General features: G+C 43.9%; 4 protein-coding genes and 1 pseudogene across 9 annotated transcripts; 1 reads left to right on the top strand and 4 right to left on the bottom strand.

Annotated features, from left to right (window-relative positions):
• Positions 1-24,857: 24,857 nt before the first annotated feature.
• Positions 24,858-77,934, bottom strand: LOC129844874 (zinc finger protein 271-like). Of its 2 annotated transcripts, none has more exons than XM_055913042.1 (2): positions 77,220-77,897; positions 24,858-24,953 (listed from the first exon to the last, which is right to left on the bottom strand). In XM_055913042.1, exons 1-2 carry the CDS (start codon positions 77,620-77,622, stop codon positions 24,940-24,942), a joined length of 417 nt encoding a protein of 138 aa, XP_055769017.1. In that variant the 5' UTR covers positions 77,623-77,897; the 3' UTR covers positions 24,858-24,939. The 2 variants fall into 2 exon arrangements, with proteins under 2 accessions (XP_055769017.1, XP_055769016.1); XM_055913041.1 differs by lacking the exon at positions 24,858-24,953 and adding an exon at positions 31,701-35,945 and having other exon boundaries at positions 77,220-77,934.
• A 1,500-nt stretch (positions 77,935-79,434) lies between these two features.
• On the bottom strand, positions 79,435-83,526 carry LOC129844880 (uncharacterized). Of its 5 annotated transcripts, none has more exons than XR_008758023.1 (5): positions 82,952-83,525; positions 81,630-81,796; positions 81,123-81,429; positions 80,252-80,478; positions 79,435-79,770 (listed from the first exon to the last, which is right to left on the bottom strand). XR_008758023.1 is itself a non-coding variant. In XM_055913047.1 (5 exons), exons 1-5 carry the CDS (start codon positions 83,265-83,267, stop codon positions 79,760-79,762), a joined length of 873 nt encoding a protein of 290 aa, XP_055769022.1. In that variant the 5' UTR covers positions 83,268-83,526; the 3' UTR covers positions 79,435-79,759. The 5 variants fall into 5 exon arrangements, 2 of the variants coding, with proteins under 2 accessions (XP_055769022.1, XP_055769023.1); XM_055913047.1 differs by having other exon boundaries at positions 80,252-80,323; positions 82,952-83,526; XM_055913048.1 differs by lacking the exon at positions 79,435-79,770 and having other exon boundaries at positions 80,252-80,323; positions 80,437-80,478.
• A 6,568-nt stretch (positions 83,527-90,094) lies between these two features.
• Positions 90,095-99,330, top strand: LOC129844878 (zinc finger protein 664-like). Its single transcript, XM_055913046.1, has 2 exons — positions 90,095-90,816; positions 96,470-99,330. The coding sequence occupies exons 1-2, from the start codon at positions 90,393-90,395 to the stop codon at positions 97,369-97,371; spliced, it is 1,326 nt and encodes a 441-aa protein (XP_055769021.1). The 5' UTR covers positions 90,095-90,392; the 3' UTR covers positions 97,372-99,330.
• A 6,090-nt stretch (positions 99,331-105,420) lies between these two features.
• Positions 105,421-114,458, bottom strand: LOC129844879 (gastrula zinc finger protein XlCGF17.1-like; annotated as a pseudogene).
• A 17,354-nt stretch (positions 114,459-131,812) lies between these two features.
• On the bottom strand, positions 131,813-139,093 carry LOC129844875 (zinc finger protein ZFP2-like). The gene has a single exon (XM_055913043.1). It carries the CDS (start codon positions 136,008-136,010, stop codon positions 133,893-133,895), a length of 2,118 nt encoding a protein of 705 aa, XP_055769018.1. The 5' UTR covers positions 136,011-139,093; the 3' UTR covers positions 131,813-133,892.
• Positions 139,094-144,179: the final 5,086 nt, after the last annotated feature.

The following is a 144,179-nucleotide window of genomic DNA, read 5'->3' as shown; positions in this document are numbered from 1 at the left end:
ACCCACAACTGCAATCCTTATTGATTCAAATGGGAAGTTCTTAGAGAGGGAGAGGGAGTGAAAAGGTAGAGAGGCAGAGAGAGGGAGTGAAAAGGGAGAGAGGCGGATAGAGGGGAGTGAAAAGGGAGAGAGAGGGAGTGAAAAGGGAGAGAGGCGGAGAGGGGGAGTGAAAAGGGAGAGAGGGAGAGAGAGGGAGTGAAAAGGGAGAGAGAGGGAGTGAAAAGGGAGAGAGGCGGAGAGTTGGAGTGAAAAGGGAGAGAGGCGGAGAGAGGGAGTGAAAAGGGAGAGAGGCGGAGAGAGGCAGTGAAAAGGGAGAGATGCGGGGAGAAGGAGTGAAAAGGGAGAGAGGCGGAGAGAGGGAGTGAAAAGGGAGAGAGGCGGAGAGAGGGGGTGAAAAGGGAGAGAGGCGGAGAGAGGGAGTGAAAAGGGAGAGAGGCGGAGAGAGGGAGTGAAAAGGGAGAGAGGCGGAGAGAGGGAGTGAAAAGGGAGAGAGGCGGAGAGAGGGAGTGAAAAGGGAGATAGGCGGAGAGAGGGAGTGAAAAGGGAGAGAGGCGGAGAGAGGGAGTGAAAAGGGAGAGAGGGAGTGAAAAGGGAGAGAGGCGGAGAGAGGGAGTGAAAAGGGAGAGAGGCGGAGAGAGGGAGTGAAAAGGGAGAGAGGCGGAGAGAGGGAGTGAAAAGGGAGAGAGGCGGAGAGAGGGAGTGAAAAGGGAGAGAGGCGGAGAGAGGGAGTGAAAAGGGAGAGAGGCGGAGAGAGGGAGTAAAAAGGGAGAGAGGCGGAGAGAGGGAGTGAAAAGGGAGAGAGGCGGAGAGAGGGAGTGAAAAGGGAGAGAGGCGGAGAGAGGGAGTGAAAAGGGAGATAGGCGGAGAGAGGGAGTGAAAAGGGAGAGAGGCGGAGAGAGGGAGTGAAAAGGGAGAGAGGCGGAGAGAGGGAGTGAAAAGGGAGAGAGGCGGAGAGAGGGGAGTGAAAAGGGAGAGAGGGAGTGAAAAGGGAGAGAGGCGGAGAGAGGGAGTGAAAAGGGAGAGAGGCGGAGAGAGGGAGTGAACAGGGATAGAGGCGGAGAAAGGGGAGTGAAAAGGGAAAGAGGCGGAGAGAGGGAGTGAAAAGGGAGAGAGGCGGAGAAAGGGCAGAATACCTGACCACTGTGACTGACCCAAACTTAAGGAAAGCTTTGACTATGTACAGACTCAGTGAGCATAAAGGTCAAATGTGTGATTTCATGAACTGGTACATACAAGAAAACCAGGTTTTAAAGTTCTGTTCAATAGCTATCCCATCATTACAAAACATTTGAAAGGCTAAGTCTATCATCTCCTGAGAAGTGGTAACTATTCACATGAACTTTTCAAATAGGTTTGGTGCCCCCTGGTGGCTGAACCCGAGATCAATGGGAGATCTTGTCAGAAACAATGACACAGTCCCACTTCTCAGCTATCTTTATTTACATCAAACTAAACTAACTGCTATCTTGAAATGTTGAAAACGTGTTTTTAAATAGCTCAGGCTGATACCCTACCTGAGCGAAAAACTGGCACTTTAAAGGAGTCTAATTTTGTCAAAAATGCAAAAATGATAAAAATTTCAACTCACAGGTACATTAATAGACCAAACACAAACATCTGTCATCTCGAAATGTCCTAAAAAGGTTCTAAACGGGCCCCCTGGGTCTACACCTGGAGAGCAGATGGGCACATCTGCACCAGAGCTGAAATTTCAACTCGAGAGCAGATACTTCAACTCGACAGAGGTCAGAGTGAGTCTTTTCTCCCTGACCTGGTGGTTCTAATGACCTGGTGGTTATAATGACCTGGTGGTAATAATGACCTGGTGGTAATAATGACCTGGTGGTTCTAATGACCTGGTGGTTCTAATGACCTGGTGGTAATAATGACCTGGTGGTTATAATGACCTGGTGGTAATAATGACCTGGTGGTTGGCATAACACAAGCAGAACCCGAGAACAGGATGGCCTCCACCACACAGCCTGATGACACTGCACCAGCCTACCAGTCTGCTCCAACACAGTGTGCTCCAGCCCAGGTCAGAATACCAGCCTCCCAGTCTGCTCCAGCCCAGGTCAGAATACCAGTCTCCCAGTCTGCTCCAGCCCAGGTCAGAATACCAGCCTCCTAGTCTGCTCCAGCCCAGGTCAGAATACCAGTCTCCCCGTCTGCTCCAGCACAGGTCAGAATACCAGTCTCCCAGTCTGCTCCAGCACAGTCTGCTCCAGCCCAGGTCAGAATACCAGTCTCCTAGTCTGCTCCAGCACAGGTCAGAATACCAGTCTCCCAGTCTGCTCCAGCACAGTGTGCTCCAGCCCAGGTCAGAATACCAGCCTCCCAGTCTGCTCCAGCCCAGGTCAGAATACCAGCCTCTCAGTCTGCTCCAGCACAGTGTGCTCCAGCCCAGGTCAGAACACCAGCCTCCCAGTCTGCTCCAGCCCAGGTCAGAAAACCAGCCTCCCAGTCTGCTCCAGCCCAGGTCAGAATACCAGCCTCTCAGTCTGCTCCAGCACAGTGCGCTCCAGCCCAGGTCAGAATACCAGCCTCCCAGTCTGCTCCAACACAGTGTGCTCCAGCCCAGGTCAGAATACCAGCCTCTCAGTCTGCTCCAGCCCAGGTCAGAATACCAGCCTCCCAGTCTGCTCCAGCCCAGGTCAGAATACCAGTCTCCCCGTCTGCTCCAGCACAGGTCAGAATACCAGTCTCCCAGTCTGCTCCAGCACAGTCTGCTCCAGCCCAGGTCAGAATACCAGTCTCCTAGTCTGCTCCAGCACAGGTCAGAATACCAGTCTCCCAGTCTGCTCCAGCACAGTCTGCTCCAGCCCAGGTCAGAATACCAGTCTCCTAGTCTGCTCCAGCACAGGTCAGAATACCAGTCTCCCAGTCTGCTCCAGCACAGTGTGCTCCAGCCCAGGTCAGAATACCAGCCTCCCAGTCTGCTCCAGCCCAGGTCAGAATACCAGCCTCTCAGTCTGCTCCAGCACAGTGTGCTCCAGCCCAGGTCAGAACACCAGCCTCCCAGTCTGCTCCAGCCCAGGTCAGAAAACCAGCCTCCCAGTCTGCTCCAGCCCAGGTCAGAATACCAGCCTCTCAGTCTGCTCCAGCACAGTGCGCTCCAGCCCAGGTCAGAATACCAGCCTCCCAGTCTGCTCCAACACAGTGTGCTCCAGCCCAGGTCAGAATACCAGTCTCCCAGTCTGCTCCAGCCCAGGTCAGAATACCAGCCTCCTAGTCTGCTCCAGCCCAGGTCAGAATACCAGTCTCCCCGTCTGCTCCAGCACAGGTCAGAATACCAGTCTCCCAGTCTGCTCCAGCACAGTCTGCTCCAGCCCAGGTCAGAATACCAGTCTCCTAGTCTGCTCCAGCACAGGTCAGAATACCAGTCTCCCAGTCTGCTCCAGCACAGTGTGCTCCAGCCCAGGTCAGAATACCAGCCTCCCAGTCTGCTCCAGCCCAGGTCAGAATACCAGCCTCTCAGTCTGCTCCAGCACAGTGTGCTCCAGCCCAGGTCAGAACACCAGCCTCCCAGTCTGCTCCAGCCCAGGTCAGAAAACCAGCCTCCCAGTCTGCTCCAGCCCAGGTCAGAATACCAGCCTCTCAGTCTGCTCCAGCACAGTGCGCTCCAGCCCAGGTCAGAATACCAGCCTCCCAGTCTGCTCCAACACAGTGTGCTCCAGCCCAGGTCAGAATACCAGCCTCTCAGTCTGCTCCAGCCCAGGTCAGAATACCAGCCTCCCAGTCTGCTCCAGCCCAGGTCAGAATACCAGTCTCCCCGTCTGCTCCAGCACAGGTCAGAATACCAGTCTCCCAGTCTGCTCCAGCACAGTCTGCTCCAGCCCAGGTCAGAATACCAGTCTCCTAGTCTGCTCCAGCACAGGTCAGAATACCAGTCTCCCAGTCTGCTCCAGCACAGTGTTCTCCAGCCCAGGTCAGAATACCAGCCTCCCAGTCTGCTCCAGCCCAGGTCAGAATACCAGCCTCTCAGTCTGCTCCAGCACAGTGTGCTCCAGCCCAGGTCAGAACACCAGCCTCCCAGTCTGCTCCAGCCCAGGTCAGAAAACCAGCCTCCCAGTCTGCTCCAGCCCAGGTCAGAAAACCAGCCTCTCAGTCTGCTCCAGCACAGGTCAGAATACTAGCCTCCCAGTCTGCTCCAACACAGTGTGCTCCAGCCCAGGTCAGAAAACCAGCCTCCCAGTCTGCTCCAGCCCAGGTCAGAATACCAGCCTCCCAGTCTGCTCCAGCCCAGGTCAGAATACCAGCCTCCCAGTCTGCTCCAGCCGAGGTCAGAATACCAGCCTCCCAGTCTGCTCCAGCCCAGGTCAACTGACCAGCCTCTCAGTCTGCTCCAGCACAGTGCGCTCCAGCCCAGGTCAGAATACCAGCCTCCCAGTCTGCTCCAACACAGTGTGCTCCAGCCCAGGTCAGAATACCAGCCTCTCAGTCTGCTCCAGCCCAGGTCAGAATACCAGCCTCCCAGTCTGCTCCAGCCCAGGTCAGAATACCAGCCTCCCAGTCTGCCACAGCCCAGGTCAGAATACCAGCCTCCCAGTCTGCTCCACCCAGATAGTCACCCACAACTGCAATCCTTATTGATTCAAATGGGAAGTTCTTAGAGAGGGAGAGGGAGTGAAAAGGTAGAGAGGCGGAGAGAGGGAGTGAAAAGGGAGAGAGGCGGAGAGAGGGGAGTGAAAAGGGAGAGAGGCGGAGAGAGGGGAGTGAAAAGGGAGAGAGGCGGAGAGAGGGGAGTGAAAAGGGAGAGAGGCGGAGAGAGGGGAGTGAAAAGGGAGAGAGGCGGAGAGAGGGGAGTGAAAAGGGAGCGAGGGGAGTGAAAAGGGAGAGAGGCGGAGAGAGGGAGTGAAAAGGGAGAGAGGCGGAGAGAGGGAGTGAAAAGGGAGAGAGGCGGAGAGAGGTTGACAGTTTATGACAAATAGTTAAACAATTTTGCATGTAATGGCTTATGCAAGGAACTAATTTCTAGATGTTTTGAGGGGTAAGACTATTCAACAGAGAACCATCTACTATATTTTGATCAACATGACGTGAGCAATTGATAATGTGGAAAAAAGCTGACACTTGTACATTATCAATTGCAATTTGTTCAAAGGAATAAGAAATTGCTTTAATGATGTGCACAAGTGACTAGATGATTTGGAATTTGTACAAGTAGTATCAAGAATTACACTTTTGATCTAAGAAATGCACCAAAGCGACTGATGAAAACTGTAATCACTTTCCCAGTGGAATACAACCTAACAGACAAGAAGCCATTCTTTACAAAACAGTATGAATACAAACAATGGCAGGGCTGATTGGTGATGGGGAGGGTATGGGGCATTAAGTGAGCTAGATCCTTTGATTGCCTTTGGGAGCCTGACAGATATGGTCAAAATATCTGTAAGATATATCTGTAAGATAATTTGTGATACAAACATATTCTATTTGGAGATGTTTTTTTACCATTCAGGGATCTCATTCCCTTTTGTACTTTAACCATTTGTACATTGTTACAACACTGTATATATATATAATATGACATTTGTAATGTCTTTATTGTTTTGAAACTTCTGCATGTGTAATGTTTACTGTTCATTTTTATTGTTTATTTCACTGTTGTATATTATCTACCTCACTCGCTTTGGCAATGTAAACACATGTTTCCCATGCCAATAAAGCCCCTTGAATTGAATTGAATTGAGAGAGAGAGAGAGAGAAAGAGAGAGAGAGTATCTATTTCCTAAAGTTATCCAAAAGAGAGAGATAGGGAGAGACTTTACATTCTAATCATAGAGAAAGAGAGAGAGAGAGAATGTGAGAGAGATAGAGAGAGAGAGAGAGAGACAGACAGACAGACAGACAGACAGACAGACAGACAGGACAGAGACAGACAGACAGACAGACAGACAGACAGACAGAGACACAGACAGACAGACAGACAGACAGACAGACAGACAGACAGACAGACAGACAGACAGACAGACAGACAGACAGAGACACAGACAGAGACAGACAGACAGACAGACAGACAGACAGACAGACAGACAGAGACACAGACAGACAGACAGACAGACAGACAGACAGACAGACAGAGACACAGACAGACAGACAGACAGACAGACAGACAGACAGACAGATAGAGACAGACAGAGACAGACAGACAGACAGACAGACAGACAGACAGACAGAGACCGACAGACACAGAAACAGACAGAGACCGACAGACACAGACACAGACAGACAGACAGACAGACAGACAGACAGAGACAGACAGAGACAGACAGACAGAGACAGACAGACACAGACAGACAGACACAGACAGACAGACACAGACAGACAGACAGACAGACAGACAGACAGACAGACAGACAGACAGACAGACAGCTCTGGGTCCGTCTTGTTGTCACTGTGGCTGCGCTCAGACCAAGTGAGCTACGGTCAAGCGGGGCATCTCGTTGAACTCGGCACGGCCTGGAGATAATAGTAATGCCATTGCAGGCTTTGTGTGTCTTTAAGCACCGTACTTTTTCACTCCATCCCTGCTGTGTGTGTGTGTGAGAGCTTTTCTTTGACATCTGTTGGGAGAAATGACTGATTTACAGTTCACGAGGGTTGTCTAATCACATATATGAAGTTTTGAAAAGTTCTGACCTTTTACCCCTTCAAAACAGCATCTATGACACCATCTTAAGGCACTTCTGGTTGTCACAGTAAACACATATCTTGAATGGAGTATGCTGTTACAGAATCCTGAGTTTTAAGTCTGTATATTAAAAATTGACTGATCTACACAGGTTTGAATGCAGTGATTGTCACAATTGCAGGCTATGTAAATCAAAACTTCATTCCTTCATGAGTGAGGGTCAATTTCACCTGCACGATTCATCAGTTTACGTTTTTGTACAAAAGGTCTTATAGAAATGTGTAAAACTATGCTTGACAGTTTATGACAAATAGTTCAACAATTTTGCATGTAATGGCTTATGCAAGGAACTAATGCCTAGATGTTTTGAGGGGTAAGACTATTCAACAGCGAACCATCTACTATATTTTGATCAACATGACGTGAGCAATTGATAATGTGGAAAAAACTGACACTTGTACATTATCAATTGCAATTTGTTCAAAGGAATAAGAAATTGCTTTAATGATGTGCACAAGTGACTAGATGATTTGGAATTTGTACAAGTAGTATCAAGAATTGCACTTTTGATCTAAGAAATGCACCAAAGTCAGAGAAAACTGTAATCACTTTCCCAGTGGAATACAACCTAACAGACAAGAAACCATTCTTTACAAAACCGTATGAATACAAACAATGGCAGGGCTGGTTGGTGATGGGGAGGGTATGGGCCATTAACAAAGCCATCACCTACAGAGAGATGAACGTGGAGAAGAGTCCCCTAAGCAAGCTGGTCATTGTGCTCTGTTCACAAACATAAACACACCCCACAGAGCCCCTGGACAACAGCACAATTAGACGCAACCAAATCATGAGAAAACAAAAAGATAATTACTTGACACATTGGAAAGAATTAACAAAAAAACAGAGCAAACTAGAATGCTATTTGGCCCTAAACAGAGAGTACACAGTGGCAGAATACCTAATCGTAGAGAAAGAGAGAGAGAGAGAATGTGAGAGAGATAGAGACAGAGAGACAGAGAGACAGAGAGACAGACAGACAGACAGACAGACAGACAGACAGAGAGAGAGACAGAGAGACAGAGAGACAGTTAACCCACTGTTCTTAGTCCATCATTGAAAATAAGAATTTGTCCTTAACTTCGCCTCCCTAAAAACCCCACTCAGAGGTGTGAAATGAATCACCCTGATGAGCCTCTGACCTTTAACAGAACAATGACCTTGGGAACCATTTGGGACGGGCGTTCTATGTTTGAGTTAGTGACCTTTTGAGATAGTTTTTCCAAACTGCTAAATTAGAAAGCAGAATGGACAAACTGAGTCGGACAAATGATGACATCAGAGACCATCTGAGGACAACAAGAAAGGAGCTAGAACAAAGAGAGAGATACATTGACTTCCTCAACCAGCAGCGAGTCATTATGTCCTCTGCATCTAGAGAACATGTCCACCAGCTTGGCATAACACAAGCAGAACCCGAGAACAGGATGGCCTCCACCACACAGCCTGATGACACTGCACCAGCCTGCCAGTCTGCTCCAGCCCAGGTCAGAATACCAGTCTCCCAGTCTTCTCCAGCCCAGGTCAGAATACCAGCCTCCCAGTATGCTCCAGCCCAGGTCCAGATACCAGCCTCCCAGGCTGCTCCAGCCCAGGTCCAGATACCAGCCTCCCAGTCTGCTCCAACACAGGTCAGAATACCAGTCTCTCAGTCTGCTCCAACACAGTGTGCTCCAGCCCAGGTCAGAATACCAGCCTCCCAGTCTGCTCCAGCCCAGGTCAGAATACCAGCCTCCTAGTCTGCTCCAGCCCAGGTCAGAATACCAGTCTCCCCGTCTGCTCCAGCACAGGTCAGAATACCAGTCTCCCAGTCTGCTCCAGCACAGTCTGCTCCAGCCCAGGTCAGAATACCAGTCTCCTAGTCTGCTCCAGCACAGGTCAGAATACCAGTCTCCCAGTCTGCTCCAGCACAGTGTGCTCCAGCCCAGGTCAGAATACCAGCCTCCCAGTCTGCTCCAGCCCAGGTCAGAATACCAGCCTCTCAGTCTGCTCCAGCACAGTGTGCTCCAGCCCAGGTCAGAACACCAGCCTCCCAGTCTGCTCCAGCCCAGGTCAGAAAACCAGCCTCCCAGTCTGCTCCAGCCCAGGTCAGAAAACCAGCCTCTCAGTCTGCTCCAGCACAGGTCAGAATACTAGCCTCCCAGTCTGCTCCAACACAGTGTGCTCCAGCCCAGGTCAGAAAACCAGCCTCCCAGTCTGCTCCAGCCCAGGTCAGAATACCAGCCTCCCAGTCTGCTCCAGCCCAGGTCAGAATACCAGCCTCCCAGTCTGCTCCAGCCGAGGTCAGAATACCAGCCTCCCAGTCTGCTCCAGCCCAGGTCAACTGACCAGCCTCTCAGTCTGCTCCAGCACAGTGCGCTCCAGCCCAGGTCAGAATACCAGCCTCCCAGTCTGCTCCAACACAGTGTGCTCGAGCCCAGGTCAGAATACCAGCCTCTCAGTCTGCTCCAGCCCAGGTCAGAATACCAGCCTCCCAGTCTGCTCCAGCCCAGGTCAGAATACCAGCCTCTCAGTCTGCCACAGCCCAGGTCAGAAAACCAGCCTCTCAGTCTGCTCCAACACAGTGTGCTCCAGCCCAGGTCAGAATACCAGCCTCCCAGTCTGCTCCAGCACAGGTCAGAATACCAGCCTCTCAGTCTGCTCCAGCCCAGGTCAGAATACCAGCCTCCCAGTCTGCTCCACCCAGATAGTCACCCACAACTGCAATCCTTATTGATTCAAATGGGAAGTTCTTAGAGAGGGAGAGGGAGTGAAAAGGTAGAGAGGCAGAGAGAGGGAGTGAAAAGGGAGAGAGGCGGATAGAGGGGAGTGAAAAGGGAGAGAGAGGGAGTGAAAAGGGAGAGAGGCGGAGAGGGGGAGTGAAAAGGGAGAGAGGGAGAGAGAGGGAGTGAAAAGGGAGAGAGAGGGAGTGAAAAGGGAGAGAGGCGGAGAGTTGGAGTGAAAAGGGAGAGAGGCGGAGAGAGGGAGTGAAAAGGGAGAGAGGCGGAGAGAGGGAGTGAAAAGGGAGAGAGGCGGAGAGAGGCAGTGAAAAGGGAGAGATGCGGGGAGAAGGAGTGAAAAGGGAGAGAGGCGGAGAGAGGGAGTGAAAAGGGAGAGACGCGGAGAGAGGGAGTGAAAAGGGAGAGAGGCGGAGAGAGGGGGTGAAAAGGGAGAGAGGCGGAGAGAGGGAGTGAAAAGGGAGAGAGGCGGAGAGAGGGAGTGAAAAGGGAGAGAGGCGGAGAGAGGGAGTGAAAAGGGAGAGAGGCGGAGAGAGGGAGTGAAAAGGGAGATAGGCGGAGAGAGGGAGTGAAAAGGGAGAGAGGCGGAGAGAGGGAGTGAAAAGGGAGAGAGGCGGAGAGAGGGAGTGAAAAGGGAGAGAGGCGGAGAGAGGGGGTGAAAAGGGAGAGAGGCGGAGAGAGGGAGTGAAAAGGGAGAGAGGCGGAGAGAGGGAGTGAAAAGGGAGAGAGGCGGAGAGAGGGAGTGAAAAGGGAGAGAGGCGGAGAGAGGGAGTGAAAAGGGAGATAGGCGGAGAGAGGGAGTGAAAAGGGAGAGAGGCGGAGAGAGGGAGTGAAAAGGGAGAGAGGCGGAGAGAGGGAGTGAAAAGGGAGAGAGGCGGAGAGAGGGAGTGAAAAGGGAGAGAGGCGGAGAGAGGGAGTGAAAAGGGAGAGAGGCGGAGAGAGGGAGTAAAAAGGGAGAGAGGCGGAGAGAGGGAGTGAAAAGGGAGAGAGGCGGAGAGAGGGAGTGAAAAGGGAGAGAGGCGGAGAGAGGGAGTGAAAAGGGAGAGAGGCGGAGAGAGGGAGTGAAAAGGGAGAGAGGCGGAGAGAGGGAGTGAAAAGGGAGAGAGGCGGAGAGAGGGGAGTGAAAAGGGAGAGAGGGAGTGAAAAGGGAGAGAGGCGGAGAGAGGGAGTGAAAAGGGAGAGAGGCGGAGAGAGGGAGTGAACAGGGATAGAGGCGGAGAAAGGGGAGTGAAAAGGGAAAGAGGCGGAGAGAGGGAGTGAAAAGGGAGAGAGGCGGAGAGAGGGAGTGAAAAGGGAGAGAGGGAGTGAAAAGGGAGAGAGGCGGAGAAAGGGCAGAATACCTGACCACTGTGACTGACCCAAACTTAAGGAAAGCTTTGACTATGTACAGACTCAGTGAGCATAAAGGTCAAATGTGTGATTTCATGAACTGGTACATACAAGAAAACCAGGTTTTAAAGTTCTGTTCAATAGCTATCCCATCATTACAAAACATTTGAAAGGCTAAGTCTATCATCTCCTGAGAAGTGGTAACTATTCACATGAACTTTTCAAATAGGTTTGGTGCCCCCTGGTGGCTGAACCCGAGATCAATGGGAGATCTTGTCAGAAACAATGACACAGTCCCACTTCTCAGCTATCTTTATTTACATCAAACTAAACTAACTGCTATCTTGAAATGTTGAAAACGTGTTTTTAAATAGCTCAGGCTGATACCCTACCTGAGCGAAAAACTGGCACTTTAAAGGAGTCTAATTTTGTCAAAAATGCAAAAATGATAAAAATTTCAACTCACAGGTACATTAATAGACCAAACACAAACATCTGTCATCTCGAAATGTCCTAAAAAGGTTCTAAACGGGCCCCCTGGGTCTACACCTGGAGAGCAGATGGGCACATCTGCACCAGAGCTGAAATTTCAACTCGAGAGCAGATACTTCAACTCGACAGAGGTCAGAGTGAGTCTTTTCTCCCTGACCTGGTGGTTCTAATGACCTGGTGGTTCTAATGACCTGGTGGTTATAATGACCTGGTGGTTCTAATGACCTGGTGGTTCTAATGACCTGGTGGTAATAATGACCTGGTGGTTCTAATGACCTGGTGGTTCTAATGACCTGGTGGTAATAATGACCTGGTGGTAATAATGACCTGGTGGTTCTAATGACCTGGTGGTAATAATAACCTGGTGGTTATAATGACCTGGTGGTTATAATGACCTGGTGGTTCTAATGACCTGGTGGTTATAATGACCTGGTGGTTATAATGACCTGGTGGTTATAATGACCTGGTGGTTATAATGACCTGGTGGTTGGCATAACGCAAGCAGAACCCGAGAACAGGATGGCCTCCACCACACAGCCTGATGACACTGCACCAGCCTACCAGTCTGCTCCAGCACAGGTCAGAAAACCAGTCTTCAAGTCTGCTCCAGCACAGTGTGCTCCAGCACAGGTCAAAATACCAGCCTCTCAGTCTGCTCCAGCCCAGGTCAGAATACCAGTCTCCCAGTCTGCTCCTGCACAGGTCAGAATACCAGCCTCCCAGTCTGCTCCAGCCCAGGTCAGAATACCAGCCTCCCAGTCTGCTCCAGGACAGGTCAGAATACCAGCCTCCCAGTCTGCTCCAGCACAGTGTGCTCCAGCCCAGGTCAGAATACCAGTCTCCCAATCTGCTCCAGCCCAGATCAGAATACCAGTCTCCCGGTCTGCTCCAGCACAGGTCAGAACACCAGCCTCCCAGTCTGCTCCAGCCCAGGTCAGAAAACCAGCCTCCCAGTCTGCTCCAGCCCAGGTCAGAATACCAGCCTCTCAGTCTGCTCCAGCACAGGTCAGAATACTAGCCTCCCAGTCTGCTCCAACACAGTGTGCTCCAGCCCAGGTCAAAAAACCAGCCTCCCAGTCTGCTCCAGCCCAGGTCAGAATACCAGCCTCCCAGTCTGCTCCAGCCCAGGTCAGAATACCAGCCTCCCAGTCTGCTCCAGCCGAGGTCAGAATACCAGCCTCCCAGTCTGCTCCAGCCCAGGTCAACTGACCAGCCTCTCAGTCTGCTCCAGCACAGTGCGCTCCAGCCCAGGTCAGAATACCAGCCTCCCAGTCTGCTCCAACACAGTGTGCTCCAGCCCAGGTCAGAATACCAGCCTCTCAGTCTGCTCCAGCCCAGGTCAGAATACCAGCCTCCCAGTCTGCTCCAGCCCAGGTCAGAATACCAGCCTCTCAGTCTGCCACAGCCCAGGTCAGAAAACCAGCCTCTCAGTCTGCTCCAACACAGTGTGCTCCAGCCCAGGTCAGAATACCAGCCTCCCAGTCTGCTCCAGCACAGGTCAGAATACCAGCCTCTCAGTCTGCTCCAGCCCAGGTCAGAATACCAGCCTCCCAGTCTGCTCCAGCCCAGGTCAGAATACCAGCCTCTCAGTCTGCTCCAGCACAGGTCAGAATACTAGCCTCCCAGTCTGCTCCAACACAGTGTGCTCCAGCCCAGGTCAGAATACCAGCCTCTCAGTCTGCTCCAGCCCAGGTCAGAATACCAGTCTCCCAGTCTGCTCCTGCACAGGTCAGAATACCAGCCTCCCAGTCTGCTCCAGCCCAGGTCAGAATACCAGCCTCCCAGTCTGCTCCAGGACAGGTCAGAATACCAGCCTCCCAGTCTGCTCCAGGACAGGTCAGAATACCAGCCTCCCAGTCTGCTCCAGCCCAGGTCAGAATACCAGCCTCTCAGTCTGCTCCAGCACAGGTCAGAATACTAGCCTCCCAGTCTGCTCCAACACAGTGTGCTCCAGCCCAGGTCAGAAAACCAGCCTCCCAGTCTGCTCCTGCACAGGTCAGAATACCAGTCTCCCAGTCTGCTCCAGCCCAGGTCAGAATACCAGTCTCCCAGTCTGCTCCAGCACAGGTCAGAATACCAGCCTCCCAGTCTGCTCCAGCCCAGGTCAGAATACCAGCCTCCCAGTCTGCTCCAGGACAGGTCAGAATACCAGCCTCCCAGTCTGCTCCAGGACAGGTCAGAATACCAGCCTCCCAGTCTGCTCCAGCACAGTGTGCTCCAGCCCAGGTCAGAATACCAGTCTCCCAGTCTGCTCCAGCCCAGATCAGAATACCAGTCTCCCGGTCTGCTCCAGCACAGGTCAGAATACCAGCCTCCCAGTCTGCTCCAGCACAGTGTGCTCCAGCCCAGGTCAGAATACCAGCCTCTCAGTCTGCTCCAACACAGTGTGCTCCAGCCCAGGTCAGAATACCAGCCTCTCAGTCTGCTCCAGCCCAGGTCAGAATACCAGCCTCTCAGTCTGCTCCAGCCCAGGTCAGCCAACCAGCCTCTCAGTCTGCTCCAACACAGTGTGCTCCAGCGCAGGTCAGAATACCAGCCTCCCAGTCTGCTCCAGCATAGTGTGCTCCAGCCCAGGTCAGAATACCAGTCTCTCAGTCTGCTCCAACACAGTGTGCTCCAGCCCAGGTCAGAATACCAGCCTCCCAGTCTGCTCCAGCCCAGGTCAGAATACCAGCCTCCCAGTCTGCTCCACCCAGATAGTCACCCACAACTGCAATCCTTATTGATTCAAATCGGAAGTTCTTAGAGAGGGAGAGCGAGTGAAAAGGTAGAGAGGCGGAGAGAGGGAGTGAAAAGGGAGAGAGGCGGGTGAGAGGGGAGTGAAAAGAGAGAGAGGCGGAGAGAGGGGAGTGAAAAGGGAGAGAGGCGGAGAGAGGGGAGTGAAAAGGGATAGAGGCGTAGAGAGGGAGTGAAAAGGAAGAGAGGCGGAGAGAGGGAGTGAAAAGGGAGAGAGGCGGAGAGAGGGAGTGAAAAGGGATAGAGGCGTAGAGAGGGAGTGAAAAGGGAGAGAGGCGGAGAGAGGGAGTGAAAAGGGAGAGAGGCGGAGAGAGGGAGTGAAAAGGGAGAGAGGCGGAGAGAGGGAGTGACAAGGGAGAGAGGCGGAGAGAGGGAGTGAAAAGGGAGAGAGGCGGAAATAGGGAGAGAGGCGGAGAGAGGGGAGTGAAAAGGGAGAGAGGCGGAGAGAGGGGAGTGAAAAGGGAGAGAGGGGAGTGAAAAGGGAGAGAGGCGGAGAGAGGGAGTGAAAAGGGAGAGAGGCGGAGAGAGGGAGTGAAAAGGGAGAGAGGCGGAGAGAGGGAGTGAAAAGGGAGAGAGGCGGAGAGAGGGGAGTGAAAAGGGAGAGAGGCGGAGAGAGGGAGTGAAAAGGGAGAGAGGCGGAGAGAGGGAGTGAAAAGGGAGAGAGGCGGAGAGAGGTTGACAGTTTATGACAAATAGTTAAACAATTTTGCATGTAATGGCTTATGCAAGGAACTAATGCCTAGATGTTTTGAGGGGTAAGACTATTCAACAGAGAACCATATACTATATTTTGATCAACATGACGTGAGCAATTGATAATGTGGAAAAAAGCTGACACTTGTACATTATCAATTGCAATTTGTTCAAAGGAATAAGAAATTGCTTTAATGATGTGCACAAGTGACTAGATGATTTGGAATTTGTACAAGTCGTATCAAGAATTGCACTTTTGATCTAAGAAATGCACCAAAGCGACTGAGGAAAACTGTAATCACTTTCCCAGTGGAATACAACCTAACAGACAAGAAGCCATTCTTTACAAAACAGTATGAATACAAACAATGGCAGTGCTGATTGGTGATGGGGAGGGTATGGGGCATTAAGTGAGCTAGATCCTTTGATTGCCTTTGGGAGCCTGTCAGATATGGTCAAAATATCTGTAAGATAATTTGTGATACAAACAAATTCTATTTGGAGATGCTTTTTTTACCATTCAGGGATCTCATTCCCTTTTGTACTTTAACCATTTGCACATTGTTACAACACTGTATATATATATAATATGACATTTGTAATGTCTTTATTGTTTTGAAACTTCTGCATGTGTAATGTTTACTGTTCATTTTTATTGTTTATTTCACTGTTGTATATTATCTACCTCACTCGCTTTGGCAATGTAAACACATGTTTCCCATGCCAATAAAGCCCCTTGAATTGAATTGAATTGAGAGAGTATCTATTTCCTAAAGTTATCCAAAAGAGAGAGATAGGGAGAGACTTTACATTCTAATCGTAGAGAAAGAGAGAGAGAGAGAATGTGAGAGAGATAGAGAGAGAGAGAGACAGACAGACAGACAGACAGACAGACAGACAGACAGAGACCGACAGACACAGAAACAGACAGAGACCGACAGACACAGACACAGACAGACAGACAGACAGACAGACAGACAGAGACAGACAGAGACAGACAGACAGAGACAGACAGACACAGACAGACAGACACAGACAGACAGACACAGACAGACAGACAGACAGACAGACAGACAGACAGACAGACAGACAGACAGACAGCTCTGGGTCCGTCTTGTTGTCACTGTGGCTGCGCTCAGACCAAGTGAGCTACGGTCAAGCGGGGCATCTCGTTGAACTCGGCACGGCCTGGAGATAATAGTAATGCCATTGCAGGCTTTGTGTGTCTTTAAGCACCGTACTTTTTCACTCCATCCCTGCTGTGTGTGTGTGTGAGAGCTTTTCTTTGACATCTGTTGGGAGAAATGACTGATTTACAGTTCACGAGGGTTGTCTAATCACATATATGAAGTTTTGAAAAGTTCTGACCTTTTACCCCTTCAAAACAGCATCTATGACACCATCTTAAGGCACTTCTGGTTGTCACAGTAAACACATATCTTGAATGGAGTATGCTGTTACAGAATCCTGAGTTTTAAGTCTGTATATTAAAAATTGACTGATCTACACAGGTTTGAATGGAGTGATTGTCACAATTGCAGGCTATGTAAATCAAAACTTCATTCCTTCATGAGTGAGGGTCAATTTCACCTGCACGATTCATCAGTTTACGTTTTTGTACAAAAGGTCTTATAGAAATGTGTAAAACTATGCTTGACAGTTTATGACAAATAGTTAAACAATTTTGCATGTAATGGCTTATGCAAGGAACTAATGCCTAGATGTTTTGAGGGGTAAGACTATTCAACAGAGAACCATCTACTATATTTTGATCAACATTACGTGAGCAATTGATAATGTGGAAAAAAGCTGACACTTGTACATTATCAATTGCAATTTGTTCAAAGGAATAAGAAATTGCTTTAATGATGTGCACAAGTGACTAGATGATTTGGAATTTGTACAAGTCGTATCAAGAATTGCACTTTTGATCTAAGAAATGCACCACTGAGAAAACTGTAATCACTTTCCCAGTGGAATACAACCTAACAGACAAGAAGGCATTCTTTACAAAACAGTATGAATACAAACAATGGCAGGGCTGATTGGTGATGGGGGGGGTATGGGCCATTAACAAAGCCATCACCTACAGAGAGATGAACCTGGAGAAGAGTCCCCTAAGCAAGCTGGTCATTGTGCTCTGTTCACAAACATAAACACACCCCACAGAGCCCCTGGACAACAGCACAATTAGACCCAACCAAATCATGAGAAAACAAAAAGATAATTACTTGACACATTGGAAAGAATTAACAAAAAAACAGAGAAAACTAGAATGCTATTTGGCCCTAAACAGAGAGTACACAGTGGCAGAATACCTGACCACTCTCCCAGTCTGCTCCAGCCCAGGTCAGAATACCAGTCTCCCAGTCTGCTCCAGCCCAGGTCAGAACACCAGCCTCCCAGTCTGATCCAGCCCAGGTCAGAAAACCAGCCTCCCAGTCTGCTCCAGCCCAGGTCAGAATACCAGCCTCCCAGTCTGCTCCAACACAGTGTGCTCCAGCCCAGGTCAGATAACCAACCTCCCAGTCTGCTCCAGCCCAGGTCAGAACACCAGCCTCCCAGTCTGCTCCAGCACAGGTCAGAATACCAGCCTCCCAGTCTGCTCCAACACAGTGTGCTCCAGCCCAGGTCAGAAAACCAGCCTCCCAGTCTGCTCCAGCCCAGGTCAGAATACCAGCCTCCCAGTCTGCTCCAGCCCAGGTCAGAATACCAGCCTCCCAGTCTGCTCCAGCCCATGTCAGAATACCAGCCTCCCAGTCTGCTCTAGCCCAGGTCAACTTACCAGCCTCTCAGTCTGCTCCAGCACAGTGTGCTCCAGCCCAGGTCAGAATACCAGCCTCCCAGTCTGCTCCAGCCCAGGTCAGAATACCAGCCTCCCAGTCTGCTCCAACACAGTGTGCTCCAGCCCAGGTCAGAATACCAGCCTCTCAGTCTGCTCCAGCCCAGGTCAGAATACCAGCCTCCCAGTCTGCTCCAACACAGTGTGCTCCAGCCCAGGTCAGAATACCAGCCTCTCAGTCTGCTCCAGCCCAGGTCAGAATACCAGCCTCCCAGTCTGCTCCAGCCCAGGTCAGAATACCAGCCTCTCAGTCTGCTCCAACACAGTGTGCTCCAGCCCAGGTCAGAATACCAGCCTCCCAGTCTGCTCCAGCCCAGGTCAGAATACCAGCCTCCCAGTCTGCTCCAGCACAGGTCAGAATACCAGCCTCCCAGTCTGCTCCACCCAGATAGTCACCCACAACTGCAATCCTTATTGATTCAAATGGGAAGTTCTTAGAGAGGGAGAGGGAGTGAAAAGGGAGAGAGGCGGAGAGGGGGAGTGAAAAGGGAGAGAGGCGGAGAGAGGTAGTGAAAAGGGAGAGAGGCGGAGAGAGGGAGTGAAAAGGGAGAGAGGCGGGGAGAAGGAGTGAATAGGGAGAGAGGCGGAGAGAGGGAGTGAAAAGGGAGAGAGGCGGAGAGAGAGGGTGAAAAGGGAGAGAGGCGGAGAGAGGGAGTGAAAAGGGAGAGAGGCGGAGAGAGGGAGTGAAAAGGGAGAGAGGCGGAGAGAGGGAGTGAAAAGGGAGAGAGGCGGAGAGAGGGGAGTGAAAAGGGAGAGAGGCGGAGAGAGGGAGTGAAAAGGGAGAGAGGCGGAGAGAGGGGAGTGAAAAGGGAAAGAGGCGGAGAGAGGGAGTGAAAAGGGAGAGAGGCGGAGAGAGGGGAGTGAAAAGGGAGAGAGGCGGAGAAAGGGCAGAATACCTGACCACTGTGACTGACCCAAACTTAAGGAAAGCTTTGACTATGTACAGACTCAGTGAGCATAAAGGTCAAATGTGTGATTTCATGAACTGGTACATACAAGAAAACCAGGTTTTAAAGTTCTGTTCAATAGCCATCCCATCATTACAAAACATTTGAAAGGCTAAGTCTATCATCTCCTGAGAAGTGGTAACTATTCACATGAACTTTTCAAAGAGGTTTGGTGCCCCCTGGTGGCTGAACCCGAGATCAATGAGAGATCTTGTCAGAAACAATGACACAGTCCCACTTCTCAGCTATCTTTATTTACATCAAACTAAACTAACTGCTATCTTGAAATGTTGAAAACGTGTTTTTAAATAGCTCAGGCTGATACCCTACCTGAGCGAAAAACTGGCACTTTAAAGGAGTCTAATTTTGTCAAAAATGCAAAAATGATACAAATTTCAACTCACAGGTACATTAATAGACCAAACACAAACATCTGTCATCTCGAAATGTCCTAAAAGGTTTCTAAACGGGCCCCCTGGGTCTACACCTGGAGAGCAGATGGGCACATCTGCACCAGAGCTGAAATTTCAACTGGAGAGCAGATACTTCAACTCGACAGAGGTCAGAGTGAGGCTCTTCTCCCTGACCTGGTGGTTCTAATGACCTGGTGGTTATAATGACCTGGTGGTTATAATGACCTGGTGGTAATAATGACCTGGTGGTAATAATGACCTGGTGGTAATAATGACCTGGTGGTAATAATGACCTGGATGTTATAATGACCTGGTGGTTATAATGACCTGGTGGTAATAATGACCTGGTGTTTATAATGACCTGGTGGTTATAATGACCTGGTGGTTGGCATAACACAAGCAGAACCCGAGAACAGGATGGCCTCCACCACACAGCCTGATGACACTGCACCAGCCTACCAGTCTGCTCCAGCCCAGGTCAGAATACCAGTCTCCCAGTCTGCTCAAGCCCAGGTCAGAATACCAGTCTCCCAGTCTGCTCCAGCACAGGTCAGAATACCAGTCTCCCAGTCTGCTCCAGCACAGTGTGCTCCAGCCCAGGTCAGAATACCAGTCTCCCAGTCTGCCTCAGCACAGGTCAGAATACCAGTCTCCCAGTCTGCTCCAGCACAGGTCAGAATACCAGCCTCCCAGTCTGCTCCAGCACAGTGTGCTCCAGCCCAGGTCAGAATACCAGTCTCCCAGTCTGCTCCAGCACAGGTCAGAATACCAGTCTCCCAGTCTGCTCCAGCACAGGTCAGAATACCAGTCTCCCAGTCTGCTCCAGCACAGTGTGCTCCAGCCCAGGTCAGAATACCAGTCTGCTCCAGCACAGGTCAGAATACCAGTCTCCCAGTCTGCTCCAGCACAGTGTGCTCCAGCCCAGGTCAGAATACCAGCCTCTCAGTCTGCTCCAGCCCAGGTCAGAATACCAGCCTCTCAGTCTGCTCCAACACAGTGTGCTCCAGCCCAGGTCAGAATACCAGCCTCTCAGTCTGCTCCAGCCCAGGTCAGAATACCAGCCTCTCAGTCTGCTCCAGCCCAGGTCAGCCAACCAGCCTCTCAGTCTGCTCCAACACAGTGTTCTCCAGCCCAGGTCAGAATACCAGCCTCTCAGTCTGCTCCAGCCCAGGTCAGAATACCAGCCTCCCAGTCTGCCCAGCCCAGGTCAGAATACCAGCCTCCCAGTCTGCTCCAGCCCAGGTCAGAATACCAGCCTCTCAGTCTGCCACAGCCCAGGTCAGAAAACCAGCCTCTCAGTCTGCTCCAACACAGTGTGCTCCAGCCCAGGTCAGAATACCAGCCTCCCAGTCTGCTCCAGCTCAGGTCAGAATACCAGCCTCTCAGTCTGCTCCAACACAGGTCAACTTACCAGCCTCTCAGTCTGCTCCAACACAGTGTGCTCCAGCCCAGGTCAGAATACCAGCCTCCCAGTCTGCTCCACCCAGATAGTCACCCACAACTGCAATCCTTATTGATTCAAATGGGAAGTTCTTAGGGAGGGAGAGGGAGTGAAAAGGGAAAGAGGCGGAGAGGGGGAGTGAAAAGGGAGAGAGGAAGAGAGAGGGAGAGAAAAGAGAGAGAGAGGGAGTGAAAAGGGAGAGAGGCGGAGAGAGGTAGTGAAAAGGGAGAGAGGCGGAGAGAGGGAGTGAAAATGGAGAGAGGCGGAGAGAGGGAGTGAAAAGGGAGAGAGGCGGAGAGAGGGAGTGAAAAGGGAGAGAGGCGGAGAGAGGGAGTGAAAAGGGAGATAGGCGGAGAGAGGGAGTGAAAAGGGAGAGAGGCGGAGAGAGGGAGTGAAAAGGGAGAGAGGCGGAGAGAGGGAGTGAAAAGGGAGAGAGGCGGAGAGAGAGAGTGAAAAGGGAGAGAGGCGGAGAGAGGGAGTGAAAAGGGAGAGAGGCGGAGAGAGGGAGTGAAAAGGGAGAGAGGGAGTGAAAAGGGAGAGAGGCGGAGAGAGGGAGTGAAAAGGGAGAGAGGCGGAGAGAGGGAGTGAAAAGGGAGAGAGGCGGAGAGAGGGAGTGAAAAGGGAGAGAGGCGGAGAGAGGGAGTGAAAAGGGAGAGAGGCGGAGAGAGGGAGTGAAAAGGGAGAGAGGCGAGAGAGGGGAGAGGGGAGTGAAAAGGGAGAGAGGCGGAGAGAGGGAGTGAAAAGGGAGAGAGGCGGAGAGAGGGAGTGAAAAGGGAGAGAGGCGGAGAGAGTGAAAAGGGAGAGAGGCGGAGAGAGGGAGTGAAAAGGGAGAGAGGCGGAGAGAGGGGAGTGAAAAGGGAGAGAGGCGGAGAGAGGGAGTGAAAAGGGAGAGAGAGATAAAGGAGAGAGAGGGAGTGAAAAGGGAGAGAGGCGGAGAGAGGGAGTGAAAAGGGAGAGAGGCGGAGAGAGGGGAGTGAAAAGGGAGAGAGGCGGAGAGAGGGGAGTGAAAAGGGAGAGAGGCGGAGAGAGGGGAGTGAAAAGGGAGAGAGGGGAGTGAAAAGGGAGAGAGGCGGAGAGAGGGGAGTGAAAAGGGAGAGAGGCGGAGAGAGGGAGTGAAAAGGGAGAGAGGCGGAGAGAGGGAGTGAAAAGGGAGAGAGGCGGAGAGAGGGAGTGAAAAGGGAGAGAGGCGGAAAGAGGGAGAGAAAAGGGAGAGAGGCGGAGAGAGGGGAGTGAAAAGTGAGAGAGACGGAGACAGGGGAGTGAAAAGGGAGAGAGGAGGAGAGAGGGAGTTAAAAGGGAGAGAGGCGGAGAGAGGGAGTGAAAAGGGAGAGGGGCGGAGAGAGGGAGTGAAAAGGGAGAGAGGCGGAGAGAGGGAGTGAAAAGGGAGAGAGGGGAGTGAAAAGGGAGTGAAAAGGGAGAGAGGCGGAGAGAGGTTGACAGTTTATGACAAATAGTTCAACAATTTTGCATGTAATGGCTTATGCAAGGAACTAATGCCTAGATGTTTTGAGGGGTAAGACTATTCAACAGAGAACCATCTACTATATTTTGATCAACATGACGTGAGCAATTGATAATGTGGAAAAAAGCTGACACTTGTACATTATCAATTGCAATTTGTTCAAAGGAATAAGAAATTGCTTTAATGATGTGCACAAGTGACTAGATGATTTGGAATTTGTACAAGTCGTATCAAGAATTGCACTTTTGATCTAAGAAATGCACCAAAGCGACTGAGGAAAACTGTAATCACTTTCCCAGTGGAATACAACCTAACAGACAAGAAGCCATTCTTTACAAAACAGTATGAATACAAACAATGGCAGGGCTGATTGGTGATGGGGAGGGTATGGGGCATTAAGTGAGCTAGATCCTTTGATTGCCTTTGGGAGCCTGTCAGATATGGTCAAAATATCTGTAAGATAATTTGTGATACAAACATATTCTATTTGGAGATGCTTTTTTTACCATTCAGGGATCTCATTCCCTTTTGTACTTTAACCATTTGCACATTGTTACAACACTGTATATATATATAATATGACATTTGTAATGTCTTTATTGTTTTGAAACTTCTGCATGTGTAATGTTTACTGTTCATTTTTATTGTTTATTTCACTGTTGTATATTATCTACCTCACTTGCTTTGGCAATGTAAACACATGTTTCCCATGCCAATAATTGAATTGAATTGAGAGAGTATCTATTTCCTAAAGTTATCCAAAAGAGAGAGATAGGGAGAGACTTTACATTCCAATCGTAGAGAAAGAGAGAGAGAGAGAATGTGAGAGAGATAGAGAGAGAGAGAAAGAGAGAGAGACAGACAGACAGACAGACAGACAGACAGACAGACAGACACAGACAGAGACCGACAGACACAGACAGACAGAGACAGACAGACAGAGACAGACAGACAGACAGACAGACAGACAGACAGACAGACAGACAGACAGACAAACAGACAGCTCTGGGTCCGTCTTGTTGTCACTGTGGCTGCGCTCAGACCGAATGAGCTACGGTCAAGCGGGGCATCTCGTTGAACTCGGCACGGCCTGGAGATAATAGTAATGCCATTGCAGGCTTTGTGTGTCTTTAAGCACCGTACTTTTTCACTCCATCCCTGCTGTGTGTGTGTGTGAGAGCTTTTCTTTGACATCTGTTGGGAGAAATGACTGATTTACAGTTCACGAGGGTTGTCTAATCACATATATGAAGTTTTGAAAAGTTCTGACCTTTTACCCCTTCAAAACAGCATCTATGACACCATCTTAAGGCACTTCTGGTTGTCACAGTAAACACATATCTTGAATGGAGTATGCTGTTACAGAATCCTGAGTTTTAAGTCTGTATATTAAAAATTGACTGATCTACACAGGTTTGAATGCAGTGATTGTCACAATTGCAGGCTATGTAAATCAAAACTTCATTCCTTCATGAGTGAGGGTCAATTTCACCTGCACGATTCATCAGTTCACGTTTTTGTACAAAAGGTCTTATAGAAATGTGTAAAACTATGCTTGACAGTTTATGACAAATAGTTCAACAATTTTGCATGTAATGGCTTATGCAAGGAACTAATGCCTAGATGTTTTGAGGGGTAAGACTATTCAACAGAGAACCATCTACTATATTTTGATCAACATGACGTGAGCAATTGATAATGTGGAAAAAAGCTGACACTTGTACATTATCAATTGCAATTTGTTCAAAGGAATAAGAAATTGCTTTAATGATGTGCACAAGTGACTAGATGATTTGGAATTTGTACAAGTCGTATCAAGAATTGCACTTTTGATCTAAGAAATGCACCAAAGCGACTGAGGAAAACTGTAATCACTTTCCCAGTGGAATACAACCTAACAGACAAGAAGACATTCTTTACAAAACAGTATGAATACAAACAATGGCAGGGCTGATTGGTGATGGGGGGGGTATGGGCCATTAACAAAGCCATCACCTACAGAGAGATGAACCTGGAGAAGAGTCCCCTAAGCAAGCTGGTCATTGTGCTCTGTTCACAAACATAAACACACCCCACAGAGCCCCTGGACAACAGCACAATTAGACCCAACCAAATCATGAGAAAACAAAAAGATAATTACTTGACACATTGGAAAGAATTAACAAAAAAACAGAGAAAACTAGAATGCTATTTGGCCCTAAACAGAGAGTACACAGTGGCAGAATACCTGACCACTCTCCCAGTCTGCTCCAGCCCAGGTCAGAATACCAGTCTCCCAGTCTGCTCCAGCCCAGGTCAGAACACCAGCCTCCCAGTCTGATCCAGCCCAGGTCAGAAAACCAGCCTCCCAGTCTGCTCCAGCCCAGGTCAGAATACCAGCCTCCCAGTCTGCTCCAACACAGTGTGCTCCAGCCCAGGTCAGATAACCAACCTCCCAGTCTGCTCCAGCCCAGGTCAGAACACCAGCCTCCCAGTCTGCTCCAGCACAGGTCAGAATACCAGCCTCCCAGTCTGCTCCAACACAGTGTGCTCCAGCCCAGGTCAGAAAACCAGCCTCCCAGTCTGCTCCAGCCCAGGTCAGAATACCAGCCTCCCAGTCTGCTCCAGCCCAGGTCAGAATACCAGCCTCCCAGTCTGCTCCAGCCCATGTCAGAATACCAGCCTCCCAGTCTGCTCTAGCCCAGGTCAACTTACCAGCCTCTCAGTCTGCTCCAGCACAGTGTGCTCCAGCCCAGGTCAGAATACCAGCCTCCCAGTCTGCTCCAGCCCAGGTCAGAATACCAGCCTCCCAGTCTGCTCCAACACAGTGTGCTCCAGCCCAGGTCAGAATACCAGCCTCCCAGTCTGCTCCAGCCCAGGTCAGAATACCAGCCTCCCAGTCTGCTCCAACACAGTGTGCTCCAGCCCAGGTCAGAATACCAGCCTCTCAGTCTGCTCCAGCCCAGGTCAGAATACCAGCCTCCCAGTCTGCTCCAGCCCAGGTCAGAATACCAGCCTCTCAGTCTGCTCCAACACAGTGTGCTCCAGCCCAGGTCAGAATACCAGCCTCCCAGTCTGCTCCAGCACAGGTCAGAATACCAGCCTCTCAGTCTGCTCCAGCACAGGTCAGAATACCAGCCTCCCAGTCTGCTCCACCCAGATAGTCACCCACAACTGCAATCCTTATTGATTCAAATGGGAAGTTCTTAGAGAGGGAGAGGGAGTGAAAAGGGAGAGAGGCGGAGAGGGGGAGTGAAAAGGGAGAGAGGCGGAGAGAGGTAGTGAAAAGGGAGAGAGGCGGAGAGAGGGGAGTGAAAAGGGAGAGAGGCGGGGAGAAGGAGTGAATAGGGAGAGAGGCGGAGAGAGGGAGTGAAAAGGGAGAGAGGCGGAGAGAGAGGGTGAAAAGGGAGAGAGGCGGAGAGAGGGAGTGAAAAGGGAGAGAGGCGGAGAGAGGGAGTGAAAAGGGAGAGAGGCGGAGAGAGGGAGTGAAAAGGGAGAGAGGCGGAGAGAGGGGAGTGAAAAGGGAGAGAGGCGGAGAGAGGGAGTGAAAAGGGAGAGAGGCGGAGAGAGGGGAGTGAAAAGGGAAAGAGGCGGAGAGAGGGGAGTGAAAAAGGGAGAGAGGCGGAGAGAGGGGAGTGAAAAGGGAGAGAGGCGGAGAAAGGGCAGAATACCTGACCACTGTGACTGACCCAAACTTAAGGAAAGCTTTGACTATGTACAGACTCAGTGAGCATAAAGGTCAAATGTGTGATTTCATGAACTGGTACATACAAGAAAACCAGGTTTTAAAGTTCTGTTCAATAGCCATCCCATCATTACAAAACATTTGAAAGGCTAAGTCTATCATCTCCTGAGAAGTGGTAACTATTCACATGAACTTTTCAAAGAGGTTTGGTGCCCCCTGGTGGCTGAACCCGAGATCAATGAGAGATCTTGTCAGAAACAATGACACAGTCCCACTTCTCAGCTATCTTTATTTACATCAAACTAAACTAACTGCTATCTTGAAATGTTGAAAACGTGTTTTTAAATAGCTCAGGCTGATACCCTACCTGAGCGAAAAACTGGCACTTTAAAGGAGTCTAATTTTGTCAAAAATGCAAAAATGATACAAATTTCAACTCACAGGTACATTAATAGACCAAACACAAACATCTGTCATCTCGAAATGTCCTAAAAGGTTTCTAAACGGGCCCCCTGGGTCTACACCTGGAGAGCAGATGGGCACATCTGCACCAGAGCTGAAATTTCAACTGGAGAGCAGATACTTCAACTCGACAGGGGTCAGAGTGAGGCTCTTCTCCCTGACCTGGTGGTTATAATGACCTGGTGGTTATAATGACCTGGTGGTTCTAATGACCTGGTGGTTCTAATGACCTGGTGGTTATAATGACCTGGTGGTCCCTTTTCACCCCCCCTCTCCGCCTCTCTCCTTTTTCACTCCCCTCTCTCCGCCTCTCCCTTTTCACTCCCTCTCTCCGCTTCTCTCCCATTTCACTCCCTCTCTCCCTTTTCACTCCCTCTCTCCGCCTCTCTCCCTTTTCACTCCCCTCTCTCCCTTTTCACTCCCCTCTCCCCGCCTCTCTCCCTTTTCACTCCCTCTCTCCGCCTCTCTCCCTTTTCACTCCCTCTCTCCGCTTCTCTCCCATTTCACTCCCTCTCTCCGCCTCTCTCCCTTTTCACTCCCTCTGTCCGCCTCTCTCCCTTTTCACTCCCCTCTCTCCCTTTTGACTCCCCTCTCTCCCTTTTCACTCCCCTCTCCCCGCCTCTCTCCCTTTTCACTCCCTCTCTCCGCCTCTCTCCCTTTTCACTCCCTCTCTCCGCATCTCTCCCTTTTCACTCCCTCTCTCCGCCTCTCTCCCTTTTCAGTCCCTCTCTCCGCCTCTCTCCCTTTTCACTCCCTCTCTCCGCCTCTCTCCCTTTTCACTCCCTCTCTCCGCATCTCTCCCTTTTCTCTCCCTCTCTCCGCCTCTCTCCCTTTTCACTCCCTCTCTCTGCCTCTCTCCCTTTTCACTCCCTCTCTCCGCCTCTCTCCCTTTTCACTCCCTCTCTCCGCCTCTCTCCCTTTTCACTCCCTCTCTCCGCCCCTCTCCCTTTTCACTCCCTTCTCTCCCTTTTCACTCCCCTCTCTCCGCCTCTCTCCCTTTTTGCTCCCCTCTCGCCGCCTCTCTCCCTTTTCACTCCCTCTCTCCGCCTCTCTCCCTTTTCACTCCCTCTCTCCGCCTCTCTCCCTTTTCACTCCCCTCTCTCCCTTTTCACTCCCCTCTCTCCACCTCTCTCCCTTTTCACTCCCTCTCTCCGCCTCTCTCCCTTTTCACTCCCCTCTCTCCCTTTTCACTCCCCTCTCTCCACCTCTCTCCCTTTTCACTCCCTCTCTCCGCCTCTCTCCCTTTTCACTCCCTCTCTCCGCCTCTCTCCCTTTTCACTCCCCTCTCTCCATTTTCACTCCCCTCTATCCCTTTTCACTCCCCTCTCTCCACCTCTCTCCCTTTTCACTCCCCTCTCTCCGCCTCTCTCCCTTTTCACTCCCTCTCTCCGCCTCTCTCCCTTTTCACTCCCTCTCTCCGCCTCTCTCCCTTTTCACTCCCTCTCTCCGCTCTCTCCCTTTTCACTCCCTCTCTCCGCCTCTCTCCCTTTTCACTCCCTCTCTCCGCCTCTCTCCCTTTTCACACCCTCTCTCCGCCTCTCTCCCTTTTCATTCCCTCTCTCCGCCTCTCTCCCTTTCACTCCCTCTCTCCGCCTCTCTCCCTTTTCACTCACTCTCTCCGCCTCTCTCCCTTTTCACTCCCTCTCTCCGCCTCTCTCCCTTTTCACTCACTCTCTCCGCCTCTCTCCCTTTTCACTCCCTCTCTCCGCCTTTCTCCCTTTTCACTCCCTCTCTCCGCCTCTCTCCCTTTTCACTCCCTCTCTCCGCCTCTCTCCCTTTTCAATCCCCTCTCTCCGCCTCTCTCCGTTTTCACTCCGCTCTCTCCCGTTTCCCTCCCTCTCTCCGCCTCTCTCACTTTTCACTCCCTCTCTCCGCCTCTCTCCCTTTTCACTCCCACTCTCCGCCTCTCTCCCTTTTCCCTCCCTCTCTCAGCCTCTCTCCCTTTTCACTCCCTCTCTCCGCATCTCTCCCTTTTCACTCCCTCTCTCCGCCTCTCTCCCTTTTCACTCCCTCTCTCCCTTTTCCCTCCCTCTCTCCGCCTCTCTCACTTTTCACTCCCTCTCTCCGCCTCTCTCCCTTTTCACTCTCACTCTCCGCCTCTCTCCCTTTTCCCTCCCTCTCTGAGCCTCTCTCCCTTTTCACTCCCTCTCTCCGCCTCTCTCCCTTTTCACTCCCTCTCTCCGCCTCTCTCCCTTTTCACTCCCTCTCTCCGCCTCTCTCCCTTTTCACTCCCTCTCTCCGCCTCTCTCCCTTTTCACTGCCTCTCTCCGCCTCTCTCCCTTTTCACTCCCCTCTCTCCGCCTCTCTCCCTTTTCACTCCCTCTCTCCGCCTCTCTCCCTTTTCACTCCCTCTCTCCGCCTCTCTCCCTTTTCACTCCCTCTCTCCGCCTCTCTCCCTTTTCACTCCCTCTCTCCGCCTCTCTCCCTTTTCACTCCCTCTCTCCGCCTCTCTCCCTTTTCACACCCTCTCTCCGCCTCTCTCCCTTTTCACTCCCTCTCTCCGCCTCTCTCCCTTTTCACTCACTCTCTCCGCCTCTCTCCCTTTTCACTCCCTCTCTCCGCCTCTCTCCCTTTTCACTCCCTCTCTCCGCCTCTCCCTTTTCACTCCCTCTCTCCGCCTTTCTCCCTTTTCACTGCCTCTCTCCGCCTCTCTCCCTTTTCACTCCCCTCTCTCCGCCTCTCTCCCTTTTCACTCCCTCTCTCCGCCTCTCTCCCTTTTCACTCCCTCTCTCCGCCTCTCTCCCTTTTCACTCCCTCTCTCCGCCTCTCTCCCTTTTCACTCCCTCTCTCCGCCTCTCTCCCTTTTCACTCCCTTCTCTCCCTTTTCACTCCCTCTCTCCGCCTCTCGCCCTTTTCACTCCCTTTCTCCGCCTCTCTCCCTTTTCACTCCCTCTCTCCGCCTCTCTCCCTTTTCACTCTCTCTCTCCGCCTCTCTCCCTTTTCACTCCCCTCTCTCCCTTTTCACTCCCCTCTCTCCGCCTCTCTCCCTTTTCACTCCCTCTCTCCGCCTCTCTCCCTTTTCACTCCCTCTCTCCGCCTCTCTACCTTTTCACTCCCTCTCTCCGCCTCTCTCCCTTTTCACTCCCTCTCTCCGCCTCTCTCCCTTTTCACTCCCTCTCTCCGCCTCTCTCCCTTTTCACTCCCTCTCTCCGCCTCTCTCCCTTTTCACTCCCTCTCTCCGCCTCTCTCCATTTTCACTCCCTCTCTCCGCCTCTCTCCCTTTTCACTCCCTCTCTCCGCCTCTCTCCCTTTTCACTCCCTCTCTCCGCCTCTCTCCCTTTTCACTCCCCCTCTCCGCCTCTCTCTTTTCACTCCCCCTCTCCGCCTCTCTCCCTTTTCACTCCCTCCCTCTACGTCTCTCCCTTTTCACTCCCTCTCTCTCCCTTTTCACTCCTTCTCTCTCCCTTTTCACTCTCTATCTCCCTTTTCACTCCATCTCTCCGCCTCTCTCCCTTTTCACTACCCTCTCTCCGCCTCTCTCCCTTTTCACTCCCCTCTCTCCGCCTCTCTCCCTTTTCACTCCCTCTCTCCGCCTCTCTACCTTTTCACTCCCTCTCTCCGCCTCTCTACCCTTTCACTCCCTCTCCCTGTCTAAGAACTTCCCATTTGAATCAATAAGGATTGCAGTTGTGGGTGACTATCTGGGTGGAGCAGACTGGGAGGCTGGTATTCTGACCTGGGCTGGAGCAGACTGGGAGGCTGGTATTCTGACCTGGGCTGGAGCAGACTGGGAGGCTGGTATTCTGACCTGGGCTGGAGCAGACTGGGAGACTGGTATTCTGACCTGGGCTGGAGCAGACTGGTAGGCTGGTGCAGTGTCATCAGGCTGTGTGGTGGAGGCCATCCTGTTCTCGGGTTCTGCTTGTGTTATGCGAACCACCAGGTCATTATTACCACCAGGTCATTATTACCACCAGGTCATTAGAACCACCAGGTCATTAGAACCACCAGGTCATTAGAACCACCAGGTCATTATTACCACCAGGTCATTATAACCACCAGGTCATTATAACCACCAGGTCATTATTACCACCAGGTCATTATTACCACCAGGTCATTATAACCACCAGGTCATTATTACCACCAGGTCATTATTACCACCAGGTCATTATAACCACCAGGTCATTATAACCACCAGGTCATTATAACCACCAGGTCATTATTACCACCAGGTCATTATTACCACCAGGTCATTATAACCACCAGGTCATTATAACCACCAGGTCATTATTACCACCAGGTCATTATTACCACCAGGTCATTATAACCACCAGGTCATTATAACCACCAGGTCATTATTACCACCAGGTCATTATAACCACCAGGTCATTATTACCACCAGGTCATTATAACCACCAGGTCATTATTACCACCAGGTCATTATAACCACCAGGTCATTATAACCACCAGGTCATTAAACCACCAGGTCATTAGAACCACCAGGTCATTAGAACCACCAGGTCATTATAACCACCAGGTCATTATAACCACCAGGTCATTATAACCACCAGGTCATTATTACCACCAGGTCATTATTACCACCAGGTCATTATTACCACCAGGTCATTATTACCACCAGGTCATTATAACCACCAGGTCATTATAACCATCAGGTCATTATTACCACCAGGTCATTAGAACCACCAGGTCATTAGAACCACCAGGTCTTTCTGTGTTGCATAGTAGTATATGGCAAATTAAATATATTACTTGTTATCATATAGGAACATCATGGAATATTGTACATCATATTAAATATATTACTCTGTTATCATATAGAAACATCATGGAATATTGTACGTCATATTAAATATATTACTCTATTGTTATCATATAGAAACATCATGGAATATTGTACATCATATTAAATATATTACTCTATTGTTATCATATAGAAACATCATGGAATATTGTACATCATATTAAATATATTACGGTATTGTTATCATATAGAAACATCATGGAATATTGTACATCATATTAGCATCAACATACATTATTGTTTCATTCAATTTCACATAATAAGGATATTTCATATTTTCAAGTTCAGAAGTCAGAACCCATCACCTGCTATGTAAAAGAGACAGAAAAATGCACAATGGTCAATGCTATCCGTGATCCTTGGGACATCCCTACCCTAAACCCTAACCTTAACCCCTACCATAACCATTTTAAACGTCAACTTCTGTTTGTAGCGTGGTTCGTTCTGCGTTGTGTACTGTCTACCCGCAACCCCTACCGTAACCATTTTAAATGTCAAAGGCCCATCCTGGTAGATCTGAACCTAATGCAGCTTGGAGTGATCAGATGACAGAAGTCACATTTAGGTGCCAGGTGTAACTGAGGCCATAGATGCTCCATATCCATTACTTTGAGTGTTTTATATAATATGACTAAATGTGTTTCTTTCTGTGTTGCAGGGGCAGTCAAGAATTGGAAGGCCACAGAACATGACATAAGCAGAGCTGTGGGAGACCACCTCACGCCCCCGGTAGAGCCGGGGGTGGTGTTTACCACTCCACCATCAGAGCTGTGGGAGACCACCTCAAGCCCATGGTAGAGCCGGGGGTGGTGTTTACCACTCCACCAGCAGAGCTGTGGGAGACCACCTCAAACCCCTGGTAGAGCCGGGGGTGGTGTTTACCACTCCACCAGCAGAGCTGTGGGAGACCACCTCAAACCCCTAGTAGAGCCGGGGGTGGTGTTTACCACTCCACCACGCCTTCAGCAGGCTTGAAAAGTGGGATTAAGACTGATTTTCATACAAAGATGGACCAAGAGTCTGTTGATTAGTCAGTCATTGGGTTCATTTCTTAAAATCAAATCAAGCTTTATTTATACAGCACATTTCAGACATGGATGCAACACAATGGCTTCACAGGAGAAAACAATGAAAATAACCAGAAATATTTAGTACACAAACATAACAGAAGATTAACAACTGAAAGACCAATGAGCATTCTAAGGAAATGCCATTAATTAAAACACTAATTGGATGCAATATCCAACCCAAAATATAAGCTTGTTTTTTAGGAGGGGTTCTCAAAGACATTATGGGGGTGTCCACTGAAAATTGACTAGTAACAACAACTGGGACCTAAAAGACACCAACCATGAGACCCACTAAATCTGCCCAAGAAGAGGCAAACAAAAGAAAAACCCACAACTAACTTAAAGACAGGAAGCAAACCAAAAAGGTGCAGCAACTAAAGGTGTTGACTCTCCACATCTATCAAGACAACTGGAGCACTGGGCCAGACACTCTTAAATAGAACCTGGACCAGCTCAGGTGAAACACCTTCCCACTAACGAGATGGACAAGCCAGCACAGGTGTAACACATACTGACTAACGAGGTGACACCAATCAGTGCGTCCTACGTGCTAACTAGCTATACGTGCTAAAGTCCAACCTCAAAACATAAATGGAAAAACCAAAGACTAATTAACACCTTAAGAGAATGCTCACTAACAACAGAAAACAACTTCCATTTCACATTATAATCAACTACAATGCTTCACCGTCACCAATATAAACATGGTGTCTGTCTACTGGCAACAACAATTAAAAACGATATTTATTTTTTATTACTCCCACAAAGATTTTTCTTTCTATAGCTTCTAGAACCCACTAGCTTCTAGAACTCTCCTCTTCCTAAAACTCACTAGCTTCTAGAACTCTCGTCCCCTTGGAACGAGCCCAAACAAAACTCATCTCCAATACGGAAAAACGTGCAGTCAAAATAAACTATGATCCATGACAACGCACTGGCTAAATGCAAAACACAAATATTTTTGACTGCCCACCCTTGAGACAATCAGCAACCAAGTTGTCCTTACCACAGACATGTCTGATTTCAAAGAGGAAACTCCTGCAATATCCGTAGTAACTTTCCACCTCACTGCAGAGCTTCTCCCTCTTTTCAGGATTCACTAGATAGGCATGTTGTTGGATCTGGGTCCAGTCCCCAATGTCATGCTCTAGTACATTTGGTTTGGCACATCTGAGAATTAACCCTGATATTCTAAAAACAGGGCAACAATGTCAATATAATTGTACCCAAAAAAAACGTCAGTTGGTTGCATGAATAATTTTCATTACTAAATCTTACATGAAATGTGAAATATTTGATTGCATAGTATTATTTTCAAAGGCTTTTCAATTACATTTTGCTAGGAGGGATAGCCCAATGTCAAAACACAGTTTTAACGTGTCCAAATAAATAACCAATATGCAGAAACAGTTTGGGATAAATTGAAAACCTAACATGTGGTCACAATAATTGTCTTTTTTTAAAACAAGCTCCTTATAAACTGCATAAGCACCAAAAACACTGTTGCTTTGACAAGTAGCAATAAATCACGGATATCGATTAAGGGGGAAATCCGGCTGTACGAGCTGTTGAAACGAACAACTAAAAAAACATGGAAATGGGAGATATCTTTTAGCTCACTGGTTAGAGGACAACCTGCAGAAAACAGTCAGCTACATTTTGGAGTGATGCATTTAAATGTAGGGGACGCTGAACAAAGGAACACAACACTTATTTGTCTTAACTCATCGATATTATGTTGAAATCAGTTGATTCTGGGAATAATGTGTACATCACTAGTTAGAGGACAACTCTTTTTTTGTTAGTCACTTTGTGTTAAATCACATAAATAGTACTCTTTCAATTCAGAGCCTGGATTTCCCCCAATGAGCCTAATGTCCATATCATGTTGAAATCAATTGGAAAACGTTTAGGGTTCTACACTGTGACATTCTGACTGACTTACTGCAGAGTATATTAATATACTATTTATTAAAACATTCTACATTGAGACATTGATATCATGAAACAACTCCTTCATACATTTTCTGATATTTGATCAGAGATATTATTATTATCTCTGGTCACAGCTAAGAGATTTCTCTCCTGTGTGTATTCTCTGGTGTGATACCAGATGGCAAGATTGACCAAAACTATTCCCACATTGACCACAGCTATAAGGTTTCTCTCCTGTGTGTGTTCTCTGGTGTGATACCAGATGGCAAGATTGACCAAAACTCTTCCCACATTGACCACAGCTATAGGGTTTCTCTCCTGTGTGTGTTCTCTGGTGTGATACCAGATGGCAAGATTGACCAAAACTCTTCCCACATTGACCACAGCTATAGGGTTTCTCTCCTGTGTGTGTTCTCTGGTGTAATACCAGATGGCAAGATCGACCAAAACTCTTCCCACATTGACCACAGCTATAAGGTTTCTCTCCTGTGTGTATTCTCTGGTGTAATACCAGATGGCAAGATTGACCAAAACTCTTCACACACTGACCACAGCTATAAGGTTTCTCTCCTGTGTGTGTTCTCTGGTGTGATACCAGATTGGCAGAATGACCAAAACTCTTCCCACATTGACCACAGCTATAAGGTTTCTCTCCTGTGTGTGTTCTCTGGTGTGATACCAGATGGCAAGATTGACCAAAACTCTTCACACACTGACCACAGCTATAAGGTTTCTCTCCTGTGTGTATTCTCTGGTGTACAGTCAGATTGCCAGATGTAGAATATCTCTTCCCACATTGACCACAGCTGTAAGGTTTCTCTCCTGTGTGTGTTCTCTGGTGTGAAGTCAGCTGGCTAGATGTAGGAAAACTCTTCTCACAATGATTACAACTATAAGTTTTCTCTCCTGTGTGTGTTCTCTGGTGTACAGTCAGATGGCTTGATGTAGTAAAACTCTTCTCACATTGATCACAGCTATAAGGTTTCTCTCCTGTGTGTGTTCTCTGGTGTGATACCAGATGGCAAGATTTACGAAAACTCTTCTCACAATGATTACAACTATAAGGTTTCTCTCCTGTGTGTGTTCTCTGGTGTACAGTCAGATGGCTTGATGTAGGAAAACTCTTCTCACATTGATCACAGCTATAAGGTTTCTCTCCTGTGTGTGTTCTCTGGTGTGAAGTCAGCTGGCTAGATGTAGGAAAACTCTTCTCACAATGATTACAACTATAAGGTTTCTCTCCTGTGTGTGTTCTCTGGTGTACAGTCAGATGGCTGGATGTAGTAAAACTCTTCTCACATTGATCACAGCTATAAGGTTTCTCTCCTGTGTGTGTTCTCTGGTGCAGAGCCAGAGAGACAGATGTAGTAAAACTCTTCCGACATTGACCACAGCTATAAGATTTCTCTCCTGTGTGTATTCTCTGGTGTAATACCAGATGGCAAGATCGACCAAAACTCTTCCCACATTGACCACAGCTATAGGGTTTCTCTCCTGTGTGTGTTCTCTGGTGTAATACCAGATGGCAAGATTGACCAAAACTCTTCCCACATTGACCACAGCTATAAGGTTTCTCTCCTGTGTGTATTCTCTGGTGTAATACCAGATGGCAAGATTGACCAAAACTCTTCCCACATTGACCACAGCTATAAGGTTTCTCTCCTGTGTGTATTCTCTGGTGTACAGTCAGATTGCTAGATGTAGAACATCTCTTCCCACATTGACCACAACTATAAGATTTCTCTCCTGTGTGTATTCTCTGGTGTAATACCAGATGGCAAGATCGACCAAAACTCTTCCCACATTGACCACAGCTATAAGGTTTCTCTCCTGTGTGTATTCTCTGGTGTACAGTCAGATTGCTAGATGTAGAACATCTCTTCCCACATTGACCACAGCTGTAAGGTTTCTCTCCTGTGTGTGTTCTCTGGTGTGATACCAGATGGCAAGATTGACCAAAACTCTTCCCACATTGACCACAGCTATAAGGTTTCTCTCCTGTGTGTGTTCTCTGGTGCAGAGTCAGAGAGCCAGATGTTGAAAAACTCTTTCCACATTGACCACAACTATAAGATTTCTCTACTGTGTGTATTCTCTGGTGAATTTTAAATGCCTGATGAGGTTTATCTCTTCCCACAGTCAGAGCAGCGGTGAGATTTCTTCCCTGTGGGTCTCCACTGGTGTTTCTTGAGGTGTTCTGATGTGGAGAGACTCTTCTCTGCCTCTTCAGCATCATGTTGTTGTTGAGGCTCCCCAGAGGATCCACGATAGTCCGTATCTCTCCTGTGTGAACAACAAAGTCAGACGGTTAAAGGCCCACAACAGCAGAAATCCACTGTTTATTTGAGGTAAAAGGTGATGCCCAGAGGTCTGTTAAATTACTTTACAATTGTCTTAAGACAGTCGAAACCTAAGCAGTGTGGCAGACGACCTTTGATCTCCAAAAAAGGCCCCTTTCTGTATTTGCTAAAATTGCAGCACGAGGGCGATGCACACACAATTTGATTGCAGAAACACCTCCCTGCTAATGAGGAAACCACTAGATATGGATGTAGTATATCTGGTAATGAGGAAACCACTAGTTATGGATGTAGTATATCTGTCTGGAACAAAAATGGTGAACAAAGATTTTAGTTTTCCACAATGTATTCTGAATATTACAGCGCAAGATCAGGAGTGCTACTCAAGGAAATTCACATTAAGCTCTGTGTCGCTAGTTACTAATTCACCACCATGGGGGAAACTCAGGGGAGTTCTCATAGGCTGACAGCAAAAATAGCCTCCATTTCCAGGTTGTTTATGAGTGCATTTCACACTACTTTTGGATTATAACTGTTAGGCTCCTTTGAATCTCCTGCTTAATATGTTTGTGTTATTGTCGCAAATCAACTGCTTTATACTTATAAAACACTTCAACCAGTAAAATGCTCTTTAGCTAGCTTTGCCATCAGCCTGAAACTGAGGGTTTGTACATTGAGTGTTTAACAAATTGACCCATAACTTCACCTAACATAGACCTACTGTAGGACCCAAAACTTCACCTAACAAGATAGACCTACTGTAGGACCCATAACTTCACCTAACAATAACAGACCTAATACTATAAATAATTTAATATTTACAGGTGAAACATGGAAACTAAAATGTCTTTGTCATGACATTTCATAACCTGATCACCAGATAATTTTGTGAATAATCCCACTAGGCTACTCTGTAATGTGATGTCATTCTAAATGTCCTGAATAACGGAAAATAGCTCTGTGTGTAGTACAATAGCCTATCCATCAAGGAACAATTCTCTACACATTATGAGCAAAGTATCTCTGTGTCCAAACAGACTAACGAGAACCTACTGTAAATCAAGCAGACAATAACACAATACAAACATCAATTTGTTAGGGATGTTGGATCCAACGTGGAGCACGGCATAACTGTCTTTACCAGAGTAATGAATGAAGAAGCACTTTGGTTGTTGTTGCATGTCGTGATGTTTGTCATTTGACTGGCATTCAGAAAATTATTTCCTGGATCAGCTGATGATAGTTGAACATGTGACTGTTACTAAATTGCTACAGTATTAAGAAGTATGTGTAATTATTGAACCAGTTATATGCATATCATATTTTCTGGGCCTGAGTAGCAGGCAGTTTAATTTGGGTTTTCATCCAAAATTCCAAACGCTGCCCCCTACCCTAGAGAAGTTAAGCTCCAGATCTTGGGTCTCGACCACCGCCCTGTGCAACTGGGTCCTGGACTTTCTGACCGGCTGCCCCCAGGTGGCGAAGGTAGGAAACAATATCGTCACCCCGTTGATCCTCAACACTGGGGTCTCCCACAAGGGTGCGTTCTGAGCCCTCTCCTGTACTCCCTGTTCACCCATGACTGTGTGGCCATGCACGCATCCAACTCAATCATCAAGTTGGCAGACAACGCTACAGTGGTCGGCTTGATTACCAACAACGACGAGACGACCCACAGGGAAGAGGTGAGGGCCCTCGGAGTGTGGTGTCAGGAAAATAACCTCTCACTCAACATCAACAAAACAAAGGAGATGATCGTGGACTCCCCCCCCCACCCCCATCCACATTGATGGGTCAGTAGTGGAGAAGGTGGAACGTTTTTAGTTCCCCGGCGTACACATCACAGACAAACTGAAATGGTCCACCCACACAGACAGTGTGGTGAAGAAGGCGCAACAGCGACTCTTCCACCTCAGGAGGCTGAAGAAATTTGTCTTGTCACCGAACACACTCACAAACGTTTACAGACGCACAATCGAGTGCATCCTGTCGGGCTGTATCACCGCCTGGTATGGCAACTGCACCGCCCTCAACCGCAAGACCCTCCAGAGGGTGGTCCGGTCTGCACAACGCATCACCGGGGCAAACTACCTGCCCGCCAGGACACCTACACCACTCGATGTCACAGGAAGGCCAAAAAGATCATCAAGGACAACAACCACCCAAGCCACTGCCTGTTCACACCGCTATCATCCAGAAGGCGAGGTCAGTACAGTTGCATCAAAGCTGGGACCGTGAGACTGAAAAACAGCTTCTATCTCAAGGCCTTCAGACTGTTAAAACTTCTTCTCAATAGGGGGTGCTGTTTTCACTTTGTAATAATTTCGTTCCCAAATTAAACTGCCTCGTACTCAATTCTTGCTCGTACAATATGCATATTATTATTACTATTGGATATAAAACACTCTCTAGTTTCTAAAACCGTTTGAATTATGTCTGTGAGTGAAACAGAACTGGACTTAGAGCAATTTTCCTATGAGGATGTGAGAATGCTGAATTCTGCAAGCTGTTCCCAGGTCAGTTTATTCATTTGCCTGTCTTCTATTGGTTGAGATGCACTGCATACGCCTTCCCCTGGATGTCAGCGAATAGTGAGATTTGAAGTGGAGTCTCTAGGCAGATCTGAGAGCTTATAAATGGCTTGGGAACGAAGGGTCCGGTCTTTGTCGTCTTCGCTCTGACGCAGGAAGGACTTTGGCATGTCATACTAGAAAGCTCCGGTTATAGCTCTTAGATATATCCGGCTCTGTTTTTATTCGATATAGCTGTTAAAGACATCATAATGTTGTTATTTTAAACCGAGTTATATCAGTTTATGTCAGTATATTGCGATTTTCGGGTATTTATTTGTGTTACGTTCTAGGGGGTTGGGTATGTCTGGCCCACATGGCTAATGTTTACTGCTAATTGCAACGCTGAAGACTACATTCTACAACCGAGCAACGATTCTTTTGGACAAAGGACAACTTTCCCAAGATTCTGATGGAAGCACATCAAAAAGTAAGAAGTATTTATGCTGTTAATTAGTTGTTCTGTTGAAAAATGTAAAATGCATAATCCGCCATTAATTTCGGTGCGTTCTCGCTTTAACGCACGCTGTATATTGTAGTAACGTTAATTTAAAAAATGTAACACAGCGATTGCATTAAGAACTAATGTATCTTTCATTTGCTGTCCAACCTGTATTTTTTAGTCAAGTTTATGATTAGTTATCGATTAGAATAGGTGCCTCTCCCAAGATTTCTCCCGACATATTGTTGACAGCTTGGCTACTTTTCTCATTGTATAACCACGATTTGTGCCGCTAAATATGCACATTTTCGAACAAACTCTATATGTATTGTGTAATATAATGTTATAGGACTGTCATCTGAAGAATTCTGAGCAGGTCAGTGAAAAAATTAATATATTTTGGTGGTTTATACGTTATTGCTATTTTTGGCTTGAATCAATGCTGTTGTGTGGTTGGCTATTGTAGTAAGCTAATATAATGCTATATTGTGTTTTCGCTGTAAAACACTTAGAAAATCTGAAATATTGGCTGGATTCACAAGATCTTTGTCTTTCATTTGCTGTACGCTGTGTATTTTTCAAAAATGTTTTATGATGAGTATTTAGGTAATACACGATGGTCTCTGTAGTTATTCTAGTTGCTTTGGTGAGAGTTGTGATGGTGGCTGCAATGGTAAACTATGATTTATACCTGAAAAATGCACATTTTTCTAACAAAACATGCTATACAATAAATATGTTATCAGACTGTCATCTGATGAAGTTGTTTCTTGGTTAGTGGCTATTTATATCTTTATTTGGTCGAATTTGTGATAGCTACTGATGCAGTAAGAAAATGGTGGAGTAACAAAAGTTGTGTCTTTTGCTAACGTGGTTAGCTAATAGACTTACATATTGTGTCTTCCCTGTAAAACATGTGTCTTGGACTTGTGATTTAATGATATTTAGATGCTAGTATTTACTTGTGACGCTATGCTAGGCTATGCTAGTCATCTTTTTTACTGATGGGGGTGCTACCGGATCCGGGTTTGTGAGGAAGTAGAGGTTAACCTGCCATCACTGACATTGAGAGGCTGCTGCCAACATACAGACTCAATCTCTGGCCACTTTAATAAATGGAACTAATAAAAGGTATCACTAGTCACTTTAAATAACGCAACTTTAATAATGTTCACATATCCTACATTACCCTCATATGTATATACAGTCTTCTATACCATCTACTGCATCTGCCTATGACGCACGGCCATCGCTCATCCATGTATTTATATGTACATATTCTTATTCATCCCTTACATTTGTGTGTATACGGTAGTTGTTGTGAATTTGTTAGATTACTTGTTAGATATTACTGCATTGTCGGAACTAGAAGCACAAGCATTTCGCTACAGTCGCATTAACATCTGCTAACCATGTGTATGTGACCATTAACATCCCCTAACCATGTGTATGTGACCATTAACATCCCCTAACCATGTGTATGTGACCATTAACATCTGCTAGCCATGTGTATGTGACCAATAACATCTGCTAACCATGTGTATGTGACAATTAACATCCGCTAACCATGTGTATGTGACCATTAACATCTGCTAACCATGTGTATGTGACCATTAACATCCGCTAACCATGTGTATGTGACCATTAACATCCGCTAACCATGTGTATGTGACCATTAACATCCGCTAACCATGTGTATGTGACCGTTAACATCTGCTAACATGTACATGTGACCAATAACATCTGCTAACCATGTGTATGTGACCATTAACATCTGCTAACCGTGTGTATGTGACCATTAACATCCGCATGTGACCATTAACATCTGCTAACCTTGTGTATGTGACCATTAACATCTAACCATGTGTATGTGACCAATAACATCTGCTAACCATGTGTATGTGACCATTAACATCTGCTAACCATGTGTATGTGACCATTAACATCTGCTAACCATGTGTATGTGACCATTATCATCTGCTAACCATGTGACCAATAACATCCGCTAACACTGTGTATGTGACCAATAACATCCGCTAACCGTGTGTATGTGACCATTAACATCCACTATCCGTGTGTATGTGACCATTAACATCCGCTAACCATGTGTATGTGACCATTAACATCCGCTAACCATGTGTATGTGACCATTAACATCCGCTAACCATGTGTATTTGACCGTTAACATTCCCTAACCATGTGTATTTGACCGTTAACATCCGCTAACCATGTGCATGTGACCGTTAACATCCGCTAACCATGTGTATGTGACCGTTAACAACCGCTAACCATGTGTATGTGACCATTAACATCCGCTAACCATGTGTATGTGACCGTTAACATCCGCTAACCATGTGTATGTGACCATTAACATCCGCTAACCATGTGTATGTGACCATTAACATCCGCTAACCATGTGTATGTAAACATTAACATCCGCTAGCCATGTGCATGTGACCGTTAACATCCGCTAGCCATGTGCATGTGACCGTTAACATCCGCTAACCATGTGTATGTGACCGTTAACATCCGCTAACCATGTGTATGTGACCGTTAACATCCGCTAACCATGTGTATGTGACCGTTAACATCCGCTAACCATGTGTATGTGACCGTTAACATCTGCTAACATGTACATGTGACCAATAACATCTGCTAACCATGTGTATGTGACCATTAACATCTGCTAACCGTGTGTATGTGACCATTAACATCCGCATGTGACCATTAACATCTGCTAACCTTGTGTATGTGACCATTAACATCTAACCATGTGTATGTGACCAATAACATCTGCTAACCATGTGTATGTGACCATTAACATCTGCTAACCATGTGTATGTGACCATTAACATCTGCTAACCATGTGTATGTGACCATTATCATCTGCTAACCATGTGACCAATAACATCCGCTAACACTGTGTATGTGACCAATAACATCCGCTAACCGTGTGTATGTGACCATTAACATCCACTATCCGTGTGTATGTGACCATTAACATCCGCTAACCATGTGTATGTGACCATTAACATCCGCTAACCATGTGTATGTGACCATTAACATCCGCTAACCATGTGTATTTGACCGTTAACATTCCCTAACCATGTGTATTTGACCGTTAACATCCGCTAACCATGTGCATGTGACCGTTAACATCCGCTAACCATGTGTATGTGACCGTTAACAACCGCTAACCATGTGTATGTGACCATTAACATCCGCTAACCATGTGTATGTGACCGTTAACATCCGCTAACCATGTGTATGTGACCATTAACATCCGCTAACCATGTGTATGTGACCATTAACATCCGCTAACCATGTGTATGTAAACATTAACATCCGCTAGCCATGTGCATGTGACCGTTAACATCCGCTAGCCATGTGCATGTGACCGTTAACATCCGCTAACCATGTGTATGTGACCGTTAACATCCGCTAACCATGTGTATGTGACCGTTAACATCCGCTAACCATGTGTATGTGACCGTTAACATCCGCTAATCATGTGTATGTGACCATTAACATCCGCTAACCATGTGTATGTGACCATTAACATCCGCTAACCATGTGTATGTGACCGTAAACATCCGCTAACCATGTGTATGTGACCGTTAACATCCGCTAACCATGTGTATGTGACCGTTAACATCCGCTAACCATGTGTATGTGACAGTTAACATCCGCTAACCATGTGCATGTGACCATTAACATCCGCTAACCATGTGCATGTGACCATTAACATCCGCTAACCATGTGTATGTGACCATTAACATCCGCTAACCATGTGTATGTGACCATTAACATCCGCTAACCATGTGTATGTGACCATTAACATCCGCTAACCATGTGTATGTGACCTTTAACATCCGCTAACCATGTGTATGTAAACATTAACATCCGTTAACCATGTGTATGTGACCATTAACATCCGCTAACCATGTGTATTTGACCAATAACAACCGCTAACCATGTGTATGTGACCATTAACATCCGCTAACCATGTGTATGTGACCAGTAACATCCGCTAACCATGTGTATGTGACCATTAACATCCGCTAACCATGTGTATGTGACCATTAACTTCTTGAGAATACAGGGGGTGCTGTTTCGCATTAGCATAATTGCCTCTACAGATTAAACTGCCTCTTATTCAATTATTGCTGTTACTATATGCATATAACCATATGCCATTGGATAGAAAACAAGCTATGGTTTCTAAAACCGTTCCAATTTTGTCTCTGAGTCAAACACAGGTCATTTCACAGCACTTTCCCTGAGCCAGAAGAAGATTGCAAGATGTGTATGCTCGCTTCAAAGCTCTGCCTATATATGGTCACGCGACCTATGACCCGAAACACACTTCCTTCTTCTTCCTCTGGGTGTCTGGAAGACGTCAGAGGAGAAATTTTTTGTTTATCTTGTACTGACGTGAAATAAGACCTATTTCTTTAGCGTGACCGACAACTTCCGGTTTCTGAGATGCGCGTTTTCAGAGCTGCCATTGTCTTTTGTTATGCTGACGTTACGGATGAAAACTATCTCCGTGTCGAAGTTTGTTTGATACATGTGACCATATCACCGTAATGTATATTTTTTCAATATAGTTTAATCAGATTATTAGAATTTTTTCGGGAGTTTTGCCGTGTTCCGTTCTTTGAGTTTTTTAACTTTGGACATGGACCGTGCCAGTCGACCAGTACCCAGGCTAAATGAAGAGGGGAGGTTGCCATTGTGAATGGATTGAACGACTCATCAGGACTAAGGACACCTTGATCAACATTCTGATGAAAGACCAGCAATAGTAAGACCCAATTTACGATGTTATTTCATATATCTGTCGTGCATGTGAACTGGTCGGGCGCGTCCAGCCGGTTCTGGCTGGCCTGGTTATGCTAATTTAGCGATACATTTTGTTTTCGCTATAAAACATTTAAAAAATCTGAAATATTGTTTGGATTCACCAGATGTTGGGCTTTCAATGTCTGTACGCTGTGTATTTTTTCTGAAATGTTTTAAGACAAGTAATTAGTTATATAACGTTGGTCTCTGTAATTGTTCTAGCTGCATCAGCACTATATCAGATTGCAGCTGCAATGTAGAACTGTGATTTATACCTGAAAAATGCACATTTAAAAAAAAAAAACTATGCTATACCATAAATATGTTATCAGACTGTCATCTTATGAATTTGTTTGTTGGTTTGTGGCTATCAATATCTTAGTTTAGCCGAATTGGTGATAGCACCTGATGGAGTAAGAAACTGTTGGAGTAAGAAAATGGTGTCTTTTGCTAACGTGTTTAGCTAATAGATTTACATATTTTGTCTTCCCTGTAAAACATTTAAAAAATCTGAAATGGTGGTTTTATTCACAAGATCTGTGTCTTTCATTGGGTGTCTTGGACTTGTGATTTAATGATATTTAGATGCTACTATTTAATTGTGACGCTATGCTAGCGATGCTAATCAGTGTGTGGGGGGGGGGGGGGGTGCTCCCGGATCCGGGTTAGGTACTCTGTAGAGGTTAACATCTGCTAACCATGTGTATGTGACCATTAACATCCGCTAACCATGTGTATGTGACCATTAACATCTGCTAACATGTACATGTGACCAATAACATCTGCTAACCATGTGTATGTGACCATTAACATCTGCTAACCGTGTGTATGTGACCATTAACATCCGCATGTGACCATAAACATCCGCTAACCATGTGTATGTGACCATTAACATCCGCTAACCATGTGTATGTGACCATTAACATCCGCTAACCATGTGTATGTGACCATTAACATCCGTTAACCAAGTGTATGTGACCGTTAACATCCGCTAACCACGTGTATGTGACCGTTAACATCCGCTAACCATGTGTATGTGACCATTAACATCCGCTAACCATGTGTATGTGACCATTAACATCTGCTAACATGTACATGTGACCAATAACATCTGCTAACCATGTGTATGTGACCATTAACATCTGCTAACCGTGTGTATGTGACCATTAACATCCGCATGTGACCATAAACATCCGCTAACCATGTGTATGTGACCATTAACATCCGCTAACCATGTGTATGTGACCATTAACATCCGCTAACCATGTGTATGTGACCATTAACATCCGTTAACCAAGTGTATGTGACCGTTAACATCCGCTAACCACGTGTATGTGACCGTTAACATCCGCTAACCATGTGTATGTGACCATTAACATCCGCTAACCATGTGTATGTGACCATTAAATTCCGCTAACCATGTGTATGTGACCGTTAACATTCCCTAACCATGTGTATGTGACCGTTAACATCCGCTAACCATGTGCATGTGACCGTTATCCGCTAACCATGTGTATGTGACCGTTAACATCCGCTAACCATGTGTATGTGACCATTAACATCCGCTAACCATGTGTATGTGACCATTAACATCCGCTAACCATGTGTATGTGACCATTAACATCCGTTAACCAAGTGTATGTGACCGTTAACATCCGCTAACCACGTGTATGTGACCGTTAACATCCGCTAACCATGTGTATGTGACCAGTAACATCCGCTAACCATGTGTATGTAAACATTAACATCCGCTAACCATGTGTATGTGACCGTTAACATCCGCTAACCATGTGTATGTGACCGTTAACCTTTTGTCAATCTAGGGGGTGCTGTTTCCACTTTGGAAAATATTGTCTCCAAATTAAACTGCCTCATACTCAATTCTTGCTCGTACAATATGCATATTATTATTACTATTGGATAGAATACAATCTCTAGTTTCTAAAACCGTTTGAATTATGTCTGTGGGTGAACCAGAACTCTTTCTGCAGCGAAATTCATGACAGGAACTGCGAAGGTCTGAAAACGAGGCTCTGTTCTCAGATCAGTTTAAAGCTCTGTATGTATCCTATGGGTCGACATGAACTGCACCCGCCTTCCCCTGGATGCCAGTAACCAATGAGAATTGGAATGGAGTTTCTACGTAGATCTCAGACCTTATAAAAGGCCAAGGAGCGAAGGGAGCTCTCTTTTCGACGTTCGTCATTACGCAAAGCAAGACCTCAGGATGGCATTTTGAAACGCTCAGTTATCGGCCTTAGATATATCCGTCTGTAATTTAATTCGATATAGGTGTTAGAAACATCATAACGAAGTTATTTTAAACCGAGTTATATCAGTTTATGCGAGTATATTGCTATTTTCGGAATTTCCTTAGTATTGCGTTTTGAACATTTGGGCATGTTGTGGCCACATAGCTATTGTTAGCTGCTAATTCCGAAGTTGAAGACGACGTTTTACAACCAAGCAACGATTATTTTGGACAAAGGACAACTTGCCCAAGATTCTGATGGAAGCTCGTCCAAAAGTAAGAACTATTTATGATGTTATTCCGTATTTATGTGGAAAAATGTAAACGGATTTGTCCGCCATTATTGCGGCACTGGTCTGGCTGTAACGCACACTGTATGTCTAGTAACGTTAATTTTAAAAATCTAACACAGCGGTTGCATTAATAACTAATGCATCTTTCATTTGCTGTCCAACCTGTATTTTTTAGTCAAGTTTACGATTATTTATTGATTAGATTAGGTGCCTCTCCAAGATGGCGCCGGCCAGAATGCATGAAATGTTGCTAGTGATCACATTGTATAACCACGATTTGTGCTGCTAAATATGCACATTTTCGAACAAAACCTATATGCATTGTGTAATATGATGTTACAGGACTGTCATCTGATGAAGTATATCAAGGTTAGTCAAAAATTATATATCTTTTGCTGGATTGTTACGATCGCCAACCTTTGCTGCTGGTAAATTGCTTGTGTTTCTGGCTATTGTGGTATGCTAATATAATGCTATATTGTGTTTTCGCTGTAAAACACTTAAAAAATCTGACATATTGGCTGGATTCACAAGATGTTGGGCTTTCATTTGCTGTACGCTGTGTATTTTTCAGAAATGTTTTAAGATGAGTAATTAGGAATTTGACGTTGGTCTCTGTAATTATTCTGGCAGCTTCGGCACTATTTCAGATTGCAGCTGCAATGTAGAACTGTGATTTATACCTGAAATATGCACATTTTTCTAAAAAAACAGATGCTATACAAAAAATATGTTATCAGACTGTCATCTTATGAAGTTGTTTCTTGGTTAGTGGCTATATATATCTTTATTTGGTCGAAATTGTGATAGCTACCCATGCAGGAAAAAAATTGTGGGAAAAAAAAGTTGTGTCTTTTGCTATCGTGGTTAGCTAATAGATTTACATATTGTGTCTTCCCTGTAAAACATTTTAAAAATCAGAAATGATGGCTGGATTCACAAGATCTGTATCTTTCATCTGGTGTCTTGGACTTGTGATTTAATGATATTTAGATGCTAGTATTTACTTGTGACGCTATGCTAGTCAGCTTTTTTACTGTGGGGGGTGCTCCCGGATCCGGGATGCGTAGCAAGTAGAAGTTAACATCCGCTAACCATGTGTATGTGACCATTAACATCCGCTAACCATGTGTATGTGACCGTTAACATCCGCTAACCATGTGTATGTGACCGTTAACATCCGCTAACCATGTGTATGTGACCATTAACATCCGCTAACCATGTGTATGTGACCATTAACATCCGCTAACCATGTGTATGTGACCATTAACATCCGCTAACCATGTGTATGTAAACATTAACATCCGCTAACCATGTGTATGTGACCGTTAACATCCGCTAGCCATGTGCATGTGACCGTTAACATCCGCTAGCCATGTGCATGTGACCGTTAACATCCGCTAACCATGTGTATGTGACCGTTAACATCCGCTAACCATGTGTATGTGACCGTTAACATCCGCTAACCATGTGTATGTGACCGTTAACATCCGCTAACCATGTGTATGTGACCGTTAACATCCGCTAACCATGTGTATGTGACCGTTAACATCCGCTAACCATGTGTATGTGACCGTTAACATCCGCTAACCATGTGTATGTGACCGTTAACATCCGCTAACCATGTGTATGTGACCGTTAACATCCGCTAACCATGTGTATGTGACCGTTAACATCCGCTAACCATGTGTATGTGACCGTTAACATCCGCTAACCATGTGTATGTGACCGTTAACATCAGCTAACCATGTGTATGTGACCGTTAACATCCGCTAACCATGTGTATGTGACCGTTAACATCCGCTAACCATGTGTATGTGACCATTAACATCCGCTAACCATGTGTATGTGACCGTTAACATCCGCTAACCATGTGTATGTGACCGTTAACATCCGCTAACCATGTGTATGTGACCGTTAACATCCGCTAACCGTGTGTATGTGAACATTAACATCCGCTAACCATGTGTATGTAAACATTAACATCCGCTAACCATGTGTATGTGACCGTTAACATCCGCTAACCATGTGTATGTGACCATTAACATCCGCTAACCATGTGTATGTGACCGTTAACATCCGCTAACCATGTGTATGTGACCGTTAACATCCGCTAACCATGTGTATGTGACCATTAACATCCGCTAACCATGTGTATGTGACCATTAACATCCGCTAACCATGTGTATGTGACCATTAACATCCGCTAACCATGTGTATGTGACCATTAACATCCGCTAACCATGTGTATGTGACCATTAACATCCGCTAACCATGTGTATGTAAACATTAACATCCGCTAACCATGTGTATGTGACCGTTAACATCCGCTAGCCATGTGCATGTGACCGTTAACATCCGCTAACCATGTGCATGTGATTGTTAACATCCGCTAACCATGTGTATGTGACCGTTAACATCCGCTAACCATGTGTATGTGACCGTTAACATCCGCTAACCATGTGTATGTGACCATTAACATCCGCTAACCATGTGTATGTGACCGTTAACATCCGCTAACCATGTGTATGTGACCAATAACAACCGCTAACCATGTGTATGTGACCATTAACATCCGCTAACCATGTGTATGTGACCATTAACATCCGCTAACCATGTGTATGTGACCATTAACATCCGCTAACCATGTGTATGTGACCATTAACATCTGCTAACCATGTGTATGTGACCATTAACATCTGCTAACATGTACATGTGACCGATAACATCTGCTAACCAAGTGTATGTGACCATTAACATCTGCTAACCGTGTGTATGTGACCATTAACATCCGCATGTGACCATTAACATCTGCTAACCTTGTGTATGTGACCATAAACATCCGCTAACCATGTGTATGTGACCATTAACATCCGCTAACCATGTGTATGTGACCGTTAACAACCGCTTACCATGTGTATGTGACCATTAACATCCGCTAACCATGTGTATGTGACCGTTAACATTCCCTAACCATGTGTATGTGACCGTTAACATCAGCTAACCATGTGCATGTGACCGTTAACATCCGCTAGCCATGTGTATGTGACCATTAACATCCGCTAACCATGTGTATGTAAACATTAACATCCGCTAACCATGTGTATGTGACCGTTAACATCCGCTAGCCATGTGCATGTGACCGTTAACATCCGCTAACCATGTGTATGTGACCGTTAACATCCGCTAACCATGTGTATGTGACCGTTAACATCCGCTAACCATGTGTATGTGACCGTTAACATCCGCTAACCGTGTGTATGTGACCATTAACATCCGCTAACCATGTGTATGTGACCGTTAACATCCGCTAACCATGTGTATGTGACCATTAACATCCGCTAACAATGTGTATGTAAACATTAACATCCGCTAACCATGTGCATGTGACCGTTAACATCCGCTAACCATGTGTATGTGACCGTAAACATCCGCTAACCATGTGTATGTGACCGTTAACATCCGCTAACCATGTGTATGTGACCGTTAACATCCGCTAACCATGTGTATGTGACCGTTAACATCCGCTAGCCATGTGCATGTGACCGTTAACATCCGCTAGCCATGTGCATGTGACCGTTAACATCCGCTAACCATGTGCATGTGACCGTTAACATCCGCTAACCATGTGTATGTGACCGTTAACATCCGCTAACCATGTGACCGTTAACATCCGCTAACCATGTGTATGTGACCGTTAACATCCGCTAACCATGTGTATGTGACCAATAACAACCGCTAACCATGTGTATGTGACCATTAACATCCGCTAACCATGTGTATGTGACCATTAACATCCGCTAACCATGTGTATGTGACCATTAACATCCGCTAACCATGTGTATGTGACCATTAACATCCGCTAACCATGTGTATGTGACCATTAACATCTGCTAACCATGTGTATGTGACCATTAACATCCGCTAACCATGTGTATGTGACCATTAACATCTGCTAACATGTACATGTGACCAATAACATCTGCTAACCAAGTGTATGTGACCATTAACATCTGCTAACCGTATGTATGTGACCATTAACATCCGCATGTGACCATTAACATCTGCTAACCTTGTGTATGTGACCATTAACATCCGCTAACCATGTGTATGTGACCATTAACATCCGCTAACCATGTGTATGTGACCGTTAACATTCTCTAACCATGTGTATGTGACCGTTAACATCAGCTAACCATGTGCATGTGACCGTTAACATCCGCTAACCATGTGTATGTGACCGTTAACAACCGCTAACCATGTGTACGTGACCATTAACATCCGCTAACCATGTGTATGTGACCGTTAACATCCGCTAACCATGTGTATGTGACCGTTAACATCCGCTAACCATGTGTATGTGACCGTTAACATCCGCTAACCGTGTGTATGTGAACATTAACATCCGCTAACCGTGTGTATGTAAACATTAACATCCGCTAACCATGTGTATGTGACCGTTAACATCCGCTAACCATGTGTATGTGACCATTAACATCCGCTAACCATGTGTATGTGACCATTAACATCCGCTAACCATGTGTATGTGACCGTTAACCTTTTGTCAATCTAGGGGGTGCTGTTTCCACTTTGGAAAATATTGTCTCCAAATTAAACTGCCTCATACTCAATTCTTGCTCGTACAATATGCATATTCTTATTACTATTGGATAGAATACAATCTCTAGTTTCTAAAACCGTTTGAATTATGTCTGTGGGTGAACCAGAACTCTTTCTGCAGCGAAATTCATGACAGGAACTGCGAAGGTCTGAAAACGAGGCTCTGTTCTCAGATCAGTTTAAAGCTCTGTATGTATCCTATGGGTCGACATGAACTGCACCCGCCTTCCCCTGGATGCCAGTAACCAATGAGAATTGGAATGGAGTTTCTACGTAGATCTCAGACCTTATAAAAGGCCAAGGAGCGAAGGGAGCTCTCTTTTCGACGTTCGTCATTACGCAAAGCAAGACCTCAGGATGGCATTTTGAAACGCTCAGTTATCGGCCTTAGATATATCCGTCTGTAATTTAATTCGATATAGGTGTTAGAAACATCATAACGAAGTTATTTTAAACCGAGTTATATCAGTTTATGCGAGTATATTGCTATTTTCGGAATTTCCTTAGTATTGCGTTTTGAACATTTGGGCATGTTGTGGCCACATAGCTATTGTTAGCTGCTAATTCCGAAGTTGAAGACGACGTTTTACAACCAAGCAACGATTATTTTGGACAAAGGACAACTTGCCCAAGATTCTGATGGAAGCTCGTCCAAAAGTAAGAACTATTTATGATGTTATTCCGTATTTATGTGGAAAAATGTAAACGGATTTGTCCGCCATTATTGCGGCACTGGTCTGGCTGTAACGCACACTGTATGTCTAGTAACGTTAATTTTAAAAATCTAACACAGCGGTTGCATTAATAACTAATGCATCTTTCATTTGCTGTCCAACCTGTATTTTTTAGTCAAGTTTACGATTATTTATTGATTAGATTAGGTGCCTCTCCAAGATGGCGCCGGCCAGAATGCATGAAATGTTGCTGGTGATCACATTGTATAACCACGATTTGTGCTGCTAAATATGCACATTTTCGAACAAAACCTATATGCATTGTGTAATATGATGTTACAGGACTGTCATCTGATGAAGTATATCAAGGTTAGTCAAAAATTATATATCTTTTGCTGGATTGTTACGATCGCCAACCTTTGCTGCTGGTAAATTGCTTGTGTTTCTGGCTATTGTGGTATGCTAATATAATGCTATATTGTGTTTTCGCTGTAAAACACTTAAAAAATCTGACATATTGGCTGGATTCACAAGATGTTGGGCTTTCATTTGCTGTACGCTGTGTATTTTTCAGAAATGTTTTAAGATGAGTAATTAGGAATTTGACGTTGGTCTCTGTAATTATTCTGGCAGCTTCGGCACTATTTCAGATTGCAGCTGCAATGTAGAACTGTGATTTATACCTGAAATATGCACATTTTTCTAAAAAAACATATGCTATACAAAAAATATGTTATCAGACTGTCATCTTATGAAGTTGTTTCTTGGTTAGTGGCTATATATATCTTTATTTGGTCGAAATTGTGATAGCTACCCATGCAGGAAAAAAATTGTGGGAAAAAAAAGTTGTGTCTTTTGCTATCGTGGTTAGCTAATAGATTTACATATTGTGTCTTCCCTGTAAAACATTTTAAAAATCAGAAATGATGGCTGGATTCACAAGATCTGTATCTTTCATCTGGTGTCTTGGACTTGTGATTTAATGATATTTAGATGCTAGTATTTACTTGTGACGCTATGCTAGTCAGCTTTTTTACTGTGGGGGGTGCTCCCGGATCCGGGATGCGTAGCAAGTAGAAGTTAACAACCGCTAGCCATGTGTATGTGACCATTAACATCCGCTAACCATGTGTATGTGACCGTTAACATCCGCTAACCATGTGTATGTGACCGTTAACATCCGCTAACCATGTGTATGTGACCGTTAACAACCGCTAACCATGTGTATGTGACCGTTAACATCCGCTAACCATGTGTATGTGACCGTTAACAACCGCTAACCATGTGTATGTGACCGTTAACATCAGCTAACCATGTGTATGTGACCGTTAACAACCGCTAACCATGTGTATGTGACCGTTAACATCCGCTAACCATGTGTATGTGACCATTAACATCCGCTAACCATGTGTATGTGACCAGTAACATCCGCTAACCATGTGTATGTGACCATTAACATCCGCTAACCATGTGTATGTGACCATTAACATCCGCTAACCATGTGTATGTGACCATTAACATCCGCTAACCATGTGTATGTGACCGTTAACATCCGCTAACCATGTGTATGTGACCATTAACATCCTCTAACCATGTGTATGTGACCGTTAACATTCTCTAACCATGTGTATGTGACCATTAACATCCGCTAACCATGTGTATGTGACCGTTAACATTCTCTAACCATGTGTATGTGACCGTTAACATCAGCTAACCATGTGCATGTGACCGTTAACATCCGCTAACCATGTGTATGTGACCGTTAACAACCGCTAACCATGTGTATGTGACCATTAACATCCGCTAACCATGTGTATGTGACCGTTAACATCCGCTAACCATGTGTATGTGACCGTTAACATCCGCTAACCATGTGTATGTGACCGTTAACATCCGCTAACCGTGTGTATGTGAACATTAACATCCGCTAACCATGTGTATGTAAACATTAACATCCGCTAACCATGTGTATGTGACCGTTAACATCCGCTAACCATGTGTATGTGACCATTAACATCCGCTAACCATGTGTATGTGACCATTAACATCCGCTAACCATGTGTATGTGACCGTTAACATCCGCTAACCATGTGTATGTGACCATTAACATCCGCTAACCATGTGTATGTGACCATTAACATCCGCTAACCATGTGTATGTGACCATTAACATCCGCTAACCATGTGTATGTGACCATTAACATCCGCTAACCATGTGTATGTAAACATTAACATCCGCTAACCATGTGTATGTGACCGTTAACATCCGCTAGCCATGTGCATGTGACCGTTAACATCCGCTAGCCATGTGCATGTGACCATTAACATCTGCTAACCTTGTGTATGTGACCATAAACATCCGCTAACCATGTGTATGTGACCATTAACATCCGCTAACCATGTGTATGTGACCGTTAACATCAGCTAACCATGTGCATGTGACCGTTAACATCCGCTAACCATGTGTATGTGACCGTTAACAACCGCTAACCATGTGTATGTGACCATTAACATCCGCTAACCATGTGTATGTGACCGTTAACATCCGCTAACCATGTGTATGTGACCGTTAACATCCGCTAACCGTGTGTATGTGAACATTAACATCCGCTAACCATGTGTATGTAAACATTAACATCCGCTAACCATGTGTATGTGACCGTTAACATCCGCTAACCATGTGTATGTGACCATTAACATCCGCTAACCATGTGTATGTGACCGTTAACATCCGCTAACCATGTGTATGTGACCGTTAACATCCGCTAACCATGTGTATGTGACCATTAACATCCGCTAACCATGTGTATGTGACCATTAACATCCGCTAACCATGTGTATGTGACCATTAACATCCGCTAACCATGTGTATGTGACCATTAACATCCGCTAACCATGTGTATGTGACCATTAACATCCGCTAACCATGTGTATGTAAACATTAACATCCGCTAACCATGTGTATGTGACCGTTAACATCCGCTAGCCATGTGCATGTGACCGTTAACATCCGCTAGCCATGTGCATGTGACCGTTAACATCCGCTAACCATGTGCATGTGACCGTTAACATCCGCTAACCATGTGTATGTGACCGTTAACATCCGCTAACCATGTGTATGTGACCGTTAACATCCGCTAACCATGTGTATGTGACCATTAACATCCGCTAACCATGTGTATGTGACCGTTAACATCCGCTAACCATGTGTATGTGACCAATAACAACCGCTAACCATGTGTATGTGACCATTAACATCCGCTAACCATGTGTATGTGACCATTAACATCCGCTAACCATGTGTATGTGACCATTAACATCCGCTAACCATGTGTATGTGACCATTAACATCTGCTAACCATGTGTATGTGACCATTAACATCTGCTAACATGTACATGTGACCGATAACATCTGCTAACCAAGTGTATGTGACCATTAACATCTGCTAACCGTGTGTATGTGACCATTAACATCCGCATGTGACCATTAACATCTGCTAACCTTGTGTATGTGACCATAAACATCCGCTAACCATGTGTATGTGACCATTAACATCCGCTAACCATGTGTATGTGACCGTTAACAACCGCTTACCATGTGTATGTGACCATTAACATCCGCTAACCATGTGTATGTGACGGTTAACATTCCCTAACCATGTGTATGTGACCGTTAACATCAGCTAACCATTTGCATGTGACCGTTAACATCCGCTAACCATGTGTATGTGACCGTTAACAACCGCTAACCATGTGTATGTGACCATTAACATCCGCTAACCATGTGTATGTGACCGTTAACATCCGCTAACCATGTGTATGTGACCGTTAACATCCGCTAACCATGTGTATGTGACCGTTAACATCCGCTAACCGTGTGTATGTGAACATTAACATCCGCTAGCCATGTGTATGTGACCATTAACATCCGCTAACCATGTGTATGTAAACATTAACATCCGCTAACCATGTGTATGTGACCGTTAACATCCGCTAGCCATGTGCATGTGACCGTTAACATCCGCTAACCATGTGTATGTGACCGTTAACATCCGCTAACCATGTGTATGTGACCGTTAACATCCGCTAACCATGTGTATGTGACCGTTAACATCCGCTAACCGTGTGTATGTGACCATTAACTTCCGCTAACCATGTGTATGTGACCGTTAACATCCGCTAACCATGTGTATGTGACCATTAACATCCGCTAACAATGTGTATGTAAACATTAACATCCGCTAACCATGTGCATGTGAGCGTTAACATCCGCTAACCATGTGTATGTGACCGTAAACATCCGCTAACCATGTGTATGTGACCGTTAACATCCGCTAACCATGTGTATGTGACCGTTAACATCCGCTAACCATGTGTATTTGACCGTTAACATCCGCTAGCCATGTGCATGTGACCGTTAACATCCGCTAGCCATGTGCATGTGACCGTTAACATCCGCTAACCATGTGTATGTGACCGTTAACATCCGCTAACCATGTGTATGTGACCGTTAACATCCGCTAACCATGTGACCGTTAACATCCGCTAACCATGTGTATGTGACCGTTAACATCCGCTAACCATGTGTATGTGACCAATAACAACCGCTAACCATGTGTATGTGACCATTAACATCCGCTAACCATGTGTATGTGACCATTAACATCCGCTAACCATGTGTATGTGACCATTAACATCCGCTAACCATGTGTATGTGACCATTAACATCCGCTAACCATGTGTATGTGACCATTAACATCTGCTAACCATGTGTATGTGACCATTAACATCCGCTAACCATGTGTATGTGACCATTAACATCTGCTAACATGTACATGTGACCAATAACATCTGCTAACCAAGTGTATGTGACCATTAACATCTGCTAACCGTGTGTATGTGACCATTAACATCCGCATGTGACCATTAACATCTGCTAACCTTGTGTATGTGACCATTAACATCCGCTAACCATGTGTATGTGACCATTAACATCCGCTAACCATGTGTATGTGACCGTTAACATTCTCTAACCATGTGTATGTGACCGTTAACATCAGCTAACCATGTGCATGTGACCGTTAACATCCGCTAACCATGTGTATGTGACCGTTAACAACCGCTAACCATGTGTATGTGACCATTAACATCCGCTAACCATGTGTATGTGACCGTTAACATCCGCTAACCATGTGTATGTGACCGTTAACATCCGCTAACCATGTGTATGTGACCGTTAACATCCGCTAACCGTGTGTATGTGAACATTAACATCCGCTAACCGTGTGTATGTAAACATTAACATCCGCTAACCATGTGTATGTGACCGTTAACATCCGCTAACCATGTGTATGTGACCATTAACATCCGCTAACCATGTGTATGTGACCATTAACATCCGCTAACCATGTGTATGTGACCGTTAACATCCGCTAACCATGTGTATGTGACCATTAACATCCGCTAACCATGTGTATGTGACCATTAACATCCGCTAACCATGTGTATGTGACCATTAACATCCGCTAACCATGTGTATGTGACCATTAACATCCGCTAACCATGTGTATGTGACCATTAACATCCGCTAACCATGTGTATGTAAACATTAACACCCGCTAACCATGTGTATGTGACCGTTAACATCCGCTAGCCATGTGCATGTGACCGTTAACATCTGCTAACCAAGTGTATGTGACCATTAACATCTGCTAACCGTGTGTATGTGACCATTAACATCCGCATGTGACCATTAACATCTGCTAACCTTGTGTATGTGACCATAAACATCCGCTAACCATGTGTATGTGACCATTAACATCCGCTAACCATGTGTATGTGACCGTTAACAGCCGCTAACCATGTGTATGTGACCGTTAACAGCCGCTAACCATGTGTATGTGACCATTAACATCCGCTAACCATGTGTATGTGACCGTTAACATTCCCTAACCATGTGTATGTGACCGTTAACATCAGCTAACCATGTGCATGTGACCGTTAACATCCGCTAACCATGTGTATGTGACCGTTAACAACCGCTAACCATGTGTATGTGACCATTAACATCCGCTAACCATGTGTATGTGACCGTTAACATCCGCTAACCATGTGTATGTGACCGTTAACATCCGCTAACCATGTGTATGTGACCGTTAACATCCGCTAACCGTGTGTATGTGAACATTAACATCCGCTAGCCATGTGTATGTGACCATTAACATCCGCTAACCATGTGTATGTAAACGTTAACATCCGCTAACCATGTGTATGTGACCGTTAACATCCGCTAGCCATGTGCATGTGACCGTTAACATCCGCTAACCATGTGTATGTGACCGTTAACATCCGCTAACCATGTGTATGTGACCGTTAACATCCGCTAACCATGTGTATGTGACCATTAACATCCGCTAACCATGTGTATGTGACCATTAACATCCGCTAACCATGTGTATGTGACCATTAACATCCGCTAACCATGTGTATGTAAACATTAACATCCGCTAACCATGTGCATGTGACCGTTAACATCCGCTAGCCATGTGCATGTGACCGTTAACATCCGCTAACCATGTGTATGTGACCGTAAACATCCGCTAACCATGTGTATGTGACCGTTAACATCCGCTAACCATGTGTATGTGACCGTTAACATCCGCTAACCATGTGCATGTGACCATTAACATCCGCTAACCATGTGCATGTGACCATTAACATCCGCTAACCATGTGTATGTGACCATTAACATCCGCTAACCATGTGTATGTGACCATTAACATCCGCTAACCATGTGTATGTGACCATTAACATCCGCTAACCATGTGTATGTGACCATTAACATCCGCTAACCATGTGTATGTGACCTTTAACATCCGCTAACCATGTGTATGTGACCTTTAACATCCGCTAACCATGTGTATGTGACCTTTAACATCCGCTAACCATGTGTATGTAAACATTAACATCCGTTAACCATGTGTATGTGACCATTAACATCCGCTAACCATGTGTATGTGACCATTAACATCCGCTAACCATGTGTATGTGACCATTAACATCCGCTAACCATGTGTATGTGACCATTAACATCCGCTAACCATGTGTATGTGACCATTAACATCCGCATGTGACCATTAACATCTGCTAACCTTGTGTATGTGACCATTAACATCCGCTAACCATGTGTATGTGACCATTAACATCCGCTAACCATGTGTATGTGACCGTTAACATTCCCTAACCATGTGTATGTGACCATTAACATCCGCTAACCATGTGTATGTGACCATTAACATCCGCATGTGACCATTAACATCTGCTAACCTTGTGTATGTGACCATTAACATCCGCTAACCATGTGTATGTGACCATTAACATCCGCTAACCATGTGTATGTGACCGTTAACATTCCCTAACCATGTGTATGTGACTGTTAACATCCGCTAACCATGTGCATGTGACCGTTAACATCCGCTAACCATGTGTATGTGACCGTTAACAACCGCTAACCATGTGTATGTGACCGTTAACATCCGCTAACCATGTGTATGTGACCGTTAACATCCGCTAACCATGTGTATGTGACCGTTAACATCCGCTAACCATGTGTATGTGACCGTTAACATCCGCTAACCATGTGTATGTGACCGTTAACATCCGCTAACCATGTGTATGTGACCGTTAACATCCGCTAACCATGTGTATGTGACCGTTAACATCAGCTAACCATGTGTATGTGACCATTAACATCCGCTAACCATGTGTATGTGACCGTTAACATCCGCTAACCATGTGTATGTGACCGTTAACATCCGCTAACCATGTGTATGTGACCGTTAACATCCGCTAACCATGTGTATGTGACCATTAACATCCGCTAACCATGTGTATGTAAACATTAACATCCGTTAACCATGTGTATGTGACCATTAACATCAACTAAACATGTGTATGTGACCATTAACATCCGCTAACCATGTGTATGTGACCATTAACATCTGCTAACCATGTGTATGTGACCATTAACATCTGCTAACCATGTGTATGTGACCAATAACATCTGCTAACATGTACATGTGACCAATAACATCTGCTAACCAAGTGTATGTGACCATTAACATCTGCTAACCGTGTGTATGTGACCATTAACATCCGCATGCGACCATTAACATCTGCTAACCTTGTGTATGTGACCATAAACATCCGCTAACCATGTGTATGTGACCATTAACATCCGCTAACCATGTGTATGTGACCATAAACATCCGCTAACCATGTGTATGTGACCATTAACATCCGCTAACCATGTGTATGTGACCGTTAACAACCGCTAACCATGTGTATGTGACCATTAACATCCGCTAACCATGTGTATGTGACCGTTAACATTCCCTAACCATGTGTATGTGACCGTTAACATCAGCTAACCATGTGCATTTGACCGTTAACATCCGCTAACCATGTGTATGTGACCGTTAACAACCGCTAACCATGTGTATGTGACCGTTAACATCCGCTAGCCATGTGCATGTGACCGTTAACATCCGCTAACCATGTGTATGTGACCGTTAACATCCGCTAACCATGTGTATGTGACCGTTAACATCCGCTAACCATGTGTATGTGACCGTTAACATCCGCTAACCATGTGTATGTGACCATTAACATCCGCTAACCATGTGTATGTGACCATTAACATCCGCTAACCATGTGTATGTGACCGTTAACATCCGCTAACCATGTGTATGTGACCAATAACAACCGCTAACCATGTGTATGTGACCATTAACATCCGCTAACCATGTGTATGTGACCATTAACATCCGCTAACCATGTGTATGTGACCATTAACATCCGCTAACCATGTGTATGTGACCATTAACATCTGCTAACCATGTGTATGTGACCATTAACATCTGCTAACATGTACATGTGACCAATAACATCTGCTAACCAAGTGTATGTGACCATTAACATCTGCTAACCGTGTGTATGTGACCATTAACATCCGCATGTGACCATTAACATCCGCTAGCCATGTGCATGTGACCGTTAACATCCGCTAACCATGTGTATGTGACCGTAAACATCCGCTAACCATGTGTATGTGACCGTAAACATCCGCTAACCATGTGTATGTGACCGTTAACATCCGCTAACCATGTGCATGTGACCGTTAACATCCGCTAACCATGTGTATGTGACCATTAACATCCGCTAACCATGTGTATGTGACCATTAACATCCGCTAACCATGTGTATGTGACCATTAACATCCGCTAACCATGTGTATGTGACCATTAACATCCGCTAACCATGTGTATGTGACCATTAAAATCCGCTAACCATGTGTATGTGACCATTAACATCCGCTAACCATGTGTATGTGACCTTTAACATCCGCTAACCATGTGTATGTGACCTTTAACATCCGCTAACCATGTGTATGTGACCTTTAACATCCGCTAACCATGTGTATGTAAACATTAACATCCGTTAACCATGTGTATGTGACCATTAACATCCGCTAACCATGTGTATTTGACCAATAAAAACCGCTAACCATGTGTATGTGACCATTAACATCCGCTAACCATGTGTATGTGACCAGTAACATCCGCTAACCATGTGTATGTGACCATTAACATCCGCTAACCATGTGTATGTGACCATTAACATCCGCTAACCATGTGTATGTGACCATTAACATCTGCTAACCATGTGTATGTGACCGTTAACATCCGCTAACCATGTGTATGTGACCGTTAACATCCGCTAACCATGTGTATGTGACCGTTAACATCCGCTAACCGTGTGTATGTGAACGTTAACATCCGCTAACCGTGTGTATGTGACCATTAACATCCGCTAACCATGTGTATGTAAACATTAACATCCGCTAACCATGTGTATGTGACCGTTAACATCCGCTAGCCATGTGCATGTGACCGTTAACATCCGCTAACCATGTGTATGTGACCGTTAACATCCGCTAACCATGTGTATGTGACCGTTAACATCCGCTAACCATGTGTATGTGACCGTTAACATCCGCTAACCATGTGTATGTGACCATTAACATCCGCTAACCATGTGTATGTGACCATTAACATCCGCTAACCATGTGCATGTGACCGTTAACATCCGCTAGCCATGTGCATGTGACCGTTAACATCCGCTAACCATGTGTATGTGACCGTAAACATCCGCTAACCATGTGTATGTGACCGTTAACATCCGCTAACCATGTGTATGTGACCGTTAACATCCGCTAACCATGTGTATGTGACCGTTAACATCCGCTAACCATGTGCATGTGACCATTAACATCCGCTAACCATGTGTATGTGACCATTAACATCCGCTAACCATGTGTATGTGACCATTAACATCCGCTAACCATGTGTATGTGACCATTAACATCCGCTAACCATGTGTATGTGACCATTAAAATCCGCTAACCATGTGTATGTGACCATTAACATCCGCTAACCATGTGTATGTGACCTTTAACATCCGCTAACCATGTGTATGTGACCTTTAACATCCGCTAACCATGTGTATGTAAACATTAACATCCGTTAACCATGTGTATGTGACCATTAACATCCGCTAACCATGTGTATTTGACCAATAAAAACCGCTAACCATGTGTATGTGACCATTAACATCCGCTAACCATGTGTATGTGACCAGTAACATCCGCTAACCATGTGTATGTGACCATTAACATCCGCTAACCATGTGTATGTGACCATTAACATCCGCTAACCATGTGTATGTGACCATTAACATCTGCTAACCATGTGTATGTGACCATTAACATCCGCTAACCATGTGTATGTGACCATTAACATCCGCATGTGACCATTAACATCTGCTAACCTTGTGTATGTGACCATTAACATCCGCTAACCATGTGTATGTGACCATTAACATCCGCTAACCATGTGTATGTGACCGTTAACATTCCCTAACCATGTGTATGTGACCATTAACATCCGCTAACCATGTGTATGTGACCATTAACATCCGCATGTGACCATTAACATCTGCTAACCTTGTGTATGTGACCATTAACATCCGCTAACCATGTGTATGTGACCATTAACATCCGCTAACCATGTGTATGTGACCGTTAACATTCCTTAACCATGTGTATGTGACCGTTAACATCCGCTAACCATGTGCATGTGACCGTTAACATCCGCTAACCATGTGTATGTGACCGTTAACAACCGCTAACCATGTGTATGTGACCGTTAACATCCGCTAACCATGTGTATGTGACCGTTAACATCCGCTAACCATGTGTATGTGACCGTTAACATCCGCTAACCATGTGTATGTGACCGTTAACATCCGCTAACCATGTGTATGTGACCGTTAACATCCGCTAACCATGTGTATGTGACCGTTAACATCCGCTAACCATGTGTATGTGACCGTTAACATCCGCTAACCATGTGTATGTGACCGTTAACATCCGCTAACCATGTGTATGTGACCGTTAACATCCGCTAACCATGTGTATGTGACCATTAACATCCGCTAACCATGTGTATGTAAACATTAACATCCGTTAACCATGTGTATGTGACCATTAACATCAACTAAACATGTGTATGTGACCATTAACATCCGCTAACCATGTGTATGTGACCATTAACATCTGCTAACCATGTGTATGTGACCATTAACATCTGCTAACCATGTGTATGTGACCAATAACATCTGCTAACATGTACATGTGACCAATAACATCTGCTAACCAAGTGTATGTGACCATTAACATCTGCTAACCGTGTGTATGTGACCATTAACATCCGCATGTGACCATTAACATCTGCTAACCTTGTGTATGTGACCATAAACATCCGCTAACCATGTGTATGTGACCATTAACATCCGCTAACCATGTGTATGTGACCGTTAACAACCGCTAACCATGTGTATGTGACCATTAACATCCGCTAACCATGTGTATGTGACCGTTAACATTACCTAACCATGTGTATGTGACCGTTAACATCAGCTAACCATGTGCATGTGACCGTTAACATCCGCTAACCATGTGTATGTGACCGTTAACAACCGCTAACCATGTGTATGTGACCATTAACATCCGCTAACCATGTGTATGTGACCGTTAACATCCGCTAACCATGTGTATGTGACCGTTAACATCCGCTAACCATGTGTATGTGACCGTTAACATCCGCTAACCGTGTGTATGTGAACATTAACATCCGCTAACCATGTGTATGTGACCATTAACATCCGCTAACCATGTGTATGTGACCGTTAACATCCGCTAACCATGTGTATGTGACCGTTAACATCCGCTAACCATGTGTATGTGACCATTAACATCTGCTAACCATGTGTATGTGACCATTAACATCCGCTAACCATGTGTATGTAAACATTAACATCCGCTAACCATGTGTATGTGACCGTTAACATCCGCTAACCGTGTGTATGTGAACATTAACATCCGCTAACCATGTGTATGTGACCGTTAACATCCGCTAACCATGTGTATGTGACCGTTAACATCCGCTAACCGTGTGTATGTGAACATTAACATCCGCTAACCATGTGTATGTGACCATTAACATCCGCTAACCATGTGTATGTAAACATTAACATCCGCTAACCATGTGTATGTGACCGTTAACATCCGCTAGCCATGTGCATGTGACCGTTAACATCCGCTAACCATGTGTATGTGACCGTTAACATCCGCTAACCATGTGTTTGTGACCGTTAACATCCGCTAACCATGTGTATGTGACCATTAACATCCGCTAACCATGTGTATGTGACCATTAACATCCGCTAACCATGTGTATGTAAACATTAACATCCGCTAACCATGTGCATGTGACCGTTAACATCCGCTAGCCATGTGCATGTGACCGTTAACATCCGCTAACCATGTGTATGTGACCGTAAACATCCGCTAACCATGTGTATGTGACCGTTAACATCCGCTAACCATGTGTATGTGACCGTTAACATCCGCTAACCATGTGTATGTGACCGTTAACATCCGCTAACCATGTGCATGTGACCATTAACATCCGCTAACCATGTGCATGTGACCATTAACATCCGCTAACCATGTGTATGTGACCATTAACATCCGCTAACCATGTGTATGTGACCATTAACATCCGCTAACCATGTGTATGTGACCATTAACATCCGCTAACCATGTGTATGTGACCATTAAAATCCGCTAACCATGTGTATGTGACCATTAACATCCGCTAACCATGTGTATGTGACCTTTAACATCCGCTAACCATGTGTATGTGACCTTTAACATCCGCTAACCATGTGTATGTAAACAATAACATCCGTTAACCATGTGTATGTGACCATTAACATCCGCTAACCATGTGTATTTGACCAATAAAAACCGCTAACCATGTGTATGTGACCATTAACATCCGCTAACCATGTGTATGTGACCAGTAACATCCGCTAACCATGTGTATGTGACCATTAACATCCGCTAACCATGTGTATGTGACCATTAACATCCGCTAACCATGTGTATGTGACCATTAACATCTGCTAACCATGTGTATGTGACCATTAACATCCGCTAACCATGTGTATGTGACCATTAACATCCGCATGTGACCATTAACATCTGCTAACCTTGTGTATGTGACCATTAACATCCGCTAACCATGTGTATGTGACCATTAACATCCGCTAACCATGTGTATGTGACCGTTAACATTCCCTAACCATGTGTATGTGACCATTAACATCCGCTAACCATGTGTATGTGACCATTAACATCCGCATGTGACCATTAACATCTGCTAACCTTGTGTATGTGACCATTAACATCCGCTAACCATGTGTATGTGACCATTAACATCCGCTAACCATGTGTATGTGACCGCTAACATCCGCTAACCATGTGTATGTGACCGTTAACATTCCCTAACCATGTGTATGTGACCGTTAACATCCGCTAACCATGTGCATGTGACCGTTAACATCCGCTAACCATGTGTATGTGACCGTTAACAACCGCTAACCATGTGTATGTGACCGTTAACATCCGCTAACCATGTGTATGTGACCGTTAACATCCGCTAACCATGTGTATGTGACCGTTAACATCCGCTAACCATGTGTATGTGACCGTTAACATCCGCTAACCATGTGTATGTGACCGTTAACATCCGCTAACCATGTGTATGTGACCGTTAACATCGGCTAACCATGTGTATGTGACCGTTAACATCAGCTAACCATGTGTATGTGACCATTAACATCCGCTAACCATGTGTATGTGACCGTTAACATCCGCTAACCATGTGTATGTGACCGTTAACATCCGCTAACCATGTGTATGTGACCGTTAACATCCGCTAACCATGTGTATGTGACCATTAACATCCGCTAACCATGTGTATGTAAACATTAACATCCGTTAACCATGTGTATGTGACCATTAACATCAACTAAACATGTGTATGTGACCATTAACATCCGCTAACCATGTGTATGTGACCATTAACATCTGCTAACCATGTGTATGTGACCATTAACATCTGCTAACCATGTGTATGTGACCAATAACATCTGCTAACATGTACATGTGACCAATAACATCTGCTAACCAAGTGTATGTGACCATTAACATCTGCTAACCGTGTGTATGTGACCATTAACATCCGCATGTGACCATTAACATCTGCTAACCTTGTGTATGTGACCATAAACATCCGCTAACCATGTGTATGTGACCATTAACATCCGCTAACCATGTGTATGTGACCGTTAACAACCGCTAACCATGTGTATGTGACCATTAACATCCGCTAACCATGTGTATGTGACCATTAACATTCCCTAACCATGTGTATGTGACCGTTAACATCCGCTAACCATGTGTATGTAAACATTAACATCCGCTAACCATGTGTATGTGACCGTTAACATCCGCTAGCCATGTGCATGTGACCGTTAACATCCGCTAACCATGTGTATGTGAACGTTAACATCCGCTAACCATGTGTATGTGACCGTTAACATCCGCTAACCATGTGTATGTGACCATTAACATCTGCTAACCATGTGTATGTGACCATTAACATCCGCTAACCATGTGTATGTGACCATTAACATCCGCTAACCATGTGTATGTAAACATTAACATCCGCTAACCATGTGCATGTGACCGTTAACATCCGCTAGCCATGTGCATGTGACCGTTAACATCCGCTAACCATGTGTATGTGACCGTAAACATCCGCTAACCATGTGTATGTGACCGTTAACATCCGCTAACCATGTGTATGTGACCGTTAACATCCGCTAACCATGTGTATGTGACCATTAACATCCGCTAACCATGTGCATGTGACCATTAACATCCGCTAACCATGTGTATGTGACCGTTAACATCCGCTAACCATGTGTATGTGACCATTAACATCCGCTAACCATGTGTATGTGACCGTTAACATCCGCTAACCATGTGTATGTGACCATTAACATCCGCTAACCATGTGTATGTGACCATTAACATCCGCTAACCATGTGTATGTGACCATTAACATCCGCTAACCATGTGTATGTGACCGTTAACATCCGCTAACCATGTGTATGTGACCGTTAACATCCGCTAACCATGTGTATGTGACCGTTAACATCCGCTAACCATGTGTATGTGACCGTTAACATCCGCTAACCATGTGTATGTGACCGTTAACATCGGCTAACCATGTGTATGTGACCGTTAACATCAGCTAACCATGTGTATGTGACCATTAACATCCGCTAACCATGTGTATGTGACCGTTAACATCCGCTAACCATGTGTATGTGACCGTTAACATCCGCTAACCATGTGTATGTGACCGTTAACATCCGCTAACCATGTGTATGTGACCATTAACATCCGCTAACCATGTGTATGTAAACATTAACATCCGTTAACCATGTGTATGTGACCATTAACATCAACTAAACATGTGTATGTGACCATTAACATCCGCTAACCATGTGTATGTGACCATTAACATCTGCTAACCATGTGTATGTGACCATTAACATCTGCTAACCATGTGTATGTGACCAATAACATCTGCTAACATGTACATGTGACCAATAACATCTGCTAACCAAGTGTATGTGACCATTAACATCTGCTAACCGTGTGTATGTGACCATTAACATCCGCATGTGACCATTAACATCTGCTAACCTTGTGTATGTGACCATAAACATCCGCTAACCATGTGTATGTGACCATTAACATCCGCTAACCATGTGTATGTGACCGTTAACAACCGCTAACCATGTGTATGTGACCATTAACATCCGCTAACCATGTGTATGTGACCATTAACATTCCCTAACCATGTGTATGTGACCGTTAACATCCGCTAACCATGTGTATGTAAACATTAACATCCGCTAACCATGTGTATGTGACCGTTAACATCCGCTAGCCATGTGCATGTGACCGTTAACATCCGCTAACCATGTGTATGTGAACGTTAACATCCGCTAACCATGTGTATGTGACCGTTAACATCCGCTAACCATGTGTATGTGACCATTAACATCTGCTAACCATGTGTATGTGACCATTAACATCCGCTAACCATGTGTATGTGACCATTAACATCCGCTAACCATGTGTATGTAAACATTAACATCCGCTAACCATGTGCATGTGACCGTTAACATCCGCTAGCCATGTGCATGTGACCGTTAACATCCGCTAACCATGTGTATGTGACCGTAAACATCCGCTAACCATGTGTATGTGACCGTTAACATCCGCTAACCATGTGTATGTGACCGTTAACATCCGCTAACCATGTGTATGTGACCATTAACATCCGCTAACCATGTGCATGTGACCATTAACATCCGCTAACCATGTGTATGTGACCATTAACATCCGCTAACCATGTGTATGTGACCATTAACATCCGCTAACCATGTGTATGTGACCATTAACATCCGCTAACCATGTGTATGTGACCATTAACATCCGCTAACCATGTGTATGTGACCATTAACATCCGCTAACCATGTGTATGTGACCTTTAACATCCGCTAACCATGTGTATGTGACCTTTAACATCCGCTAACCATGTGTATGTAAACATTAACATCCGTTAACCATGTGTATGTGACCATTAACATCCGCTAACCATGTGTATTTGACCAATAAAAACCTCTAACCATGTGTATGTGACCATTAACATCCGCTAACCATGTGTATGTGACCAGTAACATCCGCTAACCATGTGTATGTGACCATTAACATCCGCTAACCATGTGTATGTGACCATTAACATCCGCTAACCATGTGTATGTGACCATTAACATCTGCTAACCATGTGTATGTGACCATTAACATCCGCTAACCATGTGTATGTGACCATTAACATCCGCATGTGACCATTAACATCTGCTAACCTTGTGTATGTGACCATTAACATCCGCTAACCATGTGTATGTGACCATTAACATCCGCTAACCATGTGTATGTGACCGTTAACATTCCCTAACCATGTGTATGTGACCATTAACATCCGCTAACCATGTGTATGTGACCATTAACATCCGCTAACCATGTGTATGTGACCATTAACATCCGCTAACCATGTGTATGTGACCATTAACATCCGCTAACCATGTGCATGTGACCATTAACATCCGCTAACCATGTGCATGTGACCGTTAACATCCGCTAACCATGTGCATGTGACCGTTAACAACCGCTAACCATGTGTATGTGACCGTTAACATCCGCTAACCATGTGTATGTGACCGTTAACATCCGCTAACCATGTGTATGTGACCGTTAACATCCGCTAACCATGTGTATGTGACCGTTAACATCCGCTAACCATGTGTATGTGACCGTTAACATCCGCTAACCATGTGTATGTGACCATAAACATCCGCTAACCATGTGTATGTGACCGTTAACATCCGCTAACCATGTGTATGTGACCATTAACATCCGCTAACCATGTGCATGTGACCATTAACATCCGCTAACCATGTGCATGTGACCGTTAACATCCGCTAACCATGTGCATGTGACCGTTAACAACCGCTAACCATGTGTATGTGACCGTTAACATCCGCTAACCATGTGTATGTGACCGTTAACATCCGCTAACCATGTGTATGTGACCGTTAACATCCGCTAACCATGTGTATGTGACCGTTAACATCCGCTAACCATGTGTATGTGACCGTTAACATCCGCTAACCATGTGTATGTGACCATAAACATCCGCTAACCATGTGTATGTGACCGTTAACATCCGCTAACCATGTGTATGTGACCGTTAACATCCGCTAACCATGTGTATGTGACCGTTAACATCCGCTAACCATGTGTATGTGACCATTAACATCCGCTAACCATGTGTATGTACACATTAACATCCGTTAACCATGTGTATGTAAACATTAACATCCGTTAACCATGTGATGTGACCATTAACATCCGCTAACCATGTGTATGTGACCATTAACATCTGCTAACCATGTGTATGTGACCATTAACATCTGCTAACCATGTGTATGTGACCAATAACATCTGCTAACCATGTGTATGTGACCAATAACATCCGCTAACCATGTGAATGTGACCATTAACATCTGCTAACAATGTGTATGTGACCAGGGCCATATTCCCTATATAATCCTCTTCTTTAGACCAGGGCCCTATTCCCTATATAATCCTCTTCTTTAGACCAGGGCCCTATTCCCTATATAATACTCTACTTTAGACCAGGGCCCTATTCCCTATATAATCCTCTACTTTAGACCAGGGCCCTATTCCCTATATAATCCTCTTCTTTAGACCAGGGCCCTATTCCCTATATAATACTCTACTTTAGACCAGAGCCCTATTCCCTATATAATACTCTACTGTAGACCAGGGCCGTATTCCCTTTATAATCCTCTACTTTAGACCAGGGCCCTATTCCCTATATAATACTCTACTTTAGACCAGGGCCCTATTCCCTATATAAGCCTCTACTTTAGACCAGGGCCCCATTCCCTATATAATACTCTACTTTAGACCAGGGCCCTATTCCCTATATAATACTCTACTTTAGACCAGGGCCCCATTCCCTATATAATACTCTACTTTAGACCAGGGAACTATTCCCTATATAATACTCTACTTTAGACCAGGGCCATATTCCCTATTTAATCCTCTAATTTAGACCAGGGCCCTATTCCCTATATAATACTCTACTTTAAACCAGGGCCATATTCCCTATGTTATACTCTACTGTACACCAGGGCCCTATTCCCTATATAATCCTCTACTTTAGACCAGGACCCTATTCCCTATATAATCCTCTAATTTACACCAGGGCCCTATTCCCTATATAATACTCTACTTTAGACCAGGGCCCTATTCCCTATACAATACTCTACTTTAGACCAGGGCCCAATTCCTTATATAATACTCTACTTTAGACCAGAGCCCTATTCCCTATATAATCCTGTACTTTAGACCAGGGCCCAATTCCTTATACAATACTCTACTTTAGACCAGGGCCCTATTCCCTATATAATACTCTACTTTAGACCAGGGCACTATTCCCTATATTACACTCTACTGTAGACCAGAGCCCTATTCCCTATATAATACTCTACTGTAGACCAGGGCCATATTCCCTATATAATACTCTACTTTAGACCAGGGCCACATTCCCTATATAATCCTCTAATTTAGACCAGGGCCCTATTCCCTATATAATACTCTACTTTAGACCAGGGCCATATTCCCTATGTTATACTCTACTGTACACCAGGGCCCTATTCCCTATATAATACTCTACTTTAGACAAGGGCCCAATTCCTTATATAATACTCTACTTTAGACCAGAGCCCTATTCCCAATATAATCCTCTACTTTAGACCAGGGCCCAATTCCTTATATAATACTCTACTTTAGACCAGGGCCCTATTCCCTATATAACACTCTACTTTAGACCAGGGACCTATTCCTTATATAATACTCTACTTTAGACCAGAGCCCTATTCCCTATATAATCCTGTACTTTAGACCAGGGCCCAATTCCTTATACAATACTCTACTTTAGACCAGGGCCCTATTCCCTATATAATACTCTACTTTAGACCAGGGCACTATTCCCTATATTACACTCTACTGTAGACCAGAGCCCTATTCCCTATATAATACTCTACTGTAGACCAGGGCCATATTCCCTATATAATACTCTACTTTAGACCAGGACCACATTCCCTATATAATCCTCTAATTTAGACCAGGGCCCTATTCCCTATATAATACTCTACTTTAGACCAGGGCCATATTCCCTATGTTATACTCTACTGTACACCAGGGCCCTATTCCCTATATAATACTCTACTTTAGACAAGGGCCCAATTCCTTATATAATACTCTACTTTAGACCAGAGCCCTATTCCCTATATAATCCTCTACTTTAGAACAGGGCCCAATTCCTTATATAATACTCTACTTTAGACCAGGGCCCTATTCCCTATATAACACTCTACTTTAGACCAGGGACCTATTCCATATATAATACTCAACTTTAGACCAGGGCCCTATTCCCTATATAATCCTCTACTTTAGACCAAGGCCCCATTCCCTATATAATACTCTACTTTAGACCAGGGCCCTATTCCCTATATAATACTCTACTTTAGACCAGGGCCCAATTCCCTATATAATACTCTACTGTAGACCAGGGCACAATTCCCTATATTACACTCTACTGTAGACCAGGGCCCTATTCCCTATATAATACTCTACTTTAGACCAGGGCCCTATTCCCTATATAATCCTCTAATACAGACCAGGGCCCAATTCCTTATATAATACTCTACTTTAGGCCAGGGCCCTATTCCATATATAATACCCAACTTTAGACCAGGGCCCTATTCCCTATATAATCCTCTACTTTAGACCAAGGTCCCATTCCCTATATAATACTCTACTTTAGACCAGGGCCCTATTCCCTTTATAATCCTCTACTTTAGACCAGGGCCCTATTCCCTATATAATACTCTACTTTAGACCAGGGCCCTATTCCCTATATAATACTCTACTTTAGACCAGGGCCATATTCCCTATATAATACTCTATTTTAGACCAGGGCCCTATTCCCTATATAATACTCTACTGTAGACCAGGGCCCTATTCCCTTTATAATCCTCTACTTTAGACCAGGGCCATATTCCCTATATAATACTCTACTGTAGACCAGGGCCATATTCCCTATATAATACTCTACTTTAGACCAGGGCCCAATTCCCTATATAATACTCTACTGTAGACCAGGGCCCTATTCCCTATATAATACTCTACTGTAGACCAGGGCACTATTCCCTATATTACACTCTACTGTAGACCAGGGCCCTATTCCCTATATAATACTCTACTTTAGACCAGGGCCCTATTCCCTATATAATACTCTACTTTAGACCAGGGCCATATTCCCTATGTTATACTCTACTGTAGACCAGGGCCATATTCCCTATATAATACTCTACTGTAGACCAGGGCCGTATTTCCTTTATAATCCTCTACTTTAGACCAGGGCCCTATTCCCTATATAATACTCTACTGTAGACCAGGGCCCTATTCCCTATATAATACTCTACTTTAGACCAGAGCCCTATTCCCTATATAATCCTCTACTTTAGACCAGGGCCATATTCCCTATATAATACTCTACTTTAGACCAGGGCCCTATTACCTATATAATACTCTACTGTAGACCAGGGCCCTATTCCCTTTATAATCCTCTACTTTAGACCAGGGCCACATTCCCTATATAATACTCTACTGTAGACCAGGGCCCTATTCCCTATATAATACTCTACTTTAGACCAGGGCACTATTCCCTATATTACACTCTACTGTAGACCAGGGCCCTATTCCCTATATAATACTCTACTTTAGACCAGAGCCCTATTCCCTATATAATACTCTACTGTAGACCAGGGCCATATTCCCTATATAATACTCTACTTTAGACCAGGGCCATTTTCCCTATTTAATCCTCTAATTTAGACCAGGGCCCTATTCCCTATATAATCCTCTACTTTAGACCAGGGCCCTATTCCCTATGTTATACTCTACTGTACACCAGGGCCCTATTCCCTATATAATCCTCTACTTTAGACCAGGGCCCTATCCCTATATAATCCTCTACTTTAGACCAGGGCCCTATTCCCTATATAATCCTCTACTTTAGACCAGGGCCCCATTCCCTATATAATAATCTACTTTAGACCAGGGCCCTATTCCCTATAAAATACTCTACTTTAGACCAGGGCCCTATTCCCTATATAATCCTCTACTTTAGACCAGGGCCATTTCCCTATATAATACTCTAATTTAGACCAGGGCCCTATTCCCGATATAATACTCTACTCTAGACCAGGGCCATATTCCCTATATAATACTCTACTTTAGACCAGGGCCCTATTCCCTATATAATCCTCTACTTTAGACCAGGGCCATATTCCCTATATAATACTCTACTTTAGACCAGGGCCCTATTCCCTATATAATCCTCTACTGTAGACCAGGGCCCTATTCCCTATATAATACTCTACTTTAGACCAGGGCCCTATTCCCTATATAATACTCTACTTTAGACCAGGGCCTTATCCCTATTCCCTATATAATACTCTACTGTAGACCAGGGCCATATTCCCTTTATAAACCTCTACTTTAGACCAGGGCCCTATTCCCTATATAATACTCTACTGTAGAACAGGGCCCTATTCCATATATAATACTCTACTTTAGGCCAGGGCCCTATTCCCTATATAATCATCTACTGTAGACCAGGGCCCTATTCCCTATATAATCCTCTACTTTAGACCAGGGCCCTATTCCATATATAATACTCTACTTTAGACCAGGGCCCTATTCCCTATATAATCCTCTACTTTAGACCAGGGACAGACAGTGTGTTATAACAGAGTGAACTCACTAGGTGACAAGGTGAGTCTCTTCTCCCAGACAGACAGACAGACAGACAGACAGACAGACAGACAGACAGACAGACAGACAGACAGTGTGTTATAACAGAGTGATATCACTAGGTGGCAGGGTGAGTCTCTTCTCCCTGACAGACAGACAGACAGACAGACAGACAGACAGACAGACAGTGTGTTATAACAGAGTGATCTCACTGGGTGACAAGGTGAGTCTCTTCCCCCTGACAGACAGACAGACAGTGTGTTATAACAGAGTGATCTCACTAGGTGACAAGGTGAGTCTCTTCTCCCTGACAGACAGACAGACAGTGTGTTATAACAGAGTGATCTCACTAGGTGGCAGGGTGAGTCTCTTCTCCCTGACAGACAGACAGACAGTGTGTTATAACAGAGTGATCTCACTACGTGGCAAGGTGAGTCTCTTCTCCCAGACAGACAGACAGACAGACAGACAGACAAACAGACAGTGTGTTATAACAGAGTGATCTCACTAGGTGACAAGCTGAGTCTCTTCTCCCAGACAGACAGACAGACAGTGTGTTATAACAGAGTGATCTCACTAGGTGGCAGGGTGAGTCTCTTCTCCCAGACAGACAGACAGACAGACAGACAGACAGACAGACAGACAGACAGACAGTGTGTTATAACAGAGTGATCTCACTAGGTGACAAGGTGAGTCTCTTCTCCCTGACAGACAGACAGACAGTGTGTTATAACAGAGTGATCTCACTAGGTGACAAGGTGAGTCTCTTCTCCCTGACAAACAGACAGACAGTCTGTTCATTATGACATCACGGATGAATTCTAGAATATACTATATATCCTAGAAACCTGGTTAAACTATCATTATGACATCATGGATGAATTCTAGAATATACTATATATCCTAGAAACCTGGTTAAACTATAATTATGACATCATGGATGAATTCTAGAATATACTATATATCCTAGAAATCTGGTTAAACTATTATTATGACGTCATGGATGAATTCTAGAATATACTATATATCCTAGAAACCTGGTTAAACTATCATTATGACATCATGGATGAATTCTAGAATATACTATATATCCTAGAAACCTGGTTACACTATCATTATGACATCATGCATGGGCAGTCCTTGTATTCATAGTGTAGTGAATTCAGGGGGTATCCCTGAACTGAACTCAAACCTGGGTCCAGCGACTGTCAAGCCAACACCTTATAACTGTTATGCCAAGATGTCTTAACTTCTTGACGAGGTCGCTAGGTGTTGGATTACGGTTGATACAATAGCTTTCTCTATTAATTTGAGAGTGGTTACATTTCTCCAGCCCCCATCCCTCAGCTGTTTACCAAACCAAGTCTCTGGGCAGCCATTTTGTTGCTGTTTAAATACTAGGTTGTCCCTTTAAAAAAGCCACACAATAATCAATCAACCAATAACAAAGCTGTAATTCCACCACTGTTTTGCTAATAAGATGATGGATGGGGGTGGAGAAATGTAACTACTTTCAAATTCATAGACAGACCTATGGATGAAAGGACTGACCATCCATGATATCAACATTATAGTTTTAACCATGTTGAGGCGATACAGTGTTGATTTACATTGTTTCTATACATTGGAGTACAAACAATCTTATTAGGGGTTCTGATGGGGTACAACAGATGAACTAAGCTCATGAGGCATGTGTTATATTCTTCAAGAATCAATGGCTAGAAATAAATAGTTTAAAAGTCAAAATATGGATGTAGCAATTGCAGATTTCCCCTTTACCACCATACATCCTTCCAGTCGTCTGCTGCCAACGACTGGGAAGAATTTCAAAAATCGCTGAAGCTGGAGACTTATATTTCCCTTACCAACTTTAAACATCAGCTATCTGAGGAGCTAACCGATCGCTGCAGCTGTACATAGTCCATCTGTAAATAGCCCACCCAATCTACCTACCTCATCCCCAAACTGTTTTTATTTACTTTTCTGCTCTTTTGCACACCAGTATCTCTACTTGCACATCATCATCTGCTCATTTATCACTCCAGTGTTAATCTTCTAAATTGTAATTCTTCGCTACTATGGCCTATTTATTGCCTACCTCCTCATGCCTTTTGCACACACTATATATAGACTTTCTTTTTTTCTACTGTCATTGACTTGCTTATTGTGTTATTGGCTTGTTTATTGTATGTTATTCCATGTGTAACTCTGTGTTGTTGTCTGTGTCACACTGCTTTGCTTTATCTTGGCCAGGTCGCAGTTGTAAATGAGAATGTGTTCTCAACTGGCCTACCTGGTTAAACTATCATTATGACATCATGGCCTACCTGGTTAAACTATCATTATGACATCATGGCCACCTGGTTAAACTATCATTATGACATCATGGCCACCTGGTTAAACTATCATTATGACATCATGGTCACCTGGTTAAACTATCATTATGACATCATAGCCACCTGGTTAAATAAAGGAGAAATAAAAAAAATTAAACATCAGTTCAACAACTGCAGAGTTTGTGTCTCTGTTTTTAAGACAGTACTTACTAGTGTTAATCAGGGAACGGTCTCTCAAAACCATATTATGGCTAAGTTCATCCTTAGAACCATTGGATGCCTTAAGATGCGTTTGGGAAACCGGGCCTAGATATCCAGGTTCCTCCTCCCCCTCCTCCTCTTTCACCCCAAAAGCTGCCTCCTCCTCTTCTTTTACTGTAAAATCCTCTTCCTCTTTGAACGCGTCTTCCTCTTCTTTCACTGAAACGTCTTTCTCTTCTTGTTTAACTGTAACAGCCTCACCCTCTAATTCTTGTTTAACTGTAACAGCCTCGCCCTCTAATTCTTGTTTTACTGTGACATCCTCCTCTTCCTCCTCCTCTTTCACCAGAGCTCCTTTCTCCGTCCAGCAGTCCTCCTCTTCATTAACAAGAGAGTAGCTTAGTGACCTCATGGTTGGAGATGTTAGCTAGCTAGGCTAATGCTAACTTAACCAGCCCGCTAGATGAATAAAAACAATACCGTAAATATGAAAACTATGAAATTAAAAGGGATAACTAACTAGACGACAGAAGTGGGTTTAAAATACAGTGGCTAATATACACTAAAGCGTCTAAAGCTCTTTGTTGGTTCGTCTATTTTGTCTAGCAAGCTACCGAGGTGGCTGACTGTCTGTTGCTGCTGTTGAAAGAAGCGTTCCGTCCACTAGATTATACGTCACAGTAGCAGCATTGCCTTAAAGTCGCAGACCGCCATTTGCTAAATGGAGTGGGTAACGCAGTTGAGTAAAATGTCAATTTAATTTTCAGACAAAAGGTAGGTAGGAATCAGGAACATAGCTAGTCCTAAAATGTTAATTACCCCCCCCCCCCCCTAAATAATTCAATATCAGTCAATATATTTTTTTCTCTGATTTCTTATTTTCGTCAACCGTTCCATCGCATCATCTACTTTTTACCGGGCCGGCACTAGGACCGGGGGAGGCTGCTGCACTAGTGACTGTTATACTTTCTTCAGCAAAGATGGCGGACATAAATACTAGGAGAGAGGGGTAACCCTACACAGAACTGAAGTGGATCAAAGATGTCGGACAGAAATACTAGGATGGAAGCAAAAACTGTAAGGGATTATAACGTCATAAAAAATCATGCAAAAACATGTACAGTTGACAGGAATGTTAGTTCATGTAGAGACAAACGATTATGCATTTTTTTAACATAACATTTATTTACGAAAATCGCGATTTAGCCAGCTAGCTGACTAGCTAACATTAGCCAGCTAGCTGACTAGCTAACATTAGCCAGCTAGCTGACTAGCTAACATTAGCCAGATAGCTGGCTAGCTTTATGGGTGTTGTGACATGAGTATGAAATTGTAATTCTGGTTGTTTTAGGGACTCATGAAACAACCAGCAAACCAGGCTGTCGTTTTTGGGAAACAGTGGATGTATAGAATCTAGCTAACTGAAGAATTTACTGCAAATTGAATATACAATTTTGTAAGTTTGCCTTGCTGATATTTACCATGCAGATAGATGAAATAACGTAGCTAGCTATGTTCTTGCTTATTGTGCAGTGGATGATTAAAATACCTCTATGCCTATGGATGTTTAGCTAGCTATCTAGCCGATCTGTGTATGGACCCAAACGTTTGGTATACATATTAGTTCAGAACCTAGCTATGAACCTCAGCTATCACAGCCAGTTGTATCAACTTCAAAACAGCCTGAATGACATTAATGAAGCCTATGGATTGAGTAGAATATAATATCATGTTGTGCCAAGGATGCAAGTCGTATATACATGTAGTTATTACCATGCATGAGATCCCCACATTGTAGCCTGTACATTTAATATATTCACTGATCATGTACTCTACCTTGGCAAATAAAGGTGCAGTTTAGGTATGAATGTCTTTGAGATGATTATTCAGTCATTTCCAATACCAGGAGTATCAAATTCCAGTCTTTGAATGACGCTGTGTCTGCATGTATGTATTACAATTATACACTTCAACAGTGTCTACCAATCTTAGTCCTGGGACATCAATGGTTACACATTGTAACTAATAGACTAGAAACAGGATTTAACTAGTTAATTCATATATACAGAAATATCATGTTAAAAACAGAACACTACACTTCCTATGCATCATGTAAATACTCCAACACCGGTTCATCTCAACATCTAATGCCCTTCATCTGCATTGATCTGGTAAACACAGGATAGGTGGAGTATTTCATCACATTACACTTCATTTCAACCAGTAGAGAATGTGAAAAGCTTTATTGAAAAGCTCATTATCCAAGTGTTATAAATACAAGTTCAATCTGTACTTCAATGCACATCTGTTGTGCATTATAAAAACAGAGGAAGAAAGAGGAGGTGGAGAGAGAGGTGTAAAAGACAGAAAGGGAAAGAGGTAAGCACATAGGAGCAGGGAAGGCAGCACATGATTAATGAAACACAGTGCTACCTAAATATTCTCTCAGTTCATCACAATTACATAATAGTGTCTCTAGTCGGCCCCAAGGTTATCTTAAAAGCAGGTGAGGTGGCGATGATGGGACTGGGGGTTGGCATCCTCTCACATCAAAACATATCTGCAGACGAGAGACAGATGGAGAGAGAGAGCATGTTTAAGCCTTGTGTTTTTAGTTCTAATTCTAACATTGTTAGTCATCAATCAGGAGGTGAAATGCAAAACTGACCTGGGATCATTAATTATGGGGCTACTGCATCTATCTGTATTTCAATGTAAAGCATCTCTTTAATAATACTTCCTGTATAATATAAACTGACCTGGGATCATTAACTCTGGGACTACTGCATCTATCTGTATTTCAATGTAAAGCATAACTTTAATAATACTTCCTGTATAATATAAACTGACCTGGGATCATTAACTCTGGGACTACTACATCTATCTGTATTTCAATGTAAAGCATCTCTTTAATAATACTTCCTGTATAATATAAACTGACCTGGGATCATTAACTCTGGGACTACTGCATCTGTCTGTATTTCAATGTAAAGCATTTCTTTAATAATACTTCCTGTTGACCTGACCAAGTGACCTCTCACCTCTGATCATGCTGTGCCCTCTATGTAGCCAGTTCAGATGCAGGAGGGGTTCACCGACACAGCTGATATAACCTAGAGGATTTAGGGAGAAGGGGAGAGAGGGATGAAGTGAAGGATAGAGACTTATTGAGAAAATAAGGTAGTTAAAGCCACAGTGTTCAATAGGAATCTGTGTGTGGCCTCACCTGGTGTCCACACCACACTTAGTGGCTGCAGAGTACTTTATGCTGAAAAACATGAACGGACACACAAGGACAAACAATATAGCGTAGTTATAGAAATAATGAAGTGTCTTACTATTCTCCATGGTTGGCCCTCTTGCCTATTCTTTGAAGGTGGAAGGAGCCACAGTTATACACCTGAGCCTGCTTACTGCACAACACAATCCATCAATCAGATTGATACATGAGTGTGTAGGTGTGGGTTATAGGATGTCTAATTGTTCTACATTTCTTCAATATTAGTGATTTAAAATAGCCTGTTTTGTTTTTGCACAGACATCACACCCTCACCTAAACAGCACCCTCACCTGAGAAGTAGAAATCAAAGGGAGAGAAACTGTGAATTGAATAACTGCAGTTGACATAGCTAAGTAAATGGAAGAATACTCTTATTGCAATGTGAATAGCTCTTAAAAGAGCCTTTGGTTGTGCATAATGTAGTCTATGGTGTTGCCAGAGGACAGCACCCTCTTAAAATAGCCTTTGGTTGTGCATAGTGTAGTCTATGGTGTTGCCAGGGAACAGCAACCTCTTTGAAGAGCCTTTGGTTGTGCATAGTGTAGTCTATGGTGTTGCCAGGGAACAGCACCCTCTTAAAAGAGCCTTTGGTTGTGCATAGTGTAGTCTATGGTGTTGCCAGAGAACAGCACCTTCTTTGAAGAAGTAGGAGGTGAAGATCTCCTGCACACGGATTGCCTCTCTTGCTGCGTGGTTGGACCCCATCCTTGAAACATCCTGCAGAGCAGCAGACTCCTCCTCTGGCACACGGCGGCGATCTGCAGATCCCCTCCTGGTCCGCGTGTCCATCCTCATGAAGTTACGCAGGACACAGGTAGCCTTCACACACCTGAACTCCTCCAGGAGACAGTCCCAGATGACCCTGGTCACCCAACCTTGCAGTGCCCTACACGGTAACTGTAGGCAATCGTTTGGAAGGAATCTCCAGTTACAAGGTATCTGTAGGAATATGGAAGACAATATAATTATTAGACTTTTACATCACCAGGTCATTGTGGATTACTAAAGTATAATATCCCTGATAACAAATCATGATAACATTGGATTGATAGATGCATGGGCACATATATGTACATGTGTAGCATGTGACAATAACAGGATCATATCAAGGATGGCATCACAAATGAATACATAAATACCACTTGAAGCTTGATGATGAGTTGATCATTTGAATCAGCTGTGCAGTGCTGAGACAAAAACAACAATGTGCCTCTGAGTCCCCAGGACTGAGAACCACTGCTCTTCATTGGGATCTCTTCATATGTAGACTGGCTTTCAGAGAGCTCTTTATCTGAGGACAGAAAACCTCACAAGAAACACACTTCATTATAGTCAAATTACACCACACTGAATATTATGTTACTATTATCTCCGTCCTCACTTCTAGGGACAGGAACTACACAAAAGTACCTGCCCTATCCAGAATAGCCTCCTCTCTCACTGACAGTTGGGGCTGCTATCCTTTCACCCTCCTCCATGGCTGGTAGCTAGCTACCTACAAAAGCATTTGGAGTTTGTTTTTTACAGTGATAAATACATCAAGATAGCTAGCTAATATGACGTTAGACAGCTGATGATATTTAATTCACTTAGCTATCTATCTATACAGACTGGTTACCTATTTAGATGTGATATGAAAGTATTGTGTGAAATTATTTTGATGTTAAAGTATTTTAAATTATTTTGATGTGATATGAAAGTATTGTGTGAAATAATTGTTATGTGATATGAAAGTATTATGTGAAATTATTTTGAGGAGTAACGGGGGCAGAGAATCAGCAGTAGAAACAATAACAAAGCGTACTCCCTGCCCGTTGAGAATCGATTCACATTTAGATGGAATATTTGACTATTTTAGCTGCCAGAGCCAGTCTACCTCTGAAAATAACATACAGTCCTTGGACCTTGAGGAGTAACGGGGGCAGCAATCAGCAGTAGAAACAATAACAAAGCGTACTCCCTGCCTGTTTCGGTAAAAAGCTGAGGGATGGGGCTGGAGAAATGCAACCATCCATGATATCAACATTCTAGTTAACCATGTTTTGGGGATATACCGTATTTGTTTATATTTACTAACAAACATTGGAGTAAAAAAAAAGCTCATATTTTGGGTTCTGATGGGGTACGACAGTTGAACTAACCTCATGAGGCATTTATAAGTGATTTCTTCAAGAAACAATGGGTACATATCATTAATGTATAAGTCCCAAAATGGATGTAACAACTGCTGATTGCCCCTTTAAGACTACATGTTGGGCTAATCTAATAGGAGATATTGAGGACTACAGTATTTCAGGCATTGTCATTGGATGCGTTTGATCAATTGTTAACGTTTTGTTGATGGTCCACTCTTGATGTTCTACATGTTACAGTGTAGCTTCAGCCATTCCTACAGAACAACATTAAAGTGTAGAACCCCTTTACTGCATATTGGTTCAACGACTGCAGAGACGGTACTTACTGGGGTTAAACAGATCTCCAACCTCCTCTTCTTCCTCCAATGTGACAGTTATCTCCCCCTCCTCTTTCACACCAAAAACTACATCCTCCTCTTTCTCATCTTCCTCCTCTTTAACTCTGAACGCGTCCTCCTCTTCTTTCAATGAAACGTCGTCCTCTTTCACTGTAACAGCCTCACCCTCTACTTCTTGTTTTACTGTGACATCCTCTTCTTCCTCCTCCTCTTTCACGACAATGTTCAGCCACAGACCTCCTTTCTCCGTCCAGCAGACCTTATCCTCTTCTTTAACAGGAGGGGAGAAGTTTATGGAGCTCATGTTCGGGGATGTTAGCTAGCTAGCTATCATTAGCGACTAGGCTAGTGCTAATTTAACCAGCCAGCTACTATAGCTGACTAATAAAAATTAACGTAATATTAAATTAAATAGGTTAACAAGTAGATAGGACAGAAGTGTGTCTATAACACAGTAGGTAATATACACCGAAAGCGTATAAATAGCTTGAATCTTTCGGCTATGTTGGCTAGCAAGCGACCGAGGTGGTTGACGAGCTGTTTATGAAGAACCGTCCACTAGATTATACGTCACGCTGGCAGCGTCGCCTGAAAGACGCACATCGCCGTCTGCTGACTGGAGGGGAAACGCAGTTGAGGATCATATTTATTTTCAGACAAAGATTATTGTAAATGGATTTAATTAAATAATACCATTATATTGAGACATACAAAGACAGGAATGTGTTGATTGATTAGTGCGGATAAAAAATGTTTACCACAGCATATTTAAGGCAGTTTCATTAAGTTATATTACATCTAAATTAGCAGCCAGCTACTGTAGGTCTATACTGCTCCTACATGGTGTAACAATACATCATGTAGATGTATATAATGAACAGACTCGGTCTATACTGCTCCTACATGGTGTAACAATACATCATGTAGATGTATATAATGAACAGAGTAGGTCTATACTGCTCCTACATGTAACAATACATCAAATAGATGTATATAATGAACAGACTAGGTCTATACTGCTCCTACATGGTGTAACAATACATCATGTAGATGTATATAATGAACAGAGTAGGTCTATACTGCTCCTACATGTAACAATACATCAAATAGATGTATATAATGAACAGACTAGGTCTATACTGCTCCTACATGGTGTAACAATACATCATGTAGATGTATATAATGAACAGACTAGGTCTATACTGCTCCTACATGGTGTAACAATACATCAAGTTTTTTGTATATAATGAAAAGACTAGGTCTATACTGCTGCTACATTTTTGTATTATTATGTGTTATTTATTTCTCGTTTATTTAACCAGGTCGGCCAGTTGAGAACAAGTTCTCATTTTACAACTGCAACCTGGCCAAGATAAAGCAAAGCAGTTCGACACATACAACAACACATAGTTACACATGGAGTAAAACAAACATACAGTCAATAATACAGTAGAAAAATAAGTCTATATACAATGTGAGCAAGTGAGGTGAGATAAGGGAGGTGAAGGCAAAAAAAAAGGCCATGGTGGCAAAGTAAATACAATATAGCAAGTAAAACACTGGAATGGTAGATTTGCAGTGGAAGAATGTGCAAAGTAGAGATAGAAATAATGGGGTGCAAAGGCGCTAAATAAATAAATACAGTAGGGAAAGAGGTAGTTGTTTGGGCTAAATTATAGATGGGCTATGTACAGGTGCAGTAATCTGTGAGCTGCTCTGACGGCTGGTGCTTAAAGCTAGTGGGGGAGATAAGTGTTTCCAGTTTCAGAGATTTTTGTAGCTCGTTCGTATTAATGCAGATATTATGGACATTTTATTTAAAACATGTAATTAAACTATAATTGTAGCTACTTTAATTTACCCCCAAAATGTATTTGCTATGTGTGCTATTGCCCGGCTATTAAAAGGAACAGGCGACTATTTGATACTCAGCCTCAGGAATGTTTGGTCACATGGAGTCAAGTGGTCACTAGATGTCTACGGTGCCAAAGAGAATTATAGTTGGGAGTGTTGGGAGTGTTAAGTGTGTTGATATAACGGTAATAATGTCACTTGGAGTCAAGTGGTCACTAGATGTCTACGGTGCCAAAGAGAATTATAGTTGGGAGTGTTGGGAGTGTCCAGTGTGTTGATATAACGGTAATAATGTCACTTGGAATCAAGTGGTCACTAGATGTCTACGGCGCCAAAGAGATTTATAGTTGGGGGTGTTGAGTGTGTTGATATAACGGTAATAATGTCACATGGAGTCAAGTGGTCACTAGATGTCTACGGTGCCAAAGAGAATTATAGTTGGGAGTGTTGGGAGTGTTAAGTGTGTTGATATAACAGTAAGGTCTGAATGCTTTCCGAATGCATTGTATATATAGGGGCAGTACTTAGTGACATCACTTCATGAAACAGGAGGTACAAATATATAACATAGGTTCACAATATCAACATTCAATGTATCAAAATATATGACCAAGCTGGAAGTGGAAACGCCAGCCCAGCCACAATCCTAGAGGTTCACTGATGATCAACCTCCTCCTTCACATCTGACTCCTGATGATCAACCTCCTCCTTCACATCTGACTCCTGATGATCAACCTCCTCCTTCACATCTGACTCCTGATGATCAACCTCCTCCTTCACATCTGACTCCAGTGATCAATCCAGAGCGTCTTCTTTTTTGGGGAACCCCGATGGACGACGTCATCGAATAGGACGTCATCACCACCACCGCCCACAAGTTAATTGTCATTCAGGTTATCAATGGGAAGAACATTAGCAATATGTCCTGTCTGGTAACTTGTCTCGTTCAAAGGATTTACATTGGCAGGTGCACAGGGAGACACCCCATTAAAAAACTCAGTTGATCTTAAACTGCGGAAACACTTTTGGAAGTCTTTAACTGCATCAAAGTCTGTGACCTGTGATGTTGGGACAAATGTAGTCCCGTGTGGCTCAGTTGGTAGAGCATGGCGCTTACAACGCCAGGTTTGTGGGTTCGTTTCCCACGGGGGGCCAGTACAAAAAAGTATGAATGTATGTACTTGTAAGTCGCTCTGGATAAGAGCGTCTGCTAAATGACTTAAATGTAAATGTAAATGTAAATGATAGTCCCTTATTATACAAGAGACAAAATCCACATATTCTACAGCACAACGGCAGAGTCATGTCTTCAGTGTAAAACTAACAATGACTCAATAATCCTTCTGGGAATGTTATGATGTCATAAAGTTATGGGCGGAGTTAGAAAGTTTGCTGTCAGAAGTACAGTTATACAATGTAAAATTACTTTTAATCTGTCTGTCTGTATATTTCAAGACATGGCATATGAGGATGCAGTGAGATACCCGATGGTTGGATGATACTTTTCTCATCAATCATCTTAAATACTTAATTAAATACTTAATTAAAACCTGGAAATCAACCAATCCTCTGTTGTTAATTCAATGGAAAGGTAAAATGCTTTATTATCTAAAAGTTGAAAGTGACGGAGAGAAATAAAATGGTGCTGATCATTTGAATCATTTGTCAATCATTTGAAATACTATACTTAAAAACTGTATATCAACCAATCCTCCATTGTTACCGCAATAGAAGGTCAAATGCTTTATTATCTAAAAATGTAAAGTGCTGGGCTACGGTGAGTAATAAAATGGTGCAGTTTGAGGCCATGTGGCGGACAGTGATGCAGGAGCTGGAGAAGGAGGTGTGTTCTAGTGGGTCTGGGCAGGTGTGATGTAGTTAATGGAGATGGAGGTGTGTTCTAGTGGGTCTGGACAGGTGTGATGTAGTTAATGGAGATGGAGGTGTGTTCCAGTGGGTCTGGGCAGGTGTGATGTAGTTAATGGAGATGGGGGTGTGTTCTAGTGGGTCTGGGCAGGTGTGATGTAGTTAATGGAGATGGAGGTGTGTTCTAGTGGGTCTGGGCAGGTGTGATGTAGTTAATGGAGATGGAGGTGTGTTCTAGTGGGTCTGGGCAGGTGTGATGTAGTTAATGGAGATGGGGGTGTGTTCTAGTGGGTCTGGGCAGGTGTGATGTAGGTAATGGAGATGGAGGTGTGTTCTAGTGGGTCTGGGCAGGTGTGATGTAGTTAATGGAGATGGAGATGTGTTCTAGTGGGTCTGGGCAGGTGTGATGTAGTTAAAATAGATGGAGGTGTGTTCTAGTGGGTATGGGCAGGTGTGATGTAGTTAATGGAGATGGAGGTGTGTTCTAGTGGGTCTGGGCAGGTGTGATGTAGTTAATGGAGATGGAGGTGTGTTCTAGTGGGTCTGTGCAGGTGTGATGTAGTTAATGGAGGTGGAGGTGTGTTCTAGTGGATCTGGGCAGGTGTGATGTAGTTAATGGAGATGGAGGTGTGTTCTAGTGGGTCTGGGCAGGTGTGTTGTAGTTAATGGAGATGGAGGTGTGTTGTAGTGGGTCTGGGCAGGTGTGATGTAGTTAATGGAGATGGAGGTGTGTTCTAGTGGGTCTGGGCAGGTGTGATGTAGTTAATGGAGATGGAGGTGTGTTCTAGTGGGTCTGGGTAGGTGTGATGTAGTTAATGGAGATGGAGGTGTGTTCTAGTGGGTCTGGGCAGGTGTGATGTAGTTAATGGAGATGGAGGTGTGTTCTAGTGGGTCTGGGCAGGTGTGATGTAGTTAATGGAGATGGAGGTGTGTTCTAGTGGGTCTGGGCAGGTGTGATGTAGTTAATGGAGATGGAGGTGTGTTCTAGTGGGCCTGGGCAGGTGTGATGTAGTTAATGTTTGTATGATGTTGTCGTTTGTATGTTTTGTATTGTTTATAAAAAGATAAAAGAAAATATTTTTCCCAATGCAAAGTTACACCTCACTGTTCTATTTTTGGAGTTATTACATTAAACCAATCATAATTCAGAAGAATGCCAAAGTCAGGTGTGAAGTAATATGGAGGACCAGCCTATTCCCTATGATGTATACTACAACAGAAATAACTTCAAGTAGAGGCTTAACATGGTTAATACTCTTGCTCCTCCTTTGTGAGGTTGGCCTATCACAGTAGAGGCTTAACATGGTTAATACTCTTGCTCTGCTTTTGGGGGCACCCGAACTTGTCCAAGCCCCTTGGCGCTTTTCTTTGTCCACATCTGGTTGCTGGGTAGAGTAGCTCCTTCTTGTGTCTCCCCTTGATTCTTCACTCAAACAATTCCTAATATGGTACTGAACAGTCTCTCAACCCCCCTGGTTGGCCTAGAGTGATGCACCCTCCCCTCTCCAGACTGACCACAGCTTTTATGGCCTGTGTTGGTCAGTCCTTACACACCTACACACATCTGTATTGTTTGTGTGTGTGTGTGTAACAAAACAATATTCATCTTCAAACAATATGCTAACAGGCTATAGTGCATAAACATAAATCCTAACAAAATGTAGAACTTCAAATTAAGCCAATCGTATGCACTCATGACTTGAGTGATTTAAAGTAAACCAACGTTTTGGAAATACAAAACGCCATCTAACCAAATATCAAAGAATGTTATCTTAGTTAGCTATATGCAGTTATCAGTTATATTAGCCAGTCAGCCAACGTTAGCTAAATGTAGTTATCTTAGCCAGCCAGCTAACGTTAGCTATATGCAGTTATCTTAGCCAGCCAGCTAACATGAGCTATATGCAGTTATCTTAGCCGGCCAGCTAACATGAGCTATAAGCAGTTATCTTAGCCTGCCAGCTAACGTTAGCTATATGCAGTTATCTTAGCCGGCCAGCTAGCGTTAGCTATATGCAGTAATCTTAGCTGGCCAGCTAACGTTAGCTATTTAGCCAACTAGCTATTAGCCTAACCAGGGTAGCCAATCAGCACGGTTATGGTCAGCGAGCTGGAGCCGGTTGATTTCAAGCAGGTTGATTTCCTCTGTCATTTTGAGCCCACGGCAAGAAGGCACCAGAGCCCACCGTGCTAACGGGTTCCCACTAGATAACACAACCACACAGTTAATGAAAAGCATGAGGTGACGCTTGAGCTAGATATCAACCTATCGATCTAGTGACCTTCATGGTCTCTCAAGTCAGTGAGTCAACACAGGAAGGAGCAATGGATGGATAGTTCATTTATTTCCAAAGCTGCAATGATGGGACACACACAGTCTGGATGAATGATCAGTAGTGACGGGATATAAATAGCACTCCCACAGCAATTCTACATAAATCTGCCCTATAATATACTAACAAAAAAACAATTGAAATGTCTATCAAAGTCATTGTGATCGTATAGTGGATTTAACAATTCCTACTAATTCCTAATTTATAAATGAATCAATTGTTTCCATGTGTCTCATATTCACTACATCAGAATAAACTGTAATCCATTTTAGTATAAAAATATATCAAATTAACCTGGAAAATGACCCAATGTCCCCCTCTACAGGCGAGGAAGTATAATACACCTAAACTAACAAAACCGGGCTAATAAACTGTCTGGTGTTCATGAATTTATAAAATATATACTTTATACATTTGTCATAAATGACCTGCATTGATGAGACACACAGTGTGGATGAATGATCAGTAGTCGACAGGGTAAAAATAGCACTCCTAAAGATGATGCATTTTCCAGTTAGATACCAAATTGAAAGATCGAACTTTAGCATAAAACCCACATTGAAACTGAGATTTGGCAAATAACATATAAAGAGAGGCTTATTTGACGCCAAACCAACAACAGTAGTTACTAAAACATAAATGGCTAATGTATGATATAAAAGGTGGATTTTATGATGTAATGTCAACTTTATATATTTCTATCCCGGGACTATTCCATTTTGAACTCACCCACAGCAATTCTCCATAAATCTGCTGTGGATTACCCAGAATCCCGAAATAAATTAATACATATGTGATAATTCAAAAACACAACTGGTTGTGCTTATAGGGAACCAGATCGTGAACACAACTAAGTTACAAAGTCTTTAACCACACTGTATTGTTACACTGGTGAGTAAAAACTCATGCTTCCTACACGAACTTTTTGTCTGAACATTATACTATATATTTTACGTCACACTAGCGTCATTGTCTTAAAGTCGCACATCTCCATCGCAGTCAGAGGTTCAGACTGAGCGTTACCCACTCCAGTCAGCTGATGGCGGTGTGCGATTTTAAGGCAATGCTGTTAGTGTGACGTATAATCTAGTGGACGGAACGCAATGCTGTTAGTGTGACGTATAATCTAGTGGACGGAACGCTTCTTTCAGCAGCAGCAACAGTTAGTCCGCCACCTCGGTAGCTTGCTAGCCAAAATAGCCGAACCCATAAAGCTCTTTAGACGCTTTAGTGTATATTAGCCACTGTATTTTAAACCCTTGTCTGTCGTCTAGTTAGTTAGTTATCCTATTTCATTTCATATTTACGGTGTTGTTATTATTCAGCTGGCGGGCTGGTTAAGTTAGCATTAGCCTAGCTAGCTAACATCTCCGACCATGAGTTCACTAAATTACTCTCTTCCTGCTATAGAAGAGGAGGTCTGCTGGACGGAGAAAGAAGCTCTAATCAAAGAGGAGGAGGAAGAGAAGGATGTTACAATACAAAAACAAGTAGAGGGTGAGGCTGTTACAGGGAAAGAAGAAGAGAAAGACGTTTCAGTGAAAGAAGAGGAAGACGTTACAGTGAAAGAAGAGGCGTTCAGAGTGAAAGAGGAGGAGGGTGTTACAGTTAAAGATGAGGAGGATTCAGTTTTTGAAGTGAAAGCGGAGGAGGGGGAGAATACGGTCTCATCGGAAGAAGAGGAGGAGGAAACTGGATATCTGGGCCCGATTTCCCAAACGCAATTTAAGGCATCCAGTGGTTCTAAAGATGAACTTAGCCATAAGATGGTTTTAAGAAACCGGGCCGTGATTACCACTGGTAAGTACTGTCTTAAATACAGAGGTACAAACTCTGCAGTTGTTGAACTGATGTTTGGTGTTAAAGGGGAAATCTGCAATTGCTACATCCATATTTTGACTTTTAAATGATTTATTTATAGCCATTGATTCTTGGAGAATATAACACATGCCTCATGAGCTTAGTTAAACTGTTGTACCCCATCAGAACCCCAAATAAGCTTTTTTTACTCCAATGTTTAGAAACAATGTATATCAACAGCCTCAACATGGTTAACTATAATGTTGATATCATGGATGGTCAGTCCTTTCATCCATAGGTCTGTCTATGAATTTGAGAGTAGTTAAGTGTCTCCAGGCCCATCATCATCTTATTAGCAAAACAGTGGTGGAATTACAGCTTTGTTATTGTTTCAACTTCAGATTGGTTGATTGATGTGTGGCTTTTTTAAAGGGACAACCTAGTATTTAAACAGCAACAAAATGGCTGCCAAGAGACTTGGTTTGGTAAACAGCTGAGGGATGGGGCTGGAGAAATGTAACCACTCTCAAATTCATAGAGAAAGCTATTGTAGCAACCCTAACTCAACACCTAGCGAACTCGTCAAGAAGTTCAGACATCTTGGTGTAACAGTTATAAGGTGTTGGCTTGAGAGTCGCTGGACCCAGGTTTGAGTCCAGCTCAGGGCGACCCCCTGAATTCACTACACTATGAATACAAGGACTGGCAATGCATGATGTTATAATGATAGTTTAACCAGGTTTCTAGGATATATAGTATATTCTAGAATTCCTCCATGATGTCATAATGATAGTTTAACCAGGTTTCTAGGCTCTATAGTATATTCTAGAATTCATCCATGATGTCATAATGATAGTTTAACCAAGTTTCTAGGCTATATAGTATATTCTAGAATTCATCCATGATGTCATAATGATAGTTTAACCAGGTTTCTAGGATATATAGTATATTCTAGAATTCATCCATGATGTCATAATGATAGTTTAACCAGGTTTCTAGGCTATATAGTATATTCTAGAATTGCCAGTGAAGATTTCCTGTGGAGGCAAATTATTAGAGCTGTTGATAAGTCATTGTATAATATTCAGCCAATTTTTTTCATGCCCTTACATTAAAGGCAAGACATACCTAGATGCAATTACATTCATGAATTGGTTTGAAACCTTTGTTTTAAACCCTTCTCAAAGTTGGTGCCTTGACAGATTTGTAGAAAATGGTTTGTCATGAAACACTATTTACTTATTTATTTAAATGTAACCTTTATTTAACTAGGCAAGTCAGTTAAGAACAAATTCTTATTTACAATGACTGCCTACACCGGACGATGCTGGGCCAATTGTCCGCCGCCCTATGGGACTCCCAATCACGGCCGGTTGTGATACAGTCTGGATTTGATCCAGGGTGTCTGTAGTGGCGCCTCAAGCACTGAGATGCAGTGTCCTCTGCGCCACCTGGGAGCCCCAAAATCATGTTCTAGTGCTGTCCCCAACTAAAATACATCTTGGTCAACCAAGAGTCATCTGTTCTTTCTACCAATCGCCCCATGTGTTTTTATAAAATCAAATATACGTACTGAACTTGTCTGATGCTTTAACCTGTCTGGCACCAGTGGGACGGTAGCGTCCCACTTCGACAACAGCAAGTGAAATTGCAGGGTGACAAATTCAAAACAACAGAAATCCCATAATTAAAATTCCTCTAACATACAAGTATTATACATCATGTTAAAGATAAACTTCTTGTAAATCCAACCACAGTGTCCGATATCAAAAAGGCTTTACGACAAAAGCACACCATGCGATTTTGTTAGGGCAGCGCCTAGCCACAGAAAACCATACAGCCATTTTCCAACCAAGGAGAGGTGTCACAAAAGTCAGAAATAGTGTTAAAATTAATCACTTACCTTTGATGATCTTCATCTGGTGGCACTCCTAGGTCTCCATGTTAGACAATAAATATTTGTTTTGTTCGATAATGTCCCTCTTTATGTCCAGAAACCTCCGTTTTGTTGGTGCGTTTAGTTCAGTAATCAAAAGTCACAATACGCGCTCTCAACGTCAGACGAAATGTTTAAAAATGTACAATAAAAGTTTGTAGAAATATGTCAAACGATGTTTAAAATCAATCCTCAGGTTGTTTTTGTCATAAATATTCAATAATATTTCAACCGGACAAAAGCTTCGTCAATAGAAAAGGTAAACAAGAAATGCCCGCTCCCGATCACGCGCTGGGCTCATGGCTGAAAATTTCCGCTGTCCACTCATTGAAAGTGCTGTATCTCCCTTATTTTTCAGAGTAAAAGCCTGAAACAATGCCTAAAGACTGGCCACATGTAGAAGAAGCCATAGAGATCTTGAACTGGGTCCTAAGTCTTGTATGGTGGATAGGCTTTCAATGGAAAAACAGCCTTTCAAAATAATAGTACTTTCCTGGATGGATTTTCCTCAGGTTTTCGCCTGCCATATCAGTTCTGTTATACTCACAGACATTATTTTAACAGTTTTGTAAACTTTAGTGTTTTCTATCCAAATCTACTAATTATATGCATATCCTAGCTTCTCGGCCTGAGTAGCAGGCAGTTTAATTTAGGCACGCTTTTCATCCAATATTCCGAATGCTGCCCCCTACCCTAGTGAAGTTTAAGCATTCTGTTTGATTAAATAATTAAGACACACAAATGACTCGAAGTCATAACTAGAGGGAGCCGGTCGTCAACACCACCCGACCGGAGGGAGCCGGTCGTCAACACAACCCGACCGGAGGGAGCCCCCCCCCCCCCCCCCCCCCCCTCTGCTGCTGGACTTTGTAAATTCTGCCTTTCTGCTCCTGAAGTTTTCAGAATTAGACTAATAGACTACAGATAGATCGACTAATAGACCAGTAATTGACTACACCAGCAGTCGGCAACCTTTTCCAGTTGGAGTGCCAATTTATCTGACCATTTCTACTGATCTGGTGCCAGTTATGATTTTCATATGCACATTTTACTGGAACAGTTTCATTTAATTTATAATAGTATCTCAAAATTATTGTCTGTGATTAATCTACATTCTGTCTAAATGAAAATTATACAAATTTAAAAGTAACTTTTATTGACATTGCCAACTATGTAAAGGTAGCCTACATAAAGCCAACAAATAAAAACATTGCATTCTGCAGGTAGAAAATATCCTGATAAAAATAAATATCCTAGAAATCACATTGGCTGCACATGGCCTGTCTACTACAAACTTGAAACATTGTATCAACTATCACCTGGGTCAGGAAACTCGGATAGCAAGCTTGCAACACTGTATAAAATATTCTAGGCCCTCAGTTTCCTGCTCCAGTGAGTTCTGGACAGTAATCCGGTATTTTATGACATTTCCACTGGATCAGAGCATTACATTTTTCCCTTTTATGCCGAGTGGTTATCGAAAGGGCGAGAGCAGGAAAGATTTTCCAAAAATACTTTGAGTAACTATTGTCATTTGCAATTGATTTTGATTAGACTTTGTTTACTTGCTGTTTGGATGTGAAGAAAAAATTACTTTGAGAAGCTCCACAACTCATTAGTGGTGCAGCGTTAAGACAATGAGAAATACTATCAGACATCCCCAAATGGGCACATTCATAGACCTACATTTGTGTGCCGGCCAGATAGATTAATCCTAGTTCTATATGGGTAATCAGGTGTGCGTCCTTACTCAACATTGAAAGGAGTGTTTCAAACAAAAGACAATTAATAAATTGACAAAACTGACGCATCTTGTAGGGTCAGGTCTGGGTGGTCTGCAGGGGGCCGTTTCATTTAGTGTCCGTTTGGGTCGGCTGGTGAATGATTTCATTTCCCCATAGTATGTTGTACCGAAGTTGAATGACTGAAAGGGAGTGTAACTTTGATTATAATTACACTTCCCTGAAGGAGGGAAACGAGGTACAACACCTGTTTGTTCCCGCCCTTTCCTGGGGTGGTGAAGAGCGGTATTAAATTTAAGGAATAAATCCAAGCCTCACGCTCATCACCTGTGGAAGGCGGGGCTTCCAGCGAGGCGTGGATATGATAGTATGCTGTACCTAGTTTCCCTCCTTCAGGGAACAGTAGTTATAGTCATAACATGTGGATTTAATAGTATGTTGTACCTAGTTTCCCTCCTTCATGGAACAGTAGTTATAGTCATAACGTTACGCTTGTCATATGATGAACTTCAACTTAAATACGGGATCTTGCAGTGGGACAGTTTTTTGTATTCAGATCTCTGAAATGCTCTCTAACTACGTCACATTTAGTGTCCTTATGTTACGCTGGGAAAACAGTTTTCAATAATTTCAGAGTTCGCTAAATCCAATGGTTCTAACCGAAAGTCCCCTTAACTTTATTGACAACACCCAAATGGATACTGTCATTAACGTGGTTTTTCAATAATTACACATAATACTTAATACTGTAGCTGTTTTGTTATAGTCACATGTTCAACTATCATCAAGTGATCCAGGAAATCATTTTCTGAATGACAGTCAAATGACAAACATCACAACATGCAACAACAACCAAAGTGCTTCTTCATTCATTACTCTGGTAAAGACAGTTATGCCGTGCTCCACGTTGGATCCAACATCCCTAACAAATTGATGTTTACAATGTTATTGTTTGCTTGATTTACAGTAGGGTCTCGTTAGTCTGTTTGCACACAGAGATACTTAGCTCATAATGTGTAGAGAACTGTTCCTTGATGGATCGGCTATTGTACAACACACAGAGCTATTTTCCTTTATTCAGGACATTTAGAATGACAACACATTACAGAGTAGCCTAGTGGGATTATTCACAAAATTATCTGGTTATGAAATGTCATGACAAAGACATTTAAGTTTCCATGTTTCACCTGAAATATTAAATGATTTATAGTCCTAGGTCTATGTTATTGTTAGGTGAAGTTATGGGTCCTACAGTAGGTCTATGTTATTGTTAGGTGAAGTTATGGGCCAATTTGTTAAACACTTAATGTACAAACCCTCAGTTTCAGGCTGATGGCGAAGCTAGCTAAAGAGCATTTTACTGGTTGAAGTGTTTTATAAGTATAAAGCAGTTGATTTGCGGCAATAACACAAACATATTAAGCAGCAGATTCAAACGAGCGTTACAGTTATTATCCAAAAGTAATGTGAAAAGCACTCATAAGCAACCTAGAAATGGAGGCTAATTTTGCTGTCAGCCTATGAGAACTCCCCTGAGTTTCCACCCACGGTGGTGAATTAGTAACTAGCGATACAGAGCTTAATGTGAGTTTCCTTGAGTAGCACTCCTGATCTTGCGCTGTAATATTCAGAATACATTGTGGAAAACTAAAATCTTTGTTCACCATTTTTGTTCCAGACAGATATACTACATCCATAACTAGTTGTTTCTGCAATCAAATTGTGTGTGCATCGCCCTCGTGCTGTAATTTTAGCACAGAACACAGAAAGGGGCCTTTTTTGGAGACCAAAGGTCGTCTGGTCTGGCACACTGCTTAGGTCTTGACTGTCTTGAGTCTTGACGGACAATTGTAAAATAATTTAACAGACATCAATTGTTGTACAACTGCATGGGTACGCTCTGGGCATCACCTTTTACCTCAGTGGATTTCTGCTGTTGTGGGCCTTTAACCGTCTGACTTTGTTGTTCACACAGGAGAGATACGGGACTATCGTGGATCCTCTGGGGAGCCTCAACAACAACATGATGCTGAAGAGGCAGAGAAGAGTCTCTCCACATCAGAACACCTCAAGAAACACCAGTGGAGACCCACAGGGATGAAATCTCACCGCTGCTTTGATTGTGGGAAGAGATTCACCTCATCAGGCATTAAAATTCATCAGAGAATCCACACAGGAGAGAAAGCTTATATCTGTGGTCAATGTGGGAAGAGATTCACCTCATCAGTAAAACTTGAAATACATCAAAGACATCACACAAGAGAGAAACCATATGGCTGTGATCAATGTGGGAAGAGTTTTGCTACTTCTCGCTATCTAAATAGACACCATAGAACACACACAGGAGAGAAACCTTATAGCTGTGGTCAATGTGGGAAGAGTTTTTCTTCTTCTGGCTATGTAACTGTACACAATAGAACACACACAGGAGAGAAATCATATAACTGTGATCAATGTGGGAAGAGTTTTTCTACTTCTACAAATCGAACTATACACCAGAGAACACACACAGGGGAGAAACCTTATAGCTGTGGTCAATGTGGGAAGAGTTTTAGTCAATTTGGCCATCTGACAGTGCACCAGAGAATACACACAGGAGAGAAACCTTATAGCTGTGGTCAATGTGGGAAGAGTTTTTCTTCTTCTGGCTATCTAACTATACACCATAGAACACACACAGGAGATAATCCGCGCTGTGATCAATGTGGGAAGAGTTTTTCTACTTCTAGAAATCTAACTATACACCAGAGAACACACACAGGAGAGAAGTCTTATAGCTGTGGTCAATGTGGGAAGAGTTTTAGTCAATCTGGAGATCTGACAGTGCACCAGAGAACACACACAGGAGAGAAACCTCTTAGCTGTGACCAGAGATAATCTGATAAAAGATCTCTGATCAAACATCAGAAAATTTATATATGAAGGAGTTGTTTCATGATATCAATGAATTAATGTCACAATGTAGAATGTTTTAACATTGTAGTAGGAGTATTTTAATGTCTCAATGTAGAATGTTTTAATATATAGTATATTAATATACTCTGCAGTCAGAATGTCACAATGTAGAACCCTAAACGTTTGCTCCCTTATCAATTGGTTTCAACATGATATGGATATTAGGCTCATTGGGGGAAATCCAGGCTCTGAATTGGAAGAGTATTATTTATGTGATTTAACACAAAGTGACCAACAGAAAAAGAGTTGTCCTCTAACCAGTGATGTACACATTATTCCCAGAATCAACTGATTTCAACATAATATCGATGAGTTATGACAAATAAGTGTTGTGTTCCTTTGTAATGCAATGTTGTTAGTTTCAACAGCATGAACTAATCGATATCCGTGATTTATTGATACTTGTCAAAACAACAGTGTTTCTGGTGCTTGTGCAGTTTATAAGGAGCTTGTTTTAAAAAAGACAATTCTTGTGGCCGATGTTTGTGTATATACCACATGTTAGGTTTTCAATTGATCCCAAACTGTTTCTGCATATTGGTAGTTGATTTGGACGCGTTAAAACTGTGGGGCTATCCCACCTAGCAAAATGTAATTGAAAAGCTGTTGAAAATATGACTATGCAACCAAATATTTCATATTTACATTTCATGCAACCAACTGACGGTTTTTGGGTACAATTATATTGATATTGTTGCCCTGTTTTTAGAATATCAGGGTTAATTCTCACATGTGCCAAACCAAATGTACTAGAGCATGACATTGGGGACTGGGCCCCGATCCAACAACATGCCTATCTAGTGAACCCTGAAAAGAGAGAGAAGCTCCGCAGTGAGGTGGAAAGTTACTACGGATATTGCAGGAGTTTCCTCTTGAAATCAGACATGTCCGTGTTAAGGACAACTTGGTTGCTGGTTATCTCAAGGGGGGCAGTCAAAATGTTTTGCGTTTTGTGTTTTGCGATTAGCCATTGCGTTGCCATGGATCGCAATTTAATTTGACTGCACGTTTTTCCTGTGGAGATGAGTTTTGTTTGGGCTCGTTCCAAGGGAACGAGAGTTCTAGAAGCTAGTGAGTTTTAGGAAGATGAGAGTTCTAGAAGCTAGTGAGTTTTTCAAAAAATTCTAGAAACTACTTTTTTTTAATTTATTTTTTTATTGTTGACAGCCAGTAGACACTATGTTTATATTGGTGAAGGTGAAGCATTGCAGTTGATTATAATGTGAAATGGAAGTTGTTTTCTGTTGGTGGTAAGCATTCGTGTTAGTCTTTGATTTTTCCATTTATGTTTTGAGGTTGGACTTTAGCACGTATAGCTCATTAGCACGTAGGACGCACTGATTTTTGTCACCTCGTTAGTCAGTATGTGTTACACCTGTGCTGGCTTGTCCATCTCGTTAGTGGGAAGGTCACCTGAGCTGGTCCAGGTTCTATTTAAGAGTGTCTGGCCCAGTGCTCCAGTTGTCTTGATAGATGTGGAGAGTCAACACCTTTAGTTGCTCCACCTTTTTGGTTTGCTTCCTGTCTTTAAGTTTGGTGTGGGTTTTTCTTTTGTTTGCCTCTTCTTGGCAGATTTAGTGGGTCTCATAGTGGGTGACTTTTTTGTCCCAGTTGTTGTTACTAGTCAACTTTCAGTGGACACTGAGAGCAAAACTGCAACATTATGTTATAATACTTTTATTGCATAAAATGGTTGTTTTATGCAACAGAATAGAGGGTTCTTAGAACTATAGTGTCTGTGTGTTCTACTGAGGATGGGCTTCTGGGAGATAACACTGACAGGAGATTTACAATGTCTTTTGGGTGATAAAACCTAAAGAGACTGCATTCCAGAGCATGAGTTAATTCTATACATCTGTTGTTCATCATGTAGGTTGAAAGGGGTTGAAAGGGGTGTATCTTGGCTATAAAAGACCTTTGTACTTTTGTCTCGTGGCTCTCAATGAATCATCTGGGGTGATTCGTCAACCAGCCATCATTATCGTAGAGCACTCAATTGATTAACTTTATGTGTGCATTGTATTGACCTGCTCCCTTATAATAAAGTGAATAAAGGTTTAGTTTAAGAATAATTCTGACTTGTGTGATAAGTTTCTCTCATTTGATATTAAAGAAATTAACAACCATATTTGGTGATGGGGATGTTCACTTGGTGACCGCTTCTGACGATCTGGGTAAATCGTGCACTTGGGATCTCAGGGAAACCACACTTCGGGAACGGAGCAGATGGACCCACCTTTGATCTGAGAGGCAGTGAGCCGAGTGGATACCACATCTCAAACGTAGTTAAAGAAAAAGGTGAGCGAAACAAGTGGAGTTTTTGGAAAAGCCTCGTAGGCTTTGAGTGTGTATTCCTGTGTGAGGGGGGCTCCTTGGAGGTGTAAACAGGGCCGAGACAGTAGGCTCTGAGTGTGTATTCCTGTGTGAGGGGGGCACCTTGGAGGGCAACAGCCCAGCAGCAGGACTGCTACCTCCGCCTTTGTGCAAGGAGGAGCAGGAAGAGCACTGCCAGATCCCTGCAAAATTACCTCCAGCAGGCCACAAATGTGCATGTGTCTGCTCAAACGGTCAGAAACAGACTCCATGAGGGTGGTATGAGGGCCCGACGTCCACAGGTGGGGGTTGTGCTTACAGCCCAACACCGTGCAGGACGTTTGGCATTTGCCAGAGAACACCAAGATTGGTAAATTCGACACTGGCGCCCTGTGCTCTTCACAGATGAAAGCAGGTTCACACTGAGCACATGTGACAGACGTGACAGAGTCTGGAGACGCCGTGGAGAACGTTCTGCTGCCTGCAACATCCTCCAGCATGACCGGTTTGGCGGTGGGTCAGTCATGGTGTGGGGTGGCATTTCTTTGTGGGGCCGCACAGCCCTCCATGTGCTCACCAGATGTAGCCTGACTGCCATTAGGTACCGAGATGAGATCCTCAGAAACCCTTGTGAGACCATATGCTGACACATGCACATTTGTGGCCTGCTGGAGGTCATTTTGCAGGGCTCTGGCCGTGCTCCTCCTGCTCAAAGGTGGAGGTAGCAGTCCTGCTGCTGGGTTGTTGCCCTCCCCAATAAAGAATCACTCCTTTATTGGGGGTGTCTTGCTAATTGCCTATAATTTCCACCTTTTGTCTATTCCACTTGCACAACAGCATGTGAAATTTATTGTCAATCAGTGTTGCTTCCTAAGTGGACAGTTTGATTTCACAGAAGTGTGATTGACTTGGAGTTACATTGTGTTGTTTAAGTGTTCCCTTTATTTTTTTGAGCAGTGTATATAAATAATAATGTACAATAAAACAACATAAAAAATTAATTATAGGTAAACTAACAATATTGTAGACTTGATGCTAAATACAGATTTTTCAGCTTTAGTGTGTATATCATATCCACTTAGTTATGTTAGGAAGTTTGCCATCTTTATGACCGGCCCTGGTAACTTCACCCCAACTTCTCTTCTCCCCAGAACACAGTAACTTAACAACATAAGATTTTTTCTGACATTTTTGGGAAATTTAAGGGGATTTTTTTTTTTTTTTGCTTTTCTTTCTTGTTTATGAAGAAACAGATGATTGGTGCATAGGCATACCTTGTCACGGACATAAAGGCCACTCGGGTCCTCATTGAAGAGGTTGGGCAAGAGCAGGATCGCTGATGTGGTCTCCAGTCCTAGTAAAGTAAAACAATGATCTTACTACACTTGCTAATTTTATTACAAAATACATTAGAGAAAGGGAAGGAATAAGAGCAGATACCTCTTCTGTATTGTCCTTCAGGGACTGTCAAAATAGCAGGATGATGTCCTCACCCCTGCCTCGCCTCTCGACCTCTGATAGTCCTTGAATTATCTTTTTGTCTATATCCATTCCATGGACTTGATTCATTTCTGAGATCTGAAAAGATAATTTGCACACATTTGTATGCTAATAGATGTCAGTTTGTATTGACTGCTATGTAGGTTAAATGTACACTTCAAATGCAGCTGTCCTACAACAGATCTGTACCTTCTTCTTGATCCCAATTGCATTGTGTCCATGTTCTGTCCTATAAGAATTTCAAAGGAAGAGAAAATGTGTCAAAGAATAGTCTTACAAGCATTTTTTATTTTACCTTTATTTAACTAGGCAAGTCAGTTAAGAACAAATTCTTATTTTCAATGACGGCCTAGGAACAGTGGGTTAACTGCCTTGTTCAGGGGCAGAACGACAGATTTGTAACTTGTCAGCTCGGGGATTTGAACTTGCAACCTTTTCGGTTACTAGTCCAACGCTCTAACCACTAGGCTACCCTGCCGCCCCATATATATATATATATATTAAATAAATATTGAAAGATAAATGGCATCGACATACAATTGAATGCAAAATAGAAAAACACATTGGAGGAAGCACTAGCCAATACAGTACTGCCATACAGTAACAGTACTGCCATGCAGGCCTAATATCACATTTCAAGATATCTTTGTACACAAATTGTTCAATATTTTATCAGGCTGACTTGAAAGATTATACGCAACATTTTGCTGCGTGGCAATACTGTGTTTGGATTCTGAAGGGCATTTATACAAAAGAGGTAGTCTAGACACTGTATTAATACCATTATGCATTTGAATCCCATCTACAGCTACCATCTAAGATATTAATTTTCCCTCCACAAGGGGGCGGTCATGTAACGTTTCCAAAATGGGATAGTATTGTACATGTAACGTTTCCAAAATGGGATAGTATTGTACATGTAACGTTTCCAAAATGGGATAGTATTGTACATGTAACGTTTCCAAAATGGGATAGTATTGTACATGTAACGTTTCCAAAATGGGATAGTATTGTCCATGTAACGTTTCCAAAATGGGATAGTATTGTCCATGTAACGTTTCCAAAATGGGATAGTATTGTCCATGTAAAGTTTCCAAAATGGGATAGTATTGTACATGTAACGTTTCCAAAATGGGATAGTATTGTCCATGTAACGTTTTGCCCCCTTGTGAGTTAATAGTATTGCATGCTGTAGCAGGCTATATAAAGAGGAAGACCTCCATTGACGATTCAGTTCGTTGTAACATCTCGTCTGGACAGGTCACCGTCCTTAGTTAGTTAGTTAACGTTAGCTAGTACATTATCACAAAAGTGAGAACTGCTCTAGATTGGAAACTTACGTTAATGAGTGTAAAGCCATGTTGGCTTCATGGAAACGGTATACAATATATGGGAAATAATATAGTTGAGGGAAATAATCCAAACCTAGTTGTGCCTAGTTAGGACATAACGTTAGCTAGCTAGATAACGGTACTGTACTGTAGCTCATACAACGCCGACGGTCAAACCCGGCTTTCTAATATTTACGGTAATTAACTATGGTAACGTTATGGAAGCTATTCACAGAAAACCATCATTGTCTTCGTTATTCATTATTAGTATGTTATATTATTATTATATAAATTATTTCGAGACATATTCAGAGCCAAACATCAACCCAACTTAACCTTTTTAACTGTTGTCGCATCCAAACTTGTCACCATCGTTTTCAGTTGTAATTGCGAAGTTCCCGGAAGAAGTCCAGCAACAACGGAGGTTCCTCGATGAACCCACCTTCTAACAAGTTCTTTGAAGAACCTTTTGGGGCTGTTTTTCATTGACCAAGAACCCTACGGTTCTTAGGGGATCTGAGAACAACTCCAGTTGAACCCTTCATTTTTTGAGTTGTAGTCGGCTCTATTTACTCTCAGATTCATACATGATGATTAGCATCAACGATCAAGTCAGCTGCTGCTGCTCCAATACAGTATGAGGTGAGATGGTGAACTGATGTTGAACTGGACAGTCAGCTGCTGCTGCTCCAATACAGTATGAGGTGAGACGGTGAACTGATGTTGAACTGGGCAGTCAGCTGCTGCTGCTCCAATACTGTATGAGGTGAGACGGTGAACTGATGTTGAACTGGGCAGTCAGCTGCTGCTGCTCCAATACAGTATGAGGTGAGACGGTGAACTGATCTTGAACTGGGCAGTCAGCTGCTGCTGCTCCAATACAGTATGAGGTGAGACGGTGAACTGATGTTGAACTGGGCAGTCAGCTGCTGCTGCTCCAATACAGTATGAGGTGAGAAGGTGAACTGATGTTGAACCGGGCAGTCAGCTGCTGCAGCTCCAATACAGTATGAGGTGAGACGGTGAACTGATGTTGAACCGGGCAGTCAGCTGCTGCTGCTCCAATACAGTATGAGGTGAGACGGTGAACTGACGTTGAACTGGGCAGTCAGCTGCTGCTGCTCCAATACAGTATGAGGTGAGACGGTGAACTGATGTTGAACCGGGCAGTCAGCTGCTGATACTCCAATACAGTATGAGGTGAGACGGTGAACTGACGTTGAACCGGGCAGTCAGCTGCTGCTGCTCCAATACAGTATGAGGTGAGACGGTGAACTGACGTTGAACCGGGCAGTCAGCTGCTGCTGCTCCAATACAGTATGAGGTGAGACGGTGAACTGACGTTGAACTGGGCAGTCAGTCATTCATTCTGTACTATGAGTCATTGTTACTGCACATTGTGGTGGAAATTCTAACCAATCAGGAGAGACTTTGCCATTTCTTCAAACAATCAACCTTTATTTGATAAGAATTGCAATAATGTAGCTGGTCAGCCCTACATTCTGAGGTGGAAGGCCGAGAGCTCGATGACACAAGGAGTTCAGAAGCCTTACATAGTCAAACTATCTTGTGCATATAGAAAACACGTGATCTTGGTGTGTGTCCGTGTGTGGAGAACGAGACACAGACTAACTGTGAATTGGTCGTCTCGTTCTGTAGCAACAGATAGTTATTCTAGTTTTCCAGTGAGGTGTCAAAACAACAGGAAATCACTCTAGACACAGTTCCTCTGAAGTAGATCAACGGTTCCCTGAATTGGGGCGAGCTCATTTGGCCTGTCTGTCTAGAGGGTGTGTCTGGAACTAGTCTAGAGATAAATCAGATCCAGCCTGAACTGTGTGATGTAGTAGGGAGTTGTAGTTTCTCTAGAGATAAATCAGACCCAGCCTGAACTGTGTGATGTAGTAGGGAGTTGTAGTTTCTCTAGAGATAAATCAGACCCAGACTGAACTGTGTGATGTAGTAGGGAGTTGTAGTTTCTCTAGAGATAAATCAGACCCAGCCTGAACTGTGTGATGTAGTAGGGAGTTGTAGTTTCTCTAGAGATAAATCAGACCCAGCCTGAACTGTGTGATGTAGTAGGGAGTTGTAGTTTCTCTAGAGATAAATCAGATCCAGACTGAACTGTGTGATGTAGTAGGGAGTTGTAGTTTCCAACAGGCCAATATTCTACATAGTTTAGCTCATAAAAATGAATTAACTACAATGACCATAATCCATTGTGTGCCTACTTGTCTTGTCTAGCATTTCACTACAATAACATCTGCCTGTGACCTATAACATTTGATTTATGAAGGTAATGTGTGTAAAATGTACTTTTCCCCACATCTCTTTACATTGCTTATGCATATTCGGTGGCCTGACTGCGTCAAAGGACCATCCTGGTAGATCTGAACCTAATGCAGCTTGGAGCGATCAGATGACAGAAGTCACATTTAGGTGCCAGGTGTAACTGAGGCTGTAGATGCTCCATATCCATTACTTTGAGTGTTTTATATAATGACTAAATGTGTTTATTTCTGTGTTGCAGGGGCAGTCAAGAAATGGAACAGCAAGGCCACAGAATATGACATAAGCAGAGCTGTGGGAGACCACCTCAAGCCCCTGGTAGAGCCGGGGGTGGTGTTTACCACTCCACCAGCAGAGCTGTGGGAGACCACCTCAAGCCCCTGGTAGAGCCGGGGTGGTGTTTACCACTCCACCACGCCTTCAGCAGGCTGGAAAAGTGATACTGTTTTTCATACTAAGATGGACCATCAGTCTGTTGATTGGTCAGTCATTGGATTCATTTGTTGAAATCAAATCAAGCTTTATTTCTACAGCACATTTCAGACATGCAACACAATGGCTTCTCAGGAGAAAACAATGAAAATAAACAGGAATATTTAGTACACAAACATAAGAGGATAAAAAACAATAATACCAACTTAAAGACTAATGAGCATCCTAAGGAAATGCCATTGATTAAAATATTAAAATATCCAATCCAAAAATATAAGCTTGTTTTTTAGGATGGGCTCTGAAAGTCACTATGGGGGTGTCCACTGAAAGTTGACTAGTAACAACAACTGGGACCTAAAAGACACCCACCATAAGACCCACTAAATCTGCCCAAGAAGATGCAAACAAAAGAAAAACCCACACCAAACTTAAAGACAGGAAGCAAACCAAAAAGGTGGAGCAACTAAAGGTGTTGACTCTCCACATCTATCAAGACAACTGGAGCACTGGGCCAGACACTCTTAAATAGAACCTGGACCAGCTCAGGTGAAACACCTTCCCACTAACGAGATGGACAAGCCAGCACAGGTGTAACACATACTGACTAACGAGGTGACACCAATCAGTGTGTCCTACATGTTAACGAGTTATACGTGCTATACTAGCTATACGTGCTAAAGTCCAACCTCAAAACATAAATGGAAAAACCAAAGCCTGTAACACCTTCCCCTTAAGACAAAAAATATATCCTATATTTTTGTTGGACAACAGAAAACAATTTCCATTTCACATTATCAACTACAATGCTTCATGAGCCCAAACAAAACTCATCTCCAATACGGAAAAACGCGCAGTCAAAATAAATTGTGATCCATGGCAACGCACCGTCTAAACGCAAACCACAAATCTTTTTAACTCTTGAGACAATCAGCAACCAAGTTGTCCTTACAACAGACTTGTCTGATTTCAAGAGGAAACTCCTGCAATATCCGTAGTAACTTTCCACCTCACTGCGAAGCTTCTCTCTCTTTACAGGGATCACTCGTTAGGCATGTTGTTGGATCAGGGCCCAGTCCCCAATGTCATGCTCTAGTACATTTGGGTTGGCACATCTGAGAATTAACCCTGCTATTCTAAAAGAAAGGCAACAATGTCAATATATTTATACCCGAAAATTGTCAGTTGATTGCATAAATAATTATGATTACTAAAAAGTTACATGAATTGTAAACATGAATTACCAAAACCAAATGTACACCCCTTTGATAATATGTATTGTCAATAATTAACTTAATGGTAAGGCATGGTATAATAAAAAATGTTTAAAAAAAGGCATGGTATAATAAAAAATAAAATAAAAATTTGTTGTTGATTGCAGTCTTATTTTCAACGTCTTTTCAATTACATTGTGCTAGGTGGGATAGCCTCAATGTCAAAACACAGTTTTAATGTGTCCAAATCAATAACCAATTTGCAGAAACCTAAACATAACATGTGCTATTTACACAAACATCTGCCACAATAATCATATTTATTGTATTTTTTTAAACAAGCTCCTTATAAACTGCACAAGCACCAGAAACAGTGTTGTTTTGACAAGTAGCAATAAATCACTGATATCAATTAGGGGGGAAATCAGGTTGTACGTGATGTTGGAATGCATTTATATGTAGGGGTCGCTAAACAAAGGAACGCAACACTTATTTGTCATAACTAATCGATATCATGCTAAAATCATTTATGTGACAGGAGGGAGATGAGGTTGCACGTCCTGTTAAAACTAACAGCTCAAAAACCACACGGAATCTGGGAATAATGTGTACTTACTAAATCTCAAAAATAGTACTCTTTTAATTCAGAGCCTGGATTTCCCCCCTGAGGCTAATATCCATATCATGTTGAAATCAATAGAACAGGGGACAAACGTTTAGGGTTCTACATTGTGACATCATTAAAATACTCCTACTACAATGTTACATCATTCTACATTGTGACATCATTTAATTGATATCATGAAACAACTCCTTCATGTATTTTCTGATGATTAGTCAGAGATCTTTTATCAGATTATCTCTGGTCACAGCTATACATTGGCTCTCCTGTGTGTGTTCTCTGGTGCACTGTCAGAGAGCTAGATGCAGCAAAACTCTTCCCACATTGATAACAGCTATAAGGTTTATCTCCTGTGTGTATTCTCTGGTGCACTGTCAGATAGCCAGAAGTAGCAAAACTCTTCCCACATTGATCACAGCTATAAGGTTTCTCTCCTGTGTGTGTTCTCTGGTGCACTGTCAGTTGGCCAGATTGACAAAAACTCTTCCCACATTGATCACAGCTATAAGGTTTCTCTCCTGTGTGTGTTCTCTGGTGTAAAGTCAGAGAGACAGATGTAGTAAAACTCTTCCCACATTGATCACAGCTATAAGGTTTCTCTCCTGTGTGTGTTCTCTGGTGTAAAGTCAGAGAGCCAGATGTAGTAAAACTCTTCCCACATTAATCACAGGTATAAGGTTTCTCTCCTGTGTGTGTTCTCTGGTGTTTAGTCAGACTGCTAGATTTAGTAAACCTCTTCCCACATTGATCACAGCTATATGGTTTCTCTCCAGTGTGTGTTCTCTGGTGCACTGTCAGATCACTAGATGCAGCAAAACTCATCCCACATTGATAACAGCTATAAGGTTTATCTCCTGTGTGTGTTCTCTGGTGCACTGTCCGATAGCCAGAAGTAGAAAAACTCTTCCCACATTGATCACAGCTATAAGGTTTCTCTCCTGTGTGGATTCTCTGATGAATTTTAATGCCTGATGAGGAGGTGAATCTCTTCCCACAGTCAGAGCAGCAATGAGATTTCTTCCCTGTGGATTTCCGCTGGTGTTTCTTGACGTGTTCTGATCTGGAGAGACTCTTCTCTGCCTCGTCAGCATCATGAGGTTGTTGAGGCTCCCCAGAGGATCCACGATAGTCCCGTATCTCTCCTGTGCGAACAACAAAGTCAGATGATTAAAGGTCCACAACAGTGGAAATCCACTGTAAAAGGTGATGCCAACAGCGTAGCCATGATGTTGTACAACAATTGATGTCTGTAATGAATGTTAACATTATTTGACAATTGTCTTAAAATGAGCAAGAATAGTCATATTTTAGTATTAACATTGATGATTGTAGGCTAGAAATAAGTTATTCATGTTGTTGAAACTCTAAGCAGTGTGCCAGACGACTTTTGGTCTCCAATATAAGCCCCTTTCTGTGTTTCCTAAAATTGCAGCACGAGGGCGATGCACATGCAATTTGGTTGTAGAAACTCCTCCCTGCTAATAAGGAAACCGATAGTTATGGATGTACTATATCTGATTAGAGCAAAAATGGTGAGCAAAGATTTTAGTTTTTCACAATGTATTCTGAATGTGAATGGGGGAAAACTCAGGGGAGTAACCTCCATTTCCAGGTTGCTTATGAGTGCATTTCACACTACTTTGGATTATAATTGTAAGGCTCGTTTGAATGTCCTGTGTAATATAATGTTTGCTACAGTATTAAGAAATATGTTTAATTATTGAAGAATCGCGTTAATGACAGTATCTATTTGGGTGTTGTCAATAAAGTTATGATTTTTTAAATGTATTTTTTATAAAAATTTTCCCCCACCTTTATTTAACCAGGTGTCCAGTTGAGAACAAGTTCTCATTCACAACTGCGACCTGACCAAGATAAAGCAAAGCAGTGCGACAAAAAAACAACACAGAGTTACACTTGGGATAAACAAAAGTACAGTCAATAACACAATAGAAACATCTATATACAGTGTGATGGAGTAAGGAGGTAAGGCAATAAACAGGCCATGCTATGGGTGGGTGTTGCTATGGTGACCAGTGAGCTGAGTTAAGGCGAAGCTTTACCTAGCAAAGACTTATAGATGACCTGGAGCCAGTGGGTTTAGCGATGAATATGTAGCGAGGACCAGCCAACGAGAGCATACAGGTCGCAGCGGTGGGTGGTATATGGGGCTTTGGTGACAAAACGGATGGCACTGTGATAGACTGCATCCAGTTTGCTGAGTAGAGTGTTGGAGGCTATTTTGTAAATTACATCACTGAAGTAAAGGATCGGCAGGATAGTCAGTTTTACGAGGGTATGTTTGGCAGCGTGAGTGTAGGAGGCTTTGTTGCGAAATAGGAAGCAGATTCTAGATTTAATTTGGGATTGGAGATGTTTAACGTGAGTCTGGAAGGAGAGTGTACAGTCTAACCAGACACCTAGGTAATTATAGTTGTCCACATATTCTAAGTCAGAACAGTCCAGAGTAGTGATGCTAGTCGGGGGGATGCTGGCAGCGATCGGTTGAAGAGCATGCATTTAGTTTTACTAGCGTTTAAGAGCAGTTGGAGGCCACGGAAGGAGAGTTGTATGACATTGAAGCTCATTTGGAGGTTTGTTAACACAGTGTCCAAAGAAGGGCCAGATGTATACAGAATGGTGTCGTCTGCGTCGAGGTGGATCAGAGAATCACCCGCAGCAAGAGCGACATCGTTGATATATACAGAGAAAAGAGTCAGCCTGAGAATTGAACCCTGTGGCACCCCCATAGAGACTACCAGAGGTCCGGACAACAGGTCCTCCGATTTGACACACTGAACTCTGTCTGAGAAGTAGTTGGTGAAGCTGGGGAGGCAGTCATTTGAGAAACCAAGGCTGTTGAGTCTGCCGATAAGAATGTGGTGATTGACAGAGTCGAAAGCCTTGCCTTAACCTTTATCACTAGACACCTCATAGTGAGCTACAGGTAGGAATCAGCAATGAATCCCAATAATGAGACACCTCTGGGGAGGGGTGTCAGCAACATTAAAAAAAATATATATACAGTGGGGAGAACAAGTATTTGATACACTGCCGATATTGCAGGTTTTCCTACTTACAAAGCATGTAGAGGTCTGTAATTTTTTATCATAGGTACACTTCAACTGTGAGTGACGGAATCTAAAACAAAAATCCAGAAAATCACGTTGTATGATTAAGTAATTAATTTGAATTTTATTGCATGACATAAGTATTTGATCACCTACCAACCAGTAAGAATTCCGGCTCTCACAGACCTGTTAGTTTTTCTTTAAGAAGCCCTCCTCTTCTCCACCCATTACCTGTATTAACTGCACCTGTTTGAACTCGTTACCTGTACAAAAAGACACCTGTCCACACACTCAATCAAACAGACTCCAACCTCTCCACAATGGCCAGGACCAGAGAGCTGTGTAAGGACATCAGTGATAAAATTGTAGACCTGCACAAGGCTGGGATGGGCTACAGGACAATAGGCAAGCAGCTTGGTGAGAAGGCAACAACTGTTGGCGCAATTATTAGAAAATGGAAGAAGTTCAAGATGACGGTCAATCACCCTCTGTCTGGGGCTCCATGCAAGATCTCACCTCGTGGGGCATCAATGATCATGAGGAAGGTGAGGGATCAGCCCAGAACTACACAGCAGGACCAGGTCAATGACCTGAAGAGATCTGGGACCATAGTCACAAAGAAAACCATGGATTAAAATCCTGCAACGCACGCAAGGTCCCCCTGCTCAAGCCAGCGCATGTCCAGGCCCGTCTGAAGTTTGCCAATGACCATCTAGATGATCCAGAGGAGGAATAGGAGAAGGTCATGTGGTCTGATGAGACAAAAATAGAGCTTTTTGGTCTAAACTCCACTCGCCATGTTTGGAGGAAGAAGAAGGATGAGTACAACCCCAAGAACACCATCCCAACCGTGAAGCATGGAGGTGGAAACAAAATTCTTTGGGGGTGCTTTTCTGCAAAGGGGACAGGACGACTGCACCGTATTGAGGGGAGGATGGATGGGGCCATGTATAGCGAGATCTTGGCCAACAACCTCCTTCCCTCAGTAAGAGCATTGAAGATGGGTCGTGGCTGGGTCTTCCAGCATGACAACGACCTGAAACACACAGCCAGGGCAACTAAGGAGTGGCTCCGTAAGAAGCATCTCAAGGTCCTGGAGTGGCCTAGCCAGTCTCCAGACCTGAACCCAATATAAAATCTTTGGAGGGAGCTGAAAGTCCGTATTGCCCAGCGACAGCCCCGAAACCTGAAGGATCTGGAGAAGGTCTGTATGGAGGAGGAGTGGGCCAAAATCCCTGCTACAGTGTGTGCAAACCTGGACAAGAACTACAGGAAACGTATGATCTCTGTAATTGCAAACAAAGGTTTCTGTACCAAATATTAAGTTCTGCTTTTCTGATTTATCAAATACTTATGTCATGCAATAAAATGCTAATTAATTATTTAAAATCATACAATGTGATTTTCTGGATTTTTGTAAGTAGGAAAACCTGCAAAATCGTCAGTGTATCAAATACTTCTTCTCCCCACTGTATAGTGTTTTATGATAAACCGTTTTTTACAAATCCGTCAAGACACCAACTTAGACTTTACAGTGAAATGCTTTACTTACAAGCCCTTAACCAACAGTGCAGTTCAAGAAGAAGAAAACGTTTACCAAGTAGACTAAAATAAAAAGTAATAATAAAAAGTAACACAATGAGAATAACAATAACGAGGCAATATACAGGGGGCACCGGTACTGAGTCAGTGTGGAGGCTATATACAGGGGGCACCGGTACTGAGTCAGTGTGGAGGTTACATACAGGGGGCACCGGTACTGAGTCAGTGTGGAGGTTATATACAGGGGGCACCGGTACTGAGTCAGTGTGGAGGCTATATACAGGGGGCACCGGTACTGAGTCAGTGTGGAGGCTATATACAGGGGGCATCGGTACCGAGTCAGTGTGGAGGCTATATACAGGGGGCACCGGTACTGAGTCAGTGTGGAGGCTATATACAGGGGGCACCAGTACCAAGTCAGTGTGGAGCCTATATACAGGGGGCACCGGTACCGAGTCAGTGTGGAGGCTATATACAGGGGGCACCGGGACTGAGTCAGTGTGGAGGCTATATACAGGGGGCACCGGTACAGAGTCAGTGTGCGGGGGTACAGGCTAGTTGAGGTAATCTGTACATGGTGGGGGCGTAGTGACTATGCATAGGTAACAAACAACCAGCGAGTAGCAGCAGTGCACAAAATGGAGGGGGTGTGGGGGGTCAATGTAAATTGTCTGGTGGCGATTTCATGAATTGTTCAGCAGTCTTATGGCTTGGGGGTAGAAGCTGTTGAGGAGGCTTTTGTTCCTAGACTTGGCCCTGCGGTACCACTTGCCGTGCAGTAGCAGAGAAAACAGTTTATAACTTGAGTGACTGGAGTCTCTGACAATTTTGTGGGCTTTCCTCTGACACCGCCTATTATATAGGTCCTGGATGGCAGGAAGCTTGGCCACAGTGATGTACTGGGCTGTTCGCACTACCCTCTGTAGCGCCGAGCAGTTGCCATACCAGGTGGTGATGCAACCGGTCAGGATGCTCTCGATGGTGCAGCTGTAGAACCTTTTGAGGATCTGGGGACCCATGCCAAATCTTTTCAGTCTCCTGAGGGGGAAAAGGTTTTGTTGTGCCCTCTTCATGACTGTCTTGGTATATACCCACGTGGGTGATTGAAAGATGAACTGAGGTCCACACTCCAGTCCAGTTGATGGTGGTAATGCACCTTAAAGTTGGTTTCCAACCACCATATAGTCCAAAGAAAAAGAAGCCTGAAAGAAGGAGAAATGACGAGAAACGAATTTGGTTTACCTTTTGGGGCATCGCGAATGGTTACCTATTTTGATGTGATATGAAAGTATAATGTGAAATTATTTTGATGTGATATTTAAGTATAATGTGAAACTATTTTGATGTGATATTTAAGTATTGTGTGAACTTATGTTGATGTGATTTGAAAGTACAGCGATTTATGTTTCTAGAAACGTATCGCAATTGAGAATCAATTCACATTTAGATGGAATATTTGACCTGCCAGAGCCAGTCTACCTCTGAAAATAACATACAGTCCTTGGACCCTGAGGAGTAACAGGGGCAGCAATCAGCAGTAGAAACATTAACAAAGCGTACTCCCTGCCCGTTTCGGTAAAAAGCTGAGGGATGGGGCTGGAGAAATGCAACCATCCATGATATCAACATTATAGTTTTAACCATGTTTAGAGGATATACAGTGTTTGTTTATCTTTACTGACAAACATTGGAGAAAATATAAGCTTATATTTTGGGTTCTGATGGGGTACGACAGTTGAACTAAGCTCATGAGGCATTTATAAGTGATTTCTTCAAGAAACAATGGGTACATATCATTAATGTGTACGTCCCAAAATGGATGTAACAACTGCTGATTGCCCCTTTAAGACTACATATTGGGCTAATCTAATAGGAGATATTGAGGACTACAGTATTTCAGGCATTGTCATTGGAGGCATTTGATCAATTGTTAATGTCTTGTTGATGGTCCACTCTTGATGTTCTACACGTTACAGTGTAGCTTCAGCCATTCCTACAGAACAACATTACAGTGTAGAACCCCTTTACTGCATATTGGTTCAACAACTGCAGAGACGGTACTTACTGGGGTTAAACAGATCTCCAACCTCCTCTTCTTCCTCCAATGTGACAGTAATCTCCCCCTCCTCCTCTTTCATACCAAAAACAGCCTCCTCTTCCTCCTCTTTCACAACAATGTTCAGCCCCAGACCCTCTTTCTCCGTCCAGCAGACTTCCTCTTCTTTAGCAGGAGGGGAGAAGCTTACTGACCTCATGTTCGGGGATGTTAGCTAACTAGCTATCATTAGCGACTAGGCTAGTGCTAATTTAACCAGTCAGCTACTATAGCTGACTAATACAAAATAACGTAATATTAAATGAAATAGGTTAACAAGTAGATACGACCTAAGTGTGTCGAAAACACAGTAGGTAATATACACCGAAAGCGTATAAATAGCTTGAATCTTTCGGCTATGTTGGCTAGCAAGCTACCGAGGTGGTTGACGAGCTGTTTATGAAGAACCGTCCACTAGATTATACGTCACGCCGGCAGCGTCGCCTGAAAGACGCACATCGCCGTCTGCTGACTGGAGGGGAAACGCAGTTGAGGATCATATTTTATTTTCAGACAAAGATTATTGTAAATGGATGTAATTAAATAATACCATTATATTGAGACATACAAAGACAGGAATGTGTTGATTGATTAGTGCGAATAAAAAATGGTTACTACAGCACATTTAAGGCAGTTACATTAAGTCAAACTAAATCTAAATAAGTAGCAAGCGACTGTAGGTCCATACTGCTCCTACATGGTGTAACAATACATCATGTAGATGTATATAATGAACAGACTAGGTCTATACTGCTGCTACCTGGTGTAACAATACATCATGTATATAATGAACAGACTAGGTCTATACTGGTCCTACATGGTGTAACAATACATCAAGTAGATGTATATAATGAACAGACTAGGTCTATACTGCTCCTACATGGTGTAACAATACATCATGTAGATGTATATAATGAACAGTCTAGGTCTATACTGATCCTACATGGTGTAACAATACATCATGTAGATGTATATAATGAACAGACTAGGTCTATACTGCTCCTACATGGTGTAACAATACATCATGTAGATGTATATAATGAACAGACTAGGTCTATACTGCTCCTACATGGTGTAACAATACATAATGTAGATGTATATAATGAACAGACTAGGTCTATACTGCTCCTACATGGTGTAACAATACATCATGTAGATGTACACTACCATTCAAAAGTTTGGGGTCACTTAGAAATGTCCTTGTTTTTTAAAGAAAATCAAATTATTTCATTTATTTACCTGTTTTTGCTTTGTCATTATGGGGTATTGTGATGTCATTATGGGGCAATGTGATGTTTTATAGGGTATTGTGATGTCATTATTGGGTAGATTGATGAGGGAAAAAATTATTGAATCAATTTTAGAATAAGGCTGTAAAGTAACAAAATGTGGAAAAAGTGAAGGGGTCTGAATGCTTTCCGAATGCATTGTATATATAGGGGCAGTACTTAGTGACATCACTTCATGAAACAGGAGGTACAAATATATAACATAGATTCACAGTATCAACATTCAATGTATCAAAATATATGACAAAGCTGGAAGTGGAAACGCCAGACCAGCCACAATCCTAGAGGTTCACTGATGATCAACCTCCTCCTTCACATCTGACTCCTGATGATCAACCTCCTCCTTCACATCTGACTTCTGATGATCAACCTCCTCCTTCACATCTGACTCCTGATGATCAACCTCCTCCTTCACATCTGACTCCTGATGATCAACCTCCTCCTTCACATCTGACTTCTGATGATCAACCTCCTCCTTCACATCTGACTCCTGATGATCAACTTCCTCCTTCACATCTGACTCCTGATGATCAACCTCCTCCTTCACATCTGACTCCTGATGATCAACCTCCTCCTTCACATCTGACTCCTGATGGTCAACCTCCTCCTTCACATCTGACTCCTGATGGTCAACCTCCTCCTTCACATCTGACTCCTGATGATCAACCTCCTCTTTCACATCTGACTCCTGATGATCAACCTCCTCCTTCACATCTGACTCCTGATGATCAACCTCCTCCTTCACATCTGACTCCAGTGATCAATCCAGAGCGCCTTCTTTTTTGGGGAATCCTGATGGACGATGTCATCGAATAGGCCCGTCATCACCACAACCGCCCACAAGTTAATTGTCATTCAGGTTATTAATGGGAAGAACATTAGCAATATGTCCTGTCTGGTAACTTGTCTCGTTCAAAAGATTAACATTGGCAGGTGAACAGGGAGAAACCTCATTTAAAAAACTCAGTTGATCTTAAACTGGGGAAACACTTTTGGAAGTCTTTAACTGCATCAAAGTCTGTGGCCTGTGATGTTGGAACAAATGATATTCCCTTATTATACAAGAGACAAAATCCACAAATTCTACAGCACAACGGCAGAGTCATGTCTTCAGTGTAAAACTAACAATGACTCAATAATCCTTCTGGGAATGTTATGATGTCATAAAGTTATGGGCGGAGTTAGAAAGTTGGCTGTCAGAAGTACAGTTATACAATGTAAAATTACTTTTAGCTATATGCAGTTATCTTAGCCAGCCAGCTAACATTAGCTATATGCAGGTATCTTAGCCAGCCAGCTAACATTAGCTATATGCAGTTATCTTAGCCGGCCAGGTAACATTAGCTATATGCAGTTATCTTAGCCTGCCAGCTAACGTTAGCTATATGCAGTAATCTTAGCCGGTCAGCTAACGTTAGCTATTTAGCCAACTAGCGATTAGCCTAACCAGCGTAGCCAACCAGCTAACGTTAGCTATTTAGCCAACTAGCTATTAGCCTAACCAGCGTAGCCAACCAGCTAACGTTAGCTATTTATCCAACTAGCTATTAGCCTAACCAGCGTAGCCAACCAGCTAACGTTAGCTATTTAGCCAACTAGCTATTAGCCAAACCAGCGTAGCCAACCAGCTAACGTTAGCTATTTAGCCAACTAGCTATTAGCCTAACAAGCGTAGCCAACCAGCTAACGTTAGCTATTTAGCCAACTAGCTATTAGCCTAACCAGCGTAGCCAACCAGCTAACGTTAGCTATTTAGCTAACTAGCTATTAGCCTAACCAGCGTAGCCAACCAGCACCGAGACCATTTAGAACCAAACTAACAAAACCTAAACGTGTTTGCAGATCAAAAGATCAGAGACAAACAGAATGATGGGAGGAAATTAACCTTCAGAAGTCATTGATCAATGCTGATAAAGTGACACACTGCTTCAATAGTAATGAGTAGTTATTTATGATGTAAGGTGATTTGTAGAGCAGTCAGTTGGCAGTCGGCTGCAGTGTCGAACCAAACCAAACCAATCAGGTGGTTGTTCGACGAAATGAAGTTCCTGACGTCATTGATGACGTGCTGCTGATAAAGTGATACAGGCATCAGCACACTGCTTTGAAGTTTAATGCTTTCAAGGTCTCGTACCTCCGGTATCAAAACATAACATCCCCATTGAAAAGTTGACAAAACATAAAGGAGCAAGCAGGTTGATTTCCTCTGTCATTTTGAGCCCACGGCAAGAAGGCACCAGAGCCCACCGTGCTAACGGGTTCCCACTAGATAACACAACCACACAGTTAATGAAAAGCATGAGGTGAAGCTTGAGATAGATATCAACCTATCGAGCTAGTGTGACCTTCCTGGTCTCTCAAGTCACTGAGTCAACACAGGAAGGAGCAATGGATGGATAGTTCATTTATTTCCAAAGCTGCAATGACGGGACACACACAGTATGGATGAATGATCAGTAGTGACGGGATATAAATAGCACTCCCACAGCAATTCTACATAAATCTGCCCTATGATATACTAACAAAAAAACTATTGAAATGTCTATCAAAGTCATTGTGATCGTATAGTGGATTTAACCATTCCTACTAATTCCTAATTTACTATTATAAATGAATCAATTGTTTCCATGTGTCTCATATTCACTACATCAGAATAAACTGTCATCCATTTTAGTATCAAAATATATCAAATTAACCTGAAAAATGACTCAATGTCCCCCTCTACAGGCGAGGAAGTATAATACACCTAAACTAACAAAACCGGGCTAATAAACTGTCTGAAGTTCATGAGTTTATAAAACATATACTTTATACATTTGTCATAAATGACCTGCATTGATGAGACACACAGTCTGGATGAACGATCAGTAGTCGCCAGGGTAAAAATAGCACTCCTAAAGAAGATGCATTTACCAATTTGAAAGAGGGAACTTTAGCCGAACCCATAAAGCTCTTTAGACGCTTTAGTGTATATTAGCCACTGTATTTTAAACCCTTGTCTGTCGTCTAGTTGGTTAGTTATCCTATTTAATTTCATATTTACGGTGTTGTTATTATTCAGCTAGCGGGCTGGTTAAGTTAGCATTAGCCTAGCTAGCTAACATCTCCGACCATGAGTTCACTAAATGACTCTCTTCCTGCTGAAGAAGAGACGGTCTGCTGGACGGAGAAAGAAGCTCTCATCAAAGAGGAGGAGGAAGAGAAGGCTGTTACAATACAAAAACAAGTAGAGGGTGAAGCTGTTACCGGGAAAGAAGAAGAGAAAGACGTTACAGTGAAAGAAGAGGCGTTCAGAGTGAAAGAGGAGGAGGGTGTTACAGTAAAAGATGAGGAGGATTCAGTTTTTGAAGTGAAAGCGGAGGATGGGGAGTTTACGGTCTCATCGGAAGAAGAGGAGGAGGAAACTGGATATCTGGGCCCGATTTCCCAAACGCAATTTAAGGCATCCAGTGGTTCTAAAGATGAACTTAGCCATAAGATGGTTTTGAGAAACCGGGCCATGATTACCACTGGTAAGTACTGTCTTAAAAACAGAGGTACAAACTCTGCAGTTGTTGAACTGATGTTTGGTGTTAATTAAAGGGGAAATCTGTAATAGCCATTGATTATTGAAGAATATAACACATGCCTCATGAGCTTAGTTCAACTGTTGTACCCCATCAGAACCCCCAAATAAGCTTTTTTTACTTCAATGTTTAGAAACAATGTAAATCAACACTGTAAAGCCTCACACTATAATGTAGATATCATGGATGGTCAGTCCTTGCATCCGTAGGTCTGTCTATGAATTTGAGAGTAGTTAAATGTCTCCAGGCCCATCATCATCTTATTACCAAAACAGTGGTGGAATGACTGCTTTGTTATTGTTTCAACTTCAGATTGGTTGATTGATGTGTGGCTTTTTTAAAGGGACAACCTAGGATTTAAACAGCAACAAAATGGCTGCCAAGAGACTTGGTTTGGTTAACAGCTGAGGGATGGGGGCTGGAGAAATGTAACCACTCTCAAATTCATTGAGAAAGCTATTGTAGCAACCGTAACCCAACACCTAGCGATCTCGTCAAGAAGTTCAGACATCTTGGCGTAACAGTTATAAGGTGTTGGCTTGACGGTCACTAGACCCAGGTTTGAGTTCAGCTCAGGGCAACCCCCTGAATTCACTACACTATGAATACAAGGACTGGCCATCCATGATATCATAATGATAGTTTTACCAGGTTTCTAGGATATATAGTATATTCTAGAATTCATCCATGATGTCATAATGATAGTTTAACCAGGTTTCTAGGCTATATAGTATATTCTAGTATTCATCCATGATGTCATAATGATAGTTTTACCAGGTTTCTAGGATATGTAGTATATTCTAGTATTCATCCATGATGTCATAATGATAGTTTAACCAGGTTTCTAGGCTATATAGTATATTCTAGAATTCATCCATGATGTCATAATGATAGTGTAACCAGGTTTCTAGGATATATAGTATATTCTAGAATTCATCCATTATGTCATAATGATAGTTTAACCAGGTTTCTAGGATATATAGTATATTCTAGAATTCATCCATGATGTCATAATGATAGTTTAACCAGGTTTCTAGGCTATATAGTATATTCTAGTATTCATCCATGATGTCATAGTGATAGTTTAACCAGGTTTCTAGGCTATATCGTATATTCTAGAATTGCCAGTGTAGATTTCCTGTGGAGGCTAATTATTAGAGCTGTTGATAAGTCATTGTATAATATTCAGCCAATTTTTTTTCATGTCTTTACATTAATGGCAAGACATACCTAGATGCAATTACATTCATGAATTGGTTTGAAACCTTTGTTTTAAACCCTTCTCAAAGTTGGTGCCTTGACAGATTTGTAAAAAATGGTTTGTCATTTCATCCCATGTGTTTTTATAAAATCTGTATGTACTGAACTTGTATGATGCTTTAAGCATTCTGTTTGATTAAATAATTAAGACACACAAATGACTCGAAGTCATAACTAGAGGGAGCCGGTCGTCAACATAACCCGACCAGAGGGAGCCGGTCGTCAACATAACCTGACCAGAGGGAGCCGCTCGTCAACATAACCCGACCAGAGGGAGCCGCTCGTCAACATAACCCGACCAGAGGGAGCCGCTCGTCAACATAACCCGACCAGAGGGAGCCGGTCGTCAACATAACCCGACCAGAGGGAGCCGCTCGTCAACATAACCTGACCAGAGGGAGCCGCTCGTCAACATAACCTGACCAGAGGGAGCCGGTCGTCAACATAACCTGACCAGAGGGAGCCGGTCGTCAACATAACCTGACCAGAGGGAGCCGCTCGTCAACATAACCCGACCAGAGGGAGCCGGTCGTCAACATAACCCGACCAGAGGGAGCCGCTCGTCAACATAACCTGACCAGAGGGAGCCGCTCGTCAACATAACCCGACCAGAGGGAGCCGGTCGTCAACACAACCCGACCAGAGGGAGCCGGTCGTCGACACAACCCGACCAGAGGGAGCCGGTCGTCAACACAACCCGACCAGGGGGAGCCGCTCGTCAACACAACCCGACCAGAGGGATTCGCCCCTCTGCTGCTGGACTTCGTAAATTCTGCCGTTCTGCTACTTAAGTTTTCAGTAGTAGACTAATAGTCTACAGATAGATAGACTATTTCAAACAAAAGACAATGAATACAATGGTCCCGTGTGGCTCAGTTGGTAGAGCATGGCGCTTGCAACGCCAGGGTTGTGGGTTCATTTCCCACGGGGGGACCAGGGTTCAATTCCCACGGGGGGACCAGGATGAATATGTATGAACTTTCCAATTTGTAAGTCGCTCTGGATAAGAGCGTCTGCTAAATGACTTAAATGTAAAATGTAAATGAATAAATTGACAAAACTGACGCATCTTGTAGGATCAGGTCTGGGTGGTCTGCAGGGGGCTGTTTCATTTAGTATCCGTTTGGGTCGGCATCGGGAATGATTGTATTTCCCCATAGTATGTTGTACCGAAGTTGAATGACTGAAAGGCAGTGTAACTTTGATTATAATTGCACTTCCCTGAAGGAGGGAAATGAGGTACAACACCTGTTTGTCCCCGCCCTTTCCTGTGTCGGTGAAGAGCGGTATTAAAGAGCAGAATAAATCCAAGCCTCTCATCACCTGTGGGTGGTGGGGCTTCCAGCAAGGCGTGGATTTGATCGTATGTTGTACCTAGTTTCCCTCCTTCAGGGATCAGTAGTTATAGTCATAACGTTACGCTTGTCATATGATGAACTTCAACTTAAATACGGGATATATATGAAATGCACTCGAGGGAGAGAGGGAGTGAAAAGGGAGAGAGGCGGAGAGAGGGAGTGAAAAGGGAGAGAGGCGGAGAGAGGGAGTGAAAAGGGAGAGAGGCGGAGAGAGGGAGTGAAAAGGGAGAGAGGCGGAGAGAGGGAGTGAAAAGGGAGAGAGGCGGAGAGAGGGAGTGAAAAGGGAGAGAGGCGGAGAGAGGGAGTGAAAAGGAAGAGAGGCGGAGAGAGGGAGTGAAAAGGGAGAGAGGCGGAGAGAGGGAGTGAAAAGGGAGAGAGGCGGAGAGAGGGGAGTGAAAAGGGAGAGAGGGAGTGAAAAGGGAGAGAGGCGGAGAGAGGGAGTGAAAAGGGAGAGAGGCGGAGAGAGGGAGTGAAAAGGGATAGAGGCGGAGGGGAGTGAAAAGGGAGAGAGGCGGAGAGAGGGAGTGAAAAGGGAGAGAGGCGGAGAGAGGGGAGTGAAAAGGGAAAGAGGAGGAGAGAGGGAGTGAAAAGGGAGAGAGGCGGAGAAAGGGCAGAATACCTGACCACTGTGACTGACCCAAACTTAAGGAAAGCTTTGACTATGTACAGACTCAGTGAGCATAAAGGTCAAATGTGTGATTTCATGAACTGGTACATACAAGAAAACCAGGTTTTAAAGTTCTGTTCAATAGCCATCCCATCATTACATAACATTTGAAAGGCTAAGTCTATCATCTCCTGAGAAGTGGTAACTATTCACATGAACTTTTCAAAGAGGTTTGGTGCCCCCTGGTGGCTGAACCCGAGATCAGTGAGAGATCTTGTCAGAAACAATGACACAGTCCCACTTCTCAGCTATCTTTATTTACATCAAACTAAACTAACTGCTATCTTGAAATGTTGAAAACGTGTTTTTAAATAGCTCAGGCTGATACCCTACCTGAGCGAAAAACTGGCACTTTAAAGGAGTCTAATTTTGTCAAAAATGCAAAAATGATACAAATTTCAACTCACAGGTACATTAATAGACCAAACACAAACATCTGTCATCTCGAAATGTCCTAAAAGGTTTCTAAACGGGCCCCCTGGGTCTACACCTGGAGAGCAGATGGGCACATCTGCACCAGAGCTGAAATTTCAACTGGAGAGCAGATACTTCAACTCGACAGAGGTCAGAGTGAGTCTCTTCTCCCTGACCTGGTGGTTCTAATGACCTGGTGGTAAGAATGACCTGGTGGTAATAATGACCTGGTGGTAATAATGACCTGGTGGTTATAATGACCTGGTGGTTATAATGACCTGGTGGTTGGCATAACACAAGCAGAACCCGAGAACAGGATGGCCTCCACCACACAGCCTGATGACACTGCACCAGCCTACCAGTCTGCTCCAGCCCAGGTCAGAATACCAGTCTCCCAGTCTGCTCCAGCCCAGGTCAGAATACCAGTCTCCCAGTCTGCTCCAGCCCAGGTCAGAATACCAGCCTACCAGTCTGCTCCAGCCCAGGTCAGAATAACAGTCTCCCAGTCTGCTCCAGCCCAGGTCAGAATACCAGCCTCCCAGTCTGCTCTAGCACAGGTCAGAATACCATTCTCCCAGTCTGCTCCAGCACAGGTCAGAATACCAGCCTCCCAGTCTGCTCCAGCACAGTGTGCTCCAGCCCAGGTCAGAATACCAGCCTCCCAGTCTGCTCCAGCCCAGGTCAGAATACCAGTCTCCCAGTCTGCTCCAGCCCAGGTCAGAATACCAGTCTCCCAGTCTGCTCCAGCACAGGTCAGAATACCAGCCTCCCAGTCTGATCCAGCACAGTGTGCTCCAGCCCAGGTCAGAATACCAGCCTCCCAGTCTGCTCCAGCACAGGTCAGAATACCAGCCTCCCAGTCTGCTCCAACACAGTGTGCTCAAGCCCAGGTCAGAATACCAGTCTCCCAGTCTGCTCCAGCGCAGTTCAGAATACCAGTCTCCCAGTCTGCTCCAGCACAGGTCAGAATACCAGTCTACCAGTCTGCTCCAGCACAGGTCAGAATACCAGTCTCCCAGTCTGCTCCAGCACAGGTCAGAATACCAGTCTCCCAGTCTGCTCCAGCACAGTGTGCTCCAGCCCAGGTCAGAATACCAGCCTCCCAGTCTGCTCCAGCACAGGTCAGAATACCAATCTCCCAGTCTGCTCCAGCACAGTGTGCTCCAGCCCAGGTCAGAATACCAGTCTCCCAGTCTGCTCCAGCCCAGGTCAGAATACCAGTCTCCCAGTCTGCTCCAGCCCAGGTCAGAATACCAGCCTCCCAGTCTGCTCCAGCACAGGTCAGAATACCAGTCTCCCTGTCTGCTCCAGCCCAGGTCAGAATACCAGCCTCCCAGTCTGCTCCAGCCCAGGTCAGAATACCAGTCTCCCAGTCTGCTCCAGCCCAGGTCAGAATACCAGTCTCCCAGTCTGCTCCAGCCAGATAGTCACCCACAACTGCAATCCTTATTTATTCAAATGGGAAGTTCTTAGAGAGGGAGAGGGAGTGAAAAGGGAGAGAGGCGGAGAGAGGGAGTGAAAAGGGAGAGAGGGGAGTGAAAAGGTAGAGAGGCGGAGAGAGGGATTGAAAAGGGAGAGAGGCGGAGAGAGGGGAGTGAAAAGAGAGAGAAGCGGAGAGAGGGGAGTGAAAAGGGAGAGAGGCGGAGAGAGGGGAGTGAAAAGGGAGAGAGGCGGAGAGAGGGGAGTGAAAAGGGAGAGAGAGAGTGAAAAGGGAGAGAGAGGGAGTGAAAAGGGAGAGAGAGGGAGTGAAAAGGGAGAGAAAAGGGAGAGAGAGGGAGTGAAAAGGGAGAGAGGCGGAGAGGGAGGGAGTGAAAAGGGAGAGAGGCGGAGAGGGGGAGTGAAAAGGGAGAGAGGCGGAGAGGGGGAGTGAAAAGGGAGAGAGGCGGAGAGGGAGGGAGTGAAAAGGGAGAGAGGCGGAGAGAGGGAGTGAAAAGGGAGAGAGGCGGAGAGAGGGAGTGAAAAGGGAGAGAGGCGGAGAGAGGGGAGTGAAAAGGGAAATAGGCGGAGAGAGGGAGTGAAAAGGGAGAGAGGCGGAGAGAGGGAGTGAAAAGGGAGAGAGGCGGAGAGAGGGAGTGAAAAGGGAGAGAGGCGGAGAGAGGGGAATGAAAAGGGAGAGAGGCGGAGAGGGGGAGTGAAAAGGGAGAGAGGCGGAGAGAGGCGGAGAGGGGGAGTGAAAAGGGAGAGAGGCGGAGAGAGGGAGTGAAAAGGGAGAGAGGCGGAGAGAGGGAGTGAAAAGGGAGAGAGGCGGAGAGAGGGAGTGAAAAGGGAGAGAGGCGGAGAGAGGGAGTGAAAAGGGAGAGAGGCGGAGAGAGGGGAATGAAAAGGGAGAGAGGCGGAGAGGGGGAGTGAAAAGGGAGAGAGGCGGAGAGAGGCGGAGAGGGGGAGTGAAAAGGGAGAGAGGCGGAGAGAGGGAGTGAAAAGGGAGAGAGGCGGAGAGAGGGAGTGAAAAGGGAGAGAGGCGGAGAGAGGGAGTGAAAAGGGAGAGAGGCGGAGAGAGGGAGTGAAAAGGGAGAGAGGCGGAGAGAGGGAGTGAAAAGGGAGAGAGGCGGAGAGAGGGAGTGAAAAGGGAGAGAGGCGGAGAGAGGGAGTGAAAAGGGAGAGAGGCGGAGAGAGGGAGTGAAAAGGGAGAGAGGCGGAGAGAGGGAGTGAAAAGGGAGAGAGGCGGAGAGAGGGAGTGAAAAGGGAGAGAGGCGGAGAAAGGGGAGTGAAAAGGGAGAGAGGGAGTGAAAAGGGAGAGAGGCGGAGAGAGGGAGTGAAAAGGGAGAGAGGCGGAGAGAGGGAGTGAAAAGGGAGAGAGGCGGAGAGAGGGAGTGAAAAGGGAGAGAGGCGGAGAGAGGGAGTGAAAAGGGAGAGAGGCGGAGAGAGGGAGTGAAAAGGGAGAGAGGCCGAGAGAGGGGATAGAGGGGAGTGAAAAGGGTGAGAGGGGGAGAGAGGGGAGTGAAAAGGGAGAGAGGCGGAGAGAAGGAGTGAAAAGGGAGAGAGGCGGAGTGAAAAGGGAGAGAGGCGGAGAGAGGGGAGTGAAAAGGGAGAGAGGCGGAGAGAGGGGAGTGAAAAGGGAGAGAGGGGAGTGAAAAGGGAGAGAGAGATTTAAATTGTGAGAGAGAGGGAGTGAAAAGGGAGAGAGGCGAAGAGAGGGAGTGAAAAGGGAGAGAGGCGGAGAGAGGGGAGTGAAAAGGGAGAGAGGCGGAGAGAGGGGAGTGAAAAGGGAGAGAGGCGGAGAGAGGGGAGTGAAAAGGGAGAGAGGGGAGTGAAAAGGGAGAGAGACGGAGAGAGGGGAGTGAAAAGGGAGAGAGGTGGAGAGAGGGAGTGAAAAGGGAGAGAGGCGGAGAGAGGGAGTGAAAAGGGAGAGAGGCGGAGAGAGGGAGTGAAAAGGGAGAGAGGCGGAAAGAGGGAGAGAAAAGGGAGAGAGGCGGAGAGAGGGGAGTGAAAAGTGAGAGAGACGGAGACAGGGGAGTGAAAAGGGAGAGAGGAGGAGAGAGGGAGTTAAAAGGGAGAGAGGCGGAGAGAGGGAGTGAAAAGGGAGAGGGGCGGAGAGAGGGAGTGAAAAGGGAGAGAGGCGGAGAGAGGGAGTGAAAAGGGAGAGGGGCGGAGAGAGGGATTGAAAAGGGAGAGAGGCGGAGAGAGGGGAGTGAAAAGGGAGAGAGGCGGAGAGAGGGAGTGAAAAGGGAGAGAGGGGAGAGAGGGAGTGAAAAGGGAGAGAGGGGAGTGAAAAGGGAGTGAAAAGGGAGAGAGGCAGAGAGAGGTTGACAGTTTATGACAAATAGTTAAACAATTTTGCATGTAATGGCTTATGCAAGGAACTAATGCCTAGATGTTTTGAGGGGTAAGACTATTCAACAGAGAACCATCTACTATATTTTGATCAACATGACGTGAGCAATTGATAATGTGGAAAAAAGCTGACACTTGTACATTATCAATTGCAATTTGTTCAAAGGAATAAGAAATTGCTTTAATGATGTGCACAAGTGACTAGATGATTTGGAATTTGTACAAGTCGTATCAAGAATTGCACTTTTGATCTAAGAAATGCACCAAAGCGACTGAGGAAAACTGTAATCACTTTCCCAGTGGAATACAACCTAACAGACAAGAAGCCATTCTTTACAAAACAGTATGAATACAAACAATGGCAGGGCTGATTGGTGATGGGGAGGGTATGGGGCATTAAGTGAGCTAGATCCTTTGATTGCCTTTGGGAGCCTGTCAGATATGGTCAAAATATCTGTAAGATAATTTGTGATACAAACATATTCTATTTGGAGATGCTTTTTTTACCATTCAGGGATCTCATTCCCTTTTGTACTTTAACCATTTGCACATTGTTACAACACTGTATATATATATAATATGACATTTGTAATGTCTTTATTGTTTTGAAACTTCTGCATGTGTAATGTTTACTGTTCATTTTTATTGTTTATTTCACTGTTGTATATTATCTACCTCACTTGCTTTGGCAATGTAAACACATGTTTCCCATGCCAATAAAGCCCCTTGAATTGAATTGAATTGAGAGAGTATCTATTTCCTAAAGTTATCCAAAAGAGAGAGATAGGGAGAGACTTTACATTCCAATCGTAGAGAAAGAGAGAGAGAGAGAATGTGAGAGAGATAGAGAGAGAGAGAAAGAGAGAGAGACAGACAGACAGACAGACAGACAGACAGACAGACAGACACAGACAGAGACCGACAGACACAGACAGACAGAGACAGACAGACAGAGACAGACAGACAGACAGACAGACAGACAGACAGACAAACAGACAGCTCTGGGTCCGTCTTGTTGTCACTGTGGCTGCGCTCAGACCGAATGAGCTACGGTCAAGCGGGGCATCTCGTTGAACTCGGCACGGCCTGGAGATAATAGTAATGCCATTGCAGGCTTTGTGTGTCTTTAAGCACCGTACTTTTTCACTCCATCCCTGCTGTGTGTGTGTGTGAGAGCTTTTCTTTGACATCTGTTGGGAGAAATGACTGACTTACAGTTCACGAGGGTTGTCTAATCACATATATGAAGTTTTGAAAAGTTCTGACCTTTTACCCCTTCAAAACAGCATCTATGACACCATCTTAAGGCACTTCTGGTTGTCACAGTAAACACATATCTTGAATGGAGTATGCTGTTACAGAATCCTGAGTTTTAAGTCTGTATATTAAAAATTGACTGATCGACACAGGTTTGAATGCAGTGATTGTCACAATTGCAGGCTATGTAAATCAAAACTTCATTCCTTCATGAGTGAGGGTCAATTTCACCTGCACGATTCATCAGTTTACGTTTTTGTACAAATGGTCTTATAGAAATGTGTAAAACTATGCTTGACAGTTTATGACAAATAGTTCAACAATTTTGCATGTAATGGCTTATGCAAGGAACTAATGCCTAGATGTTTTGAGGGGTAAGACTATTCAACAGAGAACCATCTACTATATTTTGATCAACATGACGTGAGCAATTGATAATGTGGAAAAAAGCTGACACTTGTACATTATCAATTGCAATTTGTTCAAAGGAATAAGAAATTGTTTTAATGATGTGCACAAGTGACTAGATGATTTGGAATTTGTACAAGTCGTATCAAGAATTGCACTTTTGATCTAAGAAATGCACCACTGAGAAAACTGTAATCACTTTCCCAGTGGAATACAACCTAACAGACAAGAAGGCATTCTTTACAAAACAGTATGAATACAAACAATGGCAGGGCTGATTGGTGATGGGGGGGGTATGGGCCATTAACAAAGCCATCACCTACAGAGAGATGAACCTGGAGAAGAGTCCCCTAAGCAAGCTGGTCATTGTGCTCTGTTCACAAACATAAACACACCCCACAGAGCCCCTGGACAACAGCACAATTAGACCCAACCAAATCATGAGAAAACAAAAAGATAATTACTTGACACATTGGAAAGAATTAACAAAAAAACAGAGAAAACTAGAATGCTATTTGGCCCTAAACAGAGAGTACACAGTGGCAGAATACCTGACCACTCTCCCAGTCTGCTCCAGCCCAGGTCAGAATACCAGTCTCCCAGTCTGCTCCAGCCCAGGTCAGAACACCAGCCTCCCAGTCTGATCCAGCCCAGGTCAGAAAACCAGCCTCCCAGTCTGCTCCAGCCCAGGTCAGAAAACCAGCCTCCCAGTCTGCTCCAGCCCAGGTCAGAATACCAGCCTCTCAGTCTGCTCCAGCACAGGTCAGAATACCAGCCTCCCAGTCTGCTCCAACACAGTGTGCTCCAGCCCAGGTCAGATAACCAACCTCCCAGTCTGCTCCAGCCCAGGTCAGAACACCAGCCTCCCAGTTTGCTCCAGCACAGGTCAGAATACCAGCCTCCCAGTCTGCTCCAACACAGTGTGCTCCAGCCCAGGTCAGAAAACCAGCCTCCCAGTCTGCTCCAGCCCAGGTCAGAATACCAGCCTCCCAGTCTGCTCCAGCCCAGGTCAGAATACCAGCCTCCCAGTCTGCTCCAGCCCATGTCAGAATACCAGCCTCCCAGTCTGCTCTAGCCCAGGTCAACTTACCAGCCTCTCAGTCTGCTCCAGCACAGTGTGCTCCAGCCCAGGTCAGAATACCAGCCTCCCAGTCTGCTCCAGCCCAGGTCAGAATACCAGCCTCCCAGTCTGCTCCAACACAGTGTGCTCCAGCCCAGGTCAGAATACCAGCCTCTCAGTCTGCTCCAGCCCAGGTCAGAATACCAGCCTCTCAGTCTGCTCCAGCACAGGTCAGAATACCAGCCTCCCAGTCTGCTCCAGCCCAGGTCAGAATACCAGCCTCCCAGTCTGCTCCAACACAGTGTGCTCCAGCCCAGGTCAGAATACCAGCCTCTCAGTCTGCTCCAGCCCAGGTCAGAATACCAGCCTCCCAGTCTGCTCCAGCCCAGGTCAGAATACCAGCCTCTCAGTCTGCTCCAACACAGTGTGCTCCAGCCCAGGTCAGAATACCAGCCTCCCAGTCTGCTCCAGCACAGGTCAGAATACCAGCCTCTCAGTCTGCTCCAGCACAGGTCAGAATACCAGCCTCCCAGTCTGCTCCACCCAGATAGTCACCCACAACTGCAATCCTTATTGATTCAAATGGGAAGTTCTTAGAGAGGGAGAGGGAGTGAAAAGGGAGAGAGGCGGAGAGGGGGAGTGAAAAGGGAGAGAGGCGGAGAGAGGTAGTGAAAAGGGAGAGAGGCGGAGAGAGGGAGTGAAAAGGGAGAGAGGCGGGGAGAAGGAGTGAATAGGGAGAGAGGCGGAGAGAGGGAGTGAAAAGGGAGAGAGGCGGAGAGAGAGGGTGAAAAGGGAGAGAGGCGGAGAGAGGGAGTGAAAAGGGAGAGAGGCGGAGAGAGGGAGTGAAAAGGGAGAGAGGCGGAGAGAGGGAGTGAAAAGGGAGAGAGGCGGAGAGAGGGGAGTGAAAAGGGAGAGAGGCGGAGAGAGGGAGTGAAAAGGGAGAGAGGCGGAGAGAGGGGAGTGAAAAGGGAAAGAGGCGGAGAGAGGGAGTGAAAAGGGAGAGAGGCGGAGAGAGGGAGTGAAAAGGGAGAGAGGCGGAGAGAGGGAGTGAAAAGGGAGAGAGGCGGAGAGAGGGGAGTGAAAAGGGAGAGAGGCGGAGAGAGGCAGTGAAAAGGGAGAGAGGCGGAGAGAGGGAGTGGTATTCTGACCTGGGCTGGAGCAGACTGGGAGGCTGGTATTCTGACCTGGGCTGGAGCAGACTGGGAGGCTGGTATTCTGACCTGGGCTGGAGCAGACTGGGAGACTGGTATTCTGACCTGGGCTGGAGCAGACTGGTAGGCTGGTGCAGTGTCATCAGGCTGTGTGGTGGAGGCCATCCTGTTCTCGGGTTCTGCTTGTGTTATGCGAACCACCAGGTCATTATTACCACCAGGTCATTATTACCACCAGGTCATTAGAACCACCAGGTCATTAGAACCACCAGGTCATTAGAACCACCAGGTCATTATTACCACCAGGTCATTATAACCACCAGGTCATTATAACCACCAGGTCATTATTACCACCAGGTCATTATTACCACCAGGTCATTATAACCACCAGGTCATTATTACCACCAGGTCATTATTACCACCAGGTCATTATAACCACCAGGTCATTATAACCACCAGGTCATTATAACCACCAGGTCTTTCTGTGTTGCATAGTAGTATATGGCAAATTAAATATATTACTTGTTATCATATAGGAACATCATGGAATATTGTACATCATATTAAATATATTACTCTATTGTTATCATATAGAAACATCATGGAATATTGTACATCATATTAAATATATTACTCTATTGTTATCATATAGAAACATCATGGAATATTGTACATCATATTAAATATATTACGGTATTGTTATCATATAGAAACATCATGGAATATTGTACATCATATTAGCATCAACATACATTATTGTTTCATTCAATTTCACATAATAAGGATATTTCATATTTTCAAGTTCAGAAGTCAGAACCCATCACCTGCTATGTAAAAGAGACAGAAAAATGCACAATGGTCAATGCTATCCGGGATCCTTGGGACATCCCTACCCTAAACCCTAACTTAACCATTTTAAATGTCAACTTCAACGGGCTAGGGACTTCCCAAGGATGTATCTCTACCTGAAAACACATGATCTAAGTGATTGATAGTTGGTATTCAGCAGTCATAAAGCCTTATTTACTTGAACTACTAAAATAGTGATTTTGTCAGACAGCATAGACAGCAGCTCTACACTTTATTGACTAAACCCTAACCTTAACCCCTACCATAACCATTTTAAACGTCAACTTCTGTTTGTAGCGTGGTTCGTTCTGCGTTGTGTACTGTCTACCCGCAACCCCTACCGTAACCATTTTAAATGTCAAAGGCCCATCCTGGTAGATCTGAACCTAATGCAGCTTGGAGTGATCAGATGACAGAAGTCACATTTAGGTGCCAGGTGTAACTGAGGCCATAGATGCTCCATATCCATTACTTTGAGTGTTTTATATAATATGACTAAATGTGTTTCTTTCTGTGTTGCAGGGGCAGTCAAGAATTGGAAGGCCACAGAACATGACATAAGCAGAGCTGTGGGAGACCACCTCACGCCCCCGGTAGAGCCGGGGGTGGTGTTTACCACTCCACCATCAGAGCTGTGGGAGACCACCTCAAGCCCATGGTAGAGCCGGGGGTGGTGTTTACCACTCCACCAGCAGAGCTGTGGGAGACCACCTCAAACCCCTGGTAGAGCCGGGGGTGGTGTTTACCACTCCACCAGCAGAGCTGTGGGAGACCACCTCAAACCCCTAGTAGAGCCGGGGGTGGTGTTTACCACTCCACCACGCCTTCAGCAGGCTTGAAAAGTGGGATTAAGACTGATTTTCATACAAAGATGGACCAAGAGTCTGTTGATTAGTCAGTCATTGGGTTCATTTCTTAAAATCAAATCAAGCTTTATTTATACAGCACATTTCAGACATGGATGCAACACAATGGCTTCACAGGAGAAAACAATGAAAATAACCAGAAATATTTAGTACACAAACATAACAGAAGATTAACAACTGAAAGACCAATGAGCATTCTAAGGAAATGCCATTAATTAAAACACTAATTGGATGCAATATCCAACCCAAAATATAAGCTTGTTTTTTAGGAGGGGTTCTCAAAGACATTATGGGGGTGTCCACTGAAAATTGACTAGTAACAACAACTGGGACCTAAAAGACACCAACCATGAGACCCACTAAATCTGCCCAAGAAGAGGCAAACAAAAGAAAAACCCACAACTAACTTAAAGACAGGAAGCAAACCAAAAAGGTGCAGCAACTAAAGGTGTTGACTCTCCACATCTATCAAGACAACTGGAGCACTGGGCCAGACACTCTTAAATAGAACCTGGACCAGCTCAGGTGAAACACCTTCCCACTAACGAGATGGACAAGCCAGCACAGGTGTAACACATACTGACTAACGAGGTGACACCAATCAGTGCGTCCTACGTGCTAACTAGCTATACGTGCTAAAGTCCAACCTCAAAACATAAATGGAAAAACCAAAGACTAATTAACACCTTAAGAGAATGCTCACTAACAACAGAAAACAACTTCCATTTCACATTATAATCAACTACAATGCTTCACCGTCACCAATATAAACATGGTGTCTGTCTACTGGCAACAACAATTAAAAACGATATTTATTTTTTATTACTCCCACAAAGATTTTTCTTTCTATAGCTTCTAGAACCCACTAGCTTCTAGAACTCTCCTCTTCCTAAAACTCACTAGCTTCTAGAACTCTCGTCCCCTTGGAACGAGCCCAAACAAAACTCATCTCCAATACGGAAAAACGTGCAGTCAAAATAAACTATGATCCATGACAACGCACTGGCTAAATGCAAAACACAAATATTTTTGACTGCCCACCCTTGAGACAATCAGCAACCAAGTTGTCCTTACCACAGACATGTCTGATTTCAAAGAGGAAACTCCTGCAATATCCGTAGTAACTTTCCACCTCACTGCAGAGCTTCTCCCTCTTTTCAGGATTCACTAGATAGGCTTGTTGTTGGATCGTGGCCCAGTCCCCAATGTCATGCTCTAGTACATTTGGTTTGGCACATCTGAGAATTAACCCTGATATTCTAAAAACAGGGCAACAATGTCAATATAATTGTACCCAAAAAAAACGTCAGTTGGTTGCATGAATAATTTTCATTACTAAATCTTACATGAAATGTGAAATATTTGATTGCATAGTATTATTTTCAAAGGCTTTTCAATTACATTTTGCTAGGAGGGATAGCCCAATGTCAAAACACAGTTTTAACGTGTCCAAATAAATAACCAATATGCAGAAACAGTTTGGGATAAATTGAAAACCTAACATGTGGTCACAATAATTGTCTTTTTTTAAAACAAGCTCCTTATAAACTGCATAAGCACCAAAAACACTGTTGCTTTGACAAGTAGCAATAAATCACGGATATCGATTAAGGGGGAAATCCGGCTGTACGAGCTGTTGAAACGAACAACTAAAAAAACATGGAAATGGGAGATATCTTTTAGCTCACTGGTTAGAGGACAACCTGCAGAAAACAGTCAGCTACATTTTGGAGTGATGCATTTAAATGTAGGGGACGCTGAACAAAGGAACACAACACTTATTTGTCTTAACTCATCGATATTATGTTGAAATCAGTTGATTCTGGGAATAATGTGTACATCACTAGTTAGAGGACAACTCTTTTTTTGTTAGTCACTTTGTGTTAAATCACATAAATAGTACTCTTTCAATTCAGAGCCTGGATTTCCCCCAATGAGCCTAATGTCCATATCATGTTGAAATCAATTGGAAAACGTTTAGGGTTCTACACTGTGACATTCTGACTGACTTACTGCAGAGTATATTAATATACTATTTATTAAAACATTCTACATTGAGACATTGATATCATGAAACAACTCCTTCATACATTTTCTGATATTTGATCAGAGATATTATTATTATCTCTGGTCACAGCTAAGAGATTTCTCTCCTGTGTGTATTCTCTGGTGTGATACCAGATGGCAAGATTGACCAAAACTATTCCCACATTGACCACAGCTATAAGGTTTCTCTCCTGTGTGTGTTCTCTGGTGTGATACCAGATGGCAAGATTGACCAAAACTCTTCCCACATTGACCACAGCTATAGGGTTTCTCTCCTGTGTGTGTTCTCTGGTGTGATACCAGATGGCAAGATTGACCAAAACTCTTCCCACATTGACCACAGCTATAGGGTTTCTCTCCTGTGTGTGTTCTCTGGTGTAATACCAGATGGCAAGATTGACCAAAACTCTTCCCACATTGACCACAGCTATAGGGTTTCTCTCCTGTGTGTGTTCTCTGGTGTGATACCAGATGGCAAGATTGACCAAAACTCTTCCCACATTGACCACAGCTATAGGGTTTCTCTCCTGTGTGTGTTCTCTGGTGTGATACCAGATTGGCAGAATGACCAAAACTCTTCCCACATTGACCACAGCTATAAGGTTTCTCTCCTGTGTGTGTTCTCTGGTGTGATACCAGATGGCAAGATTGACCAAAACTCTTCACACACTGACCACAGCTATAAGGTTTCTCTCCTGTGTGTATTCTCTGGTGTACAGTCAGATTGCCAGATGTAGAATATCTCTTCCCACATTGACCACAGCTGTAAGGTTTCTCTCCTGTGTGTGTTCTCTGGTGTGAAGTCAGCTGGCTAGATGTAGGAAAACTCTCCTCACAATGATTACAACTATAAGGTTTCTCTCCTGTGTGTGTTCTCTGGTGTACAGTCAGATGGCTTGATGTAGTAAAACTCTTCTCACATTGATCACAGCTATAAGGTTTCTCTCCTGTGTGTGTTCTCTGGTGTGATACCAGATGGCAAGATTTACGAAAACTCTTCTCACAATGATTACAACTATAAGGTTTCTCTCCTGTGTGTGTTCTCTGGTGTACAGTCAGATGGCTTGATGTAGGAAAACTCTTCTCACATTGATCACAGCTATAAGGTTTCTCTCCTGTGTGTGTTCTCTGGTGTGAAGTCAGCTGGCTAGATGTAGGAAAACTCTTCTCACAATGATTACAACTATAAGGTTTCTCTCCTGTGTGTGTTCTCTGGTGTACAGTCAGATGGCTGGATGTAGTAAAACTCTTCTCACATTGATCACAGCTATAAGGTTTCTCTCCTGTATGTGTTCTCTGGTGCAGAGCCAGAGAGACAGATGTAGTAAAACTCTTCCCACATTGACCACAGCTATAAGATTTCTCTCCTGTGTGTATTCTCTGGTGTAATACCAGATGGCAAGATCGACCAAAACTCTTCCCACATTGACCACAGCTATAGGGTTTCTCTCCTGTGTGTGTTCTCTGGTGTAATACCAGATGGCAAGATTGACCAAAACTCTTCCCACATTGACCACAGCTATAAGGTTTCTCTCCTGTGTGTATTCTCTGGTGTAATACCAGATGGCAAGATTGACCAAAACTCTTCCCACATTGACCACAGCTATAAGGTTTCTCTCCTGTGTGTATTCTCTGGTGTACAGTCAGATTGCTAGATGTAGAACATCTCTTCCCACATTGACCACAACTATAAGATTTCTCTCCTGTGTGTATTCTCTGGTGTAATACCAGATGGCAAGATCGACCAAAACTCTTCCCACATTGACCACAGCTATAAGGTTTCTCTCCTGTGTGTATTCTCTGGTGTACAGTCAGATTGCTAGATGTAGAACATCTCTTCCCACATTGACCACAGCTGTAAGGTTTCTCTCCTGTGTGTGTTCTCTGGTGTGATACCAGATGGCAAGATTGACCAAAACTCTTCCCACATTGACCACAGCTATAAGGTTTCTCTCCTGTGTGTGTTCTCTGGTGCAGAGTCAGAGAGCCAGATGTTGAAAAACTCTTTCCACATTGACCACAACTATAAGATTTCTCTACTGTGTGTATTCTCTGGTGAATTTTAAATGCCTGATGAGGTTTATCTCTTCCCACAGTCAGAGCAGCGGTGAGATTTCTTCCCTGTGGGTCTCCACTGGTGTTTCTTGAGGTGTTCTGATGTGGAGAGACTCTTCTCTGCCTCTTCAGCATCATGTTGTTGTTGAGGCTCCCCAGAGGATCCACGATAGTCCGTATCTCTCCTGTGTGAACAACAAAGTCAGACGGTTAAAGGCCCACAACAGCAGAAATCCACTGTTTATTTGAGGTAAAAGGTGATGCCCAGAGGTCTGTTAAATTACTTTACAATTGTCTTAAGACAGTCGAAACCTAAGCAGTGTGGCAGACGACCTTTGATCTCCAAAAAAGGCCCCTTTCTGTATTTGCTAAAATTGCAGCACGAGGGCGATGCACACACAATTTGATTGCAGAAACACCTCCCTGCTAATGAGGAAACCACTAGATATGGATGTAGTATATCTGGTAATGAGGAAACCACTAGTTATGGATGTAGTATATCTGTCTGGAACAAAAATGGTGAACAAAGATTTTAGTTTTCCACAATGTATTCTGAATATTACAGCGCAAGATCAGGAGTGCTACTCAAGGAAATTCACATTAAGCTCTGTGTCGCTAGTTACTAATTCACCACCATGGGGGAAACTCAGGGGAGTTCTCATAGGCTGACAGCAAAAATAGCCTCCATTTCCAGGTTGTTTATGAGTGCATTTCACACTACTTTTGGATTATAACTGTTAGGCTCCTTTGAATCTCCTGCTTAATATGTTTGTGTTATTGTCGCAAATCAACTGCTTTATACTTATAAAACACTTCAACCAGTAAAATGCTCTTTAGCTAGCTTTGCCATCAGCCTGAAACTGAGGGTTTGTACATTGAGTGTTTAACAAATTGACCCATAACTTCACCTAACAACATAGACCTACTGTAGGACCCAAAACTTCACCTAACAAGATAGACCTACTGTAGGACCCATAACTTCACCTAACAATAACAGACCTAATACTATAAATAATTTAATATTTACAGGTGAAACATGGAAACTAAAATGTCTTTGTCATGACATTTCATAACCTGATCACCAGATAATTTTGTGAATAATCCCACTAGGCTACTCTGTAATGTGATGTCATTCTAAATGTCCTGAATAACGGAAAATAGCTCTGTGTGTAGTACAATAGCCTATCCATCAAGGAACAATTCTCTACACATTATGAGCAAAGTATCTCTGTGTCCAAACAGACTAACGAGAACCTACTGTAAATCAAGCAGACAATAACACAATACAAACATCAATTTGTTAGGGATGTTGGATCCAACGTGGAGCACGGCATAACTGTCTTTACCAGAGTAATGAATGAAGAAGCACTTTGGTTGTTGTTGCATGTCGTGATGTTTGTCATTTGACTGGCATTCAGAAAATTATTTCCTGGATCAGCTGATGATAGTTGAACATGTGACTGTTACTAAATTGCTACAGTATTAAGAAGTATGTGTAATTATTGAACCAGTTATATGCATATCATATTTTCTGGGCCTGAGTAGCAGGCAGTTTAATTTGGGTTTTCATCCAAAATTCCAAACGCTGCCCCCTACCCTAGAGAAGTTAAGCTCCAGATCTTGGGTCTCGACCACCGCCCTGTGCAACTGGGTCCTGGACTTTCTGACCGGCTGCCCCCAGGTGGCGAAGGTAGGAAACAATATCGTCACCCCGTTGATCCTCAACACTGGGGTCTCCCACAAGGGTGCGTTCTGAGCCCTCTCCTGTACTCCCTGTTCACCCATGACTGTGTGGCCATGCACGCATCCAACTCAATCATCAAGTTGGCAGACAACGCTACAGTGGTCGGCTTGATTACCAACAACGACGAGACGACCCACAGGGAAGAGGTGAGGGCCCTCGGAGTGTGGTGTCAGGAAAATAACCTCTCACTCAACATCAACAAAACAAAGGAGATGATCGTGGACTCCCCCCCCCACCCCCATCCACATTGATGGGTCAGTAGTGGAGAAGGTGGAACGTTTTTAGTTCCCCGGCGTACACATCACAGACAAACTGAAATGGTCCACCCACACAGACAGTGTGGTGAAGAAGGCGCAACAGCGACTCTTCCACCTCAGGAGGCTGAAGAAATTTGTCTTGTCACCGAACACACTCACAAACGTTTACAGACGCACAATCGAGTGCATCCTGTCGGGCTGTATCACCGCCTGGTATGGCAACTGCACCGCCCTCAACCGCAAGACCCTCCAGAGGGTGGTCCGGTCTGCACAACGCATCACCGGGGCAAACTACCTGCCCGCCAGGACACCTACACCACTCGATGTCACAGGAAGGCCAAAAAGATCATCAAGGACAACAACCACCCAAGCCACTGCCTGTTCACACCGCTATCATCCAGAAGGCGAGGTCAGTACAGTTGCATCAAAGCTGGGACCGTGAGACTGAAAAACAGCTTCTATCTCAAGGCCTTCAGACTGTTAAAACTTCTTCTCAATAGGGGGTGCTGTTTTCACTTTGTAATAATTTCGTTCCCAAATTAAACTGCCTCGTACTCAATTCTTGCTCGTACAATATGCATATTATTATTACTATTGGATATAAAACACTCTCTAGTTTCTAAAACCGTTTGAATTATGTCTGTGAGTGAAACAGAACTGGACTTAGAGCAATTTTCCTATGAGGATGTGAGAATGCTGAATTCTGCAAGCTGTTCCCAGGTCAGTTTATTCATTTGCCTGTCTTCTATTGGTTGAGATGCACTGCATACGCCTTCCCCTGGATGTCAGCGAATAGTGAGATTTGAAGTGGAGTCTCTAGGCAGATCTGAGAGCTTATAAATGGCTTGGGAACGAAGGGTCCGGTCTTTGTCGTCTTCGCTCTGACGCAGGAAGGACTTTGGCATGTCATACTAGAAAGCTCCGGTTATAGCTCTTAGATATATCCGGCTCTGTTTTTATTCGATATAGCTGTTAAAGACATCATAATGTTGTTATTTTAAACCGAGTTATATCAGTTTATGTCAGTATATTGCGATTTTCGGGTATTTATTTGTGTTACGTTCTAGGGGGTTGGGTATGTCTGGCCCACATGGCTAATGTTTACTGCTAATTGCAACGCTGAAGACTACATTCTACAACCGAGCAACGATTCTTTTGGACAAAGGACAACTTTCCCAAGATTCTGATGGAAGCACATCAAAAAGTAAAGAAGTATTTATGCTGTTAATTAGTTGTTCTGTTGAAAAATGTAAAATGCATAATCCGCCATTAATTTCGGTGCGTTCTCGCTTTAACGCACGCTGTATATTGTAGTAACGTTAATTTAAAAAATGTAACACAGCGATTGCATTAAGAACTAATGTATCTTTCATTTGCTGTCCAACCTGTATTTTTTAGTCAAGTTTATGATTAGTTATCGATTAGAATAGGTGCCTCTCCCAAGATTTCTCCCGACATATTGTTGACAGCTTGGCTACTTTTCTCATTGTATAACCACGATTTGTGCCGCTAAATATGCACATTTTCGAACAAACTCTATATGTATTGTGTAATATAATGTTATAGGACTGTCATCTGAAGAATTCTGAGCAGGTCAGTGAAAAAATTAATATATTTTGGTGGTTTATACGTTATTGCTATTTTTGGCTTGAATCAATGCTGTTGTGTGGTTGGCTATTGTAGTAAGCTAATATAATGCTATATTGTGTTTTCGCTGTAAAACACTTAGAAAATCTGAAATATTGGCTGGATTCACAAGATCTTTGTCTTTCATTTGCTGTACGCTGTGTATTTTTCAAAAATGTTTTATGATGAGTATTTAGGTAATACACGATGGTCTCTGTAGTTATTCTAGTTGCTTTGGTGAGAGTTGTGATGGTGGCTGCAATGGTAAACTATGATTTATACCTGAAAAATGCACATTTTTCTAACAAAACATGCTATACAATAAATATGTTATCAGACTGTCATCTGATGAAGTTGTTTCTTGGTTAGTGGCTATTTATATCTTTATTTGGTCGAATTTGTGATAGCTACTGATGCAGTAAGAAAATGGTGGAGTAACAAAAGTTGTGTCTTTTGCTAACGTGGTTAGCTAATAGACTTACATATTGTGTCTTCCCTGTAAAACATGTGTCTTGGACTTGTGATTTAATGATATTTAGATGCTAGTATTTACTTGTGACGCTATGCTAGGCTATGCTAGTCATCTTTTTTACTGATGGGGGTGCTACCGGATCCGGGTTTGTGAGGAAGTAGAGGTTAACCTGCCATCACTGACATTGAGAGGCTGCTGCCAACATACAGACTCAATCTCTGGCCACTTTAATAAATGGAACTAATAAAAGGTATCACTAGTCACTTTAAATAACGCAACTTTAATAATGTTCACATATCCTACATTACCCTCATATGTATATACAGTCTTCTATACCATCTACTGCATCTGCCTATGACGCACGGCCATCGCTCATCCATGTATTTATATGTACATATTCTTATTCATCCCTTACATTTGTGTGTATACGGTAGTTGTTGTGAATTTGTTAGATTACTTGTTAGATATTACTGCATTGTCGGAACTAGAAGCACAAGCATTTCGCTACAGTCGCATTAACATCTGCTAACCATGTGTATGTGACCATTAACATCCCCTAACCATGTGTATGTGACCATTAACATCCCCTAACCATGTGTATGTGACCATTAACATCTGCTAGCCATGTGTATGTGACCAATAACATCTGCTAACCATGTGTATGTGACAATTAACATCCGCTAACCATGTGTATGTGACCATTAACATCTGCTAACCATGTGTATGTGACCATTAACATCCGCTAACCATGTGTATGTGACCATTAACATCCGCTAACCATGTGTATGTGACCATTAACATCCGCTAACCATGTGTATGTGACCGTTAACATCTGCTAACATGTACATGTGACCAATAACATCTGCTAACCATGTGTATGTGACCATTAACATCTGCTAACCGTGTGTATGTGACCATTAACATCCGCATGTGACCATTAACATCTGCTAACCTTGTGTATGTGACCATTAACATCTAACCATGTGTATGTGACCAATAACATCTGCTAACCATGTGTATGTGACCATTAACATCTGCTAACCATGTGTATGTGACCATTAACATCTGCTAACCATGTGTATGTGACCATTATCATCTGCTAACCATGTGACCAATAACATCCGCTAACACTGTGTATGTGACCAATAACATCCGCTAACCGTGTGTATGTGACCATTAACATCCACTATCCGTGTGTATGTGACCATTAACATCCGCTAACCATGTGTATGTGACCATTAACATCCGCTAACCATGTGTATGTGACCATTAACATCCGCTAACCATGTGTATTTGACCGTTAACATTCCCTAACCATGTGTATTTGACCGTTAACATCCGCTAACCATGTGCATGTGACCGTTAACATCCGCTAACCATGTGTATGTGACCGTTAACAACCGCTAACCATGTGTATGTGACCATTAACATCCGCTAACCATGTGTATGTGACCGTTAACATCCGCTAACCATGTGTATGTGACCGTTAACATCCGCTAACCATGTGTATGTGACCATTAACATCCGCTAACCATGTGTATGTGACCATTAACATCCGCTAACCATGTGTATGTAAACATTAACATCCGCTAGCCATGTGCATGTGACCGTTAACATCCGCTAGCCATGTGCATGTGACCGTTAACATCCGCTAACCATGTGTATGTGACCGTTAACATCCGCTAACCATGTGTATGTGACCGTTAACATCCGCTAACCATGTGTATGTGACCGTTAACATCCGCTAATCATGTGTATGTGACCATTAACATCCGCTAACCATGTGTATGTGACCATTAACATCCGCTAACCATGTGTATGTGACCGTAAACATCCGCTAACCATGTGTATGTGACCGTTAACATCCGCTAACCATGTGTATGTGACCGTTAACATCCGCTAACCATGTGTATGTGACAGTTAACATCCGCTAACCATGTGTATGTGACAGTTAACATCCGCTAACCATGTGCATGTGACCATTAACATCCGCTAACCATGTGCATGTGACCATTAACATCCGCTAACCATGTGTATGTGACCATTAACATCCGCTAACCATGTGTATGTGACCATTAACATCCGCTAACCATGTGTATGTGACCATTAACATCCGCTAACCATGTGTATGTGACCTTTAACATCCGCTAACCATGTGTATGTAAACATTAACATCCGTTAACCATGTGTATGTGACCATTAACATCCGCTAACCATGTGTATTTGACCAATAACAACCGCTAACCATGTGTATGTGACCATTAACATCCGCTAACCATGTGTATGTGACCAGTAACATCCGCTAACCATGTGTATGTGACCATTAACATCCGCTAACCATGTGTATGTGACCATTAACATCTGCTAACCATGTGTATGTGACCATTAACATCCGCTAACCATGTGTATGTGACCATTAACATCTGCTAACATGTACATGTGACCAATAACATCTGCTAACCATGTGTATGTGACCATTAACATCTGCTAACCGTGTGTATGTGACCATTAACATCCGCATGTGACCATAAACATCCGCTAACCATGTGTATGTGACCATTAACATCCGCTAACCATGTGTATGTGACCGTTAACATCCGCTAACCATGTGTATGTGACCATTAACATCCGCTAACCATGTGTATGTGACCATTAACATCCGCTAACCATGTGTATGTGACCATTAACATCCGTTAACCAAGTGTATGTGACCGTTAACATCCGCTAACCACGTGTATGTGACCGTTAACATCCGCTAACCATGTGTATGTGACCATTAACATCCGCTAACCATGTGTATGTGACCATTAACATCTGCTAACATGTACATGTGACCAATAACATCTGCTAACCATGTGTATGTGACCATTAACATCTGCTAACCGTGTGTATGTGACCATTAACATCCGCATGTGACCATAAACATCCGCTAACCATGTGTATGTGACCATTAACATCCGCTAACCATGTGTATGTGACCATTAACATCCGCTAACCATGTGTATGTGACCATTAACATCCGTTAACCAAGTGTATGTGACCGTTAACATCCGCTAACCACGTGTATGTGACCGTTAACATCCGCTAACCATGTGTATGTGACCATTAACATCCGCTAACCATGTGTATGTGACCATTAAATTCCGCTAACCATGTGTATGTGACCGTTAACATTCCCTAACCATGTGTATGTGACCGTTAACATCCGCTAACCATGTGCATGTGACCGTTATCCGCTAACCATGTGTATGTGACCGTTAACATCCGCTAACCATGTGTATGTGACCATTAACATCCGCTAACCATGTGTATGTGACCATTAACATCCGCTAACCATGTGTATGTGACCATTAACATCCGTTAACCAAGTGTATGTGACCGTTAACATCCGCTAACCACGTGTATGTGACCGTTAACATCCGCTAGCCATGTGTATGTGACCATTAACATACGCTAACCATGTGTATGTGACCATTAAATTCCGCTAACCATGTGTATGTGACCGTTAACATTCCCTAACCATGTGTATGTGACCGTTAACATCCGCTAACCATGTGCATGTGACCGTTATCCGCTAACCATGTGTATGTGACCGTTAACAACCGCTAACCATGTGTATGTGACCGTTAACATCCGCTAACCATGTGTATGTGACCAGTAACATCCGCTAACCATGTGTATGTAAACATTAACATCCGCTAACCATGTGTATGTGACCGTTAACCTTTTGTCAATCTAGGGGGTGCTGTTTCCACTTTGGAAAATATTGTCTCCAAATTAAACTGCCTCATACTCAATTCTTGCTCGTACAATATGCATATTATTATTACTATTGGATAGAATACAATCTCTAGTTTCTAAAACCGTTTGAATTATGTCTGTGGGTGAACCAGAACTCTTTCTGCAGCGAAATTCATGACAGGAACTGCGAAGGTCTGAAAACGAGGCTCTGTTCTCAGATCAGTTTAAAGCTCTGTATGTATCCTATGGGTCGACATGAACTGCACCCGCCTTCCCCTGGATGCCAGTAACCAATGAGAATTGGAATGGAGTTTCTACGTAGATCTCAGACCTTATAAAAGGCCAAGGAGCGAAGGGAGCTCTCTTTTCGACGTTCGTCATTACGCAAAGCAAGACCTCAGGATGGCATTTTGAAACGCTCAGTTATCGGCCTTAGATATATCCGTCTGTAATTTAATTCGATATAG

Source organism: Salvelinus fontinalis, unplaced genomic scaffold, assembly GCF_029448725.1.
Source record: "Salvelinus fontinalis isolate EN_2023a unplaced genomic scaffold, ASM2944872v1 scaffold_0245, whole genome shotgun sequence".
Lineage (NCBI taxonomy): Eukaryota > Metazoa > Chordata > Actinopteri > Salmoniformes > Salmonidae > Salvelinus > Salvelinus fontinalis.
Note: the sequence above shows the minus strand (reverse complement) of the source record. Positions and strands in the feature narration are given on the sequence as shown.

Bases quoted from the DNA above. Each gene is read 5' to 3' on its own strand.
- LOC129844874 (XM_055913041.1), bottom strand. From the start codon at position 77,622: ATGAGGTCACTAAGCTACTCTCTTGTTAATGAAGAGGAGGACTGCTGG. The intron at 35,946-77,219 runs GTAAGTACTGTC...TTGTTCACACAG, and splicing joins CCGTTCCCTGATTAACACTA to GAGAGATACGGACTATCGTG.
- LOC129844880 (XM_055913047.1), bottom strand. From the start codon at position 83,267: ATGAGCTCCATAAACTTCTCCCCTCCTGTTAAAGAAGAGGATAAGGTC. The intron at 81,430-81,629 runs GTATTTATGTAT...ATATTCCTACAG, and splicing joins TCATCATCAAGCTTCAAGTG to ATACCTTGTAACTGGAGATT. The intron at 80,324-81,122 runs GTGCTGTTCTCT...TAAATCCTCTAG, and splicing joins CTCCTACTTCTTCAAAGAAG to GTTATATCAGCTGTGTCGGT.
- LOC129844878 (XM_055913046.1), top strand. From the start codon at position 90,393: ATGAGTTCACTAAATTACTCTCTTCCTGCTATAGAAGAGGAGGTCTGC. The intron at 90,817-96,469 runs GTAAGTACTGTC...TTGTTCACACAG, and splicing joins CCGGGCCGTGATTACCACTG to GAGAGATACGGGACTATCGT.
- LOC129844875 (XM_055913043.1), bottom strand. From the start codon at position 136,010: ATGATGCTGAAGAGGCAGAGAAGAGTCTCTCCACATCAGAACACCTCA.